Genomic DNA, 138,875 nt, shown 5'->3' with positions numbered 1-138,875 from the left:
CTTTTGTATATGATGCAGTCATTAGACTATCAATTTTGAAGCATGCGCGCTTGGTAAACCTAGTGCTGGATACATTCAAACTGTAGATTAGAGTTCCAGTAGTATATTCAGATATCCTTCAACGTTGTATGTTTAACTGAATAATGATGTATTTGTCATCATTCTTACTGACATACTTGGTGTTTCTCTGCCAAACATATATCGGACCATATTTCTCATGTGTGCGCAGGGGTTAATAACAAGAGCAGAGGACTGAAGTTTGAAGATAGAGAGGAGTGCCGATTGGTTTCATGTAATATTGGAAAATCTTGACTGATGAAAGATAGGTTCCAGGTTCCTATTTCTGGGTTGTCCGCTCATTAACTAATGTTCAGTTACTTAAGTCCGGGAGTTGCATTGTGTATCTCAGTTATGTGAGGTTCTGGATGTGGTGCAGTGTGACCATTGTTTTCAACTTCGAATCGTTGCCCTGATTTTTGTTGAGTCCTGACAGTGATCTATGCTGGACACTGCAAATTTGTTCCATTTTTTCCTCAATTATATTAAATTTGGGTTGAATATTTTTTTCCCTCTGTTTCAAAAAAAAATGTATGCATAGGGCTCAACCGAACTGCATCAGTATCATGTAAACGATTCACGTGTTAGAATCTGAAACTTCAAACTCCTTGTTCAGCTCTTCCAGTAGAACTTGCTTTGTGCATTTGTTAAGACCTGAGAAAATAATGCTAGACAGCATGAGAAGCCAGGCATTTTTGTTCAGATATCCTTAAATGTTGTACTTTTAACTGCATAATGATGTATTTCTAAACTTTCATACTGATGTACTTGGCATTTCTATGCCAAACATATGTAGAACCATCTTTCTCATGTATGCTCATGGGTTAATAACAAGAGCGGAGGACTGAAGATAGAGAATAGTGTTAATGGGTTTTCATATATTATTGAAAAATCTTTGCTGATGAAACGATTTTTGGGTTGTCAGCATCTCAAATATTCAGTTACTTCAGCTTCAGTCCGGGAGTCACGCTATGTATTTTGGGTTGTCGGCTCCTAAAATGTTTCAGTTACCTCAGCAGTCCGGGAATCACGCTATGTGTCTCGGCTATGTGAGGTTCTGGATGTGGTACTCTGTGTGAGCAATGTTTGCAACTTCAAATCACTGCTCTGACGGTTGAGTCCTGGCAATGAATCCAATGATCACAGGACACTGAACTTTCACCCTCTCGCTCCATCGAACTTCATCAGTATCATATAAACTATTTCACATGTTAGAATGTGAAACTTGAAATTCCTTGTCCAGCAATTCCAATGATTTTTTTTCGAAAAGAATATTCCAATGGTTTTTGCTTTATGCATTTTGTTAAAACCTGAGAAGATATTACTAGCCAGCATGAGAAGCGAGGCATTTTTGTTCAGAGCTGTGCATCAGTCTTCAGGATTGTCTCCCCCCCGAAGGTTGACATGTCAGTATTCACTATTCAGTCCGACAGAGATCCTGACATCAGCCATCAGATACTAGTTTAGAAGGGTCACATCAGATGTTCGGATGCTAATTAGGAGGACTAAACATGAGCTAATTATAAAACTAACTGCAGAACCCTATACTAATTCGCGAGACGAATCTATTAAGCCTAATTAATCCATCATTAGCAAATGGTTACTGTAGCACCACATTATCAAATCATGGACTAATTAGACTTAATAGATTCGTCTCGCAAATTAGACTCCATCTGTGTAATTAGTTTTGTAATTAAATTATATTTAATACTTCTAATTAGTATCTAAACATCCGATGTGACATGTCCTAAAGTTGATAACGTCGCGTCCAAATATGCCCTTAGTTTCTTTCCAGATTTCTCAAGGCTGATCAGTCAAACAACTAAAAAGAATAAAGGAACAAGGGGAAAAAATAATTTCAAGGAAATATTGTAGCTGGCCAGCTGCAGCGTCGTGCCTCCATTCCATCGGAAACCAGAGGACGAGTCCGGAAGACCAGAACCTTATCAGGCAACGAACGCGACACGTCACACTTGCGCCGCGCACTGCTGCCGCGAGACATGGGCGTGCAGCGTCTGCTGAGGCTGAGGATGGCGTCGCACTCGTGCCCCCACCCCGCCGCCGTGGCGCCGCGCGCCGCGCGCCCGCTCTCCTCCTTCCTCCTCGCCCCCTCGCCGGCCGCCGCGCGCCCTCGGCCCGCGCCCCTCTCGTGCGCGGCGCGGCCGTGCCGGGGCCACGCGGCGGGACGGCGGTTCCCGGGCGTGGCGGCGATGTCGTCGTCGACCCCGCCGCCGGCGCCCGTGCAGAAGTCGGAGGAGGAGTGGCAGGCCATCCTCACGCCGGAGCAGTTCAACATCCTCCGCCGCAAGGGCACAGAGTAAGATTTGGACGGCATACGGTCACATCTCTTGTCCTTCACTGTTGTTACTGAACTTGGGTAATGTGTTGTTGACTGTAGTGACCAAATCGGATAATCCCTGGATACTGATCAACCCCAAGTTGAATTCAATTGCATAAGCATCAAGAAAGATCTCCTAGAAATGCACAGCACCATGCTTTGGTGTTATAACATATCACTGAATCGATAGCTAGCCGCCTGCATGTCAGCGTCGTGCATTTAACTGCAGAACCTGATTCTGATTTTCTACTAGTATTTGCATAGTACATTGGTAGCTGGCTTGTAAAATGTTGAAGAAAATTTGTAATTAGCTGGAAAATGCTGATGAAGTTGTTCAAAGAAGGACTGTGTGGCTAGCAATTTACCAGACTGCTAACAAAAGCATCTACTTCAACTAACAAGCTAGCCACATTTAACATTTTACATAATGGTACTCCGTAGCAACTGGTGCTGCACATTAAAGTTCATCACAAAAGGTGTTGGTTATTACCATCTTGTGAAGGTTATTTTACAAATCCAGAGAGATTCTATAATTTAGGCTAGCCTGGATAACTGTGGGTGTTATAATATAGAAAAAAAATGTTGTCTTGTCATTGCAATAAACCAAGATGGAGAAAAATCATTTCCTTTGTAGTCCAATTGCAGCTTTTAACATCTCAGTAAGTCAGTAGCCAATTAGCGGCTATGGATGCAAACTAATAATAGCAAGTACCTTAGAATTCATAAATTGTTAAGATTTCTGGTGTATATTTTGAGTGTGGAGCTTGAGAAAAGTTGTGAACTATTTGATAAACTAACTACTCCCGAGTTATTTTTTGTGAGTGTTGCTGCAATCCTAAATATCTGTATCTGGTATCTGACCTATTGACATCACCACCATTTTCTGCTGTTATAAAATATGAATTGCTAAAATGTAGGGCAATCCATTAGTTTGTTTCAAAAGGCAAGCATGCATTTGTGTCTGTAGCATGCAAGTCGTTGTTACGTGCCAAATTGTTATAGCATGGGAGCATGGTAGAACTATTAGTTTCTGACTGATGTTTGGTATATGGTGTGGTAAAGATGTTTCTCTGCTAAACTATTAACAGGTGCCGTAACTGTTCTGAATCCATTTGATCATCTGATCCCAGGTACCCTGGAACAGGTGAATATGACAAGTTCTTTGATGAGGGCATTTATGAATGTGCTGGATGTGGAACTCCCTTATACAAATCATCTACAAAGTTCAACTCAGGGTGTGGCTGGCCGGCATTCTATGAGGGACTTCCTGGGGCCATAAGACAGACGGTATGTACTATTCTCTGTTTCACACAGGATGAGGAATGATCATTGATCTCTGACCTCCTCTAATTAACCAATCTTGTTTTTCAACACTAGCCGGACCCTGATGGGAGGCGGACAGAGATCACGTGTGCTGCCTGTGGAGGACATTTGGGGCATATATTCAAAGGGGAAGGGTTTAAAACGCCTACCAATGAGCGACACTGTGTTAACAGCATTTCACTCAAGTTCATTCCAGCCTCAGAGGAAGCCTGACGGCAGATGAACACCAACGGCAGAATGGGAGCTTGGCCTTTGTTGGTTGCTTTGACAATGTAGCCAGATGAAAGTTGTAATTCTTCTGATAATATCTGAATATGCCTGTAATTGTGATGCTTTTCACTTGCAAATGGTGATCTTGTCGACAAATCAATAAAGCTTCTACTGTAAATGATTACATGTGCAACTCCAGTCTTACTGCTTTATCTAGGAGGTGCAAACAACAGTACATGTCACACTTATTCGCACGTCTGAATGTGCCTGTAACTGTAATGCTTTATCAGTAATTTTTAGTCGCAAGTGGTGATCTTGTCGACAAATCAATAAAGTTTCTGCTGTAAATGATTATATGCGCAACTCCTGTCCTACTGTTTTATCTAGGAACTGTGAGCACACTTATTCGCACGTTAAGAAGCTTTAAGCCTTTGATGGGGATAAAATGCAAATATCATGCAAAGTGTTGGGAAATGGCGAAGGCAAGTAGCAACATGGGATTGAGAATCTCAATTCACAAACAATATTAACATTACTGAAAAGTACATTTTTCTTTCAAGTATACCTGTTCGCTGGCACGTCAAATGTAAAAAAAAAAATACTGTCTGGACATTTACCTTGGCCAAATTATGTGGGAACGGCCATAGCTGTCAGAGCTAACGGCCAACAACAGGAACCGACTCTTCCCCCCTTCATCCGAATTCGATCCTCCCCTTCTTCCCTCCATCCCTCCCTCCTCTTCAAAAGCTGCAGCCGGCCGGCCCTCGCCGCATCCCTCACCGATTCAAGAAACGAAACAACCTCGCCGCCTCTCGCACTCCCTCCGCCCCTCGTGCCTGAACACCGCCAACCAACCACCCGACGCCACGCTCCAAGAACATCAATATAAACCCCGAACCTCCGCGCCCTGCTCCCCACGAAAACAAGAATCCCCTCGCCCTCCTCTGCCTTCTCCCTTCCACCACGTCCATTGCCGAACAAGAAGCTTCGCCTTCCTCCTCGCAACCTCCCCACCCCGCTTCCCTGCAGCAATCGAGGCTCGCTGCCTTTCTTGAATCAAGAACTCCCCTGCAGAGTTCTTGAATCAAGAACGCCCCTGCAGGGTTGATCAAGAACGCCCATGGAGCAGGCTTGGGAGGAGGAGGGCCGAGCCCGAGCCGATAAGCTCGCCGAGCCGTTGGGCGTCCGACCCGCCGCCGGCGCAGGAGGCCACCACCGCCGAGGAGCCTCCGCCGCGGCGCGCGCGTTGGTTGGACGTGGTCCGGTATATTTGGATGTACGCGTGCGGCTTCGTGTACGGCGTCGGCCGCGTGCTCTTCTTGCTGAGGCGCCAAAGCAACGGCGCCGCCGCCGGTGTCGTCGTCGCCATGGAGCGCAGCGGACGGCACGAGGACAACGGGGGACAGCGCAATTACGCCTTCATGTACGGCAAGCTGCCCAAGGCACACCGCAGCGACAAGCTGGCGCGCCACAATGATCCGGCGCCGCAGGTACGCCGCAGCGATGAGCCCGAGTCGCAGGATTCCAACAACGCCACAGCCGCCGGCTCGGCCCCCACCCCGGCCCTCCCACCGGTAATCCGACTCTTGCATTTCTTAATCTGAAATTGTGCCGCGGTTGCTGTTCAGCTTTAACAGCCTGAAGTAAATGCGCTTAGATTGCAGATTGCATTTCTTGCTCTGAAATTTGTCTTGGTCGCTGCTCTGGTAGCCAGTGAGAAAATGTATTTAGACAGCATTTTGCATTTTTTTCCTCTGAAATTATGTTTTGGCTGTTGATTCAATAACCTGCAAGGAATTGTGTTTCGATTCAAGTATGCATCTCTTTCTCTGAAATCATGCCCAGGTTCTTGATCCAGTAACCTGCAAGAAAATGTGTTCAGATTCTACTTTGCATTTCTTTCCCTGCAATTATGTCTTGGATGTTGATCCAATAACCTGCGAGTAAATGGGTTTGGGTTGCAGTTTGCAATTGTTCCACTGAAATCATGCTTTGGTTGCTGATCAAATAGCCTATAAGAAAATGGGTATAGATTGTAGTTTAAATTTCTTTCTTTGAAATTTTGCAGTATTGCAGTTTGCATTTCTTACCCTGAAATTATGTCTTGGTTGATGATCCAAGAAACTAGCAAATATTGTTCAAATTCAAGTTTGCATTTCTATCCTTAAAATCGTATCATGGTTGCTAATCTGACATCACTCAAAAAAATGTGTTCAAATTGTAGTTTTTGTGCTTTCTAGTGCATTGCCAAGCTCTATGATGACTAATTTGTCAGGTATTTTTCATTTATTTCTAAGTGGCCGGTGACGAGCCTGTTTGGGGTCAGGAGTTTTGTTTGTTTGCCAGCTACTGTCAGGAAAGCTTAACTTGTGGCAAGAGAATCCTGTGGCACAGGTGTATTTTTGAGCCGCACGACTACTGTCGAAAACAGTCTAGTTCCCCCTCTCTGTTGTGAGTATTTAGAGGTGTTTATTGTGTTCTGAAACTAGCTAGTTCTGCAGATAGATTCATAGCATTGATCGGCTTGCATTTCCTCAAAATATACTTCTGCATTTCGTGGATGTGCACAAGACACCTGGATTTCCGTGCGAGACTTGCAAGGTTCGAGTTGGAACGCCACGTGAGCTCTTGCTGCACGCTCACTTCTGCCACGCGCTTCAGACAGGTGAGTTCATTTGCCAACCGTCGTAGGCCCAAATTGACAACCGTCATATTATTTTTTATAAAAAAACAACCATTGTAGGCCAAATTGATATGGTTGTCTTTTCAATTAACCTTTTTATCTAACTTGATGATGACTGCATATAGGTTGGTGGAAGCTGAACTGTACAAGGAGAAGATGAAAGTAATGAAGACAGATTGATTTTCGGAAGGTAGAGAACGACTGTAGGAGAAGCTGCAAAATTTTGGATGCAGTTTACTGTGTGTCATGTATTATGTCAAGGGCGTCGAGGCCCCGACTGGCCGGACCGCGGCTACGTAGCTCGTAGCCGTGGGCCATCTTCTCCGACGAGGTTATTCCCCTCGGCCGTAGGCTTTAACAGAGAAAGGAAGATTAGAGATATAATTCTTGCTTGCCCATTGTCCAGCGATTACATGAGTATATATATGGCCAATGGCCCAACTAAATGGAGAAGGTTCTCCTTAATTGAAAGTTTCCTAGTCTAACTTTCTATCTTTAGTCGCTAGAGTTGGATCCTAGCAGAGCCTGCCCGGCGTGCTCAGCTGCCCGGCGTACGTCGCGGGCGCGTCTACGCCTGGCGTACGTACGGCCGTACATGACATCTCCCCCGCCTCGAAGTCCAGCTCGTCCTCGAGCTGAAAGGAAGGGAACCGAGCCCGGAAGTCGTCCAGATCCTCCCATGTAGCCGAAGCAGTAGGTTCTCCCTGCCATTCCACGAGCACCTGGCGGACGCCACGGGCCAGTCGAGCACTAGTCACCCGAGCTGGGGTAGGCACCACAGCACCGTGTAGGAGCGGAGGCATGAGCGGAGGAACCGCCAGTGGGGAGCCTACGAATTTCTTGAGGACGCCGACGTGAAATACATCATGAAGACGAGCACCGGGAGGAAGCAGGAGCCGCACAGCCACTTCATTGATGAGCTCCGTCACCTGGTACGGCCCGACATAGCGCGGCTTGAGCTTCCCTTTGGCCGAGCGTGGGAGGGACGCTGCTGCTCGCTGCCGTAGACGAAGGAGAGCCCAATCGCCGACCTGGAATGAGACCGGCCGGTGGTGCTGGTCGTATACGCGCTTCTGGGCCACCTGAGCCTGTTCAAGGCGATAGCGGACGTCGTCGAGGAAAGGTAGCGCGCTCCTCCATCTCTTGGGCGACTGCGGCGACGCGGGTTTCGCCGGTCTCATAGGAGCGGATGGTCGGGGGGTCCCGGCCATAGACCACACGAAACGGAGTGTCGCGGAGCGAGGACTGATAGGCGGTGTTGTACGTGTACTCAGCCCATGGCAGCCAACGGAGCCACTGCCGGGGACGGTCGCCGGTGAAGCAGTGCAAGTACATTACGATGACCCGGTTGGCAGCCTCGGTCTGGCCGTCCGTCTGTGGGTGAAAGGCGGACGACATGTAGAGCTTCGTCCCTGTGAGCCGCATGAGCTCCCGCCAAAACGCCGAGGTGAACATGGGATCGCGGTCTGAGACGATGGACTGCGGAACGCCATGGAGCCGCACGATGTCGGCGAAGAATACGTAGGCGATAGACTCGGCAGTGTAGGGGTGCGCTAGGGGGATGAAATGGCAATACTTGCTGAAGCGATCCACGACGGAGAGGATGACCGTATTGCCTTGTACCTTGGGCAGCGCCTCGATGAAGTCGATGCCAATGTCAGCCCACACAGCAAATGGGACCGGCAGAGGCTGCAGCAGACCGGCCGGCCAAAGGTGGTCGGATTTGTACTGCTGACATATGACGCAGGCCTTCACAAAATCCTGCACCAATCGACGCATGGATGGAAAATGAAAATCCCTCCGGAGCCTGTGGAGGGTACGGTGGACGCCCTCATGGCCATCGTTATGGACCGCTGCCATGATCTCCTGCAACAACGGGGAAGCCGAGGGGATGTACAAGCGGCCATCGAAGGCGACCATGCCGTCCAGCAGCGCCCACGGCGTGGTGCGGGTGCCAGCCCGGACCTTGTTGTGGATGGTGACCAAGGCCGGATCACTGGCCTGGGCGTGACGGAGGCACTCGATGAAGTCAAAACGGGGTGCCGAAATAGCCATCAGTGCGCCGTCGTCATTGTCGCGATGGGAGAGGGCGTCGGCGACGATGTTCGTGGCGCCCGAACGATATTCCACCGAGAAATCGAAGCCCAACAGCTTGCCTACCCAGTGGTGCTGAGGGATCGTGGCGAGGCGCTGGTCAAGGAGGTACTTCAGGCTGTAGTGGTCGGTCTTGATGATGAAACGCCGCCCCCAGAGATACGAACGCCAGTGCCTGACCGCCTGGACAAGTCCGATGAGCTCGCGCTCATATGCGGCCAACGAGCGGTGGCGAGGAGCCACGGGCCAGCTGAAGAAGGCGACCGGATGACCCTCCTGGACCAGGACTGCGCCGAAGCCCACCGTCGACGCGTCGCACTCAACGGTGAACATCTTGGCGAAGTCGAGCATGTCAAGGACTGGGGCGGACGTGACGGCGGCCTTGAGCGCTGTGAATGCCGCAGCCGCCGCGTCGTCCCAGGAGAAACCCTCCTTCTTAAGTAGGGCCATCAGAGGAGCAGCGATCGCCCCGTAGTTGTGGACGAACTTGCGGTAGTAGCCGGCGAGGCCGAGGAAACCACGCACCGCCCGGGGCGAACGTGGGGGGGGGGCAATCGTGTATTGCCTGCACCTTGGCCGGGTCCATGGCCACACCGGGCGCGGATATGACATGGCCGAGGTAAGCGACGGATGAGGCCCCAAAGGAGCACTTGGTGCGCTTCACGAACAGGTGGTGGCGGCGTAGTTCGTCGAGGACGGCCCAGAGGTAGCGAAGATGATCAGCCCACGTCCTGCTATAAATCAGAATATCGTCAAAAAATACCAGGACGAAGCGGCGAAGGAATGGGCGGAGCACATCGTTCATCAGGGCCTGGAACGTCACCGGGGCGTTGCACAGCCCAAACGCCATCACAAGGAACTCGTACAGGCCATCATGGGTGCGGAACGCCGTCTTGTGTACGTCCTCTGGGCGCATGCGCACCTGGTGGTACCCGGATCGGAGGTCCAGCTTGGAGAAGAACTTGGCGCCATGGAGTTCGTCGAGGAGCTCGTCAACCACCGGGATCGGAAAAGCGTCCTTGACGGTGAGCGCGTTTAACGCGCGGTAGTCGACGCAAAAGCGCCATGAACCATCGGGCTTCTTGACGAGGAGGACGGGGGACGAGAATGGTGAGTCGCTGCGGCGGACGATTGCTTGATCCAGCATGGCGGCACACTGCCGCTCCAACTCGTCCTTGTGCGCCGCAGGGTACCGATAAGGGCGGACGGCGACCGACTGGGCGTCGGCCTTGAGAAGGATGCGGTGGTCGTGCGTGCGCTTGGGAGGAAGACCGACGGGATCCGCGAAGAGCCCCTCAAAGGAGAGCAACAGCGCCTCCAAGAGAGAACATGCCTCTGTTGTAGCGTTCAGGGTCGGCACAGACGAGCTGGCCACACCGGTCCAGGAGACAAGGCGCCCCTGGAGCAGGAAGTACATGCGCCGGTGGCCGAGGTCCCAGACAATGGGTCCTAACTCGCCGAGCCACTTGGTGCCAAGGACGACGTCGTACCCAGCCAGTGGCATAACGTAGAGGTCGGCCAGGAATGATTCGCCGTCGATGAGTAGGGGCGCGTTGCGGATGACGCCGGCGCAGGTCACCCGCTCGCCATTGGTGACCAAGGCTGTGAGGCGGGGACGTGGGTGGGGGGACAGACCCGAGCGCCGCGTCGCCTCCTCCGAGATGAAGTTGTGCGTGCTGCTAGAGTCGAGAAGGGCGACGAAGGACGCGGTGCCGAGGACCACGGCGATCTGCATAGTGCTCGCCATGGGCACCCCAGCCACAGCCTGCAGGGAAAAACACGGCGCCTCGGCGTCATGCTCCTCATCATCAGCGGCGTCCCCGGTGTCCTCGAGCTCCACGCCTTTAATGAAGAAGAGGCGCCGGCAAAACCGGTTGTGGCCCCGTGTGTATTTTTCATTGCAGTTAAAACAGAGGCCCAGACGGCGCCGTTCCGCCATTTCGTCGGGGGTGAGGCGCCTCTGGTTTCCGTCGCCGCGGCCCTGCTGGGCGGCCATCGGAGGGGCAGGGAGCGCCAGCGGCTGCTGGGGCGCTGGAAGCGCCGGCCTGGGCGCGGGAGCAGGAAGGAGGCTGCGCGGAGGCGCCCGAGGGAGAGGCGGCGCCGAGCGGTCACTCTCCATTAGCTCGACTTGGCGTGCCAGACTCATGGCGGCCGCGAGCGTCACCGGGTTGTGGAGGCGGACGGCGTGGCTGAGCGGCGGCAGGAGACCCCCCGTGAAGAGCTGGACGCGCTGAGCCTCATCCAGTCGGCCGGCGCGAGGCAGGAGGGCCTAAAAATGATTGGAGTAGTCTTCCACCGTCCCTGTACGCCGGCACTCAGCGAGCTCGAACAGCGGAGCCGAGCGGAGGGGAGGCCCCAAGCGCAGGTGCAGGAGCTCCTTGTATCGCCCCCACGGCGGTGGGCCCTCGTCCTCCTGGAGTTGGGTGTACCAGAGTTGCGCGACGTCCTCCAGATGATACGAGGCCAGCCATACGCGCTCTTCCGCCATGGTGCGCTGTTGACGAAAGTAGGATTCACACCTGTTTATGAAGAGCAGCGGATCGGTCTTGCCGTCGTAGCGGGGAAAATCTAATTTGTGGAACTTGGGGGGGGGGGCGCTCAGGATCGCGCGGCCCGTCCGGACGGCCCCCGGCGGCACTGGTCGATGACGAGGAGGGCTTCTCCTTGATAGCCGCCATGTCAGCCTTCAGGGTTGTCACCTCCGTGGTGAGGGACTTCAACAACTCCATCACATCAGCGAGGGTGGGATCGCCCATGGCTGACGGCGGCGGCGCGGAGGCAATGGAGGAGTGCGGAGATGGTGGGGGGTTAGTGTAGAGGCCGGCGGCTGTGGAAGACGGGGTGGAGCGGGTGGGAGAGGACCGTCGTGACCGTGATACCAGGTTGTCAAGGGCGTCGAGGCCCCGACTGGCCGGACCGCGGCTACGTAGCTCGTAGCCGTGGGCCATCTTCTCCGGCGAGGTTATTCCCCTCGGCCGTAGGCTTTAACAGAGAAAGGAAGATTAGAGATATAATTCTTGCTTGCCCATTGCCCAGCGATTACATGAGTATATATATGGCCAATGGCCCAACTAAATGGAGAAGATTCTCCTTAATTGAAAGTTTCCTAGTCTAACTTTCTATCTTTAGTCGCTAGAGTTGGATCCTGGCAGAGCCTGCCCAGCGTGCTCAGCTGCCCGGCGTACGTCGCGGGCGCGTCTACGCCTGGCATACGTACGGCCATACATGACATAATAGACATGATGCCTTACATCCCAGTCAAAAACTACATATAGTTGTTGGGGGCTACATATTAAAAAACTTAGAGCAATCTGTTCATAGCTCATTTCATCTTCATCTTTACAAGACTGAGTGTAATGCACATGAGAGGAGGCCAGTTGGACCAAGGCTCAGGAGAGACAAGTTTGTCCCACACTACCGGACAGACATCGACTTCAACCCGGGGGACCCGACCGAGGCGTACAGCCATCCCAGCATCCACAGCCGCGTCACCGAGTACACAGCCATGGCGAGGGAGGTTCACGGGCCAGAGTTCGATCCGAGCTCTCAGGATATCGATGCTGAAATAGTGATGAGGGTAGGAGGAGGGAAGAAGCATGGCAGGTATTGGATTGGAGATAGCGTGATCGATACTGCCAGTACTCCCACTCTCTCCCAGATCCGAGCAAGGAGCACGGACTCGAGCCCCGCGATACGGCCACGGCCTACCGCTGCACAGCTACAGATGCAGGCTCTGCAGGTTATTTCTGTTTCTTTAATTTTTCATTCATTTTGTACTTACCTTTTGCTTGACAATAAGTGGTTGGGATGAAATATTGTAGGCCCATGTGGAGGTAGAACGGAAGCGCCGGGAGGAACTAGAGGCGAGGATCGAGGCGGATCGGCAGCTTGAAAGGCAGAGGACGGAGCAGATGTTCCAATACATGCAGAGTATTTTCCACAGTTTAGGTCAAACTCCACCACCTATGCCACCGAACCTCTTCCCGCCACCTCCACCACCTCCTGCAGCTACTCCTGTGAGTCAATCTCAACCTTACAATCAATCTAGACTTAAACTAGAAACTACAGGCACTACAAACTTCCACTAGAATTACTTGTTTAGACTATGAAATCTCTTTAACTAAATTTCTGCAGAATCAATTGGCGACGTCCAATGCAGAATCTTCCTGGGGGCAGTGGCCACCTGCACGTCCTCCTCATCCTCCTCAGTGACTTGTCATTTCTGTGTTTGTGATGCAAAACTTGTGAATTACTTCTTTAGACGAGAACTTATGAATGCTATTTGTGTGCTTGTGAATCCTGTGGTGCAATTTATATGCTTGTGGTGCAATTAATATGCCTGTGCTTCTGTGGTTGTTTTTTGAGAGGGGTCCTTTATACCTAACATTTCTATTTTGTAGTAGGCACTCGGCAAAGAGGCCATTTCTGGTACTAGTAGACGGGTTTGCCGAGTGTATTCGCCAAACACTCGGCAAAGGGGTCATACATTTTGGCGGGAGGGCTTGTTTGCCGAGTGCCACAGGGGCACTCGGCAAACAGGGTCATTTTGCCGAGTGTTTTGAAAAAAAGCTCTCGGCAAAGGGGTCATAAAAAAATAGCGGGCCGGGCTTCTTCGCCGAGTGCCTACCCCGTGGCACTCGGTGAAATTATCCATTTTGCCGAGTGTCTGGCAAAAAATGCACTCGGCAAATGATAAAATAAAAATGGCGGGTGGGGCTTCTTCGCCGAGGGCGATCCATGGATTTTCACCGAGTGTTTGGCCAAAATACACTCGGCAAACGAGTAGACTTCGCCGAGTGCCTTTAAGAATACACTCGGCAAACCTAACATCTTCACCGAGTGTCGGCCGTCAGACACTCGGCAAAGCTTCCGTTGCCGTGACAGACCGTTAACATCTTTGTGCCGAGTGTTTAATTTTGCCGAGTGTATTTTGGCACTCGGCAAAAGGTTTGCCGAGTGCCTGACGATTGACACTCGGCAAACAGCCTGTTTGCCGAGGAAAACTTTGCCGAGTAGACTTCGCCGAGTGTTACACTCGGCATGGGGCCTTCGCCGAGTGCCTGGGGCACTCGGCAAAATAACTGTTTCCGGTAGTGCCAGTTGCTGCTCTCCAAGTTGAATACTCCTATGTCACGACGACCATTCTTGAATCCATTAATATACAAGTCATAATTGCCCGTAAAGTAGGCATGGTTTGCCTTCAGATGAGGATGATCTTTGGCGCTGAGGCAAAGAGATTGGTTATGCCCAAGAAACAACCCACGATCATGCAGGCATTTAACTTCCTCAAGTTTTTTTTTGCCGTAATATTAACCTTATTTATTTTAATCTCAGTAGTAGTCAGCAAATGAACTGCGGGGTCAACAGTTTCATCCTCATGGTCTATCACTCTCGAAACATTCAACAGATCACCCCACGGAGCGTGAACGATGTATAAGCAGTCCCACATTACCTTCTCCGTCATTCCCATAATCATCTTCCTCATGACCACAGAGCTACTGAGATCAAAGGCATGGATTTCTCCCACTATATTGATTGCATACAATAAGCCATTCTTGTAACTGCAATCCTGATAGTAAATGTATGGTGGAAGCCAAGTCCACTTCCCATCTCCGGGCCTTGCAAATGAGAGCTGCTTCATCGGATTATGGATGAGCGCAACAATATAGCTTCCTTTGGAAGTCTCAGGGTACACAAAAGCCTTACACCGGAGAAATTCCCGCAGCTTGGCAAGAGCATAGATTGACGGTTCGTAATAAACCTCCCTTTCAGTGGGTTCATACTTTCGGACCACTTCAAAACTTATCGAAGGTGCGATCTGGATGCGAAAGTTTCCTTGCAGTGTGGCGTGAGTATTCATACTTTTCAACAACTCCATACTTATCGAAGATGGGCTTCACATGCTCGATAGTGACCACTGAAGGGAGAGTGATCTGTTCACTGGTGATCAGATTGACGAGGTGCATCTCTGATCTATCATCAGCACGTGCCCATCTTCTCGGAATTTCTTCAGCAATATACCGGTAGAATGACGAAGCAACTTAGGCAAAACTCTGAAGATCAGAGAGAACATATTTCTTGGGTGTATAGCTAGACTCCAAAGGCTCACAATCCTAGCTTTGCTACATGTCTCCATTGGAAGGTTGAATGCTTCTCCGCAGGAACACTTGCAAAGTTGCAGGCTTTGATGGAACAGGCACAGGGAAGCTTCCGCCCTCCGAAGTCTCCTTGTCGGAGCAGACGAAGAGGGCATCCGAATCCAGGCCGGAACCGCACGGCTACCGGAAGCCAAGAACAGCTTAACCGGAATCCGTTTCACTCCGAGGCAAAAAGGTTATTCCGACTTGAACTTCTGTTGGCTTCCGACCCCGATTCCGCAAAGACCGAAGAAGAGACGGGGCACTAACAGTCAGCAAGCTGGAGCTGGAGGTGAGGAGGAGCAACCGCCGGACCACCGCGCGCCTCGCATCCAGCCAGTGCTGTGATTGCACGGCTGCAGGCAATCGAACCGCCGAATACGGCAAGGGACGGACGGAGAGACGGGAGGTGCGCCACCTCCACGTCGGCGGCGGCGTCGGAGACTCAGTGAGCGTGAGCGTGGGCCCGGTCCGTGGGCTTGGGCCGAGGGCGGCACGGGGCTCCGCTGGACTGTGTTTTGGTGGGTCGGTGGTGGTTTCTAGATTGGATGTTGGGGAGTTGGGCCACGTTTTATCATTGACCTGTTCACGAGTGGAAGGCCCCCCTTCCTGCTCGCCGCCTACCGCGCCTGCCACGCCCCCTTCTTGCTCGTCGCCTCCCGCGCCCCTTCCTGCTCGCCGCCATCCGCACCTGCCGCGCGCCCTTCCTGGTCGCGAGCCTGCCGCGCTGCGCTGCCCGTCCTGCTCGCTGCGCTAGATCTGTGGTGGGAGGAGGCGCTGGAGCTCGGATAAGACGGCAGCTAGATTTTGCGGTTATTCTTCTCCCGTCTTGCAAAAAAACAAAAACAAATGATGGGCCGGGATAGAAATATCGGAAGCGGGCTCCACTGCCATCCGCTGGGTGAAGGCGGGAGAACCAACGGTTCACCATCCCTTCCCCTCTCCCTCCTCTTCCACATAATCCTCCGGAGCAATGCAACTGTTGGTAAGCAACCCGGTCAGCGGCCGCGGCGGCTGCGCGTTTCTGCCAGTGGCAGCCGCACTGCGGCCACCGTCGGCCACGCTCTCCTGGAGAAGGGCGGGCTGGAGGCGGAGGAAGCTCACTTTAGCGCGCGCAAGCACCGATGGTTCGGGATCCGGTGCTGCGGCGGCTCAGGCGTCTACCGTGGGAGACAGCTTGGAACGGGAGGAAGGCGGCGGCGGGGAGGGGGTTGCTTCGGCTGACTCATCGGCAGGGAAGCAGCCGCCTCCTGTCGATCCCAAGATCGAAAAGGAGCTCAAGAAGGTTTGTTTGACACTTATGCGGTTATGCCACAAGAGCTGCCTTGCAATTTTTGTACTAGGAAGGAGTAGTTGCTGTAGATGCTTTACCATCAATCTAGATTTTATTTTATTTTCTACGGCACAGTATAGTTAAGAAGATTTGCATAAAAGAATTGGTCAATCTTTTGCTGATGCAGTTAACATAATTCAGTATTGAATCAACTAATTTTACATGTGTGTGAATTGTGACCCTCCAGCTTGTGTAACACAGTGTAATTGCTGATTAATTTCTGGTTGTAATTGTGATACGTTGCTGAACAACAGGCAGTTCAGAAGACTGCGGCAACCTTTGCACCGAGGGCGTCTACAAAAACAAAGAACCCTGCTGTTCCTGGAACTACTCTGTACAGTGTCTTTGAAGTCCAGGGATATGTCTCCATGCTGTTGGGCGGAGCCCTTTCCTTCAATCTTGTATTCCCATCAAATGAGCCTGACATCTGGAGGTTAATGGGAATGTGGTCCATTTGGATGTTCAGTAAGTAAGGATTTTGCAAGTTATGTTCCTAGTAAGAGCATGGTTTTTCACTTCATTGATACGGTCTACTAGAACCTAAGAAAGTGATGGATTTATTGTGTCGCATCAACCTATGTTGTCTTTATTGCACTGCAGTGCTAAATTCTGCTAAATGAATTGCCGATACATATGACCTATCTACCACGCTTCTCTGGATTAATTTTAACTACCATTTGTATTGAATTCAATAATAACCCTGTTTTTATCAGCTGTAAGGATTAGCATTTTACTGACAATGACTAGTCCCGACCTTACATTTCCTGTTCCGAAACATGGGAAAATAGTGTTTAACTAGCTAGAAACATTATGATGCAGTCTTGCAGTACATCCATTGCAGCCTGTGTTTGCATTCGGTAATTGGGCGTACCTAGTGTTGCATACTATAGCAAAAAAACATTTCTTCTAAGAAAGTAATATTAAATGCTTCAAAAAGCACCAAATCATTATTTTTGCTTACTACCATGGTTTATATATGTTTGATTTCATTCTACACAAACAAATAAGGTCACTGAAACTCAGATTGAAGTATCTTCTCTTCCTGTTGTGATCTTTCTCTCTTGCCAAACCATTACCTTACTTGAACGGTTGGATATGATTTGTAGACAATGAAACTGAAAGCCAACCCATTGTTCAGAATCTGAGATATAATTATTTCTATTTGATTTAGTAATATATGGAATACCACCCATTTGAAAGATCCATGGCTGTGGTCTGTTCTGGAGAGTCTTTTGTGCTATCCATAGAATTAGATGCACTAACAGGTTCAAGCTTGAAAGCCCTTAGGCCTACGGAATGGACTAGATTTGGCCACAGTTGCATTAGCGAGGTCTCAGAGTTAAGGCGACTAGGCTCTGATAGTCTGATACATTATTTGAGTTAAATGCACTAGACAGTTCACTTACAATTTGAAGCTACTGAGGAAAGGTGGAAACAATATTTGAGCACTATCATTCAATCAAAAATTCCTCCAGTTGATGTTGGAGTTAAAAGAATTTAGAACTTTGTGGGCATGTTCTACAAAATGCTTTGACTCATATTTGTTACTTATTGCATATTGCATAGGAGCCTTTTCCTCGGTATATTAACTGAGCGCTATCTACTTCTGCAGCTATACCTTCACTTCGGGCCCGTGACTGCTCAAACAAGGAGAAAGAGGCTCTCAACTACTTATTTCTCCTGATCCCCCTGATCAATGTTACAATTCCATTCTTTGTGAAATCCTTCGCAGTTGTCTGGTCAGCAGATACAGTTGCTTTCTTTGTGATGTATGCCTGGAAGGTAACTTCTCATGCTAATGTTTTCTGCTCCTTCAGATTCAGTATTTAAAATATCTTTAATCATATGCTTTCTGCACAGCTTGGATGGCTGCAAAGGTCGGAGTAAAGATTTATGGCATGCTTTTCTTCTGATGTATGCGTGGAAGGTACTTTATCATGTTATTGTTGTCTGCTCCTTCAGGATTCAGATCTTAACATATGTTTAATCATATTCTTTCTGTGCAGCTTGGATGGCTGGCTGCAGAGGGCGGATTGAAGAGCTTTTGCTAAGGGAGAAGCATTGGTCCTCAGAATTTTCTAGTCTTTTGGAGGGAACTGTTTGGTTAGTTTGTTCCAAGGTAGTTTTTTTTAGGGAAACAACGGCAACCCTGGGGTTGCCTGAGATTTTGTTGATTAACTTCAAACAAGTTTACAGATATGTTCCAAGGTAGTGCATATAGCCTTTTATATCTTGTGTATATGCAGGGGCCAAGGGGGTATGAAAAGACAAAGGCTTTCACATTTAAGTGATGAATAGATGTACCTGAAGTCTGAAAATTTTTGTTGACTAAGCTAGGCAGTCTAGATGGGTTTCGATATCCCAACAGATGTTCTCCTGGATAAAAGCTGTGCTTGTTCTGAAGAAAAAAGAAAGTACCAAATCAAGTCAGATGAAGCAACAAGCGCGGCTTCAAAACATTTGTATAGTTGTCAGATGTGAGATTTTTTTATCCATATTATCATGAAAGAATATCATGTTGCCCATAGCTTGTATTCTAACGTGAACGAAGTTCCAGGAGTTGCTTCTGTTCTAATGTGGCGTTCAGTGAAAACTGCCCTCGCCCCCTTGTTCCAATAAAAGCTGTATCAGAGCAGATTGTATTTATGTACATCACAGATTGGAAACTGGGTGGCTGAAATTCAGCTTAATTCACTCACACCCTCGGCGGCCATCAAGCGCAGCTGCTGAGGTCCGAGGCAAGCGCGGAGAAGGGGGCTCGGAACCAGTTTCACCGCCTCGGTCCACCGCACGAAGTTTTATTAATCGGCACTGCTAATGCCGTGACGTCCGATGGGAATTTCTAATGGGACGTTCCGTTGCAACGTAAAAAAACATCGGCAACATTAAAAATTTATAGTCGTAATATTGAAAAATATGCGAAAAAATGACTATGTCATTTGACATGGGATAGAAAATTCTCACCGCAACATGAGTACTATGTTTCATACAACATTCACTGTGAAACATGCGGAAAACAATAATTGCAACATCGATATGTCGAGCCGTCCGATTTTTTAATGATTCCGGATATCTACTCTATAGCATTATCGTTTATTAATTTTAAGAACATTGCATCGAGTGGATACAATGCCTTAAAACACTTCTGATCTCTGTATAGCAGGATGCACACAGCCTAAAAAAAGAAAATACAGAATATAACCCAAACACTCTATTAACGGTCAATCCTCAAACTAAACCGCCACCCATGTGTCCGGGTAAAAAAACTCTTTTGACCACCTGCTCCAATTACGATGATGCCGCAACAACCAAATCATGTGAAGCCGGCTTCTATAATATAACCATGCGAAGCCAGTGTATAATCCAGAAAATAACAGGGAGAAGAGTTATATTTTTCCCCAAAGATTATATCATTTTTCATAGCCATAACGACCGACATGTAGCAGCCGCTCCTAGCAGAACTAGCACCTTTTGATCTTTTCCAATACCCCGTAGCCAACTTCCAAACATGTTAGAAACACTACTGAGGCTGAGATAAAACTGACGCTGCATATATAACAAACCACACAACACCAGCAAAACAACATTCAAAGAAAAGAAAAGATTATGACAGAAGCAACAATTTTTGCTCCCATGCCAATTACGCTCTCCTTTTTAGCGTAGGCTGGCGTTTTGTGAGTCAGTGACGTTAGTTCTTAAGGTCTCATTTTTGTAGCCCCAGCTCCGTGTAATCGGCCCTCAGTCTATCTACCGTGTGCGTGTGGCCGGACTAGGCCCGCGTTGTATTAATACTTTATCTCTTCTTAATGGAATGATGTGCAGTTCTCCTGTGTATTCTAGAAAAAAAAGAGATTGTCATTTTCCTGTATACATGCCGTCGATTTACCTAGGGAAATACTCGAAGATCCCAATTTTGCAATTACACTATTGTAGCCGGTTTGTAATTTTGTCTGCGCTGTTCTGAGAAAAAAAATTATAATTTTTGTGTCAGCACCAACATCTGTTAATATAGGAAAAATTAGATCCATACCACCAAAAGAATCAATGTTTAGATATTTATCATTAAAAGAGTCAAATATTTAGTATCAAAAGATTATTATGCATCTAGTATCCTTTTGCCCCTCCGGCCAAAACTACGCGGAACACGTCCGCGTGACTCCCTGGCGGCGTCCCCGCCCACGCGACTCCCCAGCGGCGCCCCACCCCCCACGCCCGCGACCTTTCCGGCGGCGGCGGCCTACGCGACTCCCAGGCGGCGGTGGCCTCCTCGACCCTCCCCTCCACAGTATGTCTCCTGCTTCCTCTTCTTCCCCCCTTATTTTCATGGTTCTAGATTTTCTTCTCCATTGTAGTGCTTAGGAATCGATCTAGAATTGAGAGTATATGGATCCCGCTAGTTGAGCCAGCTATAATATTTTTCCTCTCTGTTGGAAGTCTGGAACGAGTGATGGACTGTAGCTTCTCTACAATTTCTCGCTGCTGGAACGAGTGATGGACTGTAGCTTCTCTACAATTTCTCGCTGAGGAGTGCATCCTAATAGTATCAGTGAAATTTCTAGAGTGGAGCCCTCCTGAACACGCCCTAATGGCTGATATAGTGCAGAGCAGTGTAAATAGTTGTTTCCCCCCTTAGAAGTCTGATTCAAGTTGTATCTTAATATTGCAAAGCTGTAGTTTGTAGAAAATGCTCTAACATCTTGCAGTTCCTTTTCAGTCTTTTTTAAATGTTTGATAAAATGGTGCCATAAATAAACTTTACAGATTTTAGCGCATTTTTACAGGTCCAACCCATTTGACTGCAATTGAAAGGCCAAAACTGACTCATCGAGGTGGCACCACTGAACCAAACCAAAGCTTGCAATGGAATCTTCCTCAAGCAACACTAGGAATGTGCCACTGTCAGTGTCCCAACGGCCCTTACATGTGACAGATGCGGATGAGGAGGACGAGAGTGTTAAGCAGCTTAATGAGTGCGCCACGATCTATCTCTCTCTGCAGGCACTGGCCTCTCCCCACCCCTGGGCCTTCTCCATTCACAAGTAGCTTGTTTCCTTATACTAATCTTAGGCCTCTCAGATTTTGATCCCATTATTTGTTTGCAGGACTGCCTTGTGGAGTCAAACCGCAACTGGAAGGCCTGCCAAGCACGTAAGCCCTCTAATTTATTAGCACAGATTTATCTTTTCTGAAGCAAGATTTGTTAGTTTCGAGGAATTGTGTACTGTGAAGGAAATCCAAATGTCTTTAAGAAGGTTGCTTTCAGCTAATTGACATGTGCATGATTTGCAAGTCCCTCATGAACTGAGTTGAGAGCGCAGTAATTATAGTTATATAGTTTAGGATTGAGTTGGCTAATTTGTCTTGGCTAGAGGAATGAACCCTGATGAACTGGTCGAGCATGAAGTTTGAGGGGTGCTTTGAGTTCATTTTGGGAGCATGAAAAGTAAAAAAAGTATGTTCAGGATAAGGCCTACCAGGTGAAAGTGAGAACAAACAAGTTTGGAGCAAAAGAACTACATTGTATTAGAATTAGGATATGCATATGCTTCAGTTTTTACTACATTTTCCTTGTGATGATTTGCCCTGACATGCATCAGGATATATGCTATAGGGTGAGAGTAACGGTCATCAAGCATCCATATAAGTTGTCTGGACCACATTTATACAATAAATGGGTCCTAATATTCTGTCTGAACAGAGTTCAAGACCTAATTGCCAAGGATGGTTGCATGTTATCTGCCTCTAGTCCTTTAGACCGCATTCCAGATCTACTCTAATCCAAGGCAGTGACATAAGCTAATAAATGATGCATATAACAGGTGCCAGGAATATCATGATTCCTACTGGTCATTAACATTTAGCATTTTCATTGGGTTTTGGGAGCAAAATAAAAGCATTGTTTCGATTTATGCTATTAAAGTGCATTTATCTTGTACTTGGGCTTTCTCTTATTTTCCATATCGTTTTTTAATGGGAAATCCATAAATGTCGAAATCCTGGCTCATGCATTTACATGGGTGCAGCAGCTGGCTTCAAGTGGACAATTCTAGGATTCAAGGCTTAGTCTAGTAAATCTTGCCAGACTAACTTCCTACTGTCCCTGCTTGACTGCCCTCAAACAAACCACAAAATGGTGCTCCAGTACTACTGTATATTCTGGAGCAGTGCATTTATTCTCAATGAGTGGGCATGGAGAACAGACCTTAACAGCTTGCCTTGACTATCAGATCACTACCAGAATCTAATCTTATTTTGGTCGCATTGGTGGCCCTGTGACAGTTGACATGGCTTTTTTGAACAGAAACGTTTAGCAGATTCTGGATGTTAGTAATAGTCTTAATATAGTCTAGACCATTATATTATCTTCACTAACAAGATACATGTCACTTCCTTTTCATAACAGAGGTCCAAGCCTTGAAAGCCTGCCAGGCTAAAAGAAACAAAAGTGATCAGACCTAACTCTTTACATCTGCAAGTAGCTGATATCATAAAATTGTCAGCATGGATGTCAGGTAAACAGTCATTTCACGTATGACTAATAATGAGAATTTTTTTTCAAAGTTGCTATTTCTGTGGACTGAAATTGTATATTTGCTCTTGTCTGTCAGTTTTCAGGAGGCAGGAAGCAAATGTGGCAGATATTCATTAGCAACGGATGGGCATGAAGACCATCTCAAACAGCTCTGATGGCCATGATGTTTCATTGCTGCATTGTACCCCATAAGCGTAGTGAACGACAATAGAAATTGATACCATATTACCCGATTTCTTGCTGTAAGATTAATGGTTTCAGATTTCTTGACAGAATAGACATACCATATTCTTGACAGAATAGACCCGATTTCCGTTTTTTTTTTTTCAAAATAAGGAACAACGAGCCTTCGAGTATGAGCTGAAAGGTTGATGCTGGAGTGTTCACTATGTCAGTTTCATTCTGTTTTGCTAGTGGCTCCTAGGAAAGCAAAAAGTTTGGCTACAACTACAACTGCGACAGATTCCAGACCGGCCCTGATGCCCTTCACAGTCAGCACTTGCAGGATATCTGCCCAGACGCGCGACCGTTGAAGGTTGCAGCAACCCCTTCTCTTTTCTCCACAGTAACCATAGCTGAGCCAGCAGCCGTTCGTCTAGCATGTGTTTGGATTGGGGAACGATTTGAGATGTTTTGGTCCCGTCCCTGTTTTTTTGATGGAGTCGGACCCAGCAGCAACCCATGGAACCTGAATCTCCTGAGCTATTAACCAACCCGTTCAGCCCCCGCCACATAATCATTTTGTATACTAGGCGATTCGATTGCCTCCAGCCACGCTGTAGCTAAAAGCCGGCGATTGATCCTCATCGCCAGCCAAATCTTTCAACCAGCGATCGGTTAGTGCCGTGCTGCCGTCTCCTCGGTGCCCGCGGAATCGGAAAAAAAATAGGTGAGGACCGTCCGCAAATTCATCGCTGTGCGGCCCCGTCTCGATTTCGTCCGCTGGCGGATCGACGCCTCCGCGCGCGCCTCGCTCGCTCGGCTCCTTTCCGCAGGGGCTAGCTCGCTCGCATGGCTCGCTCGCTCCTCTGGTTCCGCGCCTGCTCGATCGCTAGCTCGCCCGGCTCGCTCGTTCGTCTGGTTCTCGCAAGCGTACCGCCCAGTTGCTAGATCTCGCAACCGTCCTCCTCCTCCGTCCACCGCCGGCCACCCCCGCCGCCCTCGAGCCCGGCGGCCACCCCCGCCACCGTCTCCCTCGTCCGCCGGCGTCTTCCTCCGTCGTCCGCCGCCGGCCACCCCCACCGCCCTCGAGCCCGGCGGCCGCCCCGGCCACCGTCTCCCTCGTCCGCCGGCGCGTCTTCCTCCGTCGTCCTCCGCTGGCCGGCCCCGTTGTCCTCCGTCATCCGCCGCCATCTTCCTCCTTCGTCCGCCGCCGACCACCCCCACCGCCCTCGAGCAAATGAAGGCAACACTAACCCATTCAGATCTCAGTTCACAATACTAGAAGAGCACTATGCTGTTTCAGGAGAAAGAAATATAAACGGTATGCTTTCTTGATTTTTGACTGTACGAATGAGAATGCTATTTTGCATCCCTCCCTCTAATCCCAAAACAACAAATTTATTAGATAATCTGGAACTAGTTCATGGGCCAGAAAATACTGCTAGATCAAGTGGTGAGTTTCTCCAGAGAAGTGTGTCAGCGACTGATCTAGATATAACTGAATTGACACCGCAGAACACTCACCATGTTGCTTCAGAAGACGCAGATGTTAAAGGTTTTCCCCTTTTCTTTCTGAATTTAACGTTTATACACATTTGCTAACTTAGTTTAATTAAAGGAAATCTAGCATATACAAATTAGTGGAGCTGGAGGTCATGTAACACGGTCAAGCACACACGTGAAAAGTCATGATGACCAAAAAATGTGAAAAAATATGTACCTGCGTTGGCTGCATTCCGTTGTGTGTTAGGGCAGGCACAAACGACACCATAAGCGATGAGTCGAGAACGTTGTCCTTCTCCTGGCTTCCTACCGCCATTGCAGCTGCGATATGTGGGGAGGCTTCTCCTATCGTGGAATGCAGACTGGTATCCTCCTGACCTCCTTCTCCCATGACGGCTGCTACGGCTGTGATGCTTGTCGAAGATTTCTATGGCGGTTGTCCTCCTATGCCACGATCTAAGATCGTACAAGGATGTCTTCTCCTGACCTAGGCTATGGCGCCGGAAAACGGTGGCATCGTCGGCGGCACGCAAGGGATGCAGTGGCAGACAACGAACGGATTCTCACGCGGAGGTTTTGACGAGAGGCGGCGCAGTTCTCATCTAGCGGAGGTTTTAACGCAGGCGGACGACGGTTTCTGTTCCTCGTCTAGCGCTAGTTTCTATTTCCCATCTAGTTTTGACGATGAGCCGAGCGAGTGAGCTAGCGACGGAGCTAGCGATCGAACGAGCGAGCCGAGCGAGCCAGCAGCCCAGGCGTTCCCGCGCGACCGAGCCAAGCGCGTGCTTCCGTTCCCAGCGGAGTTCCCTCGCACGATCGCGCTGGACGCCCACGCGGCAGAAATCAGGAGGGGGCCGCACGGGAGAAGTATGTGGACGGTCCTCACCTAATTTTTTTTCCGTGGAATCGGGGCTGGAAACGGAATCCGTTTGAATTTCTGCAGCAAACCAGTTTGATTCGAGTCCTGAAGTCCGAACCCTCTCGAGTTTTGGGCAACAGATGGATCCGATGACTCAAGGTTTTGTATCATGATGCCTGTGTGCCTGCTCCATCCAAGGCGGCAACTTCGCTATTGAGTGTAAGAAATTTCATGCAGAGAAGCTACTTTCATCTTCCAAGAGGGGCTTTTACTCCAATGAAGTCATGTAGTAGAGCAGGGATTCTGAACCTATCCAGTCTAGCTATTCGCACATGAGATTTTTTCTGTTTCATAATCAGAGTTTTGCCCAGATTGTTAAGCATCGGTCCCAACTTACTACTGAAGAAATTCCGACAACATGTCCATGTCCACCCACCGCAGAAGGGGACTGTGCTGCGCCCATTGCCGGAGCTGCCACAGGATACCTTGATGGCTTGATAAGCATATTTGCCACCCTTGAGATCCCTGACCTGGTGCGTGCAGGATCTGTCTGCTCCTCATGGCGCTCCGCCTACACCACCTTGGGAAGTATAAGCTGTCACAGACGCTTGCTCTACACCTCTGAATCTGCTGGTGAGAATGTTGCATGCCTGTACAGCCTTGCTGAGAAAGAGGATCTACAAGTTAACTCTCCCGGCGCAACCCATCCGCAGTAGGTATTTGTTATGCGATCACTAAAATCGGAGAAGTTCATGCTTTCGATCTCAGTGGCCATGTGGTTACAATGAAAGCAATTATGGAAATGGCACAGAATGTACTGTGTGACAACACGTACCGTATTATGGCTCCCTGGGGTGACCTACTAAATGTCTGGAGAACAGAAGAGGAAAAGGATGATTGGAACCCAGATACTGACCCTGCAACATTTGTGCGGGATACTCAGGAGATTAAAACATATAAAGTTGACACCATGACAAACGGTTTTCGTATGGGTTATCGTATGGCTCTTCGGCTATCACATATTGATTGGAAATGGTATCGCCATATAAACGGTTTTCTCTAACTTGGTCTTCACCATTTGGGGGTTATCAAAAGTGGGACTCCGATATGATTTGTCTTTCGTGGTCCATTGGTCTTCGACATGAGCTAATTTTAACTGAAAAAGAGTGGTTCAGCTCAAGAGCATTCATTCACTCATGCATTTATCCATCCATGTCATACATGTATTCCTGCATTGCATTGCACGCCGAAATGCCATAATAAAAATCGTTATGCAAGCTGCAAACATTCCATTGCGTTGCATGGCTGAAATGCAATAATAAAAATCATGAGACAAGGTGCAAACATTGCATTGCGTTGCATGGATGAAATGCCATAATAAGAAATCGTGACACAATGAGTGATCACGTCTCTTGTGGTGTGGAACCAAAATGAAAACACCAAAGAGTCAAAGGTGAAATACCTTCAGCAACTCTATCGTGCGGAAATGCCATAGAGTAAAAGTCTATTGTGGGGGCTGCTCCTTTACCCCGAATGTCATTCGTATCATTCCCTGGATCAGTAGATGATAAGGGCAATTCTCACAAGAAGTATCACAACCATATTTCGTACATCTTTTATTGATAATTTGCATATTGTTACAAAAGAGGCATACTACTTATTTGAACAAAGGTGGTTGGAGCCCCAGAGTAGATATACAGCAGAGGTCTATGCAGTATTCCCAAGTCCGCAGACAACTTGGCTCCTAAGGTTGATCTCTAAGTTCTTCGTTGTCTTCAACGACTATTCTTCTTCTGTAGAAAGAAAGTAATAAAGAAAGAGTGAGTACTCTAAATGAGCACTCAACAAATCCCACAATTGTCCAATTATTTCATGTTGGTTTTTCAAGGGTTGGCTTCTACTTTAGGATTTTGCCTCAAAGCCAATTTTATGCACTCGTGTGTAGTTATAGCTTTTGAAGGACAGGGAGAATATTATAAGTTGTTGGTCCTGGAGGGGAATCCACCTCCCTACCAGCCCCTATATTTTAAAAGCATCAGGATCCGTCAGGGATTCTCTGAGCTGGCACCTTGCCTTATTCCAAAGTAGTTACTCAAGCTTAAACCTGAGACATAGGGTTTTTATATAAAAAAAAATATAATCTTGACTAATCAATGGGAGCTTTGATCAGGTGGGATCATAACCGTGAGCCTCGGCTAGCAGATAGATTGTAACTCTACAGAGGTTGCGCACTTTACCCGCATCGTCGATCAACCCATACCTTGTACGGAGGTGATATTGATCTACGAGACTCGTGCCCACCGGCATGTATCTCTAGACAACAGTTCCTACACTACGGGAAACACTGAATTTGCCGACTGCCACAGGCACTCAGCGAAGACCCAAAAACACTCGGCAAAGGCTTTGCTGAGTGTTACACTCGGCATATAGCACACGGCAAATATTGTACCGGCAAACACTGCTTTGCCGAGTGTCAAAACTCGTGCACTCGGCAAACATTTTGCCGACGGCCAAAAAACACTCGGCGAAAAAACACACTCGGCGACATTGGCTTTGACGGCGTCGAGGCTAACGGCAGCTTTGCCGAGTGCTAGACGGCAGGCACTCGGCAAACTCGAAAACTTTGCCAACGGCCAGCACACGGCAACTACAGGCTATTTGCCGAGTGGCAGCACACGGCAACTACAGCCTGTTTGCCGAGTGTCGTGGTTCTGACACTCGGCAAATCAGTGCCCTTTGCCGAGTGTTAAGGAAAAAACACTCGGCAAATAAGTGCCCTTTGCCGAGTGTTAAGGCAAAAACACTCGGCAAACAGGTGGCACCAGGTGGTGGAACAGCCCACTTTGCCAAGTGTTAAGGCAAAAACACTCGGCAAAGCCCCTCTTTGCCGAGTGTAACACTCGGCAAAGTGGTCAGTACCCCCTTTTTTACCCGTTTTGTCACGTATAACAGATCCCTCTCAATTCACAATACACATCATCACATGCATTTGTAATAAACAATCACAGGCATAATTCACAACCACCATTAGAAGCATTATTCATAAACATCACAGGCATAATCCAACATAAGCACGAAACAATCCATAAATCCAAGTTCAAGTCACAATTTAGTTTCAACCAAGTTCACAACCAAGTCTAGTTCCGTGGAGGCCAAGGAGACCACTGCGACAAATCTTGATCTTCATTATTTGAAGCCGCCGATTGATTCTGCACATAGGATAGGACATTCTGAGCTAACAACTAAAGTTGTCAAAATTAAAGTATTCAATCTTAAGCACAATGTGTCAAAGGACTCACAGGAGTAGTTGTGGGTGGCTGAGGCGGAGGGAACAACATCGGCGGTGGCGGAGGCAAAGATTGACCCATGCTTGAAGCAAAATTCTGCATGTACTGGAACATCTGGTCCATCCTCATCCGATTTTCTTCCTCCATCCTCCGCCGCATGTCCTCCATCTGCGCCGCCATCTCCTCTTGTTTTTTCCTTGCTGCTTCCACCTGGGCCTACAATATTTCATTGCAATGTTATAATGCAAAGCTAAAGTATAACAACAAACGAACGATGAATGGAAGAGAAAGAACCTGGAGAGCCTCCATCTGTAACTGTGCAGTGGTGGGTCATGGCCGTATCGCCGGGCTCGAGTCCGTGCTCCTTGCTCGAATCTAGGAGAGAGTGGGAGTAGAGGCCGTGTCGATTACACCGTCGCCAACCCAATATCGGCCATGCTTCTTGCCTCCTCCCACCCTCATCACGATTTCTCCATCAATGTCCTCGGAGCTCGGATCGAAGTCTGGCCCGTGAACCTCCCTAGCCATCGTTGTATACTTGTTGACGCGACTGTGTATGCTAGGATGGTTGTACGCCTCGGACGGGTCATCCGGGTTGAAATTGATATCGGCCGTTGCCTTGCCCTTTTTGGAGAGGACCCATGCCTTGAGCTAGGAGCAAGGTCGGCCATCATGTGACGATGACTGCGGCAAAAACTACAAAATGATTAGGAATTATGTAGAATTGAATGTTAGAATAAAAAATTGAAGTTGCATACCCATTTTTCTCTATATTCATCAAGGCTTAGGCTACCTTGATGGTGTGGTGCAGTCGGCATCTGCAAACGCCGCTGCCGGCAAGCAAGGTGGTTCTCCAACCACCCGGGCTCCAACCACACGTCGACCATCTTCTCCCAGCACTGGATATGCGCACGACACCACCATGGAGTTTTAAATTTTTCAGAGGCTAACTTGAGGTGTTCTTTGTGTGGAAATAGATGAACAATGAGCTAAGTGACTTACCTAGCAAAGGGCACCACGAGAGGGCTTAAAAAGATCCCAGGCCGATCGGCCTAGTGTGTTTCTGCCTCCTCTAGTTTCCATCTTTCTTCACATGGCAATTTGCTCATTAGTGTATCCAAATTTAAGGTCTTCACGTGAAGGGCACCGTCAAAACAACCTCCACATGTCCTTTGTGTGGCCACTTTGCTCAAAATCATGCACTTATGTGTCATAGACTTATTTTTTTCTTCAATCATACTCAATGTTTTGTCCTTTGATCTGCAACAAACAAACATGGCAGGCCAATCTTTATTTTTTATGCATGTGTGGTAGTCGGGAGTGCCTCCATAATGATTCCCGTGATCTCAAATCAAACCATTAGTGTTAATGAAGCTCATGAACCCTCCAAATTATGTTTAGATGCTTAATCCTCCTCTAATCTTAAAAATTAAGAAAATAACTCAGAGCTAGCAATGAGTTCAAATATATGTTAGAGGGGTTTTGAAGCATCAAAAAAAAATGTAAGTCAAAAATATTTCCGACTATATTAATTTTGGTTGCACCGGTATCGTTCATTCTCATGAATTGAGATGAAGCAATTTCGATTTCAACCGTGGGGTAGTAGGTTTAGGTTCTAATTTTGGCTAAAAATGAGAGAGCAATTTTGAATGAAATAAATCAAAGATGGATGAGAAAAATTATAATTCTAGGAAAACAGGTAAATTTTTCAAGTTTAAGCAAACAAAAATCCTAGGGTTACATGAGTCCTAGCCAAAATTTGCAATGTAAGAACAACGCGGGCTCTACTCGTGTGTTTATCATGAGAAACAGGTCTGGCTAATTATCATGGTCAGGATAAAAAGTCTTATAGGGTCTGGATATTTGATTCTGTTTTCCAAGAAAAATTAAGTAAAGCTTGGGATGACTCATGTCATTGGTTTATTAAAAAGAGAGGAACAAAAATGACTGAGCGAATAAATCTTCAAAAATTATCTTGATCAAAGGTTCCACTTATTAAATCCCAATAGCAAAATCTGCGACTCACTTACTTGAAAATTCAAATGACTCCAGGGTTGTCCTCCCAGTAGCTTATTCTTGACTCAATGATCAGGTTGCCTCCCGCAAAGCGCTTCGTTTATAGTCTATAGCTAGACCCTTCAATTCTTCACTTTGGACCAGCGCTCGGTGTCAGCACTGCAGTCTTCAGCACCCACTTCTGCACCATCTTGGGATTCGATACATGCATAGGCTTGGCTATCTTTTTGGTCTTTACAGACTGGTGTTCTTCCTTTTTCTGGATGATAGCAACTTGCGCTGGCTTCTTCTCTTCTACCTTCTTGTTCTTCTTCTCCTACTTGACATGGCATGCGGCAGTATATACTTGCTAGAAATCATGTTGCATACCTCAAAACGTGGATGAAACTTGAATGCGCTCAGTGTGCCATTAATATCGAACTTGATCTCTCGCTTTCCAACATCTATATTTGTTCTTGATGTCTTCAGGAAAGGCCTTCCCTGTATCAGTGCGGATTTTGCTCCTTCACCCATCTCGAGTATTACGAAGTCAACAAGGACAAAGTAATTTCCGGTCTTCATAGATACGTCTTCAGCGATGCCTTCAGGCTAGCGAACAGTGTTATCCACCAACTCCAGTCACATAGCAGTTGGTTCTAGGTCATGGGACGAGCTGCTGCTGGGCCGTGAGCTGGGCCTCGAGCGCGCGCGTGCGAGCGGAATGGAGAGTGGAGGCAGGCCGGGCTAGAAGGGAGAATGGCCCGGAAGTGAAGGGGTGTCGGCATGGTTAAGTTTCACAGATTTTTCATTATTCAAAGTTACTTTTGGATTCAAATTTGAAATGGAGTTCAAATTTGATTAGGGTCTGTAGTGTAGGCTTCAAAGATATAATATTTTTGGAGTAAAGGTACGTAGTTAGCTCAGGCATACGCATATGCATTTGTAGAAATTATTTTTGAGCATAAATTTAAAGTGTAGGATTCTAGGTTTAAATTTGCTATGCAAATTTTAGAAAAAAAATTTGGGTCCCTATTTTCAAATTTGAATTTCAAATTTTGGGATGTTACATCTATTGTGCAGAAATCCATAGAGCCGTAATGCTGTTAAAGCCTTGTTTGGGCACATTTGTTACTGCTTGTATTTTGTATTATCTTTATGTGGGATGATAGACACTCTTATGCAGGCACACTTGTTCAGTGGAAAGCTGATATTGAAAAAAAATGCAAGTTGAATTGTTTTTTTTTCCAGCTTAGCCTTGCCGACATGAAGAAAGTCACCGAGGGCCAACTTCGGCATTGCATGCTACTGTGCTTCCATCAAGGGGCTCGCTGTCATCATTAGCGTCAACATCAACTTCGCCTCCACCACTACTTCATCTCGTGGGGTCCGCTAGCAAGTTCGTCATCGTCTACTACTTGACTTCAACCTCGCAACATCATTCGGCTCGAGGGGCTTTCCAACAACTTCGGAGACGTCTATACTACTTCACCTTTATCTTCGATGGCAATATTAAACTTGATGTGCTCATCATCGACTATGTCTAAACCACTGTTTCGGGGAGAGGGGCGCTTCGTCTATTGCACCTTCACTACTGCTTCAATTACGTACAAAGTACCACTACCATCTTCACTACATGCATCGGCCAAGAGGGGCTATGGCGGGATCATAGAGAACCAATTCACCACGGGATTCAAATCTTGCCCGACGCATGTGAGTGAAGATTCAAAGGTGTTGCTAGCTTCGATAGGACAAAGGCAACAGCTCTTTGCTTCCTCTACTTCGACTACATCAACCACATTAAAAGATGGACTTTCTTCTTCGAATATGTAAGAGACGGACTGTCTACTTCGACTACATTAACTACGCGGAAGAGCGTGTTTCTACTCCATCTACTTCTGCTACTTCGACGGAATTTGCTACTTTGATTACATTGTTAAAGTTGAAGCTAAAAGGTGAAGTTGTGAAGCTAAACTCAAGAAATAGAAGGTGATTAGTGAAGCAAAGTCTAGCGGTGAAGCGGATGCGGTAGTGAGGGCTTTTCCTTATGGCCGAAGTTAAAGTTGTAGCTAGGCCTTTCCATGAATTCAGCTACTTCGCTTCGTTGTGCCAGCCGAACCAAAGTAGTTGAGGGGCTACCGTTGGGAAATGGTCCAGCCCATGAGTAAAAGGGCAGCCAATGTAAAGATCAAAAGGTCTAGTTGTAAATCTTGTACGCATCAGGGGCTTGGGGGCTAATCGCCACCTCCTTCCTCCTCTATATAAAGATCTCATGGGGTCATAAGGAGGGAACTCATTTCTTTAGCACTCTCACACTTATCCCTAAGCTATGACTTCTCCATTAGCTCTATATTCTCCTACTCTGCCGGAGTCAAATCCCCAACATAATACATTGTTTATTTACGGCGGTCTTTGTTTGTTTCGAATTGGAAAAATAAGGGTAATGGAATGAAAAAATTCAACCAAAACTTAGTTCAAGCTTGTTTGCACAATTTAAATCTTAGGAAGCTTTCATAAACGGAATGATAAGTAACTAAAAAAAGAAACATAAGTAATTGAATGATAAACAACATTCACCACCATCTCTATATAAGTTCATTATTAGATTATAGATATCAATATTATTAACTGTTTAGTGCATTATGCAGTAATAATTCAGCAACATGATCCTGGCTGCCAGTATCTTTAGTCACGGGATTGACTATGGGGGTGTTTGGATACACCCCCTAAACTTTAGTACCTGTCACATCGGATGTTTGGATACTAATTAGGAGTATTAAATATAGTCTAATTATAAAACTAATTGCACAGATGGAGTCTAATTCGCGAGACGAATCTATTAAGCCTAATTAGTCCATGATTTAACAATGTGGTGCTACAGTAACCATTTGCTAATGATGGATTAATTAGGCTTAATAGATTCGTCTCGTGAATTAGTATAAGGGTTCTGTAGTTAGTTTTATAATTAGCTCATGTTTAGTCCTCCTAATTAGCATCCGAACATCCAATGTGACCGTACCTCGTATCCAAACGCCTTATACGATGAATGAAAATGAAATGAGCTATGAACAAACTTCTCTAAGTTTTTTAATATGTAGCCCCCAACAACTATATGTAGTTTTTGACTGGGATGTAAGGCATCATGTCTAATACACGACACAGTAAACTACATCCAAAATTTTGCAGCTTCTCCTACAGTTATCCTTTGCCTTCCGAAAATCAATCTGTCTTCATGACTTTCATCTTCTGTACAATCAGCTTCCACCAACCTATATGCAGCCATCATCAAGTTAGATAAAAAGGTTACTTGAAAAGGCAACCATATCAATTTGGCCTACAACGGGTTTTTTTTCCGAAATAATACGACGGTTGTCAATTTAGGCCTACGATGGTTGACAGAGGAACTCATCTATCTGAAGCGCGCGGCAGAAGTGAGCGTGCAGCAGGAGCTCATGTGGCGTTCCAACTCGAACCTTGCAAGTCTTGCACGGAAATCCAGGCGTCTTGTGCACATCCATGGAATGCAGAAGTATATGTTGAATCAACAGCTAAGACATAATTTCAGAGGAAAAAAAATGCAAAATGCAGTCTAAATACATTTTCTCAATGGCTACCAGAGCAGCGACCAAGACAAATTTCAGAGCAAGAAATGCAATCTGCAATCTAAGCTCATTTACTTGCAGGCTGCTAAAGCTGAACTGCAACCGCGGCACAATTTCAGATTAAGAAATGCAAGAGTCGGATTAACAGTGGGAGGGCCGGGGTGGGGGCCGAGCCGGCGGCTGTGGCGTTGTTGGAATCCTGCGACTCGGGATCATCGTGGTGCTCCGGCTCATCGCTGCGGCGTACCTGCGGCGCCGGATCATTGTGGTGCGCCAGCTTATCGCTGCGGTGTGCCTTGAGCAGCTTGCCGTACATGAAGGCGTAATTGCGCTGTCCCCCGTTGTCCTCGTGCCGTCCGCTGCGCTCCATGGCGACGACGACACCGGCGGCGGCGCCGATGCTTTGGCGCCTCAGCAATAAGAGCACGCGGCCGACGCCGTGCGCGAAGCCGCGCGCGTACATCCAAATATACCGGAGCACGTCCAACCAACGCGCGCGCCGCGGCGGAGGCTCCTCGCGGTGGTGGCCTCCTGCGCTGGCGGCGGGGCGGACGCCCAACGGCTCGGCGAGCTTACCGGCTCGGGCTCGGCCCTCCTCCTCCCAAGCCTCCTCCATGGGCGTTCTTGATCAACCCAGCAGGGGCGTTCTTGATTCAAGAACTCTGCAGGGACGTTCTTGATTCAAGAACGGGAGCTGGCCTCGATTGCTGCGGGGAAGCGGGGTGGGGAGGTTGTGAGGAGGAAGGCGAAGCTTCTTGTTCGGCAATGAACGTGGTGGAAGGGAGAAGGCAGAGGAGGGCGAGGGGATTCTTGTTTTCGTGGGCAGCAGGGCGCGAAGGTTCGGGGTTTATATTGATGTTCTTGGAGCGTGGCGTCGGGTGGTTGGTTGGCGGTGTTCAGGCACGAGCGCCGCGGGTGGTTCTTCCGTCTTGAATTCTGCGCTCTGTTCAGGTATTGGCACTGTTTCAGGTTTCAGCAAGCATCGTACGTGGCTGTTGTATCAAGCATGCCACAATCTTGTTGGCATCAACTAATTCAGGTGGCTATTGTACAGTTCATCGGATTTCGGATTTCTGCTCCATGAATTCTCCAGGAAGATGGTCTTGCCAAGTGCCAGCCACATGCTTTCCTTCTCGGACTTTCTCTTACTGTGTAGCGCCGTATCTGCAGGCTAGTATGTCTGCTTGCTGCATGTTATGATCCAGTGTTCTTGCAACCGATCCCTCCAAGCTTTGCACGAAATCACATGGCGCAAGGCGATGTGAGGCAAGAGGCCACGGTCTTCAGCCCCCTCGGCGTGTTTGGTGCTTCAGGCTTTCAGTGCATCGGGCTTTTTGGGAGCGGCTTCAGAAAAAGCATACTTTGGAGTGGTTTTCAATGGTCTTTCTGAAGCCACCTTCTACCTGTTCAAGTATGAAGCGAATTCTAGTAAATTGGCATCAACAGATTCAAGTAGTGATTCATTAGTGCCGAATGTCAATGTAGCTGCTAAGAGCACCGAGTTCTGGCTTGAGACTCTTGCAGTTCCTGCAGTAACTTGTATACTCCATGCACAGGTTTGACAGGCAAGAGCATGGTAGGGAGGCTGCATTTCACCGGAATTCTTGTCCCTGAATTCTGCAACAAGATGGTCTGCCAAGTTCCAGCCACATTCTTCCCTGCAGAAATTTTCTCGTATTTTGCTGCCATGCCTCTGTATGTTTGCTTGCTGGTGCTGCATGTTCTGAATTCTGATAAATTGTTGTTGCAGCCAATCCCTCCATTGTTTATGCGAAATCTATGGCCCAAGACAATGACTGTCAAGAGGCCATGGTGTCTTCTTCAGGTGTGGTTGGGCAGAGTTTCTGACAGTTCATGGCTTTTCTCGTGGCCACCTTTTCCTGTTCAATTACGAAGGGAACATGCTGTTCACGATGAAAAACAAAATGTTCAAGGCAAGCGGGTTGCAGAAAGATTACAACGGCACAGCATTTTCAGGGGATATCGCTGATGAGAAAACCCCAGATGATCGACCACAAGATTTTCAGGGGATTTCTATTATCAGAATTTTGAATATGTGGAGATTATTTCAAACCATTTGCATGATTGCACAATTTCCTTCACACTGTTTGTTTGATTGTTCAAAGAAGCAGCGGCGTGAAGCATCATCTATCAGTCAGAAAGAGGAAATGCGTGTGTAAAAGCTCAATTCATTCAGGAGATGAGAAACCAGAGCGTTCCCCAACTTCTTTGAATAATAAGAAGAGACATAAAAAGCCAATGCATTGCGCGCTTAAACAGAAATCCGTGAGCACTGGTTTACTTCCATTCGCCTGCACACAGAAGTTGTTTTCACCACACCGAGGGAATTCGACATGCAGAATTTGTACGCCAAGGCTTCATGCAATTCTAGTTCACAATGCAGATGATTGGACGGACAAAATGCGCTTCGATTGGCCTCCCTACAAGCTGTAGAGTCACACTGAAAAACATCGGCAAGGAGCAAGAGATCATGGAAGGCGACCTTTAGGATGGCCAATGAGTGGAAGGAGTTCTGCAGGGACAATGACGTCAGAGAAGGCTATCAGTGCACCATCAACGTCGCCAAGACGACTGACTCTATGGCATGTCAGCAGCAAGTCCAAGAATCTCTGCTAATTTTGCATGTAGTGTTGGTCCTAATGTCCTACATTGTTACTGGATGCTCCTGATCTGTCGTTAGTTTTCTCATCTTCCATGTGCTACCCTATATGAGCATTTCTAGTTTCTTCACAAGCTTGTGGACTCTCATCAGCTCATCTATATGTCTTGTGACATTAAATCAGTGTTGCACTGGACGAGCTCAAATGGCTTTGGTAGGAATGCCCAAGCTTGGGCAGCATTCATCTGCTACATACATATGGTGCTAGATAATGAGACCACCATGCATGCACTTGGGAACTGAAAAGCAAAACTTGAGGATGTTGTAGTAAGGCAATATGCAAGCAGCTTATTGGAAAAGAGCAAGAGGCCAACAGAACTTATTAACGATCTCAGAGATTTCCCAGGAAGCTCAACACAAGGGTTCAGTTGCACTTGCATCAGAGCAAAGTCACAGGCTCACAGCAATAAAACCTACATTAGACATGACATGATCCTAAGAGGACTAACACCTAAACATAGCACAGGCACCGTTTAGAGCTTCTATCACTTCTGTGCACTAGAAGCGTCTGCCTTGTCCTGCTTCTTAGCCTTGGCAGCCTTCCAGGCAGAGTTGTGAGAAACTGTCTCCTCAACAACCTTGGGTGGTGCAAAGTTGAAGTCTGAAGTGGATATGCGGTTCTTGTACTCTGGATTTGCCTCCAGAAACTTATCTACATCCCCGGCACACCGTGCACGCTTCCCATTTGGCATGACATAGTAGGTGTCCATTTTACTGAAATCACGCCTCATAATCACTAGCCTCTCTGTCTCTGGTGGGGGCTTTGGTATGTTGGGCTTGTCGAGGACCCAGATGCGGCTGCTGTCATACTCAATGTCAGCAGGATCTTCACAAGAGCAATCTGGTCTTCTGCTGCAGAACCATGGATCCTCAGTGAAGTTCTCACGAAGTGTCTCAAATTCTTCTTTAGTTGGAATCATACGCCATTTGTAGCACATATAGCATTGCGCCGCATACAAGCCAACTGAATCTTTGGTTGCACTGCGTTTTCTCTGTCAAATCCAGAAAGGTATTCGTTATTTTCTTTATCTCATTTCCACAAAGGTAAAATAAAATCTATCTCAAGTGAGCATGTAAAGCAAACAATTTGTGTCACAGCCTCACGTATCATGCTTCTGTAGAGCAGAAAAGTGAAAAATCTTTTGAACAAGAACAGCAAATTGGAAGATGCTAATATAATACTGCATAGACCATTACTGCTAGTAGAATAACAAAACATTGCTTTTCAGCAAGCACAAAATATTGCTTTTCAGCAAGCACAATGGAAAAGAAAAAGAAAGCTGCCGATATGATTCGACTGATTCTGTCTACTATATGCACAAAATGGCTTTTGTTTATGGCAAACCTTATGTTAAACAGTGTTTGTAGCAACTTTTGCGTACTGCTGTACAGAAGCCATATTCCATTGCACAGAAATAACTGCAGCAAATGAACAAGTGGGTCCAACTTAAAATTAAAATAAGGTTGAATCTCCCAATTTTCAACAATCATTTGTACAAAGTCCACTTAGAACATAAACTAAAATAGATTCAGAAACAACATTGGTCTAAAAGCTATGGTATAAATAACATATAAGTACTAAGGCTCCCAGTTATTCTCATCCCCCTAAAATCTGTTCCACTCTGCCTTCTCCCAATTGTACATGAGTGGCAAGAAATGTGTATGCATTATGCAAAGCATGTAAAATACAATACATGCAACAAAGTTACCACTCCAATCAAACAAGAAGGTGCTCATGCACATGAAAGAATCTGCTGCAGAAGTATGTTTATCTTCCATGGAAACAGTTGTCTTTAGCTGATATGCAGTTGGAAAAGAAGCAATATCCCACACTGTTGTTTGTACCCAGCAGCACCTAAAAGCACTTTTTGGGCAAAACTAATGCCACTTCTTCCATTCAGACACTCTACTGCTTGTTGCTGGTTATAGAACATATATCATGAAATCCTAAGAATTGCAAAATTACTAATATCCCCACAATGGCAGGGTCACATAAACACATGGATCTTCATAAGTTGCCTAAATTGATTTAGACTCTATATACCAGGAGGATTACTAAGAGCAAGGTCAAATACTCTGTTGTTCTCATCAGTTTCTACCTCCCTGGCATATGGCATTAGGCATTTGCACCTAAAATATGAACCAACGCATACCAGCACACATGAACAGATGTAACACATATGCGACGACCTTAAAAGTCAGACTTATTGTCTGCGTCGATTCACCTCACAAAATGTTATCTTTGCGGAAAAACCTGTGTTTGAATCGGCCGACTCCAAACTTCCAGTCCGTTTGGAACTAAAATTGCGGCCAGCATTTTTCGCATAAGAAACGAACACGCGTACTGCGATCTCGAGCACGCAATCCATCCAAACCTTAGTGAGCGACTGGGTCTCTAAACAAAACAACCAGATACAACCTGATGATTACAATTTACAAGAGTCGCCCCCCAAAATCCAACCGAATCAACGCCTGATCATGATGCGGCCGGCACCAAAGAAACACGCAAATCGACATGCGGGCCAAGTAGAATTGGGGGGAGAAACCAAAGCTAGGGCAAATACCAATCCACAATGTGACAAGGGTACCAGTTATCGGTGCGAGGGAGGGCGGACCTGGGACCCAGGAGGGGAGGGGGGCGAACCCGGGGGGGACCCTGAGGTCATGCCGGCGGCGCGGTGCCTGAAGGGGCCACTGGCGATTGGCGTCGATGCGGGAGAGGGGAACAACGGACGGGAGGGCGAGGGGATCAGGAGAGCGAGAAATCGCGTGGCAGTCGGTGCCCCCGGCATATGACGAGGGCCGGAACCGGAAGTCCGGAAGTGACGAAGCAGATTTGGGGTTTTCGAGAGGGTTTTCCCCGGCCGGAATCACCCGTCCACAAGCCAGCTGGCACGTTCACAAGCACAATGGTAAGCAACTCCAGTAAACCTTTAAATAGCTCACTACCCTAAAATTTAGAAGGACAAGTTAAAAAAACATACATCAGCAAACTCTCTGCTAAACATGACACGTGTGTTTCATTAAAACGTATATATAATATAGATGTGAGAAGAATTATCATTTATCTAAACAACGTTTATAATTGTGAAATGACATACGAGCATGGAAGGTGTGTGATGACCAACCGTGGTGGTAGGCCACTGGTGGCCATGGGCATTGGGGTCGATGATGATGAAGATTGCATCCTCGTATTAGGAGAGCATAAGATATCAATAGTTGGTGCGCGCACAGGATACTAAGGAGGATGACGAAACACGGCGTATGAAAGAGAGACCGTGGAATGCACCGGACATGGCAACACAGGTGGAGGCTAGTCTTAGACTCTCAGTGACGTCGAAGAGGGAGAATGTCTAACTGAGAGCTACACAGTAAGTATAGGAGTGAGTGGGCGACATGCTGGCACTTAGGTTGCATCAAGCCTAACGAAGTCCAAAGACCACGTAGGCTAGCATACGAGATTTCACTTATCTAATTTATCTAATTTATGTCTCGCATCCATATCCATTTTTTTCGAAACACAAGTAGACGCTCACATACACACATGCATACTCACTCCTATGATACATGCACGCAACCCTCGTTAAAAAAAATATGACCTTTCGGGACAAATACCACGTGAGGTTGGAACTATTCGTCGTTATGATATTCTGTTTTATGACATTCTATATGAGGCACTGCAATGACAAAAATGAGGTATTCATCGCTAAGACCAACTAGAAATCGTTTTAATCGTTTTAAGCTAGTCTAATGTCATGTCATGACGAACATTATTATTTTGTCATAAAGGCCAGTAGATAAATGTCACAAGTTTTATGACGATGATTCATCGTAGATATATTTTTCTAACAAAAAAGGATCTTGTTGGCCTGTTATAGTGGGTCCTAGCATCACTTTGACAAGTAGGTCTATTGTGGGTCCCACACGTCATTTTTTTTTCATCTTTTGCCTTTTCTTCTTTTTCAGTCCAACCTCCATTGTATTCACAGGCTTGATCAGCCCAGCCCAGCTCAGCACTACAATAGAGCCAAGCCTTGACTTGCAAAATGGACCATGGCCTATTGGCCTGTTAGAGGCCTGCACCAGAATGTGTAGCGCCCAGCAGCAAAATAGTAACAAAAAAATGTGGAGAGCCCTTGCAAGACTCGATCCCGGAACTTAGCAACGTGCTTGTAATACGTCATCTGATTCATTTACTTGTATAGCAGTAGCAAACCGAGGTGGTCTACGGTCCGCTAGCGCCCTGCAGCAACACGACCCAACACCTCTGGATCCCCACTTGTCCACGCCCAGCAGCAAAAAGAAACAAAAAAAAATGACGAAGCCTCCACCGGAATCTAACTTGCGACCTACACAGCACCAAATGAACATAGGCAAGCAACAAGTTATGGTATAAACGTTCGGGGACTTATAACCTTTGTACCATTTTCCGTACCACAAATTGGAAGCCTTGAAATTGAAGATACAAGCATCAAAGCAAAAGCAGCTAGAAAAGATACGAAGTCTGAAGAAGCAAAGAGCGGAGACCAATGCTCTTTTTCGTCGTTTGATGCACCTCAACGAGGAGTATGTGATTTCTTAACTCGGATTAATGTGACCGAATCATTGCTACCTAGGAAACTCCAAACAGATTCTTGTGGTTGGATCATTTTGCTACCTGGACTTAAGACTTGGCATTTTCATTTGCTTCCTGGTTGCTGGCTGGACCGAGACTATGCATTTTATGTTGCTACCTTGGACCTGATACTAGTTTATTGTGATACTTTTGCTTGGATGTATGCGACTTGGTTGTAAGTTTCTTTTGGAACCTATGAGTCTAGTGTGATACTTGGAATGGATGTATGCAACTTGCTGTTTTTTGTGAATTGATGAATCACTGAAGTGGTAACCAGTGCTGACGTGTTGACCCGAGAGCGCCAGCCCTGCGCAAAAGGAAAACATGGCGTAGCTCTATAATTTCATTATTTTAGTTCCCTAACCATTCCTAATGATTAATTCTGCTCATGAGATGATACTTAACGAGTTAGCTACGATTGGTGTCGTGATAAGAAGATGAAACAAAACCGCGATTAGGGTCGTGACAAGAAGGTGAAACAAAAACCGAGAGAATGCATTGTAGTGAAGGTTGCCAATAATTTTCCTTGCGATCAGAAGTGTGGAAAATCTTAGATAAGGAGGAACGGCAAAAGGTGATTGATGTGTAGTGTGTACTGGTTAATGCCAAAAGAGGCTAATCACTCCTGTAGTCCTGTTGCATCATAGAGATTATCTTTTACCTTCTATTATCTCTATGTGACTTGGGTACACTAGTAGGACCGAAAAATAGTGATCCCAGGCATCAGGAACCAGTACTATGTGTTGCATTCATACTTACCATCCACCTTGGCCAACAAATCTGAAATGCTTCAGTTCCACTAGCAACTCATACAAGAAAGCAAAATTGACAGCACAGGTAATCGCCAATTAATTTATTCGATTGTTCTTCGTCATCATCTCTGTTTGGTACTACATTACCATGGTAGTTCAAGGGAAAATGCAGAAAACCACACATTAAGTCTTACATGCGCACGCGCACGGAGACTTCATACAAGATACAACGGCCTTTGCCAGGCAGCAGAGTTCCACCGTTCCATGGCTTTGTATTAGTATTCTTCACCAGACGCACCAACAGCAGGTGATCCGGTTGCCGATGAGGCGGTGCCCTCAGACGAGCACCTGAGCTGCAGCTAGCCTGGCGATGGGAACCCTGCACAAGATATTTCATAAAAAGTAGTTAAGGTTTTGCTACAGTTATGAATCTGGGAGTTGTATCTTGAGTTTATCACTTGACCAACCTGAAAGGCGAGCAAGAAACATAATCCAGCCCCGACTTTGCAAAGAATGCAACTGACGAAGGCTCCCCACCGTGTTCTCCACAGATGCCCACCTGTTTGCAGACAGCACCAAACAATGAAACCATGATTTCTAAGGAAAAGAGCCAATGTCCACAAGTCCCAAAAACTAACCTTCAAGTTAGGCCTAGCTTTGCGACCCCTCTCTGTAGCAAACTTAACCAGCTCGCCCACTCCCCTCTGATCCAGCACCTGATATGTTTATCAACATTCAATGGGCAAGTTACTAGGTTGAATTTTACCAGAGCATGCACGTAACCAAAAGTCAAGGACATGAAAAATGCCTAGAGGACATGAGATGCTCGCATCTGTGGATGATGGAAATATTCCTTGAAAAACAAGAGTGGATGATGAAAATGCAGGTATATCATCTAAAACTGAAGGGTGAGAGCTGCTAAAATTTTACCTCAAAGGGATCATGTTGGAGGATACCCTGAGACAGATAAATGGGAAGAAACTTCCCCACATCATCCCTGCTGTAGCCAAATGTCATCTGTGTGAGGTCGTTCGTTCCAAAAGAGAAGAATTCAGCCTGCTCTGCTATCTGTCAGGTTGTGAAACCAAAACAAGAATGTCAGTTTTTTTTTTAAATTAGAGGATAAACTTATTATTTGCACTTAATAAATTCATACCATCAGTTACTATTCACATGTTTTAGAGTAAAAATCCGGGGTTCTATTACTAAACCATTCATGAAAAATATGATCTAAAAGCTAAACCTAAACAGCAATATTTAAGATTATTCTGAAGGGAGTTAGATGCTTCCTACCTCATCAGCTACTAGAGCTGCCCTCGGAATTTCAATCATAGTTCCAATTTTGTAGTCAATGGTTTTACCCAGAGCAGCGAAAACTTTGTTAGCAGTTTCACGGATAAGGGCCACTTGATTCCCCAGTTCCTGCAAAAGTCAAATGTCAGATGTCTGAAGGAAAAATCAAGTGAAAGCAATAAACTTAGAATTCGAGAGAGAAAATTTCAAGAAATGAATTTGGTGGGAAATTGGGTGTAGGTCAACTTGATGTTTGCATAAAATCGTAAATTACATGTGTACAGAACTTGGTTGTTTATTCAATTTTGATTTTGTCATTTTGAACACCATGAACTGCAGAGATACCATATGCACAAATAAGGAAATAAAGATGCATGCCTGAGGTGTCCCAACAAGAGGAACCATTATCTCTGGGAAAACTTGAACACCCTGGTTGGTCATCGCTATAGCAGCTTCAAAGATGGCACGGGCTTGCATTTCTGTTAGCTCAGGATATGATATACCGAGCCTGGAATTTTAGCAGTTCCAATATTAGTCGAGGTAAATATACAGAGTTTATTCTTTTTAATATTTCACTAACAAGGGAACCAAATGGATCAAGGAGGGGGGGTGACTGATTTAAACGGAGCACAAAAACCAACCTGCACCCACGGAAACCAAGCATTGGATTTACTTCTGAAAGACTTTCAATTCTTGCAAGGGCTTCCTCCTGATTGGCTCCAGTTTCAGAACATAATTCACGCACAATGTCTTCAACATTCCCGTCAGGAAGAAACTCATGAAGTGGGGGGTCCAGAAGCCGAATAGTCACTGAAAGCCCTGAAATGCAAAAAAAATAATGTTCAAATCCATTCCGCACTTTAAAATACATACTGTGGAACTAACTACAATACATGTTAAAATTTATTCTAGTAGTTTAATTCTATATCTGTTTCCATGAAACATGTACATATACCACTCGCTATAAAAGATTAAAAAAAACTAATGGATAAATCATAGCAGAACTTTATGTTACCAAGTTAAATAATTGATGCAATATGTTACTGGCCCAATTTCGTTCTTATTTTTGAAGTATTTTGCATCCTAAGGTTTAAAACTTGTCTACCTTTTCACTTTACATTAGTAGTCAATGTTGTCTATTTAAGAAGGTTGCTTACTCTTGTTATGTTCAGTAACACTAGTGCATCCAGTTCAATTGGAGAGCATGTAAATGAATGCATCGTGATTTTCACATACCATCCATAGCACGGAAAATGCCTTCAAAGTCAGACCTCTGATAAGGCAAAAGACGATCTAGTGCCTTCTGCCTCAGTTCAAGTGTGGGAGCCATAATCATCTGCCTCACAGCCTTAATCCTCTCATCCGAAGCAAAGAACTGCCAAAGTGCAGAAAAGGAGAACATGAGACTAGAACGGGAGGTCCTTAAAGTTTACCCAACTGTTCGACGAAGGAATTCAAGAAAGAGTAAGTTTTCCAAGATCCCACCCAAAAGATATTGGACAGTAACTAAAATACATACCATGTGCTCCGTCCGGCATAGTCCAATTCCTTCTGCCCCATTGTTTCTTGCTGTCAGTGCATCCTCAGGGGTATCCGCATTAGCCAAAACCTGGAAGGTGGATCATATGTACGAATAAGCATTTCTGTTGAAAAATGTGTAGTGGGGTTGACTAGCTTTGGCCTGTCTGAATAAATAATCTGATGCCCTTTTTGTTGGTTTCTACTTCCAACAGTTTGTATCCATGTTTTAACTAATATTACATATTTGTTATTTCTAGGAATTTACCTTCAGTTGCCTAACTTCATCTACCCAGGACATGAAGGTTCCCAGATCACCACTGAGGACTGGTGGGGAAAGTGGCTGCTTCCCCACGATGACTTCACCAGTAGATCCATTCAGTGATAGCCACTCACCTTCATGCATCACCTTGTCTCCAATCACTACAGACTGTAAATGTAGACATAGCAAAGTAAGGAAACATCTACATCCTCAAAATCTCGTTAATAAGAACTTAAAAATGGCGGACGGAGCACATCTACAAAGAATGTCATAATCCTGTTACAAACTTTAACATGGCATGTCACCTTCTACAAAGAAGAAGATGTGCAAACAAGAATTCTATTCACCTTCTCAGCATCATTTACGAGAACGCTTGAGCATCCTGAGACACAACATTTTCCCCAACCACGTGCTACCACAGCAGCATGAGAGGTCATCCCACCTCTTGCTGTAAGAATTCCAACAGCTGCGTGCATGCCACCAACATCCTCTGGGCTGGTCTCTGTCCTCACCTATATATTTGCAAAGAAAAAATTCTCAGAATGCAAAAGATGAAGCGATACGACTTGGAGCTTCCATATGCATTTCAAAAATGGCTGTCTGTGATAAGTGGGATTTTTGTGACTGTAACTCTGCAAGCAACTATTCTAACAGGTCCAGTAAATAGACCAGTTTTGCTCAATTAACAGATCTTTTCATCGAAGCACAAAGTCCAGATCAAAATGACACAAAAACTGCAGAAGACCTTTTTTTCTTAAAAATGAGGATAAAATGGTGTTTACCAGGATAGCAGCTTTCCCTTGGGCATGCCATGCTTCAGCGTCCTCTGCAGTAAATACAATTTGGCCCACAGCAGCCCCAGGTGAAGCTGGTAAGCCTGTAGCGATTACTTGATCCTTGTATGCTGATGGGTTCTCAAACTGGTTTTCATTGGACAAGATTAAAACAGTGATGTTAATACATATCCAGTACTTAACTTATAAAGTGAATTCCAAGTAAGGCCAAACTTATAAGAGTACTGAATTTCAAGTAAGGCACAATCAGTTTACGGGCCTCATGGTTATCCATTACCTGAGGATGGAGAAGCTGGTCCAGGTGGCCTGGCTCTACCATCTTAATCGCTTGACGGCGCTCAACAAGACCCTCATTAACCATGTCCACAGCAATCTTTACCGCCCCTTGGCCTGTACGTTTTCCTGATCTGCACTGTAACATCCAGAGCCTATTTTCCTGAACGGTAAATTCAATGTCCTGCATCATGCATAAAAAGCAAGCAAGTCTGAGATCATGGCCAATGGCAGTAACAGAGACACAATGCCAATCTACAGAACACATTGAAGCAACACCAGTATTCAAGTGCGCTTATGTTGCAAATTATTAAAGAGATCATGTTTAAATATAGCTCAAAAATAAATGGTGCAGTAAAGGTTGAAAATGCAATAATAAGGTACCATCATTTCTTTGTAGTGGCTCTCCAGTATCTTGCAGTTCTCAACGAGCTCTACATAAGCATCCGGCATCTGTGCCTTCATGGCATCAAGATCCTCCGGGGTTCTGATTCCAGCAACCACATCCTCACCCTGAACCAGAAACACACATACATTATACAGATTCGTTGATACTACTGCATGTTTAATATAACTTGTGTAAAATAACTTGATCAAACAGGGCAGCTAAGATTGTGAATCAAATAGGCACAACAGAAACTGGTCCATACCTGAGCATTCACCAGGAACTCGCCATACAGCTTCTTCTCTCCAGTGCTAGGATTCCTAGTGAAGAGCACGCCAGTGCCAGAAGTGTCCCCCATGTTGCCAAACACCATGGACTGCACGTTCACAGCAGTGCCTTTCAGACCAGTGATCTGGTTAATGCTCCTGTACTTGTTGGCCCTGGGGCTGTCCCACGAGTTGAACACAGCCAACACTGCTAGCTCAAGCTGCTTCTTGGGATCTGCAAGACAAAACAAGGTAAAGGCATGCATAAGTTTGATGCAAAGAAACAGCTTTAGTTTCAAGAGAATTTTTTTTTTCATACAGATATTATCAACTGAGGGTGAGGCTGCGGTGGGCATACCTGAGGGAAATGGCTCCCCCTTGGCTTCGACGTAGACCTCCTTGTACTGAGCCACCAGCTCTTTGAGGTCAGAGGCAGTCAGGTCATTGTCGTTCTTCACCCCCTTGGCTTCCTTCATGGCTTCAAGCTTCTCCTCGAACAGTGCGTGGGGAATGTCCATGACCTGGTGGTAAAGAAAGGCTCTGCTGAGGAACAATTATCTTATAGTACAAACAAAACTCTGTTTGAGCATTCTAGTTAGAAGTGTCATTGAAAAAACTAATTACAGATGACCAAAACCAACTCTGGTTGAGCATCTCCATAGCAGATGTCATCACTTGTGTGTGCAGGTTGAACCAACCAACCTTCTCCCCTCAGCCCCCAACTGACCATATTAAATGCTCATTGTTTTTAAAAAATATTTTTCTATGGCGTTTCAAGAAACTTTCTTTTCCTCATCGTCTTGTACCCATTTTCCGGGTGGAAAGAGTGTCAAACTCTGCTGGTGAAGACAGGCGCCGCCGTCATCGGTCCTTCAGCCCCACAAACGAGGCGTACCTCCGACAACCGACATACCGTACAGGGCTGTCTAGCATGAGCTTGAACACTGACAATGACCTTGTATATACTGCTCCGTCCATGTTAAATTTCTGCAGGGGAATATGCACACACCTGCGAATTCCTCTTACCTGATACAACGATGCCGTCGCCGTGTTCCTTTCTTGAACCGTCAACTTCCTTCCTCCATTTGCGTTGGAAAATATTTTTTATTCTTTTTAGGTCCGCAAATTTTTTTTACTTTTTAAGAAGAAATAAAAAAGGTAGAAAAGCTTCTCTGATTTGGACCTTGCCTATTATTGGCAGCAAAAAGCAAAGGTGCTTGGCCCAATCACTTCACTGGTTAACTCCAACGCCGGGGCATCGAGCACGTTCACTGGCTTAACCGTGCCGAATGATCCCCACACGTTCGGTTAACCCAAGAAAACACAGCACTGTGCTGCAAGTACTCTCCCACCGTCCTGCGTCCTGCCTGGCAAAACAGACGAAACCCCCGACGCTGGTGGCCCCCGGCGGCGGCCGCAAGCGTGCGACGCAGCCGCCGTCGTCTCGGACGGACGCGGGTCACCCGCGGAAGCGATCATGGGTCGATGCACGCACAACTAGGCATAGGCCGCCTAGCTAAGCTACCTACCAAGCTAGCTAGTCATACAAGTAAGCGAGTAGAGTGATCAACAACCAAGCTAGCTTAACATGCGAGATCGTCTCCGATCCGACGAGGCGCTGATGAGTCATTAGGACAGATGGGCAGGAGATACTCACGACGTTGCCGAACATGTCGAGGAAGCGGCGGTAGGAGTCGTTGGCGAAGCGCTCGCCGCTCTTGGCGCCGAGCCCGGCGGCCACCTCGTCGTTGAGTCCCAGGTTGAGCACCGTGTCCATCATCCCGGGCATCGACACCTGCGCATATCACATAACACAAAGGCAAAGCGATCAGAAGCGAGCAGGCGAATGAACCAAACGAACAAGGATGGCATGGCCATGGCATTACCGCGGCGCCGGAGCGGACGGAGAGCAGGAGCGGGCGCTGCGGGTCGCCGAGGCGGGCGCCCATTTCCTCCTCCACCCACGCCAGGCCGTCGATGATCTCGTCCCAGAGGCCCTGCGGCAGGGAGCGCCCCGCCTCCTGGTACTGCTGGCAGGCCTCCGTCGACACCGTGAACCCCGGCGGCACCGACAGCCCGATGCTCGACATCTCCGCCAGGTTCGCGCCCTTGCCGCCCAGCAGCTCCTTCATCGTCTTGTTGCCCTCGCTCTTGCCCTTGCCGAAGTGGAACACCCTCTGCGAGGCCACACATTGAGCGGGCGCCATTGCTGCTGTTAGCACGAGCACACACTGGAGGTACGGTAGCTAGCAGAGATCACAATTGGTGATGAAGCAGAGCCGGCGCCGGGCTCTATTTATAGCGAGTGAAGCGAGACACTGACGTGGCGAACCGGTGGTGTGATCGACCTGAAGGGACCGGTTGGTGACAGGGCGACGAGCGCAACGAACAGTGTGTGATGAAGAAGCTTGCAAGCATCTAGTTAACGCTTTTTCTTCACAGGCCACAAACCCAGGGTCAGCAGCCCACCGCAAACATTAAAAGTGAAACGTGCGTGCACAAAATTGGTTGGGCACTTGGGCATAATCCCAGCTCGGATGAGATTTACACGTAATACGAGCAAGTTTGCAAAGTTGGAAGTGGTCTCAGGCTAGTGAAAAAGCTAATGGCGCGGCGCGTACAACAATCCAACACGTCACGGTTGCTGTTGTCTTCTCCACAGAAGAATTAAAAAAAGGCTCTCATCGAACTGAATTGGCGTGGTCTCATCTACGACGACGGGTGACTCACGTTCGTCGAACATGTAACGGACGCATACGTGCAAGGTACCAACACTACAGTGCCCCTTTCTGTTCCATATCGACACAAAAAGCTTAGCCAGCTGGTGTCCATCGCTTGCGCAAGTGTTACGGTAGATTTGTTGTGAGCGATGATGCTCCAACCAACAATCTGTTTCTTTTTGTGCGCTTCTCGCATTTTTGTTTTTTGTTTTCGGAAACACCGCTGCGCAGGCTGTCTTTTTTTTTTATCTTTTCCCAAAACCGAGTGCGAGCTGCTTTTTGTCGGAAGTTCTGCGGTATTTAATAGTGTATATTTAAGTGAGATCCCTTGAAAGATTTAACACTTTATATAGCCACATCAATAGAACTGCTTGATACGAACATATGAACTGAAGTTTCAAAACTGAATTACTTAAGGCCATTCTCAGTACGCAGTTACCTATACTAAGAACTAGCTAACTGTGCCAGATAAGTGTTATGGGGATGAAACTCCTCTCTCATCTTATAAAACTCCCTCTATTAATTATCTTGCTAAGCTAGCAATTTTGCTGATGTTTATATTGAATTTAGTGTCATAAAACTCCCAACTGACCTTAGTAAAATGAGTGCGACACAATCAAAGAGACCCAGAACAACCCCGTCACCCTTGTTCCATTCCCAGAAAAGCTCTGGAACTGAATCGCTCCCGCACGTGCCGCCGGCATACGTGACGCGCTACGTGCAAGACACGGTGGGGGCGCCCTTTCCGTTTCATGAAGTGCTTTATCTTGTTGGGGAGCAATATAATGCTCCAACCAAAATTGTACACCTCTCCGCTACCCAAATTTGTTTTCGGTGATGCACCGGGAGATGCCGCAACCAAAAGCACTTTGCCCAAGCTGTTTCATCCTTTTTTTTTTAACTGTGTTGCAGTCTGAATTTCTCGGGTGGTTCTTGGATTTGGCTAGCACAGTAATAAGAATTAGATAAGGCCGGATCAGGGTGGAGTGTCAATAAAGCACACGTGCGCCGGCAGGCCATATATCGTGCATGGCTGCGACTGCGAAACCCCGGCGTCCAACGCGGACGGAACGGAACGAGCACCACCCATCCTGCCACGACGGACAACGCTATCCGTTGCGCAGCTCAGCTACACGCCCGCCCGTCCACGGTCTCGGCAGGGATCCATGGATATGGCGGCCGTCTTTGTCTTTCTTTTCTTGCCGAGCGTAACGCGCAGTCTGATCGTTCACGTCATCCAGCTCGGAGTTGGACTCGGACCCCGCTGTCAATCTCACTGGTTGTTTGTTTCTTCTTCATCTTCTTCTTCTTTTCGTTCCGAAAAGATTCGGCCCAATCTGCGTTCGTCTAGCCTAAACAAATTCAAAGTTCGAAATCCAAAAGTGTTGATGAATTTTGTACGACAGCCAGTGAGTGCTCCTGTGATTTTTTTTGTCCATCCAAGTCTTGGATCGGTGTGGCGCAGCGGCCGGGGACATTGGCTTGACACGCGACCGCGGTTCCGTGCGCGGCCACCACGCCGCGACAACAACCATCCGGGCAGGGGCAACGCTGCCGCAAACCCGCGGGCGCGCGGCCGTCCCCGCCTGGTATCCCGTTCCCCGCCCCCGGCAGGGCGCGCGCGCATGTGCCCCGGCGATGCAGAAGAAAGAGGCGCCGATGGCTGTTTTGCCGCGCCGTGCACGGCTGCGCGCGAGCCGCTCTGCCGTGGCTTCGTCCGTTGTGCGAGCCTGGTGAACCACGCTGCTCACATCCATGTGTAGATGGGAAGAGAGAAACTAAAATTTCTGGGGCCAGTCCTTAAAATTTTATCCGAATTCATCCTATGTGATTGTGTGAACAGGGTTAAGTTTCGTTAAATGGGGCAATTCATGCCCATGCCCGTCAGTCCGTCACGTTTTCGTGAGCTGACGGACGGCGTCGGCAAAGGAGAGCGGTACACCGTTCGGAGCTTTCTATCGGTGACTCAAGTGGACCGTCGTTGTTCTTACGTATCCACAAGGAAAAACGGAGTGCGTCCGTTGAAAATCACGGAAACTAGATCTTCGCTGCAAAACCTTTACCTACGAAAAATAAATCTATGCAAAACGTGTTCCATGTTTCAATCAAATGGGCAACTCAAAATGAACTTCCAGGTTGGGAAAAAAGAAGAATTAAATGTTTGAAAAAATAAATTGTCAGCTATCTTAGCCTTGTGGATTTGCACTGCAACACCGGATGGCTGCAATGCAACAAGTATACATCCAACGAACAGTTGGTTGTCTCAGCTTTCCTCAATGCAAAACTATCCTATGCAACAGAAATTACTTAACTCTCGGATTCATGCATTTGATCAAATGAATCGTTTCCGAGAATGAATTATGCTATGCCACACCAGATGACTGCAACAAGAACATCCAATGAGTTGTTCAAATAATTCATGAAACTTGTTTATTTTAATTTTACCTATTATTATTGTACACTTCAATAATGCAGCCCAAACTGAAATAGTCTGCATCATAACGATTTCTAAGATGAAGTTGTTTTAGCCCAAACTCTATCTTGACTAGAGTTGTGTCTATGGCTAATTACTCTTTCTTAGCTCTTCAGTTCAAAGTACGTTGCAGACGGCATCAGATGGGAGTTGTTTATGGTTCATGACACTCTGAGATAGGTTTCAAATTTATCTCTTCTTTTTCTCTAAGATCTTATAACCACAAGAATTTGTCAGACCTGCTGAGTTGAGGGCTAAATGTGTTTGTTTCTACAACTTTTTTGCAGTTGAAGTCTCTATTCTTCCTGGAAAAAAAATCCCCAGGCATCACTAGATTTGTTTAAATTATTATATTAATGCCCCTCTATCACATATCATTCAAAGTGAAATTATGGAGGAATAATTTTCAGGTACGTCTCCCCTACTATTTCACCTAAAAAATGAGATGGGTCCGAACAGCGGAATTGTCACCTACTACCCTTGCTTTAGCGAAATTATCATGTACGATGTACCACTTGTATACAACTTTTAACATCTGTCTAAATCAATGAGATTTTTTGGGGCCTCATGACCTCATCCCAAACCCAAACACACTATTGAAGTCGAAAGATGCAAGCCCTGGGAGGCAAACATTGGACAAATTTCAGACAAAACAACTGCAGAAAACTTGCACGAGTACCTTTCAGCATCTTTGTCTGGTGTCTGCCTTATGCCAGAATTTGCCCCTGATTATTCTCGGTAGAATTTGTGGGGAAGTGGAGAGGCCTTGTTTTCTATGCAAGTGATTTCTTTGGGCACCAAACAATGAACACATGATGCGTCAGAATGCAAATCCACAAACAGGAGCGTGGATTGCAGTTAACACTCTGTTGGTCTAAGGGTTTGGTAGTGACAAGACAATAGCCGAATGAGCTCTGCTGCAGGCAACACCTAGTGCAAGTTAAGACCATCTAGGAATCTCTATGAATGAGCATGGAGGTATTATTTTTACTGAAAAGTTGATTGATTAGCTCCAACCAAAAAATGCGACGTATAACATGTCCCTACGTGGTGGCGCCCATGCAGCAAAACCTTGGCCACTTGCAGGATGCACGGTCGAGCAGCCTATCTACCGGCATGCTGTACTCAAATAATTGCTAGGCTTGCCAAGATGCATCTGGCATTCTGGCTCGTGTGGATTCCATGCCCAATTCCGTTCACATTCCTGATGCACGTACCAAACCATGGGAAAAAAAATCCCTTGCATGGGCAGAGCTCAAGTGCTATATGTTTTCTCTGGTTTTGGCGAAACCATGGGCTTGACGAGCGATCCAGTGTGCAGCAGTTTATATTATCCTTATCTAAGGTAAACAGAATCGCTACAAAATAGGCGGCGTCACTCTATATTGGTAGTCATGCGGCAGTTTGTCTTGCTCCAAAGATTCCAAATAATGAAATGATTCAGCAGTATTTAGACCTATGAACCTAGCTGCTATTGAACTACAGTGACTAGATCACCACGCCAATATCACAGATGTTTTTCTAAAAAAACATTACTATGTTTTTCTAAAAAAACATTACTATGTTTTTTATTTTTCCATTCGTGGTTCTTGCTATAGTTGAGTTGAATGCCACGGATAGGTTATAAATTATAATAAAAGCATGCTTAGAGTTCAGAAACAAATGTTAATGGGAGGAAACGATCAAGAGAAAATCTTACAAGAACTAGCTACTTTTTGTCACAGCTCCATCACAGCATCGCACTTCTAAGCAACAGTTTTAAGGCAGTCACACTTTTACTTGCATATCTTTTCATCATATCACGAAACCACACTTTTAAAGCATTTGCCTTCACTTCCAGCAGGCATACTCGTCACTCTCATGTGCCTATGCCTTTTTTTGTTTGCTTACATGTAGATAGTAGTTGATATGCCGGAAAAGGGCAGATTCAGTGGCAAGGAGAGCGTCGGAATAGAAGGAATTATAACTACAACTTCTATTCCATATTTATATTTAAAAATGTGGTTTTGACATTTTGCGATATATGGTGTGAATTTCTGATGACTTAAACAAAAAAGTACTTTTAAATTTGTTTATGAAATTCGCTCGATAGCAAAATAACTTGGCTGGTCATCGGAGTTGGTTATATCCCGTGTCCACAAGAGATACAATCAGGTTTGGCACATTAATATGGCTACTTTTCATTAGGCGATGTTGTCATCAATATCAAGATACATATGGCGACTTTGTCAATTTTAAAAATCTACTAACCCAATTTCCTATAGGTGTTCATAGGGTTATGATTAATGCTAGCAAAGTGCTCAAGCTTTGCGAGTTGGCTCGACTTGTTCATAGCTTGGCTTGATTTGGTTCGGCTCAACCTTTAAAACAAACCGAGTGGAGCCTCATTTTTACCTAGTTTTCTTAAAAGACCAGCTCGTGAGTTTTTTATTGGCTCCATGATCATTAAGTATTAATATATTATTAACATTGTGGTATCATTATGATTATGATTTGCCCAAAGTAACTTGGCATTCGATCAATATGTCAAACCTAGTTCTTATAGAGTAAATTTTGAAGTCTCCAAACATCTATAGTCTTCACTTACACATGTTAGTGATTTTTGTAGTGTGTTGTGTGTAATGGTCAGATATCATTTGGATACTATCAATATGCTTAAAACAATAATATATTGCTTAGTATCATCTTTGATCTTAACAATAATGCTGAACCATGCTTGGCTCACGAGGGCGAGTAGTAATGCGGGCGCCGTGATTCTGCGCTGCGTTTGCGCTGAACAAAGGCAACGCGCGGACTGTTTGGACTTTGGAGTGGTGCTGGGCCTTGTCAAAGAAGATGGAGACGATAAGAGAAGGCCCATGATAGTATCCTTATTCTAGATCAACCGTACCCACTGGTCAGATTCGTTCAACTACAATTCTTTGTTGGCGAACGATAACTAGTAATTCAAACACTAGACTTCAATCACCTTTGAGCGATATTTAAAAACTCATAGAAACAGGAGGAAAACTTAATATTATGCCTAGGGGCGGGGTTGCCTGAGATTTTTGGCTTGGCCCGGCCTGTGGGCTCGGCCCGAGCCTGCTAGGATTTGGCCCGCCCATGCTTCCTATGGGACTGAGCGTGGTCAGCTAAAACCAAGCCTAAAAAAATTCAGGCCGGCCAAAACCCACCTAGACAATTTATTTGATTTATTTTTCAACTATAAAGAACGGAAATTGAGTGGCCTGGTTCGAAAAATTAGCTCGAGAACGCCTATGGGATAATTGTGGGTACGAATTTTCAATCCGAAATGAACTGGACTTTTTTTAGCCCGGCTAAAGCCCGACCCAGCCTGAGAAATGCCCAAGCCTAGAGCCCCTACCCCGCGCAGCCCATGAAAATTTTAACCATGGATGTAAGAGGAAGAAGAGAAAAAAGGAGGAGGAGGAAGAAGAGAAAGAGAGGATGGGAGGAAGAAGGGGGAATGAGCCCCTCGTAGGCCAGTTAAAAACTTGCACTTAACGGTTTGTAGTCTGCTATATGTTCACAGTGCTGTGGCTGTGAGCCTACAACGCTTCTTTATGGTCGGAAGTTCTTTTTGGAAAAGTTTTGGCCTGCCGTTCTGATGGACACAAAGTTGAACCAAAGGTGCTCTAACGGAACTGTTCCTAAACTGGTCGAAAAAGTTTTGGGCCGCCGTTCTTTTTTTTTTTGAATAAAAGCAGACACAAGTTGAACCAAAGGTGCTGTAACGGAACTGTTCCCAAACTGGTCCAAGTCAAATGGAACCATCAAAATCAAACCTTTTTTCTTGTTCATTATAAAAAAAACTTTTATCTTTTATCTTTTATGAAAAGCATCGAACCTTTATCACTTTACGTGTGCTGGTGTACTGGTGTGTGTGCTGATGTACGCGCCTAAAAGCAACTTCCTGCCGAACCAAGTGAATTCGCCAATTGGCTGCTTCCAACAATTCAGTTTGTAAGAGTTGCACGCAGTTACCTTCTTCGTCGCCTGAATCGGCGCGACGTCGGCGACGGCCCTGGCAGGGGCGCAATGCTCGCCGCGTCCCGAGCCGGACTCGGAGCGAACCACGACGGCTTTGGCGCGCCGGGACCTCGGCGCCGCGACCGATCGGCGGCCGGAGGGCGCCTCCCTGGTCATCGTGCCGTTCGAGACCGGCCTCTGCAGGCTCCACACGGCCCTGGAAACAGACGCCATCCTTCCCCTCGCACGCGCTTGTGTTTGCCTTCGCTCACAAATTCATGTCGAGGCATCAGCTCAGCTCCATGGTCAGGAATTCAGGATTCATGGACAAGGAAAAGGAAAGACTTTGATGAACTCTGGCTGCAGTGAGCTTACCTCTGATGAGGAAGGAGGGTCTGGTGTGTGCGGCGGGAGCGCGCGAGGCAAGTGAGTTCGCGGGAAATGGGAGACGAACGGCAGGTTGGAATATACAGTACCGTACCTGTGGCGCACCGTCAGGTGGCGCGACGGGGTTCACACGCGCCCCCATCGCACCTTATCCCTGTGGGGCCCCACCTTCCCGGCCGCGTCTGCCGCCCGTCTGGCTCCGGACCCCGACGCTTCTGGCTCCAGGAAATTTGAGAGCGCGGCTGCGGCGAGTGGTGTGGCTTCAAGGAAAGTTGATTATGTTTTGTTTTTATATGTCTTTTATTTTTAATGTCTTGCAAAAATATATGTTCTAATAAAAATTTGCAAATCTGTACTCATATAGACATTTGAATTGGCTATCCAACCGAAACAGCGGAATTTATGACCTTACCGCCAGTTCTTTGAGCAGCACATTTTTTTCAAAAAAATATAACTTTTTCATACGAATGCAAACACAAAAAGAGATAAACTTTATATAAATATTGTACAACTTTGTAGTTCATACTTTTTTATTTGAAACTATCTTAGTACTCAAATAATCAACACAATGTTCAGATTAAGATTCATATGAAAAAGTTATGGGCATGTTCGGCTGTGCTGCTTTCGGCTGGCTGCAGCTGCAGCAGCCAGCTAATAAAAGTTTGCAAATCTATATGTTTTGTAAAAAGTATTTTTAATGTTTTGTAAAAATATATGTTCTAATAAAAGTTTGCAAATCTATACTCGTATAGACATTTGAATTGGCTATCTAACCGAAACAGCGGAATTTATGACCTTACCGCCAGTTGAATCGGTGGAATTCTCTTTCTCTGAGCAGCACATTTTTTAAAAAAAAAATATAACTTTTTCATATGAACTTAGACAAATATAAACTTTATATAAACATTGTACAACTTTGTAGTTCATATTTTTTTATTTGAAACCATCTTGATACTCAAATAATCGACACAATGTTCGGATCTAAAATTCATATGAAAAAGTTTTGGGCCTGTTTAGCTGTGCTACTTTCGGGCTGCCAGCATGCAGCCTTGCTGCAACTGCTACAGTAGGCTAAAACGCTGGCAGCAGCAGCTGTAGCTGCAGCGCTGTGCAGCCGAACAGTTCCTATATTTTTTTAAGATGTGCTGCATAGAGAAGGGAAATTTCGCCGATTCAACTAGCAGTAAGGTGGGTCCAAGGCATACTCCGCCATTTCAATTAGCTATAGTCGTTTATATACGTACAGGGATAGTGCATGTGCATTGCTACGGGCTAATATTGTGGGGATAAAATTGCCATAGAAAAGATATTATTTCTTAAAAAATAAAGCATTAATTGCACATATGGCAAGCTCACACATAAGCATCGTAATTATCGTTTTTCATAGAAATTATTACATCAGCATAAAATGTTTTGCACTCAGCGGTTGCAAAGAATTGAAGCTGCAACCATAGTTATGTTTCGTCTTGATCTCAGATCTTGGATAAAACAGACCAGTGGTTGGAAGGAGGGTACGTCCTTCGTGGTGTCCGTCTGCCGAAGCAGTCCGCAGCTGGACTCCTCGAGTCCTCGTCCACTCGTCGAAGAACAAGATGAGCCCTAGCAAGTATACTTCCATTCGTGACCTTGCAACACAAGGAGACATATGCATTCATCTCACGATGTCGTCCTCCTCGAGACTCCGGGCCTTGGCGTGCCCTCGCATCTCGCGAATAAAATATTTGTAATGACATGTTGTAGAAATTATTGTTAATAAAAATAAAGAATGCTTGTGCTGCTAGTAGCAGTTAACGTCAACCTCCCTTTGCTGTCACTTCACGACCTCACACTGCCAACTGGTCATCCAGTCAAGGAATGAAACAGCTCAAGGAAAAGACGTCTATATAAAACAAACCGCAGCTTCTCTGGTTTTCATATGATTTGGATGGGGATAAATTTTGTATAAAAATTATAAGCAATTCAATTTTTTTATTTGGAACCATCTTGATGCTCAAATAATCAAATAAAAAAAGTTTGAACTACAAAGTTCTATATAAAATTTCTATATAAAATTTATCTCCTCCGAATTTATATGAAAAAGTTATAATTTTTTAAGATGTCCTGCCTAGAGAAGGGAAATTCCGACGATCCAACTAGCGGTAAGGTATGTCTGAGGCACATTCCGCCGTTTCAGTTGCCTATAGCCGTTTATATGCGTATAGATTGGTAGTTTTTTATTAGGATATATTTTTTGCAAAATCTTACGTGTATATATATTATTAATTAAGATTTCTGCCTTTAATTTTTGGTTTGGTCCATCTTGTCTCACTGACAAGGTGGGCCCTCAGTTTTGTTCGGACTGCACATTAGTTTGTCCTTTCCGTACGGACCCTAGCTGTATTCTAATCCAACTCCAATAGCATCGATGTCACCGCACTCAAATTGGGCATGCACGCACGCACGCAGGGCCGTACAGTGACAGGAGCAAGGTGTGGGACTGTTCAGGCCCCAAAATTAGAGGCCTCCAAATCTGACATCAATACTAATTGTCTTACTTAACTAACAGCAGAATACAAGCCCCAATAATCACAAGGTTTAGTTCTTCTCTAGCTAAGTCAAAACCTCATATGAGCACCGAGGTGTTTCATTTGTTATTTTGTTTGTGTCGTCTAATCATCGTGTCTTCAAAATAAGACTCCCGTTATGCAACTCACATCGGGGCCTCCAATTACTGGGTACGGCCCTGCACGCACGCCAAGGCGATTGACTCCAATAGCATGCACACACGCAGTCCAATAGCTAGATCAGGCAAATTCCGAGCACCATGAAGAAGGAAAGAAAAAGGGCGAGCTCTGTCAGGGCGAGGAACCATCCAACATGCACAAGACGAAAGAGTGTGGGAGCACAGGCTGCCTTATCAGCTTATCGCGACGCCATCCTGCCCCTCATGGCCGTCATCTTGAGCGTCGAAGGAAAGCGAATCCCGGGAGAGCCGAGCGGAGCGGGTGGCGAGAGATCATCGTAGCGGCGGCAAACGGTAGCGTTGATCCATTCGGTACTTGCACGCGATGAACGAATTGGTCCTTGTGGTTGTGGATTCACGCCAACGTGGTTTCCTGGCCTCGCCTGTGGTCGTTGTCTTGCATAGCAGTAAGGCCAAATGCTCAGATTTGGACGCCGGAGGGCTGTCTGCCACGATCTGCGTGACTCACTTGAAGACGACGACGTCGTTGGGGGCTTCGGAATGACCACAAGAAGTAGCTTGGGAACGTATGGCCCATGGCCATGGAGTCGTATCAAGATTGAATCCTTCTTCATCACGGAAGTTCTTGAAGGACTCAATTAAAGGCGGTGCGGAGCTCTTCATCCTCAGTTCCGGCGAGAATCCGGGGCGGCAGGCGGCGGCCATTCCCTGAGCTCGAAGAGATGGGGAGGTGATGGGAGGAAGAGGAAGGGACGGCTCGGGCTGAGGATGGGATGGGTCGGCGCGCCTTCGCGCGGAACACGTGCGGCGCTCGGGAAGCTTCTCCTCCGCGATGGGACGCGACGGCGGTGCCGGCAAGGCGATATGGGCGCACGCGGAGGCGCGGGAGGAAGAAGACGGGGGAGGGAGAAGGGTGGCTAACAGGACGGGCCCGCCTGTCAGTGAGAGAAGGAGAGTGGAGTGGGTGTGGGCTGTTGGTGGGCTACGGGATTGTGGGCTGGATGGAGAGAAGGAAGGGTTTCGGCCTAAGGGGTTTTGGAAAAGGAAAGGGTTTTCCTTTTGGGATGAGTTTGGGATTGGAAATTTTTGTATCACCATTTTAGTTCAACACACAAATATGCAAGAGAGATGTTCCTATCGGGATGTTGCCTATTTCTACGCGTTTTCTATAAAAAGTTCAAATTTTTAGTGATTTGTATGCATGGTAAAACACGGGTGTTACACGTTAGCGGGCACGCCAAGGAGCATCACTAGAAAGCCAGAGCGCGTGGCCCCTGTACGCATTGAAAAAAACATAGATGTCGCCTTCCTATCACCGTTCTGTTCCTGCGCGTGGTTCCTACCCTCCTGTGCGCCGTCGCCCAGCTGCCTACACGTACGCTGTGTGCTGGCGCGGTAGCAACGAGAGGGCGTCACAGCCACGCACATCTTCCTTTTCTTGGGCCTTGCTGCCACGTCGTCGCATGGCATCCCTGGTCGAGCGCGGCCTGCCCAACAGGTCTGACGCTTGCCCTATGTGTTGATATGTGATTTGCTTTCCTTCGTACGTGCTACAAGTGTTAGCTCACCATGCTGCTGTGCTGCATGGTGGTGTTAGCTCTACTTGCTGCTCCTTAGTGGTCAGTGGCTCAGTGCTGCTACTCCATGCACTTGCCGACTGCTACTTTTGCAGTTGTTGGGATGTGCTAGCTGCAAAGTGCTGTGGTTAGATGCTGTTGCCACCTTCGAACAAACAATTTGTTTTGTTCTAAATCAACCATGTAAATTGTATGAAGAATATAACTGTAGGAATTGAAAAAAAACCCGTAGCTGGTCTGATTTGATTAGTCATCTGTGTGTACACCGTAGAGTACCAATCATGCCGAATAATGGTTTAGCTAAGGGTGCTTTCCTTCTGAAAAATCACAATAGAAAATATCCTTTCTAAAAATACCCTTTTGCATCTGAAGAAGGATAGAAAAATCTCCGAGAGTCCGTTCCTTATGTACTAATATATTTATTAGTACATAAATAAAAAATATAAAAAAAATTCAAGAAAGTTCCAGTTCTGTCTGCGACAACCCAACCCGGCCTGGTGGGCCGCCGTCGCCGCGGAAGCTTTGGCAGACAGAAGACGAGAAGAGGCCCAATCCCGCGCGGCCGCGCGTGGTTTCTCCTCTCCTTGCGCGCGTGTGATCGCCGTGAAACGGGCGAATGAACGAGCGTTGCGCGTGCGCGCGCGCTCTCCGCGCCTTCGTCCGTTTCCGCGGCGAGCCAACAAGGCACCCCCGCCACCCCGGCAGGAGGCGGGCACCCGCGGACCCGCCGGCCTTTAAAGCGACGACGGAGGAAACGCACGGAGGCGATCAACGTATAGAAGCAACCGTTTAGGCACGACCGGCGCCGGGAGAGAGGGGGTGTGGAAGCCTCCCCACGCTTCCCTCCGACGAAGCGCCCCCCTCCTCCTCCTCCCACACACACCACGCGCACACGCATCGGCGCCATGGGGACAGCGGAGGTGCTCCGCCCGCACGACTGCCTCGCCCGCGCCAGGCGGCCGCTGCGCCCCGGCCCCGCCGGGAGGAGGGCGGTGGCGGCGCGCCACCACCAGGGCCAGCGCCACGGCGCGCGCGGCGACATCGCGCGGGGCCCCGCGACGGCGGCGGCGGCCGCGACGGCGCCGAGGCAGGTCCGGACCAAGGTGGCCGCCGCGGCCGCGGACGCGTACGCCGGCCCGGCGTTCGGCGCCATGTCGCCGTCGCCGCGGGCGCTGCCGCTGCCGCGGTTCACCCCCAGGACGGCCGCTGACGCGGCGCCGGGCGTGGACGACGCCGCCACGCGGGAGCTTCGGCGGCTGCTGGGCCTCCATTGACGTAAGACCAGGCAGATTGTAAAGAGAGTAAAGGAGAGAGCAGCCATGGCTGTCCATGAGCCCAGCAACACGTACGCACGCGCAAGATTCAGATGCGTGGTGTCTCTTCCATCGATTCGTTTTCGGTTTGCAGCCCTGTTTCTCTCTCCGACGGTGTTGTCCGGCCGTGCCGCGTGGTGCCGGCTTCCAAACGCCTCCCTTTGCCTGATGTTTTTGTGAAGGACAAAGGGAGGCGAGGAGCGGTGGCTCGTGGTCGTCAGAGATACAGGGACCTAAACATGCTACAGGGAGAGATGCCATTTTCATGTGATGTGGTTAATTCGATCTGATTAAAGGAAAAACTTTAGACATCCCGCTGCTTCTTGATCGAAGTTCCTTGCCTCTCCTTCTACGTTGTCGGTTAATTTGCTCTAAAAAATTGACAGCAACTAGTTGGCGCCCAATATTTCCTCCAGAAATTTGGCCAGGAATGAACAACATTGGGATTTTATTCGATCTGATCATTCACAATTCTACAATTACAAAGTAAGAGAACAATCAGAAGCCTTACGCAAGAATTTCAACAAACCCAAGCACACAATCCTCTTTCAAAAAGAGAACATTGTAAGGAGTTCTCAAGTTACAGAATCCTATTTGTGGTACATTCATGCAGATTATAGACGGTCTTTGTACGATACAAACGCTCTTTTAGTATCAAGTGTTTGTAGCCTTTAGCAAATTATTACTGTACAGAACAAGTCTATTTTCTATAAGAGTCTTTCAAGAACTGGATTGAAACAAGTAGAGGGCTCATGGCACCTTCAGGCTGCTCACAAAGATACCGGAGCCTTATGCCCGTATTAGCTATATCAAAAAGAAGGCTCACATCTTCTGGACAAGAACTTGAGCACCATACTGGGGTTGGAGGGTGAACAACATCATTGGTGCATGAACATAGGATGGCGAGACGGTAAACGCAAACCGTTGAAGGGTCATTGCAAGTGCCACCTTGGCCTCAACCATTGCAAGATTTTGGCCAACGCAGATTGTAGGACCGATCCCAAAGGGCAAGTAAGCACCAAGATGATAGCTCTTGCCATCTGCAAACCTTAATGGATTAAACTCGTCTGCATCGTTGCCCCAAACATCATGGTCATGGTGAATGTCGATAATAGGGAAGTCAAATCGTGTGCCACCCGGGATGTCTAGTTTACCAAGCTTGATATCCTTAGTGGCAGTCCTATTGATGAAGACAGCTGGAGGATACAGCCTGAGGGTTTCTTTTAACACCATAGTTATCTGTTCCCATGACAACATAGCAAAAGCGTTACTCATTACATTATTCAAGCGAAAAGATAGTATTATAAATATAGTAATCTCACAAGAACTAAAAGATGTATAAATTAAATAGAAAAACTCACAATTTTGAGATTGCTCAGGTTATCTGCATTAGGGTGCTCATACTTTCCACACACTTTAAGTACTTCTTCACGGGCCTTATCTTGCCACTCTTGATGCAATGCAAGAAGAAGTGCTGCCCATGTCAACAAGTTAGCGGTTGTTTCCTTCCCAGCAAAGTAAAATGTCTTGCACTCATGAATTATCTCGTCGATTCCCATTTTAAATTCGCTCCCTGCTTTGCTAGCTGACAGCATTAACCCAAGCAAATTTTTGGAATCCTCACACTTCCTACCATTGATTTCAATCAATTTGCGCAAGGAACATTGGATTTCTGTGTTTAACTTCTGCCTTGTTCTGTTCTTTTTCGTTGGTACAAACCTATGGGGAAAAGCTCATATAATGATGTATGATGTATCTATAAAGCGGCCGTGCCATTTCAAGAGCATGGGTCCCAAGAAAGCAATGGAAAGAGGCATCTTACCTGAAGCCAGGAACATAAACAGTCCTCATTGCAAGAAGAGCAAGTTTCATCTGTTCCTCTTGCAATTGAAAAATTCGTTTTCCCTCCTCGTAGCTACTTCCAAATGCCACACAGGAAATGACATCTGCACTCAAAGTGTGGAATCCTTTATGGACATCGATCTCAAACTCAGTTCGGCTTTCACCTTGAGCCTCCCATTTGCCCAGCACAGATGAGATGGTAGCTGCTATTTCTGGTATCCAAGCCTACAAAGGAAAATATTAAGTTTAGTTGCCTGCAGCACAAAATGTGTACCCATGCTGATAAGAAAGAAGAAACATTGATGAGAGAGACGAAACATTGACCAAAGACATCGCTTGAGGCAGCTTGGATATGCTGTAATAACTGTACATTGTTATAACTTGTCATGCAACAATTGGATCTTTAACCAATCCATATAAGTTTCTTCTTGTATAATCATTAAAAATCAAGCTAAGTTCCTCACTTGTCACATCAAAGGAGCATTAGGGTCACTGTTATTGGGGAGTAACGTTTTCAGCAGAATTGACTGAAAGTCTGTATATTGTCTTTATCAACAAAAACAAACCTAGACCTTCCATAAATGAGAGTTAAAATAATGCTGGTCTCGCATACGACACGACTAACAACTTAAGTTTAACATTAGCACAAGATTTTACCAAGATGTACACATGTGAATCCTGTGGCCAGTAACCCTATTGGCTATAATTGTTGAGATAGATAAAAATTGCTAGCAGGTGTATTATATCAGATATATCACCACTTTTCATGTCTCAAGTCAAGTTAACTAAAGAAACGCCTCTCACCTTCACCCTCTCCATGTTGAACGCCGGTGCAATCACGCGGCGGTGTCGTGCCCACGTCTCCCCGGAGAGCCCCACGAGGCCCTCGCCGATGAGCTGCCTGGCGAGCGGGTTGTTGCCACCGGAGCCCGCCTTATCAAAGGCCCCCGTGGAGTCGGTTAAAGCGGCCTTCACGAGCTCCGGGTCGGAGATCACCAGCCGCGGGCGGGGCCCGAACCAGTACACGAACGGCCGGCCGTACCGCGCCGGCCAGACGCTGTACTGCGGCGTGGCGCGGGAGACGACGCCGTCGTGGCGGAAGGAGGCGAGGGGAGCGGACCTGGCGGCGGCCATAAGGTTGCGGTAGTCGGCCGCGTTGCCGGAGAGCAGGCTGCGCGGTGGCCACCTGATGCCCTGCCGCCGGAAGCGGCGCTCCAGGCGGAGCGGGACCCAGAGGAAGGAGTGGAGCAGGCGGAGCACGTATTGGGCGGCCGCGAGGAGAGCGGCGAGGAGGAGGGCGGAGAAGAGGGCGGCCATTTCCCCTGCGGCTCTTCGGAGTTGGGACCGGGGGGAATGGCTCGGATGGAGGAGGAGCAGAGCGTTGACTAGCACGAAGCTGGGGCCTTTCGTTTTTGACTTTTTGTAAGTGCGAGGCCGTGCCAAAGAAAGCCAAGAAAAAAGGTTCTTGTTCTTGGCTTGTACTACTGGCTTCAACTTCAAGAGTTCGAGGCAGTCCGCAGTTGAGATCAACGACAATAAGCTATAGATCCAGGCCCGTTTCTGCTACACAAACATTAAAAACTACTCCCTCCTTTCGTACCGAATTACGAGTTGTTCCAACTTTTTTAAAAGTTAAAATATCTCAAATTTAATCAAATTTATACAATAAAGTACTCATTCATGATATCATTAGTTTTTTATTAAATATAGTTTCATAGTATATCTATTTGTGATCCTCTTTATAATTTTGATCAAACATAAAATAGTTTGACTCTTCAAAAAAGTTGGCATGATTTATAATTTGGAACGGAAGGAGTAATATAAAACCCCGCGCAACGCGCGTGGGAGATGCAATCTATATCATGGAAAGATTTCAATTGGCCCGTTAATTGTAGAACTTGTTATTAATGTCAGGCTCGTACAAATTTGTACGTATATGCCGTTTTGCATAATAGGATTTCTTAAATAGAGTATTTGCTGTGGGTACTTGGATGTTTTCTTAATCCCGTAGTCAGAGTGGTACTGACGGAGGAAGGAACCCAGCTATAGTTTTTCGGCTGGAGTCCGTAATCGCGTGCTGGTATCGAACTGATTTCGATTCCAGGGGTGAAGTGAGGAACTGCGTGGCAAAGAGAAGTGAGGAAGTAATTGAGCACCATCCCAGGGGCGACAGCCAGCCGCTGTGGTCGGAGGTCGGTGGTGGTCGGACGAAAGCGGGATGAATCCTCAGCGGTGCTCGGCAGCAGGGCATTGCCGGCCAATAGATGGGAGAGGGAGGAATGGTGCGGGCACGACACGCGTCGGCCACGCCGAAGGGGTTACTGGGATGCAGCGAGAGGAGGTGGATTGGGTACTGACGCATGCACACGGTCACTGGATAACGGTGCAGGAGCGGTAAAGATCGAACAACCATGCTGCGAAGCTGCGGTATCGAACGGCTAGCATGGACTACTGTAGTTCTAGCAGTGCTCCCTCTCACAGACAGGTGTCAACACGCACGAACGTCATAAGATAGAAGGGACAAAATCACCAAGTTTAGTAATCTTATAGGGTAGTACGGATTAATTAAAACATACCAAAGACTTTTCAATTATTTTTTTTTTCATTTTTTGACATATCTACTTGTGAAAAAAAATGTAAGAGTTTTGAAACCTGAGCAATCTCAAAATTGTAAGTCCATTTACCTGTACAACAATTTCATACATGTATACATTTTATACAATGAGTACTGAGTAATCCTTTTGCAATGTTGGCATGATATTAGGTAAATATTATGTGAGAAACTAAACATTCGGTTCTCCTGCGTATATTTGATTAAAAAAAACTAATTTTCATGCTACAACATCGCACATACACGTGTCAGTGTCTTCGTGCCGAAGGACTGGGTAAGTGGGCCATCGGCCATCGCTTTGCTACGGAAGACGGGGCGGGCTGAAGACCATGGCCCAGGCAGCGCTGGGGCACATTTGGGCTGACGTGGGCTAAGCTGCGGGGGCTGCTTCTTCGAGCTGCCCGTTGTCGGCCCCTGTAACAACAAGCCTCCCTGATTCCTGAACTCAAGTCAACACTGGATCCTCGCTTCCATCTGCCAGCGGCGGCTCGCCATCCCCCTTGCCCCAATCCTCGCCGGAGGCGGCGGCGGCAAGAACCCCATCCATTCTAGCCCCGTCGCTGTCCTCCTCTCCCACGGCTACTACTCAACCGCCGTCGCGGCGGCCCCCGACCCCGAGCCCTGCCCCGCCACGGTCTCCTGCGGCCTCTCCCCCGCCCCCGCCGCCGCCGCCGCCGCCGCCCGCAACGTCCGTATCCGCGACACGAACCGCGGCCATAGCAGCATCGCTGCAGCTCACTCTCCTCCGAATCGAGTCGCCTCGTCAGAGTGAAAGGGCGTAAGATGGTGCTGCAGCGAGCGGTGGCCGAGTGCCCCAAGAAGGTTGCGAGGCTGGTGGACCTGGTCAACCTGCCGACTGCGCTGCGGGAGTTCGCCGGTGGCCGGTCCCAGATGTCCCAGCTCTCCTTCTTCCTCCGCGTATGGTCTCACATCAAGGAACACAACCTACAGGTACTACTTGCCATGTATTCTTGCGAAGAAAACAGTAATTAGTCGCAACGGTTGGTGCTCGGTGTTGGTTGAGCTCGTTATTTATTGCGGCAGCCGGCAGGATTTGGTTGCTCGTTCTCCAGAGTTAGTTTGCACAGATCTTTGATAGAACGCTGGTTTAGGCTAATGGGAAAACAGCAGAATGGCAGCTGGTGCTGGCCAACATTTTGTTTTGTGCTATCAGATTTACGGTATGAGAGTTCAGAATATTATTATTATTATCTGAAAAAGTATGTCATGGTCCTTAATCTTTGCTGAAGTGTGCACATTATGATCTAGGAATTGATCAGTGCGGCCGCAAATAATGTCAATAATTCTAATTAAGGACTTTGTCAACTTTGCCATTACATGTGTAAAGATGCATAATAAATGGTCATATGTATATGTATAGCTTCAGATGATGGTCTAAACTTTGTTAAGATGATAAATAATCATTAACGTTTGGATTGTGGAGTGTAACTTCATCGTGGGACAATTTCGCTCCCTTGATATTGCCTGCCATTCTATCTGTTTCCAAATCCTCCACATAAGCTGACAATGGGGGTGGCACAGTTATGGTCACCACTTTGATTTAATTTGGAGCTAAGAAATAGTTATGTGCCTATGTCGATTCCTTTATACCTGTTTACACCCAGAAACATGCCATGTAATTCTTCTATACCACCTAATGATTTCCTTGTTTCTAATGCCCCACCTTTCGACAATTATTAGTGAGGGGTTCATCAAGGAGTTGATGGCATGCTCTCCCTTGTGAGAGGTTCTGAACAGCTGGTTTATGTGGCTAGATAATTCCATGCTTAATTTCAAATGTTCTGCCATGCTCTTCATATAGAGATGGCCCTAACAACACTTGCTAACAACAAACAAAACACAAACCAAATCTCTTAACAAGTAGCTAGCAAAGCATCAACTCAAACTAATCCAATCAAACGATAGCTTTGCGTGCTCAGGATGTTGTGGATGCTGAGGCCGACGGCTTATTCTTCCCACACATGTATTTCTTTCTAAAAAAGCATTCACAACATGTCTATTTAGATTGTGTGTGAATAAATGACAGTGCAGTGCTTTTCAGTTTGAAATGGTCTTTTATGCTCTGTAGGATCAGGAAATTTGGGTCTACTTTTCTATCATTTTATTGGTAATTGTCCATATGTGATTTTGTCAATTTTTAACAAGAATGGGAACTTTATTTTGGCGCGCCTGTTTTCATTTTACCACTATTTTGGTCTTTCATTTTCAGAAATCCTTTATTAGGTGCGACTTTTCCCCACGTGTCAAATGTTATATGTTAGTGAGCTCGTTTGTATGTCAGAATACCAGTTCATCCTCATGACCAAACTGTTTGTGTTTCCAATGGTTTGCGCTGGCTAGACTGGTGTGAGGAAAAACTGACAAGCAACTCATTCTTGGTACCTTCCTGCCTGCATGTCCATGCAGATAACGCATAAATAATAATTCTGAAACTCATTCTCTCAGCATGAAACTCATTTAATAGAAAGAAAGAAAACCTTGGTTCATTTTATGGGAAAACATTAGTAACAATTAACTGTCAATTACTGCAATCCACTGGGGTCACAACCAAGCTAATCAGTAAATAAGCAAATTGAAGGAAAGAACAAGAAGCTTCTGCCACTACATCGAGGCCTTCTATCTGCCACTCAAAACAAAGAACTGTTTTGTTACAGAAACACGGTTTCCCCTTACGTTACTGCTATACTTTATTATTGTTGTTGTTGTTGTTTTAATTTTATTTTATTTTTAGATGGTAACTATCCTGATTTTTGCAGGACCCAACGAATAAGAATATTGTGAACTGTGATGAGAAGCTGAAGACTGTATTATTGGGGAGGTCCAAAGTGCAGCTCTTAGAACTCCCAATGGTTGTTAAGCTTCATTTCCCAAAAGCTCCAAAGTCGTGACAACATTAATTTAGAGGTGCTGTATATTGAAACTCTCTGGAAACTGGATAGATATATGTTTGTCTGGGATAGACGGCATCATGTATGCGTTGCTTTATTGAAATTTCCATTTAGGCTAAGTGACAGAACCATGTATACGTTGCTTTGCTGAAATTTCCATTGATAGACTAAGTACTGCAAATGATACATTGAGTTTTGTGGTTATTTTGCTTGTATATTTTTACTCAAGCAAAATAATCACATGTCAAGTGTCAGTGTCTTTGTGCGTGACGGAGGACTGGGTAAGTGGGCCATCGGCCATCGCTTTGCGCTGAGAGGACCATGTCCCAGGCAGCGCTGGGGCGCAGTTGGGCTGACGTGGGCTAAGCTGCGGGGCTTCGTTGAGCTGCGGCCCGTATAGCAAACTAAAACCCTCGAAAAACAACAGCTACACAAGTCAACACTGGATCCTCGCCGTCCACCTCCACCTCCAGCATGCTCGCTTCCATATGCCGGCGGCGGCTCGCCATCCCCCTTGCCCCAGTCCTCGCCGGAGGCGGCGGCGGCAAGAACCCCATCCATTCTAGCCCCGTCGCCGTCCTCCTCTCCCACGGCTACTACTCAACCGCCGTCGCGGCGGGCCCCGAGCCCTGCCCCGCCACGGTCTCCTACCTGGTCTCCTGCGGCCTCTCCCCCGCCGCCGCCGCCGCCCGCAACGTCCGCATCCGGGACACGAACCGCGCCGACGCCGTCCGGGCCGTCCTCCGTGAATACGGCTTCTCCGAGGCGGAAATCACCCGCACGGTGCGCCAGGATCCGGTGCTCCTCAACTTCGATGCCGACCGCATCATCCGGCCCAAGCTCGACTTCTTCCTCTCGCTCGGCTTCCAGCCCCGCTTCCTCGCCGCCGAGCCCCACATCCTGGCGCGCAGCCTGGACAACCACCTCGCCCCCTGCATCGAGTTCCTCCGAAGCATCCTCGGCTCTGACGAGTGTGTCCGCACGGCAGTCTACCGCGTGCCCCGCGCGCTCTTGGCCGACCTCGACAACAGCATGCGCCCCGCCGTGGAGGCGTTCCGCCGCCACGGCCTCCCCGAGGAGTCCATTGCCAAGCTCCTCCTCATCCACTTGGGCGTGCTCATGGTACCCGTCGACCGCATCGCTGAGGCATTTGATGACCTTCAGGACCTCGGCCTGCGCGTCACGGACACGGGCTTCCTCTACGGCTTCCGCGTGATTTCTATCCTCAAGAGGGAGACGTGGGTCCGCAAGGTGGCGCTGTACCGGAGCTTCGGGGTGTGCGAGGCTGACCTGCTCAGGGCGTTCAAGACGCAGCCCACCATACTGCTCGTCTCTGACGAGAGCGTAAAGAAGAAGATCAGGTTTTACCTGGACGTGCTGAAGGTTGGGATAGGTGATGTTATGGCGCAGCCAATGATTCTGTCGTTGAGCTTGGAGAAGAACATCATGCCAAGGTGTGCCGTCCTGAGCGTTTTGATGAGGGAGGGCAAAATTGAGCGGAAACTGAATTTGATGCCGGCATTGCTCAGCAATTTGAAGGTCTTCTCGGCGAGGTTTGTGTGGAGGTATGCTAAGGATGTGCCTGATGTTGTTAAGGCATTTGAGGGTAAGATTAAATTTCAAGGATTTGGGGATCGGGAGTTTGAACTTTTGTCACACTGAATGACTAAAGCCAGAAGCTCAGCTCTCTAGAATGAAATCATGCTTATGTGTTAGGCAATTAGGCTATACAATGCCATTGTTAAGATCATGGCATGTTGTAATTCTAACCTTGTTCCATTCATACTGAGGCAAATGTCCATTTTTGGGGCCATGTTGACTGTTATGATTTTGCAATTTATCATCAAGGAGCATGGACATTGTGATGTTCTCAGTTGTAATTGATGTAGCATATGTGACCTGCCAATTCCCACGCCATTCTGTGAATCATATGCTTATGACTGGAATGGACTTATTGTTGATCTTGAAACTGTGATTTTATTTTGTACTGCTCAGCTGAGCTGAAATCCTCCTCTTGTCATTTAAAAGTTGTCTGATCTGATCTCTCCGTAATTGTAAATATGCCACCCAATGGATTTTATTGCAGTTTGAAAGGAGCTATGCTATCGATGTGCCGTCTGCCAGATAGTGTCAAGGTACGTAAGATAAATTTGAAAGATTCACATATATGGAGAGAAACAGAATCTTTGTCCCACTTAATGACTGGAGTGAGATCTCAATCTTCTGGAATGAAATCATTCTTGCGTAGGCCATAGAATCTCACTGTCAAGATCAAGGCATGCTGTAATCATTGCCGTGTTTCATCTGTGGCCAAATTTGTAGTGGGACAAAACTCCATCCTTTTCTCTCCATATTTACTGATATGGTTTAATTTCAATATAATCTACTACAATTGAGATCATCCAATTTTGTATTCCAGCAGCCTAATGCTTGTAGTTAGCCTCATATCCTGCACCAAAACGACGCATTTTAGTATATTTAGTTGAGAGCTCCATAGGAGTTACTCCTAAGACTGTTAAGATTCTGAGGCCTGAACAGTTACAGACCGAAAGCACTTGTAGTCCTTCAGGTTCAGGCCACATGATCCATGGAGACGCTACTACCAAGTAACTATCAGTCAAAGCTTCTGTAATCCTTCTTCCTTTGGGTAACACAGCTGGTGTGCTTGTTTTCTGCATGTAGCTGACAGGTACTTAAGGATTTTTCCCGAGCAAATTATTGCGCCAATTGTAGTTTTTTTTTCATTTGTTTTGTATGCTCATCCAACAAGCCTGGAGTGCCAAACTGAGCGACAAGCCTCCGGTCAGTCCGGTGATCTGGTCATCTGAAGCACGCCAGCACCGGGGTCTGAACATAGGACGGTGACAGCACAAACTGTCGGAGGATCACGGCGAGACTGATGAAATTGGAGCGAAAAGGAACTGCAACCAGTGATCCAACCAAACAGTCCAGCTCCGATATCGATAGAACCATTACATGTGACTAGGCCGGCCCATGTAGCTTGAAATGGTTACGGACCGCATGGGCCTCTGTATTTCTACTTATTTTGTCACAGGCTCTGTATTTCTATTTATTTTATCACCACTCATTGGCCTCTATATCGGGTAACTACTTGTAATTGCAAGATCTTACATTCTTACTGCCAGCGGCAAGTGGATATTAAAATCAACAATTGCAGGCAAAAACTACATCTGCTATATCTACAGTGTGCGCTTGAATCTCTGGTGAGAAGTATGTTTTCGAACAGAGAAGATGACCTTAGTTGATCTCTTTGTAATTTTTATAGGTTTTTTCTTTTTAAAAAATGCTTCAATGGTGTCTCATTTTCCTTAATATATACCAGATTTGAGATATTTCTTAGTGTCTTCTGAAAAAAATGGGGATTTCAAGTGAGTAACCAAGTTCATGCCATGCGAAGCCTTAACTTGATGACACCAAACAAACAAAAAAAAAAGAATCTAAGAATTTGCTGCCGAAATTTTAGAGGAAAATCTCAATGCGAGTCGATTTCCATGCCTTTTTTTTTGCACTAAATCATTTTTGCGAAGTCCAAGTACAGTACGATTTTATCCAAATTCTGTGAACTAGATCCAATATTTGCTTCCACACTAATAAATCATACTTTGTATGTTATTGATCCCGAGTCGTGACGGTAACAGCGAGGTAAGCTCATTTTAAAACGAGTCATGATTGTATTGTAAGGGTAACCTCACTGTTTCGGAACCAAGTCAACGAAATACAGTGTATATCCAGCGTGCTGCGCAAGTGCGGATTAGCAGCGAGACACAATCATTTGGCCCATCACAGCTCCCCGCCCCCGGCGGCCGCGCGCACCCATCAAAAAACGTCGTGCTCCGTCTCGTTCCGCGTCGCACGCCCCCCCACCCCATTCACGGACCACGGCCACACTTGCCCACACGGCGACGCCCAGAAATCGCAAGGCTCCCGCCGCGCGCGGACCGACGCCAGCCGTCCGCCCGATCCGCCCCGACGCGCCGGGAGCACGACGGCGAAGTGGCATGGAATCGCTGGGGGGGGGGGGGGGGGGGGGGGGGGGGGGGGGGGATTCGCTTGGCCTGACACGGGACCGGGACGCCCCACCAAACAGACAGCCGTGCTGCTGCCGTGGTAGCCAAGGCGGCGGCGAGTTACCGGCAGAGCGCCGCGAGCGTCAGCCATGTTAGGCTAATCCGCCTCATTTATTAACTTGAGACAAAGGATCGTAGGTCCGTGGACCTAAAACGTTTAGTTCGTGGTCGCCACCAAATGGGGGAAACAAACAGCTGGACTTCGTCTTATATACGCAGCAGGATCGCATGATTGAGGTTTTGATGAGGGGCTTCAGCCTTCAGTGAATCAGCGGATAAACTGGGCTTCAGAAGAGACGAGCCGTGTATGTAAAAGTAAAACTAAGAGCTTTTTTTTTCTTTCTAAACTTTACAAAAACTCTGTACACACATTATATGCTTAAAGGAATATAATGTTTGGGAATTTGTTCGTAATCGTGTGCGCTTCGAAAAGACATGTTCACTGTCCAAATCATGCGCCGTCCCTTTGTCTTTGTCGCATTGCACACAAATGGACATGAGTTTCATAGAAATTCCTGCAGTTTTTTGTATGATCTGGCATGATGGAAAATGTTGCATTGGCATTGACTACAACGGTACCAGGGCTTGTGCTAATAGTGTCGTCACCATGTTTCCACAAAGTTGTGCTTAACACACCCAAGAGCCCTCAAATATGGTGCCAGAAGAGAAACGGTTACAAAAAAGAATGAATTCCTCGACTTGGTGAGTGTGATATCGTTGAAAAGCTTGCTGCAATGGGTTGAAACTAGGGGCAGAAATGGGCAGAATAGTCTAAGTCTACTTTCCATATTGGTACCTATATTTTAACGCGAATATGAATATCCTCGAATGCTACTACTCCTAGATTCAATTTTGAATATATTATTCTAATTGTAGGCAAGTCCTATAACTTTAGCTACAAATAGAAAAATAGAAAAATATCCGACTCGAGATTACAAAAGAAAATAATCATAGGGAATCTTATTTCTAGATGATGATCATCTACCTGAATGTCGCTTTTGCTAAGACTAGACGATTTTTGACAATGCTTTAGTGATTGACAAATGGATACCCATGCACTCAAAGATATGAAAAGGTTTCATTTGTCCCTACAGTGTATGCTATACCATACCAAATATAGAAGAATGTGCAAGTCAAAAGAAATGAGTGTGAGAGAACAAGGAAAATATGGTCGCTTTACTTTACTCACATCTATATTTTATAAAAGTATTTCTAAATATTCATATAACCTATACAGGTAGTATACATATACAAATTTTAGAAACTCAGGCTCAGCTTGTAAAGGTTTCTTGTGGTAGAACATTCTCACTGGGTTCGAATTCTCGACTCGGCCCTACGCGTATATGTAAGCGTATGCATCTGTACTGTATTTCGAAAAAAGAAGAAACCGATTTTGGATGTGTCTATTTCCATAATTAGGAAACGAGTTTGTATGGTTGTTACTGTATTTGCAAATAGTTATAATACGGACACCCTTACCATTTTTCACCTCTAACTGCCATGGTCCCATCCATTTATGTTATCCATGTGAGATTTTGGAACAGATTAAGTGGGTAATGAAAATCATATAGAGTCTACATGTGAGATGTACTCCCTCCATTTATCTTTATAAGGCGTAGGCGCATATCAAGATTCAAACTTTGTTATCTTTGACCAATAATTTAACTAATGAATTTTTATTTTTATGATGTAAACTTGAATTGGTTGGATTTGTAATAAAATGTACTCTCCAATTGTTATAATTTTATAACCATAAACAATATAATATAAAATAAATTAATGATCAAAGTGTAATTTGAAAGACCGTGCCATATCATATCACGCCTTATAAAAATAAACAGAGGGAGTAGTCCTCAAATATTGGTATTAAAGAGATTAGGGGACACATTAAGTGGGTAATGAAAATATTAACCTACCCCCTTCATTATACATGTGAGATGTTGTGATTGCCTTGATTATTGGTGCCCTCTTAGGCCAGTCTCAATACACAGTTTCATTGCACTATTACTAAGACTGCAAACTTGGTAATTGTGCCTGCTGGGTTTCATGGGGATGAAACTCCTCTCTTATTTCATGAAACTCCATCCCATCTCTCCTCATAAAGATCTTGCCAAATCAGAAAAATGCTGATGTGGCATAGAAATTAATGCCGATGAAACTATCTATAAAACTCCCACTAAGATTGGCCATAGTGTCCGGATCCAATTAAACGGCAACTTTTGCATGGCATTATAGGAGAATTAAATGAATTAGTGGAGACTAGAGAATGGTGCAAGGATGACTAGAGTACCTTATATTAAGGATATATTTTGAATGGTTCAATGTCTTATATTTGAAGAGGGAGTAAGTTTTAGATTTGACTTTCAAACTTCTAAATTTGAACTTCGATGAGGTGAAAGTGGTCAAGTGGAAGTCGTTGGCCAAGGATGGATGGAAGGTTGAAGATCAAAGGTTTTTAAGCTGTGAAGTGTTCATAAATAAAAACGAGCTCAATGCAAGGCTCTCCTTTTTTTTAATAATGGAGGTAACCTCTAGCATCCAGGGGCGGAATATGAATGTAGTTATCCGTATCCATTAACCCATGAATATCCAATTCTAATATGGTATTAAAATAGATGTATTCGAAATATTTTTTTTTAATTTTTTTCTCTATCTGAACCTAGTTCACATTGGAAAATATTTGTGTAAGGAAAATGGTCCTAGCTAGGCCATTAGTGATTTTGGTGATTGTATGTCAACACTAACCTATGGGACTAACAATATTTGCGAGTATACAAGGTTTAATCACATGGATGCAAGGTAATAGACTTGGGTGATCAAACACATCAAAACAAAGGTCAAGAGGACACGTATAAGATCCTAAAAGACCTTAAAGCAATCCAAGACATCGTAAAAGAGAAGCTGGGACAAAGACACATGAAGAAATGAAGCAAAACAGTGAAGATTCATCACAATCGCAATATTAGAGTATCAATCGGTGATCACAGTCGCAATATCAGAGTATAAGTTGGTGATCATAGGATGATACGGTGATGGTCATGAAGGGAGCATAGTATGAATTGGTGATTGGCTTGGTTTGAAGTCAACATGCATCATAGGATGATATGGTGATCACAATCGCAATATTAGAGTATAAGTCGGTGATCACAGTCGCAATCATAGTATGAATCGGTGTGATCGGCTCGGCTCGGCTCGACTTCAGCTCTAGAAGTTTTTATGCATACACCAAATGATATGGTGATCACAGTCGTAATATATAGTATGAATCGGTGATCATCGATTGATACGGTGATGGCTATGAGGGGTCATAGTATAAGTCGGTGATCACTGTTTTTGTGACCGTTGGAGCAACGGCTAGTTTCTTGGCTTGAGGCTATAAATACCCCTTTGCCCGACCATTTCAAGGGTGTTAGAGCTTGGAGAAGCTACAGGCTTGGTTCTCACATACACACAAGTGCTCTATCCACCAAAGTGCTAAAGAGAAGACTGAGGCAATTAGCATAAGGCTTAGATCTTGGTTAGTGCTAGTTTAGGTCTATTAGCACATTACTTTAGGATTTAGCCTAGTGTTAGGCGAGGTTTGCACAACTCCTTTGTATCGATGCTTGCACGTACCAAGAGTTGTAAATCCGAAACTTGTAAGTCTTGCGAGACCCTCCAACCACGTTTGTGGAGTGGCTGCCAGTGCTTGTGAGAGGGAGGAGAGGCCCTCGGCGTTTTGCTGAAGCTCTACCAAGTGAAGAGCCGCAATGAGCATCCGAGAGAGGCTAGGCGGTGTCGGGGATAGTCCCCAGTACCCGCAAGGAAGGAAGAAGACGGACTCCTACTAGGATTCCTTTGTAATCCTACTAGGACTTATACCATGTAATCCTACTAAGACTCATCCTTGTAACCGACTAGTAATCCTGCTCCCTGGAGTATGTAAAGGAGATCAGGGGTACCTAAATCGGCAGCTCAGAACCATCATCAATAGCCAACAATCAGGCTACACAAAACCCAAGCGCAGGACGCAATATACAATACCCAAAACAGGACGTAGGGTATTACACTACTCTGGCGGCCTGAACCTGTATAAATCTGTGTCTTGTGTCCTCGCTTTTACCTTCAAGTTCCAGGTCCGATGATTCCCCACCAACCAATCTAGTTCGTCGGGATACACCTTGGTAGGTTGCCGGGTATAAAACACCGACATCTGGCGCGCCAGGTAGGGGTGATCGTCGAGATCATCGGGCGAGCTTGAAGGGCCTCATCATCAAGATCAATTACTCAACAAGAAGCAAATCGCTGAGTCGGAGTTTCGAGCAGACAAATCTACGCCAAGATAGAAATCGAGGCGCTCCGCGTTCCAGTCGAAGACCAAGTCGGTTTCCTCCGTAGGCTGCTGCATAGAACTCGTCGATCAAGGCAAAGTCACGCGCGGATTGAGAAGATGTACGCGAGCATTGCTACCCCGACGTCCGGCCGCATCAAGTCGCCGATGACTACTTCGAGTACTTGTCTTGACTAGAAGACTAGTCGAGGACGACTACTTCGACTACTCTTCTCGACTAGAAAACTAGTCGAAGACAGTCAACTACTCTTCTCGACTAGAAAACTAGTCAAAAATGGTCCACTTCGACTACCCTTCTCGACTAAAAAGCTAGTCGAGGATGGTCGACTACTCGTCTCGACTAGAAAACTAGTCAAGGATGACTACTCCTCTCGACTAGAAAATTAGTCGAGGCTGACTCCACACCGTTGACAACTAGTCGAATCGACTCTGACTAATCGGCTTCATCAACAATCGATACGGCTTCATCGACAGTCGTCCACGAATCAAGCTAAGTCACTTTTGTAATTATTTTTCAGCTCGTTTTCCGCATGCAGGGCAACGCACCGACTACTTATTTGTGTATGCCTCTCAACGGGAATTACCCTCCAGAGCTACACTTTGCCAATTATTCCTAGGGCATGTTGACCGACAGCCATGGGCTTGGTGCACCAAATTACGGAGGCTATCGCCACGGGTTTGATGCACTGAGTTCCGGAAGCTCCGCCACAGGCTTGGTACACCAAATTAGGAGGCTCTGCCATGAAGTTTAGTGCATTGAGTGCTGGATGCTCACAGTGGCTACACCCTAAGGAGGCATAAATCCTATACGCAACAACACGCGCTCTTCTCGCCCAAAGGCAGAAAAGTCTCAACGACTACTTTAAGCACAATCACACTCTCTTTTTGTCGCAATGCCGACTACTTATTTTAAATGTCTTCTCTTAGCGATCGCCAATATCCTTGAGCAGAACACACCTTAATTTGTGATAGATTTGAATCTTCTATCATGCCTAAACGCTAGGACACAAGATAAAGATCTTTGTAGCAGAAGTGCCAGTATGCATCCACGAGTCAAAGATCTCACACGCAGTGGCAATGGCTAAACATGGACTGAGAGCCTAAACATAACAGGCTAACTACTCGGGAAAAATATAGCCGAAATAAGAGCATGACACAACATTTACATTATATTCATTACTGAATAAAAATCAAGTAGTTCCAAATTCTACAAATATGCTACATAATGTATGCATCTCTTTTTACAGGTCAAGCTTCAGCGACGACTCTCCAGGACGCTCCGAGTACCTCCAGTGGCTCAACTAGCTCCCAAGCACAGGGGCTAAGCGCCAATTACTACTTAGAATACCTCTAGTGGCTCAGCTATCTTCCAAGTTCGGGGGCTAAGCGCCTATAACTACTCGATGTGGCTCCTACGGCTCACCTGGCGCATAAGCTCGAGAGCTGGACGTCGCAAAACTACTCGGATGATGACTGGCATGAAGACTAAAGCTCGCTATACCCTTGAATTGATTATTTAATCATTCCAAGGCTCGGGGGCTGATAAGCTACACCCAAAAGTTGATTTTTTCAAGAGAAAGAAAGAATATTCAAGATTTTATTGACCCTCAGCCTGAATCTTCAATTCAACCTAAGGCTCGGGGGCTACTCCATATGGAACGAGTCACTAGGCATCAAACTATCAAGTTCTATAAAGTTCAATGGAGTAATCATACCGAAGATGAAGCCATGTGGGAACAAGATCATTCCTAAATTCTAAATATGCAGGTTTTCTTCCAAGCCAAGGTATTCCGAAAACTCTTCCACACAACTTTTGTTGCACCGGAATCTCAGGACGAGAATCTTTTAAGGGGGGAGGGCTGTAACACCCTGGGTGTTAATCTTAGGATTAGAGAACTTCATTAGTGCATAATGAGCATCATGTCATTGCATCATTTAAACTCCTTTAAATTGACATTTATGGTTCAAATGCAACTATGTTAAACAACTTTAGTTTTTGCTATACAGATGTGGCTCCTTTTATTTTATTTAAATACTCGATGAAAAATGATGAATTTACAAAATTTTCCCTAATTTTTGGGTGATGTGTGCTAGTGATAAAAATTTAGTGAATTTTCAATTTCAACTATTTTCCTTTTCAAATTCTATGCATTCCTTTTTAGCTCTATAGTTGGTTCAAGTTTCATTGTGTTCTTGGTGATTTTATCTTTCCAATGGGTATTTTTGGAGGATTTTTGACTAGCTGCACCTTGCACTTTTGAAAGGGGAAAGTTATTTTCAAAATTTTGGCACGGGCCCACTCGTCACCTTCATCGTCTCCCTCCTCCCATACCTTTGCTCTTTGCCACAGATGGTAGGGGCGAGCTCCCTGCCATGCGGAGATAGAAATAAAGTTGAAGTTAGTATTGTGGTTGTGCTCCGCCTGTGTCGATTAAGGTCCGTTCATTGTGGCCCTGCTGATCGAGTTTGAACTGTACTATACACATGCTGGAAGTAACAGGTAGTTGAAATTGGTAAAACCTAGTACCTAAGGGCACGATTGCAGATTGAGTTGGTCCTATTTCCTATTTGGGTGCTAGTCAGTAACTCACGGCTGACCCGGGGAGGTACCGGTGGGGATTAGCACTTGAGGGTCGCATAAGGTCACAATTGCCATCATTCTCTAAGGGAACTGTTTGCTATATGCAGCTCGACGGAGCATGCATATGCCGTATGTATAGGTCCACCTTACAAGGTTAATAAATTGAATAGATTCGCCACCGCTCTTGGTTAAGAGAACCTTGATCACTGCGTCACATCGTAGTAAGAAGTGGAATGAAAGGAAATGTGAAATGATGTTGATATTATTATCTAATCAATTATTTTTCTACACTAAAAAGTTTTGAAAATGTTGCTCACTTAGAATGGTTAGCTCAACTTTAATTTGGATGCTAAAACTTGAAAGTAAGGATCCACTCTTAGTTGCTTTTTGGCAAAACAATCCCCTCAGCCAAAAGCCTTTCATACTAGGAATTGGCTAAGTATATACTATAGTTGGGTAAGTCTTGCTGAGTATTAGTATACTCAGCGTTGCTTTGTTATTTACTTTCTGGTCTTAGTGAAGAAATGATAGAGTTGGTTGCCGGTTAACCTTGGGATGGCCGTCATTTACCTGAAGGGTGGTCGGTTGAGTGGTCTTCGGCCTCGCCTTAAGGTGGTCTCATGTTGGATGACATGTTAGCGGCCTACTCATGTCGTCATGTATCTTTATTCACGCTTTATCGTTTAGACTTCCGCTGTATTTTATTTAAGAACTCTGGCTTGTAATCTTTTATGAACTTCGAACTCGGTTTGTAAATTAATTAAGAACTCTATAGTTGTAAACTGAAATACTGTGTTGTATCATCTGTGCTCACCTTCGTGTGAGACTTGTTGCATGTTGTTTCGATCGATGTATTTAATGGTTGAATCGGGCTTGACCCGACGGACTGTCGAATTACACCGTTTCAAGTGCGTGTAACAAGAATAACTACTAAGAGGATGGTTAGCGCACTTGAGCCTGTTTAATTTGGGCGGTTTCACCACAGATACCCCTCGGTAGGTTGCTGGGTATAAAAATCGACAAGCGGAGACCCACTTGCGCGTGGGGAAGGCTCATCGGCTATCCTACGGAGTTACTTGACCAGGGAGTTTATGCCCTCGTGCGGTGTCGGGAATAGATCTAGAATACCCGCAAGGAAGGAAGAAGACAGACAATCTCGACTACTCGTCTCGACTAGAAACTAGTTGGGAGAAGCATCACACCGTCGACAACTAGTCGGAATCGACTCCGATTAGTCGGCTTCATCAACAACCATCGCGGCTTCATCGACAATCGCCATGGCTTCATTGACAATCGTCCATAAATCAAGCTAAGTCACTTTTTTAGTTATTTTATATAATTTTTTCAGCTTATTTTCTGCATGCAGGGTAATGCACCGAGTACTTTTTTGTGTATGCCTCTCGATGGAAATTACCCTACAGAGCTACACTTTGCCAATTATTCCTGGAGCATGTTAACCGACAACCATGGGCTTGGTATACCGAATTATGGAGGCTATAACCACGGGTTTTGTGCACGGAGTTACGGAAGCTCCACGAACAGGCTTGGTACATAGAATTTCGGAGGTTATGACCACGGGTTTGTTGCACCGAGTGACGGAGGCTTGCAGCGGCTACACCCTAAGAAGGCACAAATCCTATGCGCAGCAACACGCGCTCTTCTCACCCAAAGGTAGAAAAGTCTCAATAACTACTTTAAGCGCAATCACGCTCTCTTTTTATCGCAATGACAACTATTTATTTTAAATATCTTCTCTTAGCGGTCACTAATCTCCTTGAGCAGAACACGCTTTAATTCGTGAAAGCCTCGGATCTTCTGGCATGCCTAAATGCTAGGACACGAGACAAAAATCTCCGTCGTAGCAGTGCTAGTATGCGTACATGAGACAAAGATCTCACACATAGTAGAATGGCTAAACAGGAACTGAGAGCGTAAATGTAACATGCTAACTACTTGGGAAAAATATGGCTGAAGCAAGAGTATGACACACAACATTTACGTTATATTCATCACTGAATGAAAATTCAGTAGTTCCAAATTCTACAAAATATGCTACATAATGTATTCATCTCTTTTTGCAGGTCAAGCTTCGGCGACAACTCTCTACGACGCTCAGCATACCTACAATGGCTCTGCTAGCTCCCAGGCTCGGGGGCTAAATGTCAGATACTACTCGAAATATCTCCAGTGGGTCAGCTAGCTTCCAAGCTCGGGGGCTAAGCACCAATAACTATTCGACGTTGGTGCTACAGCTCACCTGGCGTATAAGCTCGGGGGCTGGACGCCACAAAACTACTCATATGACGACTAGCGTGAATACTAAAAGACCCTCAGATTGATTATTTAATTATTCCAAGGCTCGGGGCCTGATAAGCTACACCCAACAGTTGATTTTTTAAGACGAAGAAAGAAGATTCAAGATTTTATTGACCCTCAGCCTGATTCTTCGGTTCAACCTAAGGCTCAGGAGTTACTCTATATTGAGTGCGACTTCTGCCACCCTCCATATCACATTCCAAAGATGAAGATTACAAAATCAAGATGACAAAGGCTTAAGCACACCATAGCCTCATGACAGCTTTGAGGAACTTTAAAGATTCAGCCAGACAGAGTACTCGAGAAGCACTAAACTACTCGGCGAGGATCTGAAAGTACTCGAAGACTGCTGCATTCAACTATGAAGTGCTCGGGGGCTTGTCGGGGATAGATCCCCAGTAACCGCAAGGAAGAAAGAAGACAGACTCCTACTAGGATTCCCTTGTAATTCAACTAGGACTCATACCTTGTAATCCTATTAGAACTCCTCCTTGTAACCGACTAGTAATCCCACCCCTGGAGTATATAAAGAAGGGCAGAGGTCCCTAGATCGGTAGGCGAAGACCTCATATGACTACAACAGAGGATCAAATTCTCAACACGAAACAACACCCAAGCGCAGAGCGCAATATACAACACCCCAAACAGGATGTAGGGTATTACGCTACTCTGGCGGTCCGAACCTGGATAAATCTGTTCTTGTGTCTTCGCTTTTACCATCAAGTTCCAGATCCGGCGATCCCCCATCAACCAATCTACTACCTCGAGATACCCTCGGTAGGTTGCTAGGTATAAAATACAGACACATGGGCATTCCCTTTGAGAGGGGCCCAACAATGAGGACTAGTGGAAATATTTGCTTTTCGATACCTCGGTAAATCGCCGTGTCGCCACGTCGGGAGTTTGCCTTCTCTACCTCATTTACCTTCCACATTTCTTATTGCATTACTTTCCACATTTACCTTTCTTAGAATTGTCATGTGTAGGTTATAGGATTGGAACCTAGGGTGCAAAACTCTTTTATGGTAGAGATAGCAACACATAGAAAAACTTAGTGCACATCTAGATAGAAATTGAAACAGGTTTTTATACGTGCTTGGAGTCTTACATTTTAAACCATCCAATTCACCCCTCTCTTAGGGTGTTACGCTCCCTTCAATTTGACACCATCCGTGTCCATGAAGAACAAAATAGCACGTGAAACTATTTAAAATTATCTTTATAACTAATGATAAATGACATTAATTTTAATATTATTAATGATAGTACATCATTGAAATTATTCATAAATTATCTCTATGACTAGTGATATTGATTTTAATACTACTCAATATTCTTATTCATACTTGAATTCAATTGTTTTTGGGTGATAGAAAGTTCAAATTCAAATTGAAATATGGAAAATAGTAACATTCAAATTCGATTCTGTGTGTATCGATCCGCTTCGTCCCTGTTTATATACACATAAGAAAATCAAGGATGTCAACATTCATTTTTTTGAATCATTTTGTACGTGTTTAATTTGATACTTAACAAGTGGACTCATTAGCCTTGCTGCAGCGGTGGCAAGGTATGGTAGCCCAGGTGTTGCGGTGGTCCCATGTTAGTAGTAGCGTGTTACGACGATTCACTGTGTCTGCGGACTGTGGCACTACGATAAGCTCCCGGCGACATGGCCTGCTGGAGTGCTGGGCAAGCGAACCCGGAGAAACAAAAAGAGATGAGAACAGAGTAGCTCACGAAGTTTTTACATACTCGCCCGTAAATTAGCTAAGCATATATGGGTAGTATGGATACGAGCACTCGATCAATGAAGTTCTCGTCCTTCCTCTCGAAAATAAACCAAGACGTAAACTTCGAAAAACTTAAAGCAAATCCGTTATGATGATTCATCCGATAGATGGGTCATGGCTGCTGTTCAGTACGGGTACTACATACGCATTTACGGGGTTCACTTTGCATACAAGTTATACATCCACCCTTTTTTTAGAAAACCCAACCCAAAAAGGTTATCCAGCGCTGGATGCGTTCCCCGAACGAACGTTTGCTCCCTGGTTTGTTTGTTGCATCCGAACCTCACCAACGCAACGAATCTGCATCCAAGCAAGTCCGCGGCCGGCACGTCACCCCCGCCGTCGTCCCACCCGAGCAACAGCAGAAGCGTAACCACCTCCCGTACCATACCCACGCCGAGCCCAGAAAATAGCGCGTTTTTGGGTGCCGAGCCCGTGCCCCCGCCCTGTTTTCTCGGCAGCCGCGCCGAGCTTCCAAGACAAGCCCGCCCGCCCGGGGAGGGCACCGGGCGCCGCTCACCACCTCACCGGCGTGTGAAGTGTGCAAGCCAAAGCCAGGCCAAGCAAAAACCCCCTTGCCGAAGCTCATGTTTTTTTTTTGCAGGGAGCGAGAGGATATGCGGATAAAACAGACGGCTCGCTCGCTCGGCTCGGCAGCAGCGTAGGTCGCAGCGGCGGAGGAAGCCCGCTTGGCAAGGGATCTATCTCCTCATATTCCCCTTGCGTGCAAGCTCCCCTCCCCGTGGCCCGCGCCACGGGCACCCGGCGAGGAGACCCGTGCGCTCGCGGATAAGCCGTGGGGGGCCTGGGTGGCAGGGGGACGAAAAGGAGTTGGTTCCGGGGACGCGAAGCCCAGGGCGGGGAGAGCCAAACCGGGGGGATTACTTGGGATTATTTAAAGGGGAAGGGAGGGAGATAGGCACACGAAAGCAACAGCGAGGAGAGAGAGAGGGAAGGGAGGGAGAGAGAAGGGAAAAGGGAGAAGCCAGGGAGTTGTTGGTTTTGGTTCTGGTCGGCGTCGGAGGGGAAGGGGGACGACGGTCGAGCGGCGAGGGAGGAGGAGGGAGATGGTGGCGAGCTGAGCCGGCGGATCGCGGCGGCGGTAGGGATCGGCGGGAGCGGGGGGCGGCACTCGGATGGTATTGGGCTTCGCCGGCGCCGGAGGCGGCGATCGCGGATGGGCGGCGGCAGCGGTGGTGCGGTCGCGGGGCGGGGGTTGTAGGAGCGGAGGCGGCGGGGGAGTCGGTGTCGGAGTCGGAGCGGGTGCCCGTGCTGGTGGTCTCCGGGCTGGGGGAGGGGAGGGAGCGGCGGGGAGGGATGAGGCGGGGGAAGGGGGGAAGGAATGGACTACTGCCGAGCTCGCTGCGGATCATATCGTCCTGCCTCAAGACGGTGTCCTCCAACGCCGGCTCCGTCGCGTCCACCGTGCGCTCGGCGGGGGCCTCCGTCGCCGCCTCCATCGCCCCCCAGGCCGAGGACGAGAAGGACCAGGTCGGCTGCACCGCACCCCTGCCTCCTACCCCTTCAAAGATTTCATTTTTACGCTGCTGCAGGCATGACTATCCGTAGTTCGGTGCTGGGGTTTGCTAACTTTAGCGCTTCGCTTGCAATCGTGTACTCAATTACGGCATTCTGCGCTAGTAGGTCTTCAGTAGTGCTTGGATGCACATCCTTTGTTCCAGTAGATTCACAATTCTAGTGCAATTGCTCACGCTTCAAGTGAGTTGACCATGAACCATGTTGAACTAGTTACAAAAAGTTAGAACATAGTAGAATGTATGGATTGTTGCTCTTGGAATCTGTACTCAATAATGTCATTTTGTAGATCTTGTGTCCTCATAGATTCGAAATTCTGGCGGCAGTTTTTCTTTTTATCTCAATTCCAGTGGTAGTTAATCAAGCTCTAAGTGAGTTGACCATGAGTTAAATTAATGTAGTTAGAAGTTAGTGAAATACTGGAATTGACAGTTACTCTGAAGAGGAAAGGACAGTTATTGCATATGGCTAATGGTTGCCTTGTTATTGCTGTGAACAGTTTTTGCGTCTGTTTTTTCTTCAGTGTTTGTTTATTTGATTGCTAATTTAACAAAGTGGTGCTGTTTATGGATACAAAAATGTTTGTCTATCCATATTTTGTTAGTGCTTGGCTCGATTCAATTCCACATTTTGCAGGTATTTGCCAGTGTATGTTTATGCTAATTTATCCAGGAGTGCTTATGACGCTCCATCTATAAACAGGTTTTGTGGGCTGGATTCGATAAACTAGAGCTTCATCCATCATCATTCAAGCATGTTCTGCTCGTTGGATATTCAAATGGGTTTCAAGTGCTTGATGTTGAGGATGCTGCAAATGTTTGTGAATTGGTTTCAAAACGCGATGGCCCAGTTACGTTTCTACAAATGCAACCCACTCCAGTCAGCTCTGAAGGTGCTGAAGGATTCAGAGCATCACATCCCATGCTTCTGGTTGTTGCTGGTGATGAGACAAATGGCCTGGGTGCGGTTCAAGGTGGCCGCTTAAGTGCACTGATCAGAGACACAAACAGTGAGCCTCAAGCTGGAAATTGCATTTCTACTCCCACAGTTGTTCGTTTCTACTCTTTGAGGTCTCACACCTATGTGCATGTTCTTCGATTTCGGTCTGCTGTATATTTAGTTCGCTGCAGCCCACGGATTGTTGCTGTAGCTCTTGCAGCTCAAGTAAGTTCCTCTTGGCACATTGATTTATGTCTTGTATTGTGAATTGAAATAGACAAAAAAAATGGACTTTTTAGATAACACTTTGAAATGCTCATCTTATTCTACTGCCTTCCAGATCTACTGCTTTGATGCTGTTACTCTTGAGAACAAGCTCAGCGTCTTGTCATATCCTTTGCAAGGTGCACCAGGGGTAAATATTGGGTATGGCCCGATGGCTGTTGGCCCGAGATGGTTAGCATATGCCACAAATTCTCCTTTGTTGTCAAACACAGGCCGTTTAAGTCCACAGAACCTCACACCTTCGCCAGGAGTGAGCCCATCTACTTCTCCTAGCAGCGGAAGCTTAGTTGCTAGATATGCAATGGAGTCTAGCAAGCAATTAGCTACCGGTATTATTAATCTTGGTGACATGGGATATAAAACGTTGTCAAAGTATTGCCAGGAGCTTTTGCCTGATGGTTCCAACTCCCCTTTGTCATCAAGCCCAGGAAGGAGATCTGGTAAAATTCCTTCCACTGTGCATCCAGTGGAAGCTGACAATGCAGGAATGGTTAGTTGGAAGCCTCACAAAGCTTTTTTCCCCTTGTCAAATAAGTAAATGGAAAAGTCAAATCTTCAATGCTACTGTATCCTATAGTAATGACAGTTTCATTGAATGTCTGCAGGTAGTCATCAAGGATTTCACTTCCAAAGTTGTTATCTCGCAGTTTAGGGCTCACACAAGTCCCATATCTGCTCTTTGTTTCGACCCTAGTGGAACACTTTTGGTGACAGCCTCCGTTCATGGCCATAACATAAATGTCTTCAGGATCATGCCAACCTGCATTGCTAATGGCTCGGGCACAACACGCTATGATTGTACTGCATCTCATGTTCATCTTTATAAACTGTATCGTGGCATGACTTCGGCTGTATGTTTTCTGAGCAATTAACAAGCCTTTTTGGAATGTTTTATGGTTTTATTCATTTAATTAATTACCTTGTATTTGCATGCAGGTCATACAAGACATCTCTTTTAGCCATTTTAGCCAATGGATATCTATTGTTTCATCTCGAGGTACCTCCCATATATTTACATTGTCCCCTTTTGGTGGTGATGCCAGTCTGCAGCCACAGAAATCGCACAGTGATGGGCCACCTCTTGCCCCATGCCAGTCAAGGCCATGGTGGTCAAAGCCGTCCTTTCTTATGGATCAACAGCTTCACCAAGTTCCTTCAACTGTAACAAACTCAGTAGTCAGTAGAATAAAGAATAGCACTTCTGGTTGGCTAAATACTGTCAGCAATGTGGCTGCTTCTGCAAGTGGAAAACTATCTGTACCATCTGGTTCTGTTACTGCTGTTTTCCATAATTCCATCTACCAGGGTTCTTTGCCAGTTCCATCGAAGGCTAATGCTCTGGAGCATCTGTTGGTGTATTCACCATCAGGTCATGTTATTCAACATGAACTTTTACCTTCGGGTTCTGAGTCCTCTGGTAACAGCCCGAGAGTTGGTTCGGGTCCTAATTCACAACTCCAAGATGATGAGATGCATGTTACTGCTGAACCAATTCAATGGTGGGATGTGTGCCGCAGGACAAACTGGCCGGAAAGAGATGAAAACATTGCAAACATTGTATTATATAACCAAAGAAACTGTATGATGGCTATGGATGCTTCTGACTGTGAAGACAGCGAACACTCGGATTCCACTCCATCAAATGATGGTAGCTCTGGGAAAGAGATTACGAGAGTCCGAGAAAGGTCAAGCTGGTATCTATCAAATGCAGAAGTACAAATAAACTCATGGAGGATTCCCATCTGGCAGAAATCTAAGGTACACAGCCGTGTCTTTAAACGATTTGCTAAATCATGCAAGAACTAGACTGAACAATTATTTGTGTTTTGGCAGATTTGCTTCTATGTGATGGACCATCCTGCTGCGGAGTCAGGGGAAACAGTTAGCAGTAGTGGTGGAGAAATTGAGATTGAGAAGTTACCTCTTCACGAGGTTGAAATCAGGAGAAGGGAATTGCTCCCTGTATTCAAGCAGTTCCACTATACTGAGCGAAATTCTAGTGACAGGTATTGTCAATGAAACTACCTTTATACTCTTGGCTTCTTGTAACTTTTGTAGATGAGCAGTTATCTGGTATTTTTGTCAGATCAGGTTCTGTTTTTGGTTTTTTTTTTGGCAAACTTTTCCATTATTTGAAAATATCAAACATTGCATTGGTGTTCATTAAATATGTCCATTTATGGTGAAATTGTGTCTTTGTAACATGCAAAACTACTTTTCTAGTGTAATTTCAGCTTGTTTGGTTATTGTTTGGCAAAATAGCCAAATGTGTCCCTCAACTTTAGTCCAAGGGTCGCTTTGGTCCCTGAAGTATCAAATAGTCCATTTTAGTCCTTGAACTTTTCATTTTGGATCAAAACGGTCCCTGGATGTCATGTGAGCTTGTGGCATGTCACGTGTTCATGCCATGTGAGCTTTGGTTGCCCTTAGATGAGTCAACTTGTTATAATTGTCGCATTTACCCCTTGTTTCATCAAATAAATAATACCCAATGTGGATTTCACATATTACAAGGAATTTTTCATACTCGCCTGCTCAAGCAAGATAAAATAAATAAAGTGATGGCATAGTATGTTATGCCATATCTTCTTTATTTTTCTTCCAAAATGAAATTGATCAAAATGTTCTAACGGAGCCTAAACAATGTCATATGTTAGATGTCATACCTAAGGTTCAACAAAAACTAAAGCTATAGATGCATGAACATAGGATACAAGGTGCGATGAATTGTAGCCTCGTTGCAACAATCTTATACGCAACCATTCTAATAGACATGGTGAATTGAAGGGGTAAAAGAGACAATTCTACTATGCTGAGTCATCCAAAGGTTGTCCACCGCTGACATGGCAAGACCACATGGCATGCCAAGTCAGCCTAAGGACCAGTTTGATCCAAAAGAGAAACTTGAGGGACTAATGTGGTCTATTTAATAGTTTAAGGACCAAAGTGACCCCTAGAGCAGAGTTGAGGGATGTATTTGGCTATTTTGCCTTATTGTTTTGTTGTTGCATGGCAAGACGCATGGCCCAAACATGCAGCTGTGGGTGGCAATGAATGCAGGAAGGAAAGAAAATGGTCTCAATAATGAAATAGATTGTCATGTTTTCTGTATGTTTTGTAGCTTCGGGGAAATTATGTAGTGGGTTAATTTATTTGCACAACAAAACAGAACTCAAGTATTCTTAAATGCTAGTATATTGCCCATGACACACCTTTCTGGAAAGTAGAGTATAGCACTCTTTTATCATTGTCTCTCCACTTCCCTTTCCTACCTTGGAGACCTATCTGCATCTTACAGGATTCTTTGGTTCAGTAGATTTAACCTGCAAATAGTTAGTCTCTTGTGGGAATATTGCAAATGGGATATGAATGCTCGACCTAAAATACTTCAACTAATTTGTGTGAACTTCGGATGAGTCTAAATGAAGTTTATTCCTAGTACTTTTTATGTCATTGCATGTAACATGATACAATGATGTAGGAATATTGCAAATGGAGGCTTTCAGAATGGCTTGTCCCACATTGGTGATGCACATTATAGCTCTGTAAAGGATAATGGTGAATATGAACCCAAGCCAGTGGCCCCTATATCTGGATTTTACACTGGTAAGAATATGATGTCGAATTTACTTCTTGTTGTATTACTCCCTCCAGTCACAAACTAGTGATTGTCCTAAGTCAACCATTTCAAACTTTCGTTACAAACTACAACTTCCGTGCACTTAAGTTGGCCATGTTTTCATCCAGCACTTATATCAATGATCCTCTTAAATTAACCCAAATGCCCCTAACTATGGTTTAGCTCACCAGTGCTAGCTGCATGTGCATGCATGCACATTTTAAAGCGCAGGGGCATTTTGTGTGACAAACAAGTTACATTGGGAACAAAAGCCGCCTAACAATCCTGGATTCATGTGCAACTAAAAAAAGCACAGTAAAAGTGGATGGAGGGAGTAGTTTTTATGTTTTGACTTGAATTTTTGAAAATGACACGGATAGATTTGTCTCGAAAAGTAGTGTCATAGAAGTATACTTTTGCTATGTTTGTAAATATTGTTAAACAAAAATTACTAGTCAAAGTGTTGTTTTAGAGATTTTGTCAATGTCCATAATGTCACTTATTTGCGAATGGAGGGGTATATCATCGTTGATCAGAAATCTTACTCTTGTAGGTATGAGGAAAACAGCAAACATGAATGGTGTAGCTAGTCAACCATTGTCTGGACCTAGCTCAACTGTTAATCTGCAGCAAGTGGGGAAGTGCAACTCTATTGAATCTCCTGATGCTGCAAGTTTGTCTGCCCATCACAAAGCAGAGAACAAGAGCAACGGCTATGTATCAATGCCACCTGAAACTAATGCATCTATCAGACCATTGAACAGCTATTCCCTCTTGGATGGACCTCTTGATGGAGTGCTGTCTCCTGCAAACAGCGCATGCAAGCCTGAAACAACTAATAATTCTGTGCTCAGCAACGGTGCAAGCACTGATATACCAAATGGGTGTCTCGCCACTGTCAATTCAGGACAGCAGGAGGCGTCTGATTCTCACAACTCAGTGGAGTTTACCCAGTATTTCCAAGAGGGCTATTGTAAAATATCAGAACTCGATGACTGCCGTGAGTTAACTGAAGCTGTTACTGATGCTGACAGCAGCAGCAGCCACTGCGAGAGAGAGAAGCCTGAGGAAGATGGGGATAATGATGACATGCTTGGAGGAGTTTTTGCCTTCAGTGAAGAAGGTTTGAGCCACGAACTCATAATTGAAGTTACTAATGTTTGTCCATCGGTCAGTTTTTCCGTCTGATCTTTGCCCCTTTCTCATGTTGCAGGTTGAACTTACTATGCTGCTTTACTTAAGATATAATGAAAAACAGTGCCCACAACATTCAGTGTGCAATATAATGTAGAGGATTTGGTGAAATTTTAGTAGGCTTTCATGGAATAAAGGTGCGCACATATTCTCATGGTAAAGTTTGTGCTTGATGTTCACGTTCCAGAAGTGAAGTTCTTCTCTCCAATCTGAGGCCAGGATCCCTCCAGGCAATTTACTAATCCGCGGATTCACGATTAAGGGAGCTGGATGTTGTCGAGAAGTTGCCATTGCCTGCCGCGACGCCGCTCCCTTTGTGTTGATTTGTACATATACTGTAAGACCCATTTGTTTTGTGCCATACTTCCGGGACATTGGGTGGTTCTGAATCCCCGTACCTTGGCAGCCATATTTGTTGACCTCCTCCTGCCAAGGCCTGTGAATGTTCCATGTTTATTTGTACATACTTTCTGTTTTATTGGAAAAAAGGAAAATCTAGCAAAAATTAATGTGACATAACTGTATAAAGATTCAGTAAAGGATTTTCATTCACGATGGTGTTTTTATTTCCATGTACTGGCCATGGATGGCAATTGACAAAGTTCCAATGTGGGGACACTGAAACAAATGGCTGGGATGGTTTTTCCCCTCATTGTTTGGATACAGGTGGAATGAAGGAGATTGAGTCTAAAATGAACTAAGATAGTGAGATGGTATTTTATCTAACTTATTTTTTTAAAACCCTAATAAAGCAGGAACACGCATTATAAATAGAGGAAGTAAAAAAAGACGCAAAATTACAGAAAACAAGTAGCACCGGTACTACATTCACTGGTACGGAGTAGCTTCTATTTTGACCCGTATTCCTGGCTGGACGAGGCAATTCGGTGGGTATGTGCCCCGGCGGGCATCTTTGTGTCCTGTGGACACGTATATGAGAGAGAAAAAGTGGATGGTTTAATGAAAGTAGTTAATGCCCAATTTGGATAGCAAGTGCTAGCACCTTTATTTTAGCAAAGGGCTATTTGAACGGGGTGCTAATCTTTAGCACCTTTGAGGAAAAATGTCAACGGTTCCCCCAATCCACTACCCCTCTTAGCCAAGCACTATTAGCCATTAGCCAAACCGCCCACAAAGCCAGCAGATCAAGCAGCACACAGCCTCGAGCCCCCACCCCCATCGCATATCTAGGCCACCCGCTCGCCTTCTCGTCGCCGGCGGGGGCAACCGCCGCAGCGGTCGCCGTGGCGTCACCAGCGGCAGGGGGTGCGTCCAGCGCCATGGGCCATGACGAAGCGGAGGGCGCGCTCGGATTTTGGTGGCGGTGAAGCAGTGCGGTGAGGCGGAGATAGACCCGATGGAGCTGACGACGGCCGGCCCTGCGCCGAGAGTGAGGGGATTGAGGCCTCCGGCGGCGTCGGGGGCAGCGCGAGGAACGCCGCAACGCCCCAGAGGCAGCTGGTGAGGGTCTCGACGGGAGAGGCGTGCTCCAGCAGGCGCGAAGCCGAGGCGGGCCGCGAGGGCGTGGATGGCGGTCCAGGCGGCGAGGAAGAGCAGCCCCGCGAGCGCGCCGGTGCGGTGGTCGACGATGAGGTAGGCGGCGGCGGAGGCGAGGGTGAGGTAGGCGGCGGTGGTCGACCGGAAGAGCGGCGGGGGTGTGGCATGGAGAAGAGGGAGGGGGGAATCAGGGAAAATGTGGGCTTAGGGACCACTTTTAGCACTATTAGCAGGTTTTAGCATCCCTTGGGTGTGCTAATGAAGAGGGATGTGCTAAACTTTAGCACACATATTTGGATGCACAAGTGCTAAAAGTGTTGTGCTAAAATTTAGCACTGTGTATCCAAACAGAACCTAATAAAACTAAAGTTTATTGTTTTAAGGCTGATCAACCTAATAAAACTAAAGTTTATTGTTTTAAGGCTAATGATCAGACACCATCCAACATGTTATATGGGGGCGTTTGGTTCTTCAGGAGCTCCTAAAATTCCTGTCACATCGAATGTGTGTTTAGATATTAATTAGGAGTATTACAAAACCAATTGCACGGATGGAGGCTAATTTGCAAGACGAATCTATTAAGCCTAATTAGTCCATGATTTGATAATGTGTGCTACAGTAAACATGTGCTAATGATGGATTACTTAGGCTTAATAGATTCGTCTCTCGAATTAACCTCCATGTGTGCAATTGGTTTTGTAATTAGTTTATATTTAATACTACTAATTAGTCTCCGAATATTCGATGTGACATGAATTTTAAGTCAGGAATGAAGATCCAAACTCCACCTAAGGCCTTGTTTAGTTGCCCAACTTTCGGGTGCCAAAAAATACTGTAGCAACACTGTAGCATTTCGTTTGTATTTGTGAATTATTGTCTAAATATTGACTAATTAGGCTCAAAAGATTCGTCTTGCAAATTACAACAAAACTGTGCAATTAGTTTTTGATTTCGTCTACATTCAGTACTCCATGCATGTATCGTAAGTTTAATGTGACGGAGAATCTTCTTTTTGCATAGTGTCAAAGTTGGGATTCTTTTTGCATAGTGTTAAAGTTGGGATTTTGAAGTGAACTAAAGATTGCCTAAACTCCACCTGGTACTTGCGCACAGTCACCGAGGTTCTTCTACCTTTATATTTGTTTTATATTAAAATATTTGGCGTTTTCTTTCTCACAAATAACTTAGAGTTAACATTTTTTGCATTTATCAATTGCAAAAATCATTTCATCCTCATCATCATTTTACCTTTATATTCTATTTTTTAAACAAGCAACAATTTTACATCATAATTCTTAGAAATTGAAAATTCATATTTATCTAAAAAAACAAATGCGCATATGAACTAGTTTAAAGAAATACCATCCATCATCAAGCATGTTCATCCATACACCGAAAAATTGCATCACACTGCAACAAATCACCAAAAAGTTCTTGGTGATGTTCAAGAAAAGCAACAAGATTCAAGAATGTTCATGCGCACACCAAGAAAAATTGCAAGTCACTGCAAAAAATCACCAAAAAGTTCTCAGTGATGTTCAAGAAACGCAACAAGATTTCGTTGACAGCCTTGAGCTTCCTCCGCCGCCGCCGCGGCCGGCGGGAAGCATGGGACAGTGGCGATCCTGGTGCCGCCATGGACCTTTTCACGAATTCGTGGTCCTCCGCTCGCCATCACCATTGCTTATTGGTTACCCGCCAGCGAGCAACGTCGGGGAAGGGCGGCTCCATGGATGCTTCGGCTCCGGTGACGAGCTCATGCACCTGCACTCCCAGGCCTCCCCGCGAATGGAACTGGCAGATCTGAGAGAGAATATTAGGTTGCGGTTGCCGGCAATCCAGCCAAAAGACGGCCATGGCAAGGCAGGGAAGAAGGATAGGAGATTGGAGAAACCATTGTGCTCACCAAGGACGGAAACACACCGACAAGGTTGGGGTCTTGGGGAAGCCGGGGTCCTCTTCCATGGGCAGGTCCGGCGGCGCACCGTGGGAAGAGAGATAGAGAAGGAGATGGTCGGCCTCACGCGTAGCAGGGAGCACGCCGACGTCGCCGGCCACTCACCTCGCCCCTCCGCTTCCTCGTGCTGGAGTGAGAGGAAGGAGAGAGAGAGTGAGAGGATGAACGAGGGAGGGGAGAGAGCGCATCGGGGTCGGGGAAGGGGAAGGGTCGGACTGCGGCAGGAGGCGTTGGGGAAAATTAAATGAGGAGAGAATAATCTATTCCCTAATCTGTCATCTTTCCACTAATCTCTCCTCAATTCTCTCTCCGTTGATTGGAAATCCTACGGCAGCTGAAATGCCCACTGGAGTAAACAACCTCCGGAAGGGATTTTCGTTCCTGGCTCGAATTGTTCACATCCTGCGAGGTGTCCCCGGGCCCTGTGTGTACCACGTACCTCCAACGTGTACAATCGCCGTCCGAGGCCAGAGAACAGTGCACCACGCTGCCTTCCGAACCGGAGGGCCGGCGAACGGAGCCCCGATCCACACGCCGGCCTCGCGAGCCGTGCTCGCCACACTCGACTCGGCCACACAGCCCGCAGCCGAGGGCCGAGGCCGAGGCGGCCCCGCGCCGCGCCTCCCCCGATGACCAGACGCGCGCGCGCGCCCGGCCCCCCGCGCCTGCACAGCACAGCGCGCACCGAGGGCGACGCGGGCGCAAAAGCGCAAGCCTCCAAACCCCAAACCCTTGGCGACGGGCAGCCGGGCGGGGCGCCCCCTCGCACACGCCTCCACGTCCACCACAAAGAATGGGCGGGCACGCCCCCAGCCTAATCCCCACGCGGGCGGGTAGATAACGGCCGCGGCACGGGAAGGGCGGGCGAGAGAGGGGCCGGAGAGCACAGAGCAGAAGTCCAAGAAGCGCGGAGCAGGTGAGGGGACGCATGGCGGAGGAAGGGGAGGAGGCGGTGCCGCCGGCCGCGGTGGTGGGGGACGACGACGCGGGGGAGGCGGCGGAGCAGCAGGACTTCGGGCTGCCCGGGGAGCTGATGGCGGTGCTGCCGTCGGACCCGTACGCGCAGCTGGACGTGGCGCGCAGGATCACCTCCATCGCGCTGTCGTGCCGCCTCGGCCGCCTCGAGGCCGAGGTGGCGCGCCTGCGCGCGCAGCTCGCCGAGCGCGACGCCGAGGCCGAGGACCTCCGTGAGCGCGTCGAGCAGCTCGACGCCTCGCTTGCCGTCGCCACCGGCCGCCTCCGCCGCGTCGAGGAGGAGAAGGTACGCAATTCACTGGCTGCTGGACTAGTCGCGCTTTTTAGCTGCCGGGCTCAGCTCTGCCGCGCCTCTGCCTTCCATTCCATGGAACGGGCCAACAGCTCTCGCTGACAGGTGGGCCCGCGGAGACCGCGATGCTTGCCTCTAGCCCTCTAGTCGTCGTGCTAGCAGCTGTGTGTTATGCTGTGTAATTTGGGCAAGTTACTTGCGATCTGACGCTTCTGTATGCTTTGGTCGTGAGCGACGGATGTACAGGAGACGCTGATGCGCGAGAACTCTTCACTGTCCAACACTGTCAGGAAGCTGAACAGAGACGTCGCCAAGGTAACAGGACATCATTGCATTGCACTTTGGGATTACCTTTTGATAGCGTATTTCATGTGTTTTCTAGTGTCCATTCGGGACAATTGCGTAGCAATCCAATCATATTTTTAAACTGAAATTTGAGTACATTTGGACTTGCTGGAGTCGTTTTTCTCTGATATCCAAGTCCAACAACTTGCTAGGGCTGTACATGACTATTGCTAGCCGGTACCATTTCGAACTTCGCAAGCGTGTACCTTACTGCTTATATTCTACATTCTTGCGCAGTTGGAAGTTTTCAAGAAGACACTTATGCAGTCACTCCAGGAAGATGATGGCAGTGATGTTAGTCGTTCGCATCGACATTCAAGTTGTCTCTAGTTTTTAGTTTGAAGACCCAGCCATGACAAGAGCATTTCAATTCTTCCCCTGTTTGTATTTTTAAATCATTTTAATGGAAAGTGGTTTATTTTTATAATTACTTTGCTGTAGAATACTGCTCCCAGTGCAAGAGTTGCTGCAAGTCCGAATTTCTCCTCTGCGCCATCAGGTGCTACATAATTATCATAGTTTTGTTATTAGGTCCACCGTCCACATTAATCAAGAGTAATCTAGACAGTTGATTTTTGTCAGATGAAGATTCTGCACTTCCAACTTCCAAATCGTCACAGTTCTCAGAAACTGCAAGTTCAGTTTCAGAGGAAAGTAGCAAAGTTGATCCAGATGGTACATTCTCTTTACATCTTATCATCTAGTTAATATCTATATGAAAATCTGTTAAATGATGTTTTACGCCCAAACCCCTTTTTGTACGTGCAGCACCTAGGCCACCGCGTCCGCATGTCTTTTTGCCGTCATACAACAACACACCAAGGATGACGCCGCCAGGCTCACCTCCAAGGGGTGGTTATGCGTCGGTATCACCGCCAAGGCGACATTCGATCTCCGTTACATCAATGAATATGTTTAATGACAGGCCCTCAAGCTATTCTGGTCACTATAGCTCTCCATTTGACGCAGCGAGTCAAACAGGTGAACTTTGACAAACCCAAGAGTTAGTTATGTTGTTTCTCACTTACCTGAATGTAAATTTGCTTTTATTTTTTTGTGAAATAAGTGCAATTGCATGCACATGATTATGTAAAAGTAATTATATAGCTAACATTCTTTTTTGACAAAAAAATATGCTTTTATAATGTACTCCTTCTGTTCCAAAATGTAACTAATTTGATGTTGTAGATGTTGGTGTATTTTTCAATAAACTCGGTCAAAGTTAGAGAAATTTGACTTAGGACAAAATAAGATGTCTTATATTTTGGAATAGAGGTAGTATATTACATTCTCATGGTCAAGGTATATTACAGTTTCACTACCATCTGTAGCAGACTTCAAGATATATTACAGTCTCACTGAACAAAAAAATTGAACTATGTGTTCTCTACCAGGTTCAGCTCTTTGATTTCGAGGTTCAACACAAAATCATAAATAAGCTACCCATAAACTCCTTTTCATTGAGAGTTCATTTGTTTCAGGGCGGACGAGAGTTGATGGCAAAGAATTCTTTCGTCAGGTCAGGTATGTGCAGAAGGTTTCTTTTCCATGTTTTCAGGCAAAGGATTGTTTGCGGATACATACTTGATTAAAATGAATGACAGGAGATGCTTGGAGTCTCCAGTTTGATGTATTTATTTTTTAGGAACTGCACATTTGCCACATAATAGGTCCAATTGACCCTGAGGATCTTGTTTTCCAGGAATCTAGAAAGAAATATTTTTTCAACTCCAATGATGCTTAATTATCAGAAAAAGCAGTTTTTTTTTCACTTATCCAAGTGCACTCTTGACTTCCCTATTTAACTGTTGCTCATGCAGAAACCGCTTGTCTTATGAGCAATTTGGTGCATTCCTGGCTAATGTGAAGGAACTGAATGCACAGAGGCAGACCAGAGAGGTATAAATGGATATATACTAAAATTACTATCAGTTTTGCGACATACTCCCTCCGTCCCATGAAGAGTGCAATTCTAGTTTTTCTAAGGCAGATTAGTGGTGGCATGAAAAGACTCTAATACCCTCATTTGTTGGCAACTTGGCCACATGCGGTAAGTTTTGGCATACAAATTAGATCTGACCACTTAATTAGGCAGGTAGTTAGATCTATTTTCTAGGATTGCACTCTTTTGTGGGATTTTTTTTTCAAAAGCTAGGATTGCACTTTTCATGGGACGGAAGGAGTATGAACTGTAGTGGTACTTACTGGGCCTTCTGTCCATTACAGGATACATTAAGAAAGGCAGATGAGATCTTTGGTCCAGAAAACAAGGACCTGTACACCATCTTTGAGAGTCTAATTACTCGTAATGTTCAATAGATTCCTCGAGGCTAAACATTTCCCATGACTACTTGCGATCCATGTTCTACTGGTATATTGTGATTATGATGTTGGTCGTTTTTTGTATTTGAAGTCTGTAGTCCATTGAAGGTTCTTGGTATATAGTTTCCTCTTTTTTTTTTTTGCTTATGCCCATATAGTCATGGGTTGTCTGTAAGCTACAATTTATACACTTCAATACAAATGGAGAAAATATTGGAATAAAAGGAAATGTGTTATAGGTGTGTTATATCTCGAACATAATAGACAAGTTGTGACTTTGAAACAACTGCAGAATATAAGTTTCTCACATTCACCAGAGTAAATGAATCCATCTGGAGAAATATATATTTTATTTTCTGTATTAATTCCCTTTACGTGTAACTCTGTCAGATATCTCTTTCTATTTTTGGAATCTGAACTGTTGAAATATACTGTAAACTGTTTTGACCTTTTGGTATCTAATCTTAATCCTTTCGCAACAGTATTGCTTCATAGAATTACTTATTTCATATCCTTTGTTATGTCCGCCATGAATTGTTTTTGCGACCTGCTCCAAATTGCTTTTTGCTCTTCAAAGCTCCCAACAATGGCAGATTGTTTATTGTTTACCAACGAATTTGCCAAATGGTTGTAGTATACTCCATTGTTTAAATTATATAGTATCTTGAGTACGTTTGCACTCTTTCTCCTGACCAAAATCTGCCCATCCGTGCTTTCGGTTGTGTTGGCAACAATGCTTACTGCCTTTGCTTCCACAGAGGGTTCCAAGTCAGATCCTTGGACCATGTAAACTGCACCAAGAACTTCTCCCAGAAATATGTCCTGGAAACAAAAAATGTGTAAAAAAGATTAAAGACTACATCAGACGTCAACAATTGAACGTGGGCAATATACAGACAGTCTTAAGGAGCCATTTACCATGTGGTGATACAATTTCTGTTTCCTCTGAAGTTCCTGTAGCATCGAGATCAAACCATGAACAAACCTTGATTCGGGAGTATGCTGCGTGCGTTGCTCCAAAGCTGCAAGGACATCCTCGAATGAAGCAACCTTCCGTTGCACGTTAAGAGGAATGAGTGTGATATCCAGTCTGGATTCTAGGACTGTTTTTGCCGCCAGTGGATCAAGGAACATGTTAAACTCTGCATATCTGTTCGATGGGACAGTGAACACATTTCCCTTGTCATGATCGCTATCTCTGATGTGTCCCCCGACGACATAAACTCTCTGCGTACAGAGGATTATTAGATTTTATCTAATGAATATTGATGAAGTTTCATACTACTAGGGGGCAAAAAGAACAAACCTCTATCACAGAGCTTGCATCCATGTCAGATAGTGAAATGTTGGCCAGATTGGTGAGAGGTCCACTGGTAAGAACCGTGATTTTCTCACCTGGACCAAGTTGCTTCCTGACTGACTGCCAAACATCATAAGCATGTGCCTGCCGGCGTTCCGGATGATCCAAGTTGTCAGACATGTACCTAATCATGGGATGAACGGATGTAAAATGTATTATGACAATTCTATAGCATTAGCATAGATATGAAAGTGACTAAAGAAATCGGAAGAGTGGTTACCTTCTAGGACTTCTTGGCAGTGACCGAGCCAATCCATACAATGTGTCTGAATCAACAAATCCACCGCTGCCGTGGGGAATGGCATAGGAATTTTTGCAACCAAGGGTTGGATTGCCCAATGCATTGGTATTTCCAAGACCGACTGGAATATCGTCACGGCCCATCATATGTAGCACGTCGTAAACGATATCGATGCTCGCGCTATTAGCCCAGCCATTGCCATTGATCAAAACACCCTAAAACACAGTTTAGCAAACTGAGTTTTTTTTTTCAGGCATTCAGTGTACAACAGCATACCACATTGTTAGTTGCAAAAATTATGCAGTTTAATTTGTAACGTATATTTCTCTCACCTTTAGATCAAGTACTTCTCTCGGTTCCTTCAAGAGGTATATGAGGGACACAAAATCTCCAGGACTCATGTCCATGTCAAAAATGACTGGCTTACCCCTGCTCACATTCCTGAAATCCGGCTTGTAGAGAACCTCTCTGTAATATGGAAACTGTGTACTTATGTTGAAACGGCCAGTGTTTTTAGGGAGATTTAGAACCTGAAAAGGAACAAAAAATTTGGTCATTGTTGTGCTTCAAGTTCGACATTGTGAGTTCTGAGCTTTCAGCTCAAAAACACGCCAAGTATACTGCTTAGTTACCTCTAGGAAGCTCTTGCAAAATTCCTTATCCAGTAAGCTACTTTTATTGGTGTTTGGCTTCGCGGTTGTTGCGACATATACCTGCACTGCTTCTGGACCGGACACTTCCGTAGTGTATCCATCCTAAGGAGAAATGCAGGTTTTCAGGATTCAGAAGTTCTCATGCTAGATAACTTTCTGCATCCAGTGCATTCCATTACCTCACATCTTCCTCTGTTGCTTCCCGGCACCAGGCAGAAGGCATCTCTGATCCCAGTCTGAACATGCCCACTGTGAACTCTGCCCTCTTGCAGCCCAAACTTGGGTTTAGTTCGGCCATCAAAGAAAGGGTTGGAGCCGTCACGCGCGCCGTACGGTTCGTTGGAGGTTACCACGGTGATGTTCATGTACTCAAGCTCGGCGAATTCATTGCCGCCGCCGTTGGTCTCGCCATGGCGCATGCTGGAGAGAGCCACGCCGGCGGCGAAGGAGTCCCACATGTAGTAGCCCTGCAAATTCATTGAAGCGTAAGGAATTCGTGGAGAACTCGACGTTTTATTACAAGGGCCGGAGGTGGAAGGTGTTCAGAGCTTCAGACTACTTGCCGTGTTGTTATGGCTGTCGGAGCGCCTCCTGCGCCGCGCCAGGACCTGGTCCAGCGACTGGAAGCCGTACTGCGCCTCGTACGTGCTCTGGCGCCGCCGGAACTCGGAGTAGAACTCCTCCGTCACGGGCACCGTGTTCGTGGCGTCGAGAGGGACCAGCGTGACGGGCACGCCCGAGTGGAGCACCTGGTACGCGGCGAAGGGATCGCCGAAGAAGTTGAACTCGGCGAACGGGTTGGCGGCGGTGGCGGTGAAGAGGTTGCCGGCGACCCGCACGGCGCCGCCGGAGACGTAGATGCGCTCCACGTTCCGCCTCAAGTGCGGGTGCGTCATGAGGAGGAGCGCGAGGTTGGTGTGCGCGCCGAGGAGGAGCACAGACGTCGGGCCGGCGGAAAGCGTGTCCGCCATCACCCGCTGCGCCGTGGGCTGCCGGAGCGGCCAGTACCCCCGGGGACCCTGCGGGAGGAAGCCCCTTCGAACGCCGGAGTTGGTGTCGATGTCAAGCCGCCCGCCGCGCCCCGGCGGGATGGCCTGCCGGTAGCGGCAGCCGCCGGCCGTGGACATGCCCTGCATTATCGATGCGCACGTGGTGAAATGCATGGTGTGCTAGCTTGGACTTTGATAAGATTGCGTCAGTTGATGAGGTACCTGGTCGATGAGTGGCAGGTAGCCGCCGACGTTGGGGCGTATGTCGCCGGCGCCGGATATGCCGCCGTCGCCGCCGACGCCGACGGCGATGTCGTCGCGGCCCATCATGTATAGGATGTCGTAGACGTGGTTGACGGCGTGCCCGGCGTCGCTCCACTCGTTGGCGTTGATGGTAATGGCCTGGATTGTTCACAGCAACAATAGTGACGCACTAGCCGGGGGCCTTGACTGAGAGATGTGGATCAGATACGGGGCATCTGATGGCTCATCAAATTGACGGCCACGAGGCGTTGAAATTAGGCATCCCGCTGGCTGCAACAACGACGACGACGAGAGTCAAAGCCAAGATGCGCCTTCGCTGCCCGTATCTATCTCCATCACCTCTTCTTTTCTCCATTCTTCTTTTATCTAATGAGATATCCAACAATGGCGATGCAATAAACAATTGGGGCGCGTGCGGCTACGGATCAATTGGAGCTAGACCAGGAATAATACTATGATGCGATGGGATTGTATATATCTGAATATCTCGGCGTGCGCAGGATCAAGATGAGATCATACGATACGACCATACGCTGCTCCATGTCTCCATCTTCAGAGCACAGTGATCCATTACCCCTCCAGAATCGACGCCATGATCGGCGTGATAAATAATTTTTGCATGGACAACATCACGGTCTACTCGATTGCACACTCCCTAGCTGGCGAATCACTACCACGGGGAAGGCGCCAGGCGGAGGTGCCACGTAGCACGCGGCCGCAGGAGCCACGAGAAAGAGGGTGACATGGCACCAACCTTGACGTCGAACTCGGAGCGGTTGTGCTTGAGGATGTAGAGCAGCGCCAGCACGTCGTCCGTGTCCATGTCCGTGTCCACCAGGATCCGCCGCGGCGCCGCCGCGACGACACCGGCGGCGGCCGCTACCGCAACGAACAGCAACACGGCCACGGCCGCCGCACCGGCCCTTGTGTCGGCGCTCATCGTCACCATGCTCCCCTTCCTCGGCGCCGCCGTCGTGAGTTCGCTGCCGGCCGGCGCGCGTGGGAGGGCCAGAGAGAGTGGTAGAACTATATCTAGCGGCGGCGGAGGCGGTGGCGCGTTGGAGACTGGAGAGGATCGAGGACTTCTCCTCGATGGCTTCCTGCATGACGGGGGGGCCGAGGGGTGCCTGCGTTTTATCGCTCCAGCACCTCCCGTGGCCCGTGGGCGTCAATGAACGCGCACCAGCTGCAGTCGCTGTACAACTGCAGCGGCCTCGCAGTATAGGCAAGTACGCGTCCGATCCGATCCGGCTAGCAATTAATGATCCAGCCTGAAAACTCCAAAAAATACAAGACGTAATTGCTTCTCGATCAGATGGAGAATCTGCGATGATCTTCTCTCGCCAGCTCTAATCTAGCTGATGAACCTGCTAGATTTCTCAGCACGGGTCTCAGATGATCTTCTGATGTGAGTATCTCAGACGTAACTTGCTGCATCATTTTTTTTTTCGAGAGGTGGCAATTGGCATAGTGGCGTTCTGAGGACGGCATTAAACGCATGCTATTGATGTGAGACGCCCTTACTTGCATCCTCATGAAAAGTGAGATCCTCATGAAAAGTGAGAGGATAGCTGGTGAAAGTGTTGTTACAAAAAAGACAGCCGGTGGAAGTGTGATCAACCGTTGTAGGGGAAAGAATTAGAGCGCACGAAACTAGCTACAAGCAAACAAAAGCACAAATAAGCTCACGTGGACGCCTCATCGAAAAGCCAACAAGATCATTTTTCCTCTATTCATATGTACGACCATCTTTAGACACTTTTTATGTACATTAGAGAGGTCAACAAGATCATTTTGCCTCACGTGTGTACATGATCTATCCGGAGCATCTTTAGACACTTCAAGATATATGTAAGACCTCTGTAATGTACATACATGTAAACTAGACAAAACATGCATTTAGTCTCTAATGTAAATATGAACGCTGTCTAAGATCATCTCTAAATGTATAGAATCACCCTCTTTTTCTTAAATGTGTCTACAATAATTTGATGTCATATATTGTATTGGTTCCAAGGTATAAAACCTATAAACAGAACCCACACTCACTTTATTTTTTTTATCTTTTCCTCTATATTCTATTATTGTTTGGAACTACTTCCTATAGAATCGGGTAGTATATAGAACCAACCACGTAATGTTGTGGTTGGTTCTATATGTGCATTTATAGTGAATGGCTTAGAACCGAGAGGAGGCCCTGATGGTTTTCTTGTCTGGTTCCGCCCCTAATCACACTGTACGATAGTATGGTAGGCACGTACTAATGACATCTCACTATCGCAATACGATGACTTGCTCACCTTCTTGCTAGTGTCTGATAGTCATTGTAGTATTGTACAGTAGTAGGGGTAGGCTTGTACTGTTGCTAGGATGTTGGAATCTCCAACCAAGCAATCCATGGTCGGTTTGAAAACTTGTTCGTGTTTATCGTGGAGAGGAAAATATTATCGGGCTTGATTGCCATTATTTTCTGCCATTGTTTGATAATAATAAAGATGCTTTCCCCGTTTGCTTGCGTATATTTTTCTTCACATATATCAGATATATTAATAATTAAATACTTCCTCCATTCCAAATTGTAAGTCATTCCAAGAATCTTGAAGAGTCAAAGCATCTCAAGTTTGACCAAAATTATAGAGAAAATTATAAAGATTTATGACATCAAATAGGTATACTATGAAAATATAATTGATGAAGAATCTAATGATACTTAGATGACATCATAAATGTTATTATATTATCATATAAATTTGGTCAAATTTGAGATACTTTGACTCTCCAAGATTCTTGGAATGACTTACAATTTAGGATGCATGAGTATAAATGTATGAGATATGAGGTGGATTTGGGAGCCTTAAAGAAAACGTGCTGCAGTCCGGCCGGATGCCCGTGCGGCCCGCAGTTTGGTCGACAACTGCAGCGGAGCAGCCGCCCCACGTCCGTGCGTGGCCGGCCCGGGACCATGGCCGCCGATCGTTGTCTCCTTCCCGCGTGGTGGCCTCATCCGATGGACCCGTCGTTGTGCTTGAGGAACCCCGCGCGAGCACGCACGTCGTCGGTGTGTGTCCGGTGCGTGTCCACCAGGACCAGCGCGCGGCGCCACCCCACACCGGCGGCTAGCTGCTACCGCAAGGAGCTAGCGTAGCAACACGCGGCCACGGCCGCCGCCGGCCGTTCTTGGTTGGGTGCTAGCTCTTGCTCCGATCCCGACCCCTTCCTCGGCGCCGTCGTACGTGGCCATGGATGACACAGAGTTCGGTGTGCACGCGGAGGGCCAGGGAGAGAGTAGTGTGGTAACTAGCAGCGACTTGCACGTTGATGGGTGCGCGTGTGGGCGTCAAAACGTCAACGGATGATGGCTTGGCGAGCAGCGGCTGCAGTCGCTGTACAACGGCAGGATAGGCAGGTACTGTGTCCTACTGCTAGGGTTTTTCAACTTTCCAGCCAAAGCAATTTATGATTCTTGTTGAAAACTTGGCGTATTTGCTTCTGGACTATCTCTGTAGATCTGTCCCAACCAGCTTTGGTTGAATATATGGTTGTGTACAGGTCGTAGCTGCCATAATCTAAAGAGAGAAAGGACAACACTAAATTTGCAAATCCGTATATACTTCATCTGTCTTAAATTATAGGCATACTATGCACCTAAACATACATATACCATATCTAGATACATAGTTAAACCTATGAATCTAGAAATGACAAGTATTAAACAATATAACCTTTATAAAGAGATAAAATTCAATAGTTCAAATCAATCCCCTCTCGTATCCCTCTCCTAGGTTTTGCAGGATCCAAACCACCTAAGATCTAGCAAACGTTTTAATATAAAGAAATGTTATCAATTTAATACGATATTTTTACTCTTATGCATGCTCTTGTATATTAAGTAATGTAATTAGTACATTGTACCTTTCAAATGGTCGAGCTGTGATGATATATACTGCTTAAAAATAAGTTGGATTATATACACTCAATTTTACAAATCTAAGTTAAATTTAGCAAAATCAATATTGGACACTTGATTTGGTACCAAATTTATGCATTTAAAAATGTCATGCTTACTTTACAATATTTGATCATATCATGATTGATTGTTCGGATCACATTTCATTTTGAGACTATAGGACCTAGATGACACCCCAAAACTAAGTTTAGCGGCCGGATCTAATTTGAAAGGACAGATACTAAGATGACCCCAATGCCAAATTTAAATAAGCAGATCTACAATTTGAGAGCAGGGGACCTAATTAAGTGACATAGTCTAATAAGTTTAAAGTCCGATCACCCACTTTACTCTAATAAAAAAATTATACAGAAGAGATCATAATAAACAGTTATGAGTTAAAATGGCCCGCTCTATCGTTTGTACTCCAAGCCGCACTACTGAAATCCACGCCGCACCACTGAAGAAATACGTGCCGCACCATTGGTGAAGACCTAGGCAAGGGGTAAGCAAGAAAATAAAAGCTTGGTATGATACGATGGGAAGAAGAATACTTGTCATATTATTAGCAGGATGATTGTGCCGAGATGATACAAATTGAGTCTAAGACAAGATGTGCACGCCGTACACAGCGAAAATATCAATGTCTACGGACCGTAGCATTCACGGGGTCACTGTGCATAGAAGGAGTGACTTGGAGAAGGAAAAGTTGTACACAATGGACAATTGGAGCTGCACATAGTATACGTCGATATTATGCACCGTATCATCCGGCATGTAGCTAGCGACAATGTGTAGATAAGTAGATTCAACAGTAGTTTGGATTGCTGTACACGCCATATATCCCGGCGTGTAGAAAGGATGTATGCGCCATATCATCGTTGATCACTCAAAGACAGTTAGTACATTCTTAACGAGTGATTAGTGTAAATGCTGCCTGGTGCTTGGTTTCACAACTAGTAAACCGTTCTATAAAACCTAGAGGGTGTTGGTATACGAGGTGCTAAATTTTAGTAGGGTCACATCGGATGTTTGGATGCTAATTAGGAGGACTAAACATGAGCTAATTATAAAACTAATTGCACAAATGGAGTCTAATTCGCGAGACGAATCTATTAAGACTAATTAATCCATCATTAGCAAATGGTTACTGTAGCAACACATCAAATCATGAACTAATGAGGCTTAATAGATTCGTCTCGCGAATTAGACTCCATCTGTGCAATTAGTTTTATAATTAGACTATGTTTAATACTTTTAATTAGTATCCAAATATCCGATATGATTGTTGCTAAAGTTTAGCAAAACACCCCTTGGTGCGCTCCAGATTCATGAACCAATGTTCTTGCGGTATGGGAATTAGGCAATTGGGCGTGTGGCACACCGCTGTCGTCGACGGCTGGGCTGGACCAGCGCCGCATCAGGGACCAACAAGGCCGATGGACCGATCCCTTCGGCCGGAGCACGAGCACGACGATGCTCTCGGGTGACGCGCGGCGCCCACCAGGCCACCACCGCGCTGCCCTTGGAGCTCGGAAAGCTGTGGAACATGGATGGACGCTCGGCCGACGACGAAAACGACCCGGCGGAGCAAGGTGGCCGGGCAGCAAAGGCGGGGCGCTTTCCGGCGACGACCTACGTGTGGCCCCCGGTGGCGACGATGACAGGGACGCCCCGCTGTTGACTCCTGAGCTGATCGTCCACAGGAACGTAACTTTGCGGGGAGAAACACGGAGCTGATCGGTGCCGATGGTTACGGCGGGATAGGACTCGTGTCTCGGCAACACGTCGTCTACGTAATGAAGTGCGATGGGACGCTACGCTCACCAATCAGAACTTCGAAGTTGCACGTAGCTACCAAGGCGTGTCGTGCAATAATAGTCACAGACTCACAGGACGATGACATGCATGTCATGTGGAAGTAGAATATATAGTTTCTTTTTTTCTTTTTACTTTTGACGACTGACGAGGAACAGCTAGCTTTGGGTTAGGTTGGTGGCATGAAACTATGAAAGTGATGTGAGGGTATAATTGTATATGGAAAACAGTTGACAGTCAATAACATATATCGTGTTTTGCAAATACATATCTTCTATAGGACTTACTATTAACAAGATGCAGGGATAAATTTAAAATCAATGTCCTAAAAAAATGTAAAATCAAGAGAACGTAAAAAAGAAAAAAGGGGACTCGTCTGTATGAAGATTCAACGCCCAAGATTCAATATAAATACAATTTCCCGCTAATTTCTGTTGCGGTGAGTCGGTAAAATATACTACATTATTGTATAAAATATCATGAAAATACTTCGTTCCGAGACAAATCTACGCATGCCAAGGTTTAAAACGGTAGAATCTCATTTCCCAAGGCATTGCAATTTTGTTGCTACCGAGTGCTTGCATATTCTGAAACACATCAAAGGTATACTGTGAGCCATGCCAAAGGCCAAATAAGGGGATCAAGTGAATCAAAGTAAATACCCGACATATTAGAAAGTAACCGAAGGTAAGTAACAATCAACTTACTTTTCATATGAGAGTAACATAAACATCAACTAGTAGTCCATTGAGCTATCTAAAGCTCCTTTGCGGTGGAATCTGCCCACAGCTGGGGTTCATACTCTTGTGGCGGGCAGCATGCATACCGGTGACTTCTCACCGATCTCAACATATGACGTCACAATCTCTAGGAAGTTCTTCTAAGGATAGGGTGCACTATGCTTTGGGAAGGAATAAAAAAGTAGCATCAACTAAATTGTTGTTATGTTTAGGTTGAACTGTTTTTTTCCATGCACTGCCAGTCAGAAAGAAAGGGTGGTTTACCCTCGTTGTGCCAGTCGATGAAGCATAGCACAATCTGAACATTGTGACAAATGAATTGATGCCTTTCCAACATAACATCGTGTGTTGCCTGCCATTCGCAGCAGCAGCAGCTTGAGAACTCCCCGACAGGTGATGGCTCTGTCACTGTTAGATTTCTCATCTTCCTTAAGAGAATGAGCACATATGTGGAAAAAAGGACTGAACAGAACCAGAGCCATTCTAAAAAATATTTACTGCTCCAATAACAAGACTGCAACACCTTCATTCGACTGAGACGAGTGGGAAAGACATTTCAGTCAAATGTGTATTATGGTAGTCCATGATCTTGACAGGCCAGATTTTAGGAACCCTCGATAGTTTCCACCAATTAATGATGGGCCCATTACATATTCTTTTTAAATGTTTTGTCATGTTGGAGAATCAAATAGCACGCAAACAGCGGGCTTTCTCCAAAATAAGGGGGCTCCAGCTCCTCCTAAAAAGAGTTGGAGTCGGAGGAGCTACTTTTTTAGTTCCGGCTTCTCCGTATAAAACGGCTTTAACTCCTCTAGTGCTCCAAGGGTGGAGCCGTTTTTGATCAAACCAGAGCCGCAGGAGAAGTCGGAGCTAGAGCCCTACCAAACTAGCCCAAAGTAGGTAGGTTAAGAGATTTCATTATTTGGGTCTCATTTCGCACGTCTTTCAGAATTTGACACCCCTATTACAATGACATGTGGGATCACTCAGAGTCATTGACATGTGGATCAAAGTGTCAAATTCTGAGAGCCTTGCGAATTGGGACCTAAATAATTATACTGATGAACAAATTATGGTTGTTATAATAAATGAGAAACAGAGTTGTCTAAAGCCAATCTCAATGGGGAGTTTCATGAGAGTTTCATGGTATTAAATTCAATGCCACATTAGCAAAATTGCTGACTTGGCAAGGTAATTAATAGAAGGAGTTTCATCAGATGAGACAGGAGTTTCATCCCCATGGCACTCATCTGGCACAGTTGCCTAGTTCTCAGTCTAGATAATTATGCAATAAAACTGTATACTGAGACCGGTCTAACTAAACTAATAAAAATATTGAAAAGATATATCCATTGCATCAGTTTACTTACATGCTCAAACTCTATGGAAGTGTGGATTTTCCTACCAGTCTAAAAAAAGAAAAGTGTGCTACCTTTTTATAGCCTAGAGATCTACTCTCAAAAGAAAACCCAACGGCTGTAGGGGCATCCCGTTTTTTTTTAAGGACGAGCGAAATTGCTACCCGCACCTACAAAATGGGAGCAGTACTGTAATATGCAGCCCGCCTCTAGAGAACCATTTGTAGGGGCGGGTGACGGCATCACACATCCCTAAAAATTATCTCGGATGAATATAAACTTTATATCAATATTGTAGAGCTCAACGAGACATTTGATAACTTTTGCATTTGAGATCATTTAATATCTTAAAAATACATTTAGAAGAAAAATAAAAATTGAGAAATGATTTCCAGGGGCGGGTGTAAACGATTTACAGGGGTGATGATGTCACCTGCCCCTACTAATGGCACTATATATGGTAATGCCCACGGGGAGTTAGCTAAATTTTTTAGAAGCCGCGGGACGCGGTGTCAAGCTGCCAAAATCCCTCCTCCTTCCCCGCACCGGCGCGGCTCCCCTCCCCCGCGGTCTCCACCACCACAGCGCCTCCCCGTGCCGCCTCCACCCCCGAGCCGCAGCGTCGCCTTTCCCGTCACGGCGCCTCCCCGCGCCACCTCTCCACTGCCGGGCCGCAGCACGGGGCGCGCCTCCTCCCCTCCTCTCCACCGCCGCGGGGCCGGGCAGCCTCCTCCCCGAGCGTCACCACCTCCCCACCGGGCCGCCTCCTCCCCTCCCTTCCACCGCCGCAGGGTCGGGTAGCCTCCTCCCTGAGTGCCGCCGCCTCCCCGCCGGGCCGCCTCCTCCCCGCCGTTGGGCCCGGGCAGCCTCCTCCCCGAACGTCGCCTTCCCGCCGGGCCCGGGTAGCCTCCTCCCCGAGCGCCGCCTCCTCCTCCCCACCGGGCCCGGGCAGCCTCCTCCCGGAGTGCTGCCTCGTCCCCGCCGCCTCCCCGCCAGGCCACCGCCTACCCGCCGCCAAGTAAATTTCTTCCATTATTTTGTAAACCAACAATTGTAAATTTCTTCCATTATTTTGGACAATAATTGAAGTTGATTTTTTGGAAAAATCTATCTTGTCTAAATTATCATTGAAGTTGATGTTTGTGGAATAATCTATCTTACTACAATTTTATTTGGATAGTTTTGGCTAACTATGGTGAGTGGAAGCTATGGAGGTGGTCGTGGTGGTGGTGGCGGCCATGAAGGTGGCAGGGGACAGTACATATTCGAGGACCCTCCCACTCGTCGTCCAGAACTTCACTTCCCTAATGGCGCCATTGACTTGCCAACAGGCGATCGAACGAACGGATCATTTCCCAACATAGTAATATTATTTCCTTCTTTTAATTGATTATTTACTATACATGAATAAATTCTAAATTTACTTACATACAATGTAGCTTATCAACCCTATTAGATGGCTCAAAGATGTTGTCGAAGCTATAGTTGGTACTTCTCCTTTAGTACAAACCGAGATTGTTAATGAACCTCATTTTAAAAGAGTACGTATCTCTTTTCAAGTATCTGTTTGAGAAATAAATTTAACCTCAATATCACAAGGAGAAATCGTCCCGATGGCTTCAATTGCCGCATGGGGTCAAATAGCCCCAAATAGGGTAACTTTTGAAAGGACCGCTGTGGAGGCCTGCCTAGAGTAGCAGGATCATGGGTACTTTGTGCCAGACTTATATTTTCGAATAAAGCAACTTGAGGAGGGAGAAAACAATGTGATTGTGACTATTGAGAGGCTTTGTTGGCTTAATCAACATGACATGGTATCGAACATTCTTTTATCATTCTTAACTTTAGTTATGTTACATCTTTTAACTTTCATCATGTTATTATCAACTTTTAGGATCTCTTTGGTACTACCAATGCGGCAACGGGCTTTTATGCGATTCTGGATCAAGTCTTGGATGTGTTTGATTTGATTTACATGGGTGGAAACCCGATATTCACCAGAGATTGGAAGTTCCAGGATCATCTTACTTTCTATAGGCCACATCATGTAACCTCTCCATTGTTCGAGATTTATAGCAGTATATGTGACCATCCATGTAAAGCGAAGGAGAGTGCATTCATCCGTGCTGCAACTTATTTTGATGAAGTTGTAGACTGGACGATTGGAGACCTTAACTATGTTCCATATCTAAGGAAGCAAGCCGGGTTAGAATGAAATATGTAAAATGCATAGATGTATCCCTACCCTTTTCTTATGGATTTGAACTTGTTCTCACTAAAACCTTAAGTATTGATATACGAACTTGCACTATTGTCAGGCAGCTGGTTATATTGTATTGTTACATGGATGTACCCCTACTCTTTCCTTATTGATGCAGGAACTGGTTATATAACTTTATTGCATATACAGTGTTCTTTGAGTTTTATTGCATATACAGTGTTCTTTGAGTGTTGGATCTGAATGGGTTGATTGAACCACATTTTAAAAAATTGGCATGAAAATGGTACAAAATTTTGGCGGGAACGACATTTCCAGGGCGTGTGACACCATCACCCGCCCTTGGAAAAAGCTTTACAGGGTGGGCCTGTTACCCGCTCCTGCAAACAACTATTTGTAGCTGCGAAAGCTAGGAGCGGGTAGCGCTCGCCCCTAGAAATGTTGTTTCAACCGCCCCTGGAAACCGTCGTTTTTTACAGTGATTACTACATAAAGTCGTTTTTTTACAGTGATTACTACATAAAATAATTCATTATTTGTGTAATTATGTTCATGCCTCCAATTTCACTGGTGGCCTGCTCCAGATTCTGGTCTGTTCTTCAAAACTACTAATAACGGCAGATTGCTCCGTGTTGCTTAAAGAATTAGCAACTCGATTGTAGTATTCTTCTCTACTGAAATCGACCAATACCTTCACAGAATTCGCACTCTCCTTGTTGACCACAATCTGCCCGTCCGTGCTTATTGTGCTATTGGCAACAATGCTTATTGGATTCGATTGCAATGATGGTTTTAAATTCAATCCTTCAACGAGGTAAACAGCACCAAGAACTTCTCCCAGAAACATATCCTACAATTTTGAGAATATAACCCCCACAAGGAAGGATTAGTAGTGAATCAACTAGGAAAATTAAGAAAGATTTTCACATACTGCGCCCTGAGGTAGAATAATACCCCAGCATGTACTGAACAAAGCACTTAGAACTACTGAAATGAAAGCATGTTACTACTGAACTGCGTTCCATAGTAGCCAGTAGTCAACGTCAGTTGCTACTGAAATTTCGTACAGTAGCTATAGAATACTATTCCACCCAGCTTGTGACATGTATAATTTTGTCCATGTCCTCTAACGTTGTTTAAGCAGTGACGAAACAAGTAGGGGACTGCAGGGGCCATGGCACCCATCCTGATCCTTTTTCCTATTAAAACCCAAGATTAGGAGAACTTTAGTGTATGTTCTAGTATTTGGTCCATCAAATACCCTAGCTGCCCATCAAAACTTTCATGATTCACAAGATTTAACTGTAGCAGTATTGGAAATTAGGATGGCTGGATAAATCGAAGTAAAAAGGAAAGAAGGCAAGCTCAGTTATGAGTGTCCCTGCTTTCATTTGGACATGCCATCGATCCCAAATCCTGTGACCAAATTTGGGATGTTCTAGGACTCTCAACAGGCAAGTTCATTTTGAATCAGTGCATCAATTTGTGAATCATTCTGGACTTATACGGTTATAGACTGATGTGAGAAAAAGAATATCAGGATTCTCAAATTTTGGTTGTACCAAAGAAATAGAAAAAATTGCAAACATTTACCATATGGTTGTAAAGCCGATGCTTCTGCTGAAGGTCATGTAACAAGAGCATCAAAAGGTGTACAAAACTTGATTCTGGAATGTGATCAACATGCTCTAGGGCTTTTGAAGGATAGACTGAAAGGAAGCAGCTTTTCTTTGAGAGACAAGAGGAATCAGTGTGATATCTATAGATGACTCCAGGACTGTTTTCGCAGCCAGGGGATCAAATAACATATTAAACTCTGCATATCTATTTGATGGAACAGTAAACACATTTCCCTTCGAATCATTTTCATCTCTGATATGACCACCAACAACATAAGCCTCCTGCATAGAAGGAACCTTGCGCATGAATACTAACATCGACAAAACTAAAATTAGCATAGATCAAAATACAGCTGGAAAGGCATAGAACCAAAAGGTATCAAATAGCTGACCTCTATTACAGAACTTGCATTCCTGTCAGAGAGCACGATATTGGCCAAATTTGTAAGAGGTCCATTGGTAAGAATAGTGATCTTCTGACTTGGATCAAGCTGCTCTTTGCTAGACTGCCAAACTTCAAAAGCCAATGGCTGCTGAAGTTCTGGATGGTCAGTGTTTGTAGGAGCACCATGTTTTACTGAATTTTCAGCAGTATACCTAACAATGGAACAGCAAAATTGTAAGTATCTAGAGCACGTGCTCTAATATGTTAGCAGTTTATTTGGTGACTATAGTAGGATACCTTCTAGGGCTCTTGGCAATGATCGAGCTAGTCCATAAAGAGTGTCGGAGTCAATAAATCCTCCACTGCCTTGGGGAATAATACTGACAAAGTTGCAACCAAGAGTTGGAGTGCCTAACGCAGTGGTATTGCCACGACCAACAGGAATGTCATCACGGCCCATCATATGTAAAATGTCATAAACAATATCAATGCTTTGAACATGGGCCCAACCATTGCCACTGACCAAGATCCCCTATATATATTGTAATGAGATTGCATTTGTAAAATAACACAAAGAACCAAACCTGTAACTGCATAGAGGATGACCCTGTGCCATTCCCAATAATCGTACCTTTAAATCTATTACTTCAATAGGTGCCTTCAAGAGGCATACAAGGGAGACAATATCTCCAGGACTCATGTCCATGTCAATAATAAGAGGTCGTCCAATTTTTTGTTTTTGATGAAGTCTGGCTTGTAAAGGACCTCTCTGTTAAATGGAAGTTGTGCCTTAATGTTGAAACGGCCAGAGTTCTCACGTGGATTTAGTGCCTGCAGATTATGGTTTAGTCATAAAACCAGGCCAATTCACATAAACACTTGCTGATAGATGCATACAGAAACTTTGTGTACTAAAAGCTTATCTGCATGCAGGATTGCAGGGTAACATGACATGTCAAATAAGATCCTGTCATCAGTGTACTACCGATCACGAGATTCAAGATAACTAATCTATTACCCAATGAAAAGAGAAGTTCAGCACTACGTTGCAACGATATAGGCTCATGATGATGTTAAGTAGCTCGGAAGTAAATCCTGATATGTTGATAAGCTGGTTGTCATGTGTCGATTATATTACCATAGGATACATCAAATCAAAAATGAAAAATTTGAAACCTGGCCAAGGATTTATACTGACAATACACAACTATAAAGGCGTGCAACTGGCATGTTTCAGTGTACACAGAATCAAGCTTATTAGATCATTTCAACTTGACACACTAGACAGAGTTTGAAATAGAAGAGAAATAATGCAAAAACATGAGTTGCGAGTCATCCGACATGAGCCGACAAACAGAAGAGCTTACCTCTAGGAAGCTTTTGAAAAACTCCCTGTTTAGAGGGCTGTACTTATCCATGTTTGGTTTAGCTTTTGTAGCAACACGAATGTGGGCTGCTTCTGGACTGGAGACTTCCTTAGTGTATCCATCCTAAGAAAACAATTAGTCAGAAAATTGAGTTTCCCTACATGGTAAGATTGTCCATTCATATAATTTGTTTGATCGATGAGCGACTTACTTGACCATAACTGAATAGCAACATTTACACCATTCCCTTAATGTTTTCTTCATCAGATTTTATATGTATATTCAAATCAAATTGAGTTTTCTATGAACAACTGCATTTTACAAGTCATCTCTGGCTGTCCGGCGAGATCATATCATGATAATAAAGGCATGTGTAGGAGGGACGTTAATGGAATTATTTTAAATTTAATCAATATCAGCAACAACTTCTTTTATCATAAAAATAAGAATGGTACAACTGTCCCCTAAAAGTAAGTCAGCAATATTTACCTCACATCTTCCTTTATTACTTCCCTTGACACGACAAAAGCTATCTGAAATTCCAGTTTGGACATGACCGCTATGAACTCCACCTTTTTTAAGACCAAATTTGGGAGTTGTGCGATAATCAAATAATGTGTTTGAGCCATCATGCATAGCATATGGTTTGTTTGAAGTTATAACTGTAACATTCATATATTCAAGCTGAGCGAAATCATTTCCAAATTTCCGATTCTTATCATTGCACATGCTGGAGATGGCAATACCAGAAGTAAAGGAACCCACATAAAATAGCTCTGAACAAGAAAATTGAAAATAGTAAGGAAGAGTGAGGGAAAAAAACGTGTACCAAATGAAATGGAACAGATGGCATTAACTTACTGTATAGAATTGATCATTGAACCAAGTGTCTCGAGCCATCTTCAAAGCTTTGAAACAGTATTGTGCCTCATAAGTACTCTGATGTTGTTGGAATTCATAGAAGAATTCTTCGTTGATTGGAATCGTATTAGTTGCATCAAGAGGAACAAGTGTGATTGGAATGCCAGAATGAAACACCTGGTGATGGTTATATATATGTTAGCTAATTCGAAAGGTTCCTTCGATGCTATTAACTCAGTCGGTAGTCGGTACACAATCTGCCACCAAATAACTCATGCTTCCTTATGGGCTATCATTTGACAAAACTGGTACCCTCTAGATTATCATGGTTAGTTTAGCCATCAATTAGAGCAGATAAATGTTGCTGACCTCAACATACTTTTTTGGGGAGGGACGGATGGGGGTATATTAGGAAATTAGAAGGCTTTTCTGGTGGTACCCAAGTGCGAGTGTGAGCGTGAGAAGAATAGCATTGCAGTGTCATAGCAGGGGCCTTTTCTTTTCAGTTCTCATTTCTGGGGAAATAATAGGGGTAGAAATGTCCCTTATGCCCTGCTCAGTACCCAAGCTAAGAGTGAAGCATGGAGGGGATCCGACTTTTGCGAAGTGGGGGCAGAGAAGGGATCATGAGAGTTATTAAGTGACAGTGGATAATTATCCCAGAGGTATAGAAGGAATTCTCTCTATCTGATTAGATGATCTGTTAATTGAAGTGAAATAACAATGAACTAAAGACAGGTATGTGAGAATTCATGGCACACTTAACTATTAACGTGAGTAACAAAGGAACAGATATGCGAATTATAATCCCGCAAAAGAATTTGCTACATAAAAAATAAAAAGAAGATATGGGATGCAATTTTGCCGTTGTTCCTTGGGAGAAGTGCTACAAATGCAATAGCGGATTCAAAGGTAAAGGGTACTCCCTCCGTTCCAAATTGTAGGTTGTTTTGACTTTTCTAGGTTCATAGATATTATATGCACCTAGACATACACTATATCTAGATGCATAATAATATCTATGAAACTAAAAAAAGCTAAAATAACTTCCAATTTGGAACGGAGGTAGTACCAATTAAGAAATGCAAATGGGATAAGAAAAAAAACATTTTCAAACTTCAAGCAAATGGGTACAAAAAGGGGGGTTCTCCTGCGAATCTAAGCCTTATACCTGATATGCAGAGAAAGGATCTTCGAATATGTTGAATTCTGCATTGGGGTTGGTAGAGTAACTAGTAAACAAGTTACCATGGTCACCACACTGCTGCCGTGTGCAAGATGTGGTAGCATTTTTGGGACAGCAACCTGTAGGGTTTTTCGATCTCACTCCACCACCCATAATATATATGTGCTCCACGTTTGTTTTCAGGTGTGGATGAGTCATGAGAAAATGGCAAAGTTTGTATGTGTGCCTGTGAGGATGACAGTTGTACGGCCAGCAGATATTGTTTCTGCCGTTACTTCTTGTGCTTTAGGTTGCTGAAGTGGTGTATATTTCCTACCACCCTGTTTTACAGATTAAAATATAGTCAGTAGGTGGTAATAAATGCTAAATCAATAAAAGTAAACATGCATGTCTTCCAAAGAAACGCATTAAGGTGATCACTCAATATATCAAGCAGTTTGCCTATAATTGGGTTTTTTTTCTGCCTAAGGTCTGGTTCACACAGACTGAAAATATAAGTGATCAGCTGTTCCTGACTCCAAATATGTTACCACTAGTTATCATATCATTGAAGTGCATACAAACCAGACACATTGGTTGGTTCCAGTGACCACAATTCTATATTTTTAGTCTTTACAATATGCTTTGTTTACAGTCCACCCAGTAATTGGAAGGTCCATCAAGTAACCATAATCCCATGGAGGTTCCTAGCCTAGTGGAAAACAAATATACGAGCAGAATTCAGACAAAACTGTTAAGGTAAATAACTCATGTTGATAATTAGTGCGATTTCATGTTGACAAATCAGTGCAAATGCAACTCCTTTGCCTAGAAACATGAAAGCCAGAGCTAGTAAGGTAAGGATCAAGAGATAGCAGCATGTCAATTGTTAAAATTAATGTACTTATGTAAAAATTAATAAAAAAACTGCCAGGTGATACAGAGACGAAGAGACCTATTTCATGGCATGGCAGGTGAATATGCAAATGCCGGTCGCCGAAGGCAAATGCCCTCTCTCCTGCAGCCGGCATTTGCCTTCGGCGACCGGCATTGCAAGGCTCTCTGCGTCGCGGCACGTGCCCTAGGCTAGTAGGCTTCGTCTTCGCCCCCGGCAAGCGCGGCGCGGGTGGCGAGCGGTCGGCGGCATGCCCATCCATGCCCACCTCGTGCAGGCCCATCAACTGTGAAAGACTGTATATTGGGCCTGTTTGAGAGCACGACACGGGCCTGCAGTTCTAAATGGGCTTTAGAGTCCTCCTCCAAAGAAAAGAAGGTTTTTGAGCGCTCGATCGGTAACCTTTTTAAAAAAATGAAGTGGCGAAGAACTATGGTTTCCTATGCAAAAAAGGATATATGGTTTGCTTTGATTGCATGAATCCAACCAAGCCCACTCATGCCGCACTTATACCTGTTAAATGTATATTTATTTGCAGATACTTATGGAAACCGAATTGTTTTCCTACAACCGCTCTCAAGTCTCAACTATATGTCAGATAAGGATTATTATTGATCCCATCAAACATTGCTTTGACAGTCGCTACATAAGAAATCATATAGGATTACAGTTATGAGATGAGATTCATCATAAATAATACTTTTATAGTATATAATTCTTTCTACTTGAAACAATACATCTCTATCCTCGCGAAAAAAGATACATCTCTAGATACAATGCTATTAGAAGTGTAATACATTTTCTTTTGAGACTGTATCGATGTCCTATGAACTATGGCCATTAGGGCTAAACTTTAGTCAATTAAAAATTATCTCCTATAATCCAAACAGGGAACTAAAGGTAGGGCTAAAAATTAGTTAACTCCTAACTAAATTTTAGTTTCATACCACAGATGCCAAAAGACTAAAATACCTTCCCTCCAACAAGCAGCGCGGGAATGCATTGTGGCAGGTCCCACTAGGGTATAGAATAGACTTTGATCATGGCTAAAAATTAGTCACGGATTCAAACAGGACAGGACTAATTTTAGCTTATTGAAATTTAGATGTTTAAACGGCTGCCTGATCCGTATGTACGAGACTTTTTATTAATTATATATCTCCTCTTACCGAAGGGATAGTAGACGAAACATATATATTCTATTTGGATGTGCGTGACCACTTACCAAGAATCCAAGATGCATAGTACTCCCTCTGTTCCAAATTATAAGTCATTCCAACTTTCTTGGAGAGTCAAAGCATCTTAAGTTTGACCAAATTTATACAATAAAGTACTAACATTCATGATACCAAATAGATACCATTAGTTTCTTCACTAAATATATTTTCATAGTATATCTATTCGGTGCCATAAACTTTTGTGATCTTCTCTATAATTTTGGTCAAACTTGAGATGCTTTGACTCTCCAAGAAAGTTGGAACGACTTATAATTTGGAACGGAGGGAGTATCGTCTAACAAAAGATACAGGCATATCCATCCTTGGCATATGTAAAGATGTAGCTTTAGTACACACACACGCTCCCCATTCATCAACAAGGAGAAGGTTTTACCTTTCAGTTATGCCTGTCCATGAAGCATTGCACAAGCAGAGTCTTGTGACAAATGAACTGGTATACCTGGCTTTCTAGAGTGCATTGCCTGCCATTCTGAGCAGCTACTTGCCTTGGCGTTCCCTTCCAGTTGCAGTTATCGGTCGCATTGCACAGGAATAACAAGTGTGGAAAGATATACACTGAAGAGCGCCAGCACACGCCTCTGCTCCGTAAACAAGACTGCAGTTCCTTCATTCTACCGAGACAAGTGGCCAGAGTCAAGTGTTTACGATAACACCACGATCTTGAGTTCTTGACACACCATAGTTTGGAAAGCCTCGATATTTTTCTATTTTTAACCATGCGCCCACCAAATATTGTCAATGATTCATCCTCGTCTTAAAGAGTCAAATAGCAAATCAAAGAAACAACCCAAACTAGGGAAAACAAGCAAAAATTTTAATCTTACAGAGGTAGATAAATAAATATATATTATTGAACAATGATGGCCGTTACATCTAAAGAGAAACAAATATGTTTACAGGTGCCCAAATAAACAGGACAAATCTATTATATCTGTTGTACTAGTGTGCTCAGGTATCGTGATACGACAAGAAGAAGAAAGAAAAGAATGCAAGCTAGGTATGTACTCTGGAATCAAACTTAATGGTTCGTGCTTCACCAGCATTGCTGCACAAAAGCTATGCTGTATGTTCAGGTCCCCGATTTCTGAGGTGGCCTGCTCCAGACAGCAATCTGTTCTTCGAAACTACCAATAACGGCAGATTGCTCTTTGTTGCCTAAAGAATTGGCGAGCCGACTGTAATATTGTTCAGTGCTGAAATCAACTAATACTTTCACTGAACCTGCAGTCTGCTTGTCGAGAACAATCTGCCCATCCGTGCTTGCTGTGCTGTTGGTAACAATGCTTATTGGCTTCAGTTGCAAAGATGGTTTTATATTTAATCCTTCCACCAAGTAAACAGCACCAAGAACTTCTCCCAGAAACATATCCTATATTTATGATGATATAAACCCCAAAAAACACAATCAGTAGCGAATCAACTACGACAATTAGGACATCTTTTCACAGCTGCAGTTTTAGGCTCTGTTTCAAATAGCTCTTGGGGCAAGGGATCTAAATCCCAGAAATCTCTATATGAAAGTATCTTATCTTTTCTCAGAGGAGAGTTGCAAATATCATATCATTAGAGAAGAAAAATATGATATCAAACCATTACAACAGGAGCGCCACAAGCTATCAAACACACGACCAGAGGTGAAAGTGTTATTTCAAGCTGTTTTTGTTCACTGTCATCTAGATGCTATTTGAAGTTGATAGTTGTTGAATGTTTGAAAGAAAAACCTGAGGAAAATGGAAGTGCCAGGTTACTGTACAGTAATCCCCCGGTTATGAGACTCCTCGGACATTAGATTGGCAATTAGGTAGGTTCAGGTTAACCTAAGCAAAAAGGAACGAATGTAAACTCAGTATTTCCTCGACCGAAAAGTTGAGTGCCCTGCTATCAATTAGATGATTTAGTCTAGGGCTCCCGATAGGCAAGTTCAGTTTGCAAGGCATTGCAGAGTATGGATTTGTGAATTCTTATGGAGTCATTTATACTATGTCACGAACGAAATTTCTGGGATTCTCTTTTTTTTTGGCAAGATAAAGTTGTTGGAGAAAATAAAAGGAATTGCAGACATTTACCATGTGGCGGTAAAGCCTATGCTTCAGTTGAAGATCATGCAGCAAGAGCAACAAGTGGTGCACAAAACTTGATTCAGGAGTGTGATCAGCATGCATTAAAGCTTCAAGGATAGATGGAAAGGAAGCAGCTCTTCTTTGAGAACTAAGAGGAATCAGTGCGATATCCAGAGAGGACTCCAGGATTGTTTTCGCAGCCAGCGGATCAAGAAACATATTAAACTCTGCATATCTGTTTGATGGAACAGTAAACACATTTCCCTTGGAATCATTTTCATCTCTGATATGGCCTCCAACAACATAAACCTTCTGCAATTAGCATAGATCAATACCGTTGGAACTGAAATTAATAGCAATAAAACTGAAAGAAGGTATCAAACAGCTGACCTCTATTAAAGAACTTGCATCCCTGTCAGACAGCACGATATTGGCCAAATTTGTAAGAGGTCCATTGGTGAGAATAGTGATCTTCTCGCTTGGATCAAGCTGCTCTTTAATAGAATGCCAAACTTCAAAAGCCAATGGCTGTCGAAGTTCTGGATGGTCAGTGTTTCTAGGAGCACCGTGTTTTACTGAATTTTCAGCAGTATACCTAGCAATGGAAATCATAAAATTGTAAGTATCTCGGCCATGTGCACTTATTTGTACATGGTCATCTGGTGACTATAAGATACCTTCTAGGGCTTCTTGGCAATGATCGAGCTAGTCCATAGAGAGTGTCCGAGTCAATTAGTCCTCCACTGCCTTGTGGAATAATACTGACATAGTCGCAACCATAACTTGGAGTGCCTAATGCAGTGGTATTACCATGTCCAACAGGAATATCATCCCGTCCCATCATATGCAAAATATCATAAATGATATCAATGCTTGCAACATTGGCCCAACCATTGCCACTGACCAAAATCCCCTGTAACCATTATAGTAAATTATATGCATCAAAATAAATACAAAAAAACAACCTTTAACTGCATTGAAGCACAACACTGTGCCATTCCTGATAACCGTACCTTTACATCTATTGCTTCAATAGGTGCCTTCAAGAGGTATATTAGGGAGATAAGATCTCCAGGACTCATGTCCATGTCAACAATAACAGGTCTGCCAATGTTTTTGTGTTTGAAGTTTGGCCTGTAAAGAATCTCTCCGTAAAATGGAAATTGTGCCTTAAAGTCAAAACGACCAGAGTTCTCCTGAACATTTAGTGCCTGCAGGTCATAGTTTAGTTATAAGAGTAGAACCAATACCACATAAATGAAGTTGACGAATGATTGGAGAAAAATTTTAGTTTCATAGATTAACACATGCATGTAGGTGCATCACCTCTTCCTGTAAAATTTTGTGTGACAGAATATCAGTTACCCAAATAGCAGCTGATCACCAAAGGCTAATGTGCATGCAGGATTGCCAGGAAAAATGACACATCAAATAAGGTTCCGTTATATTATTAGTAGACTCCTGATCACAAGATTTAAGTTTAGCACTCCCTCCGGTTTAAAATAAATGTCGTTTTAGCCTCTTCTACTATCTTCAAAATACATGTCGTTGCACAACTTCTAGACAGATTCATCCTAGTTTTTCCAGTCTTACCCCTTCTTAACTTCATCATTAATAACTTGTTTTCCCATGCCGTTTCACCTAAACAGCCATGCATGCATCAATTATTAGGAACTCTTTAGAAAGGACTAAATGAGGGTAAGATGGTCATTTTTCTAAGTTCTTATGGCCGACTCTAAAACATGTCTATTTAAATAGGAGGGGGTAACCTATTATCCAATGAAAGCAATAAGTTGTAAAAAGTACAGGCTCATGGTGGTGTAATTCTGTGATGGTAAGATGATGTTGAGTAAATAGTTTGGCACTAGCTAAAAGGTGAAAAACGGAAGAAACAAAAAAAATGCAACTGGTATGTGCAATATATAAAGAATCAAACTTATTAGCTCATTTGAACTTTACATAGTAGACACTGAATAGGTATAATGAAAAAATTAAAGATGCAAATCTTGTGACATGAGCCGATAGGCAGAAGAGCTTACCTCAAGGAAGCTCTTGAAAAACTCCCTGTCCAGGGGGCTATTCTTATCCACGTTTAGTTTAGCCTTCGTAGCAACACGAATGTGGGCTGCTTCTGGACCAGAGACTTCCTTAGTGTATCCATCCTAAGAAAAATGATTAGTCAGAAATTGTGTTTCCACCGCACTTCATCTTATTCACTTGCAAAATGGAAGAGTAAGTTGTCCAATGTCCAATACTCCTAAATAGCAAAGCAACACTTGCACTGTTCTCATAATCTCTTATTCACTAAATATTATATGTGGAAAATAAATGCATGGGTGGTCCTTAAACTTGTTGTGGGATGTCATCTACGTCCTTTTAACTTGGAAATTGCATAGTGGGGTCCTTAAACTTTTTAAATGTATCATCAAGGTCTAAAGTGCCCACAATACCCCTAGGTTGCTATGAGGCATGCCAGTTTGGAGATTTCTTTTTGGCAAGTTAAAATCGAAGAATTAAAGGCATGCTGGACATGAGGTTCTTAACGTTGGGTTTGATCGAGCAAATATGCTTTACAACTTATCTCTGCCTGCCTGGCAACATCATAAAGGTATGCACATGAGGGAAGTTAATGGAATTTTTTGCAAGTTTAATCTATCGGCAACAACTTTTTTATCAGGGAAAAGAATGAATTGTGTAACTGTTCCCTAAGAATAATTTTGCTATATTGGAGTACCTCACATCTTCCTTTATTACTTCCCTTCACATGACAGAAGCTATCTTTAATTCCAGTTTGAACATGACCGCTATGAACTCCGCCTTTTTGAAGACCAAACTTAGGATTTGTACGACCATCAAATAATGGGTTTGAACCATCATGCACATCATATGGTTTGTTTGAAGTTATAACTGTAATGTTCATATATTCAAGCTCAGCAAAATCATTTCCAAATTCACCCTTCTTATCATTGCGCATGCTGGAGATGGCAACACCAGAAGTAAAGGAGTCCCACATAAAATAGCTCTAAACAAGGAAAAGACAAGAAAAAATTAAATAACCAGGAATTTTTTTCAAAAAAAAAACATGAGGCAAATGAAATGAAGTAAATGGCATGAACTTACTGTATAGAATTGATCATTGAACCAAGTGTCTCGAGCAATCTTTAAAGACTTGAAACAGTATTGTGCCTCATACGTACTTTGATGACGTTTGAATTCGTAGAAGAATTTTTCGTTGATTGGAATTGTATTGGTCGCATCAAGAGGAACAAGTGTGATTGGAATGCCAGAATGAAACACCTGGTGATGTTTGTATGTTAGCTAATTGGGAAAAAAATCCTTCTATGCTATTGCTTAGCTCTTCAATCCACAATTTGCCAACAAATATGTAAGATCGCTTTGCCCATCATTATAAACTTTGGGGATAAATGAAGAAAAGGCTATTTCTGATGGGGGTCCAAGTGTAAGCATGAGAGCAAGAGGAATCTCGTTGTAGTGTCATAGTGAGGGGCTATCTTCTTTTATGTTATCATTTCTGGGAAATAATGAGTAAAAGTGACCTTTATGCTCTACTCAGTAGCTAAATTAACAGTGAAGTGACAGCAATGGCATGGAGGGGATAGAATTTTTGCAAAGTGATGGCTTAAAAGGGTGCGTGAGTTATTTGGTGGCGGATTGGGCATTATCCCAGTGGCATATGAGAAATTAACTACAGCTGAAATGAACTGAAGATAGATTCATGCATTACTGGCTTTTATGAATGCAAGATTAAGCACATATAGGTACCAAAGAGTTTACAGCACACTTAACCATAAAATGAAATGAGTAACAAAGTGACTACTAACAAGTGATTTATAATCTCACAAAAGAATTTGTCGTGGAGGGTAGACAAAATAAAAAAGTAAATGATAAAAGAGACAAAGGGGACCAAATTAAGAAATGCAGGAGTTGAAATGAAATTACAAAATCCACTTTCAAACTTCCATGAAAGATGTACAAAGATATTGTCTTGCAAATGTAAAGCTTACACCTGGTATGCGGCGAAAGGATCTCCGAATATGTTGAATTCTGCATTCGGATTGGTAGAGTAACTGGTAAACAAGTTACCATGGTCACCACACTGCTCTGGCGTGCATGATGTGGTAGCATTTTTTGGACAGCAACCTGTAGGGTTCTTCGATCTCACTCCACCACCCATAATGTACATGTGCTCCACATTTCTTTTTAGGTGTGGATTTGTCATGAGAAAAATAGCAAAGTTCGTATGTGCTCCTATGAGAATAACAGTTGTAGGGCCAGCAGATATTGTGTCTATCATTACTTGTTGTACTGTAGGTTGCTGAAGTGGTATGTATCTTCTGTGACCCTGTTTTACAGATTAAAATAGTGACACAGAGTTGATTGTAAATACTAAATCAATCAAAGTAGACATGCTTGTCTTCCATAAAGCACACTAACGTGATCACTGAATATAGCAACAAGTATGCCTAAATTAGTTTTTATTTTGCATCAGCCTGTCTCACACAAAGTGCAAATACAAGTGCTGTACCTTACTGTGAATAACTTCCCACTAATCAGGTTATCTTCAAAGTTTAAAACAATCTGACACCAGCTGAAATATGAATGATTGCCCAAAACATTTAGACACATCGGTAGGTTCTAGTGGCCACCTTTCTATATTTTTAATCTTTACAATATGCTGTCCATAAGTCTTAAAGGATAATGGAAAGGTCCATGAAATAACCCGAAAGGAGCTCCCAAGACTAACGAAAATATATATTACAAGAAGAATGCAGAGCAAGCTCTCATGGTAAATAATTCATGCTGATAGTTTACACAATTTCAACTCCACTTAGCAGCATGAAATGCCTAAGCTAGTGAAAATAAAAGGGAAACATAGGACCAAAGTGTGTTTGGCACATGTTCCATATGGATTAGGATCTTTTTTTTTTCAAGTGATAGTACTAAGTCAACTGCCAAACTTTAATTTATTTATTTTAGAAATCAAATAAGCTGTCGGATGATGCAGCGATAAACTAATTGACCAATTTTAGGACATGGGAATTTGCCAACATGTGCATTTTCATTCTGAGAGACCTGTAGACAGGGGCGGAGCTTAGTGCTGGCCAAAGTAGGCCATACCCCACCCTGGTTTAGGAAATTTCTTTAAGAAGCCCTTAATTCTGCCCCCCTCTGTTACTTGATTGACCCCACTCATTTTCAATCCAAGCTCCTCCACTGCATATAGAGATCTACTTGAGCATCGACAAGGGAAACAAAAAGTGATGCGTTACCTGTGGAAGGAAACCCCTTCTGATTCCAAAGTTTGTGTTTACATCCAACCGTCCACCACCTTCTAGTGGAATAGCTTGCCTGTACCGACAGCCTCCAAATGTTGCCATGCCCTAAATATTAACCTAATGTTAGTTTCTAGGAATCAAACAAGAGAAATGATAAATCCCCTTTCTTGAGAGATGAGTAGTCTCTAGATAACAAAGTTACAGAGGACGGTAAGATAGAACTTTGTACCTGATCAATCAGTGGAAAATAACCACCGACATTTGGATGTATGGTGCCAGAATCTGATATTCCATCATCACCACCAACTACAACTGGGATGTCATCACGGCCCATCATATAGAGTATATCATACAGATGATTCACAGCATGTCCAGCATCACTCCACGCATTCACATTGATGGTAACTGCCTGCTTATGTAAACAAGAAAATGTATCATGCATTATAGAACAACTGGACTCCAGCAAAAGTTGCTCCAGCTCTGAAGTTTATCTTGTTAAAAAAAAGACTGAAGCAGAGATAGTGATACAAAGCAGTGCCTAGGGTCTGGTAATAGAAACATATAAACTCACACATGCAGTGAGGTTACTGGAACAAACAAGTGAAACAGAACAGAAACATTCAACTAAAACTACCAGCTTTACACTCCCTGGCAAAGCCTCCAGAGACAACCTCTTCTGAGATCAACACAACAAACAAAGCTTGGCAGCACCATCATGATTACAGCAATCGAGGACCACCACACATATTGCCCTCGATTCCTCGAATCAATCACTGTGCATTCTCTTCTCAAACTTGAAGTTCCTCAGCACCAGTTACATTCAGCTAGCGACCGACGGCTCTTCTAGGAACTACAACAGGCTGATCAATTGGAGCACTACCACCACTGCACCATCCATATCATCAGAAATATGCAGAATCAAGAGGCAAAGTAGCTGACTAAGTGCATTATCCTAGTATGACAATATCCCAATCTGACTACTGAGACTCCTCAAAAGGACCACATTTGATCCCAAATATCTCATATTTGTCTTTGTGGTGGATGGTGAAGAGAGAACAGGCCTCCTTGGTATCTCACCATTCTGCCACTTCAACCGATTGGCCTCTGCCCCACCCCACTCAAGCGGAGCTCCTCATCCATCCGCGGGTGTCATTGAGACCCGTGGAGAAAACGCAGAGGTGCAGAGCGCACTGGCGCGACCCGTTTTGGATTCGCCTGCCGCCGAGGCTGCGCCGCCATGATGCCCCGCAGCCGGCTTCCGCCTCCCTTCAGTGACCGGCATCGCAAGGCACTCTGACTCGCCGCGCGTGCCCTAGCACTCGTCTCGGGTGACCGGCCGGCCGCGCGGCCTGGCGGTTGCGGCGGCCGGCGGCCGGCGGCATGCCATCCACCACCTGACCTCCCTCCCTCCCACCAGTCAGTCACCCTCACCTCGCCGGCCCATCTACGAGAAGGCAGGCCATCGAGAGACCTGAGTCTGTCTACGGGAGCCCAACCTGAGCCCACATTTCAGAACTAACTGGGCTTTTCAGTTTTGACGACTCTTAACTCTTTCTTACTCACGGGTACCCTGTCAAGGTGCTGGATGTAATAGCCTTGTATCAATTAAATCCAACCCTTTCTCAAAAAAAAAAGTAATGAAAAAAACTCTCAAAAAAATAACCGAAGCAATCGAGCTAGATTATGCTCAAAAGAAAATCAAGCTAGAATCCATTCATGAAACACTTGTATATTCACCTTTTAAAATGCAGAGAACTTAACATGCACAGAATATTACAGAATTTAACATGTTTTTCACTATAACTAGCCCATTGACCAATTGCCTGACGGATTGTTGGCATGTACCGAAAGGCCATGTTTAGGATGCAATCATGCAACACGCACCACCCCATGCAGCCTCATCACCTAGTTGCAGAGCTAGTTAGGTGATTGTGTATTCTTAGTAGGTTAATTGAAGTCCATATAAGGATACGAAGAAACTGTTCTCGTTAGTCATGCGGTCTACCCAAAATTATGGTCTGGCCTTAAATACAGAAGCTGACCCTACGACTGATCCCTGATTTGCCACTGAATTACTAACTCTAGAAGTTGCACGCTCTTCTTCGGGGAACGTATCTCGTGCAAACTATTTACCCCGTGCAACCTTAGAAACTATGAATCAAGACCACAAGATGCTAATCCAGTGGATAGGATTAGTGGTGGGATTATTTTGCAGTTAAGCCCCTCCACCCACCGGCCACTTTTGATGCAGCACCACTAATCCTATCCATTGGATTAGCATCTTGTGGTCTTGATCGATAGTTTCCAAAGTTGTACGGGCTAGATGGTTTGAACCAAATACGTTCCCCTCCTTTCGAGCACGAAAGCATTCCCCATGAAATATCTCCTTTTAATATAAAAGAGCGGCAGTAGCCTAAACAAATCGATACAGATATGGGTGATGATCCGGTGCATCTCTTAGCATAAGAGGAAAAGAATCAGAAAGTTTTGCTACTACATATAGAGTATGTATATATACTACACGCATTTTCAACCGACAATTTAAACCGCACAAAATTCTCTTTGTAAATTACTTATATAGTTCCTCTCTCACAGATTCTTTTCGAGGATATGCTGCGGTGTGGGCGGTGTATATATTAAGAACACTATATATATATACACACGCAGAACCATTTGGTCAAAGCCTCAGACAGGGATCGAGATGCTCTATCACTGTCTTATCTACAGCTAGTATATACTGTATTTTATATGTATATCATGCTCGACTAATGACAGTGCATCGAACTATATCAGTGCTTTTGTTTATCTTAGGCAAGAAGATTTTGCAGTTGGGAGATTGATTCTCTCTTCGATCGTGTGCTAATCTGTTCATAGACCGAGGTGCAGTGGAAGTACTCTTGAAGGAACAATTCCTTTTTTTTTACAAGGTTTGGAACGCTGTTACTGTAGAGGTACTCATTTGGGAAATGGGAACCCAACTTGGATGGGATATTTCGGGGATTGAGTGAGATTTCGTTGACTTGATAACCGGGAATGGTAGACTTCTTTAAGCACGGAAATTCTTGTGGCCGAAAAAAAAAAGATTAGGGTTCATTGAGAACTGAGGTCTTGTTTAGTTGCCCAACTTTGGGGTGCCCAAATTACTGTAGCAACACTGTAGCGTTTCGTTTGTATTTGTGAATTATTGTCCAAATATTGACCAATTAGGCTCAAAAGATTCGTCTCGCAAAGTATAACAAAACTGTGCAATTAGTTTTTGATTTCGTCTACATTCAGTACTCCATGCATGTACCATAAGTTTGATGTGATGGGGAATCTTCTTTTTGCATAGTGCTAAATTTAGGATTTATGGGTGAACTGAACAAGGCCTGAACAATGAACAATGTGAGGAGTTAGATCGAACAATCTCCGGCAAATATGTAACTATGCTGATCATTTGATCAATGACGTGACCTTGGAGTCCTGTCCTCCTGCAGGCTGCAGTGTGCAGTGCTCTCGCTCTGCACAGCTACACTCGCTAGGCAAAGGCAACAGACGCGGCCTTGTTTGGACGTGCAACCAAGCCATCGAGACCAGACGGTGAATGAATTAATGAATGCCTGGCCCAAGCTGGCACAGACTACAGAGGCTGTGCATCGACGATACAGACGCGACGAATGAACATACACGCAGAGTACGATGATATTCTTCGTCGATCGATCTATACCTCTCTCCCGTTGCACGCATTTTGCTTTGCTCCTTCAAAGAGATCTGGCGATCATCTCTCGTTGCGTTGCTACGATCATTAGTTAGTTAACGGCAACACTAGTATGCTAAGCTAAGTTTGAACAGAAAGCATCGAAATCCTTGCTTTCTTGCTCTGAGAAGCGAGGAAAACCACGCCATATTTGAAGCGCATTACAATCCTAGCTGATGCCTGATGCTCCGGATGCAAAGTACAACAGACGACGATGCAAGGAGATCGAAAAATTTTAGTACTGTACTTACTAAGCACTCATCGCTAACGTACCTTGAGGTCGAACTCGGATCGGTCCTGCTTGAGGATGTAGAGCAGCGCAAGCAAGTCGTCGGTGTCCATGTCCGTGTCCAGCAGGATCCGCTGCGGCGCCGCCTCTTCCGTCGCCACGCAGCCGGCGACGAAGACGGCCGCCACGACCACCACCAGAACCGCCGCCGCCGCCCTCCATTTACGCAGCAACGAGGTCGTCTTCTTCGTCCACCCGCTCACCATCGCAAAGAGCTAGCTTGATCGTCGTCTACCGACGAGAAGACGGAGCTGGCTGCTGCGGCACTCGGGAGAGGCGTGCGAGCCAACACACCGGGCCGAGCTATTAAATGAGGGCACGAGTGTCAGCGTAGGGCAGGCCGGGGAGGCGGCTGTGCCGTGCACTGTGCACACGCGACTGGAGCACGTTGTTTATTGCGCGCGTGCTCCATGTCTTCTCGTACGTGCAGGCCCTCTTGCCTTGGTGCCATCCGGAACGTGCCGCCGTTGACGGCCATAATTCGCCACACCTGACATTAGGTACCAGCTACGTCGTGGCAAGACACATTGTAAGGTAAAAATAAATTGCTTGGTTGGTAATTAAGGTGTGGCAAAATTAGTGTGGTCGCTGTTTAGATTGCCGGCCATGAATGTTTGGCAAAAAATTGTGACATCTATTAAGTTGCTAGCCATATATTAGTAAAAACACCTCAAAATCATTTATTTTCAGTAGGTAAATCAACATACTAACATGTGTTAGTAAAAATATTGTTAAAGTGAAAACTCCTATTGCAACGAGTGTAATGAGACAACGGATTTTTTTATCTGTAATTTTTTTTTTGTTGAGATAAGAATGAATGTTAACCCATTTATACATTCAAGAATGAACACCTCGTGTTGTCCAGATTTTATTGTAAACATATAATCAACATGGCTACCAAATTAATCTAATGGTGCTAAAAAAAAGAAAAATACAACATATTTCTCCACCGATGGAGGAGCTAGAGGCTCCGCGCCAGTGCTGCTCCTCTGACAGGCAGCAGAACAATACATTAAGGTTCTGTTTGGCACGGCTCCACTCCTAAACTCCAGCAACTTCATAAAAAAATTCAGCCAAACACCTCAACTCCAAAACTCCATGGAGTTGCCAACTCTATGGAGATGTAGTGCAAATGGAGGTGGAGTTTTGGAGCACCTCTTTTGCTGCTCCAGAAACCTCTCTTTTGAACCTCCTCGTGGAGTTGGTGGGTAATTACCCACCAATGCCACTGGTTACACAAAAAAATGTTTCATTCTATTCTCCCTTCTATTCTCCCGAGCCCCACTCGCCGCCAAAGCCCCGCCCGTCGCCGCCCCCGTGGCCGGCTGGCCCCGCCGCCCGGCGACGCCCGTCGCCGCCCAAGCTGCCCCGCCGCCCGTCGCCACCCCCGTCGCCGCCCACCCCGCTGCCCGCCGCCCAGCCCCGCCGCCCACCTCGCCGCCCGTGGAGGGTCTCCCGTGTGCGGCACAGTGCAGTGGAAAAAGGGGAAGAAGAAGATGGGATAGAGAGGATGACAAGTGGGCCTTAATTGGGGGGCAACAATGGCAATCCACACTGAAATCGATCTTTTTTGGAGCTGAGAGCACCCATCTAGCTAAACATCCCATTTTTGTTCTGGAGTTTTGGAATGGAGCTGGCTCCATGTGGAGTTCTGGAATGGAGCAGCTCCACCCGGAGTTGAAGCCATGCCAAACAGGACCTAAAGAAATCGATAAAAAGGAATTATCTTCTCTCACGCTGGAGCGATGCGGACTGGCTATGGCGTGCCCCCATTTTATTCTTCAACTAAACACTTACCAAATTAGACGTGGCAAGTTTAATATTAGATGTGGCAACTTATGGTTAGCAAACACCCCCTACTCCCTCCGGCCCATGTCTCGGCTCGAAACGACTGGCCGGCGTGGCATCCGGCCTCTGGCCCTCTCGGGGCCGGAGGTGATCCCGTGCATGAGTTGCCCTGCCGGAGTGGATCGGACAAAAACGGGCGTTGGGCCAAGGTCCAGTGGTGACAACTGACAAGGTGGTTAGTTTCGTAGAGTCACGATCACGCCGACGACCGGATCGGAGCGGAGGAGGAACAAGTCTGTGATGATGGATGATGCAATGCATGCATGTGCGGTCAGCATGGAGCAAATTACGTGAATCATTGACCCGTGATACCCGCTAGCTGATTGCACTCCGTAGAGAGAGAGAGTTTGCTGACGTAAAGCTGCTTGCGAATGTACGATTGGACTACTGTCCGTGCAATCTCCAACTCCAATTGACTGATTTTTTTTTAACGAACGAGCACCAAGACAGTGCATATTTCATTGATAAAGCAGAGATGTGTACAAGCCGGTTAGCCGGTTCGAAAAATAGGAAAGACTACTCGCGGGATAAAAGAGTCGCTAAGTCCTTTGCACCGGCCAGGATCCAGGATCCTGCCTGATGTTAGCAAAAAGGGACGTCGGAGAAGCCTCGCGGCGATAGAAAATTCTTGTGTTCCTCTTCTTCCACAACTCCCAGATAATTAGTAGCGTGAGGCTTCGCAGAGCTTTTCGCAGTGCGCTCGGCAAGGTAGTTGTGTTGGTCCACCATTCGAGCGGTGTGGCACATGGTCTCTACTTTGAGGGGTGGATGCTTGGCGTCCCCACCCATTGAGCCATCAGCAACCAGATTCTTTTCGTGTATCGACGGTCTGCTAGTAGGTGCTTGGCCGTTTCGCCTGTTCATCAACACAGAAGGCAAGATGGGCTGTAAGTCCAACCACGTCGAGCGAGTCGGTTTGAGGTCCGGATATGATTCTGGGTGATGAGCCACGCAAAAAATTTGCACTTTGACGGTGCTCATTATTGCCAGACGGTGTTGGTGCGGGGCGCTTTGGTGCGACTAATGAACTGAGCCTTGTAAGCCGATACCACCGTGTATATTCCGTTGTTGGTGAGCTTCCAGTGTATTTGGTCGTCGATTTCCGGTCATAGATGTACATTCCGGATCATATTCCAAAGATCGATGAACTCGCTGAGATGTATAAGTGAGATTCCACTGGTCATGTTGAGGTTCGAGATCCATTTGTTGCCGTTAAGCGCTTCTGGCACTTTCCTCTTTTTATTTCTAGCGCGGGCAAAAAGGTTCGGGGCAATGTCTTTTGGTCGGCGACCCTCGACCCAACCAGAGCGACAGAAGCTAGTCTTCCTTCCATCTCCTAACGCTTATAGTTGTACATGCAGCGAAGAGGAGTCGACCAGTGTCATCGCATGGTATTTCGGTTCCAACCCCGGCCTTGTCGTCATTTGCCCACTCGTGCCATAGCCACTGCAGTAGTGCTCTCGCAAAGCTATCTAAGTCAAGTATCCCGAGACCTCCGTTCTCCTTCGGGAGGCAGCTGCGCACCCAGTTAACTTTACATTTTGCACATGTGAGGTCTCCGTCGCCCGCCCAGACCTCTTCCTCAGCTTGTCCAGTTCCTCCAAAAGGTCTTTAGACGTTTTAATCACCATCAGCAGGTGCGCTGGTTGGGAAATTAGGACGGATTTTGTGAGGCTGAGACGACCCGCTTACCTGAGGTGGCGGCCGTTCAGGTTGAGAGTTCCCGGTGGTGGTGACTGGTGACACATAACGGATTATCGGGACTCACATTTTTTCGGAAACTAATTTCTTTTTAAAAAAACTAGAAAATATTTACACGTATTCATGCACTCTTATACGTGCCCGCTTTTGATGTCAACATTTGCCACTAACGTGTTATTCTGACCACTAGTTGCAGTAGAGATTTATCGGTGAGGAGTGAGGTGGGGGAGACTGGTCATTGGATAAAACATTTCATTCTCTTTGCCAACTTCTAAGTTCCTCTCTAGCTAAGGTAAAATTTGTCTGGGCTAAATTTGGAGGATTAGTACCTGCATGTTCTGCCCATTAGGCTCTGGGCCGTGTAGAAGGAGCAAACAGTATGATCTGTGCCAAATTGGTCGGTGGCGTGTGGTTGGCCCATTATGTCAACAGTTATGACACTCCGCGTGACGGGCCTTGAATGTGACTGCCAGCCCAGTTTGACCGTTCGGGCTAGGGAGGGGCCCGGTCAGCCCATCACCACGCCCTACGGACTTGCCACGCGCGGCGGACGTCGTGGACGGCCCGGGCGAGCATGGCGTCGTCTTCCGCGGTCGTATCCATAGGTATTCCGTACACATCCGCCACACAGACGCCGCGCGAGCAGGTCGATCCGGTGCGGTGATGGTTGGTTGGCGTACGGGCCCTGTTCATTTAGCGGTCGGTCTCTTGCCAGGGCGACGACGGCCGTCGCGGCATGCATGCAAGCCAGCGATCAGCCGGGACGACGATACATCTCGACCGAGAGGGAGAGGAGACCACCCACCACACCGGTCACCGGTGGCCGCATGGACGTCCACACACGGGGCTACGGCCTACGACGAGGCAAACGTGGTAGCGTGCGGCCCGGCTCCGGCTGTATTAATTAGCGTGTAGTGGTGGTCCGCGCGAAGATGGTCACGGAAAAATCCAAGTCGTCTTGGATCGCATCTAAAATCCCACCGCCGGCCTGGACCATCGTCCGAATGGAGCGAGCCTCGTGAGAAATCTGAACGCCGACGACTCACTCGGTCGACGTCGGGGTAGCTGCCCGATGCACAGTACAGTAGTGTTTCCATCGTGTAGAAAGCCACTGCAGAAGCACCGGCCAAATCGATCCTGTGGAGTCTTTCTCACGAAAGATGTACAGCACTTTTTTTAAAACAAATAACACGGTACAATGATGTCATGTACGTCCGAACTTTCCTTCAGAAACTTCGTACGCTTCAATTCTGCCGCTCTGCGTGCTGGGCTGCTGGTTTCATGCAAACAAATCCCCTAATGATGGTGCCAAGTGCAGTCTGCGTGGCCACACCTTTCGACATTGATCAAGCGTTGGCTCTCATCGCAGCTAACAACCATGACTCCATCCAGTTAACTAGCACCCCGTACGCCATTATTCGTGCCTTCGAAGATTTGGGTACCATGATGATGTTTCATGTCCTCCGGAACGTTTGTTGGCCCGGCAGATCGAACGCTGTTTGCATTGAACAGGGGCAGTAGCGAGTACGATCATTAAAATTTCAGCTGAATCATTCCCCGTTCATACTCCTAAATAGCATGCCTTTCGGTGTCGAAGACCGAGAACATGCTGGAGCAGTGATGGCCGTTTCTGTTCAGTTCTCGACCAGCTCCCAAGTTCAGAAACACAACTGCATCCAAGTTGTTGTATGCTTGTTCGCGCCGGGTTGGAGGCCTCATGCTTGCTTTACGCCGGGCGAGAGCAGTGGCCTCGTGGTGGAGATTAAAGTAAAAGGCCCGGTCAAACGTAACGAAGAGCAGCCCATATCTTGGCATGAACGTACAGAAGAGAATCGGCGAGTAGTTTACCCGATGCGGTAATGCTCGCCACGTCTCCTGCTCGTTTTTTAACCCGAGTCCACGGCCTCCCCCACTAGCCAGGCTCCGAGCCTCTGACTCTGAGAGCGATTCACTGTGAGGCTACTGTGATCGTGCCCGCACGTGTGCAAGCTCGCCGCATACCAGTATACCACTGGTGTAGTGGTGTGGTGAATCTTACCGTTGGCTTCCCCCGGGCCCACGACCTGACGCCCTCCCTCCCCCTGAACCCCTGACGGCCTGACCGCTGGGACACCCCACTTGGTGCTGCCTCCGTCACAGGAGGAAACTGCCAAAATAATGCATGAGGAACACGACACACGAGACCGTGCCACGCCACCAAATCCACCTAAGCTGGTAGCCTACAGTAGGCTAGTAGTTAGCTTCCCTGTTGCGCCGCCGATACACTCCCCCCCGTTCACCATATTCCGTTGCCGTTGCTGTCTCTGGCTCGTGGGCCCGCTGACCGGGCTCCGACATGTCGGTCCACGCCGGCGGGAAGGTAAGCACGGTTTGGCCAGAGACGCCGTGGGCCGTGGCCCCGTCCGTGGCCTTCACCTTTGGGTGAGATCGAAGGAAACCCCATGTCCCCATGGCCATGGCCTTCAACCTTCTCGCATATGCGTGTAGCCATGCAGTAGCATGTGCATTTCGGGAATCACTGAGGATATTATGGCAGCTCCAGTGTGAGGAAAAATCGAACCGTGAGCAAGAAAAAACGAACACAGCACGTAGTGAGCGTCGATTTCTATGTGTCAGAACGCAAGGTCGAACTCCAAACAAAAGTTGAACCCTGGCGAATAAAATAATACTTCCTGTCTCGGAGCATGGCACGACCACCAAATCAGGCAAATAAACAATAGTTTGTTGCATGCGTGAAGTAGGAATGATGAGGGGGAAAGGAATTTTTCATTGTACACGTGGATCCGTCAATCGGTGTTTATTTCCAGGGCTGCAGAAATCGACGAAGCACTGCTCTTACCATCCCTTTGTAGGTAGTAGTACTCCGTAAGCGAGCCACGTACGTGTGTGCATCGTTATCCAGCAATCCAGATCAGGAAAAGAATTTGGTTAAAAGAAAAGGTCAGGAAAAAAAATCGCTGCTCATGCCGTATATTTTCCTGTCCGGCTATCAGGTCCCTTAATGCTCAAACGACAACTAAGAGCATCACATGATCGCTGCGACAAATCTCGAGGTTAAGTTGAACAGCATCCAGTTCTCGCCCTTGAGCTAGTTGCCATGCCATGGATGCACGTCGTGCTTATCCCCTGGTCCCCGTACTCAGTACACGATTGTACGCAACAAAACGGCGCGTCGCATTCACGAGCCAGCCCCAGCCCAGTACGTTTTCGTTCCTGGCGCGAAGTGGTAACACAGCTAAGACGCATGGCATTAGCAGGTAATCCAGGCTTCGAGCTTCCATTCCGGCGCTTCAGCCGTTCCCATCACAGGCGACAAAGCCTAAC

The 138,875-nt window shown here is 45.6% G+C and overlaps 12 protein-coding genes, 1 long non-coding RNA gene and 2 pseudogenes across 21 annotated transcripts in view; 7 read left to right on the top strand and 8 right to left on the bottom strand.

Annotated features, from left to right (window-relative positions):
- LOC117846807 (transcription termination factor MTERF4, chloroplastic) overlaps positions 1–173 on the top strand; it is a 1,809-nt gene extending 1,636 nt beyond the window's left edge. Inside the window, exon 1 of the mRNA XM_034727896.2 lies at positions 1–173. This exon is cut by the window's left edge and continues 1,636 nt beyond it. The gene's annotated coding sequence lies outside the window, so the exon portion shown is untranslated.
- A 1,860-nt stretch (positions 174–2,033) lies between these two features.
- On the top strand, positions 2,034–4,291 carry LOC117846903 (peptide methionine sulfoxide reductase B5). Its single transcript, XM_034728024.1, has 3 exons — positions 2,034–2,374; positions 3,526–3,682; positions 3,773–4,291. The coding sequence occupies exons 1-3, from the start codon at positions 2,058–2,060 to the stop codon at positions 3,929–3,931; spliced, it is 633 nt and encodes a 210-aa protein (XP_034583915.1). The 5' UTR covers positions 2,034–2,057; the 3' UTR covers positions 3,932–4,291.
- A 7,736-nt stretch (positions 4,292–12,027) lies between these two features.
- On the bottom strand, positions 12,028–14,733 carry LOC140222182 (uncharacterized; annotated as a pseudogene).
- Positions 14,734–15,732: 999 nt separating this feature from the next.
- LOC117850383 (protein RESISTANCE TO PHYTOPHTHORA 1, chloroplastic) lies at positions 15,733–18,702 on the top strand. 2 transcript variants are annotated; one of them, XR_004639244.2, is made up of 6 exons: positions 15,733–16,127; positions 16,430–16,640; positions 17,788–17,957; positions 18,036–18,102; positions 18,182–18,294; positions 18,422–18,702. XR_004639244.2 is itself a non-coding variant. In XM_034732208.2 (5 exons), exons 1-4 carry the CDS (start codon positions 15,816–15,818, stop codon positions 18,060–18,062), a joined length of 720 nt encoding a protein of 239 aa, XP_034588099.1. In that variant the 5' UTR covers positions 15,733–15,815; the 3' UTR covers positions 18,063–18,102; positions 18,182–18,702. The 2 variants fall into 2 exon arrangements, 1 of the variants encoding a protein (XP_034588099.1); XM_034732208.2 differs by having other exon boundaries at positions 18,182–18,702.
- Positions 18,703–37,096: 18,394 nt separating this feature from the next.
- LOC117850670 (methyl-CpG-binding domain-containing protein 4) lies at positions 37,097–39,622 on the bottom strand. Its single transcript, XM_034732530.2, has 2 exons — positions 39,408–39,622; positions 37,097–37,784 (listed from the first exon to the last, which is right to left on the bottom strand). Exons 1-2 carry the CDS (start codon positions 39,582–39,584, stop codon positions 37,278–37,280), a joined length of 684 nt encoding a protein of 227 aa, XP_034588421.1. The 5' UTR covers positions 39,585–39,622; the 3' UTR covers positions 37,097–37,277.
- A 2,610-nt stretch (positions 39,623–42,232) lies between these two features.
- LOC117850669 (pyruvate, phosphate dikinase 2) lies at positions 42,233–56,628 on the bottom strand. Its single transcript, XM_034732529.2, has 20 exons — positions 56,488–56,628; positions 56,128–56,374; positions 48,837–49,127; positions 48,608–48,745; positions 47,309–47,471; positions 46,950–47,185; positions 46,684–46,812; positions 46,304–46,483; positions 46,015–46,152; positions 45,580–45,744; positions 45,239–45,400; positions 44,972–45,061; positions 44,689–44,827; positions 44,094–44,271; positions 43,831–43,960; positions 43,453–43,581; positions 43,090–43,227; positions 42,798–42,875; positions 42,627–42,718; positions 42,233–42,538 (listed from the first exon to the last, which is right to left on the bottom strand). Exons 2-20 carry the CDS (start codon positions 56,344–56,346, stop codon positions 42,496–42,498), a joined length of 2,838 nt encoding a protein of 945 aa, XP_034588420.1. The 5' UTR covers positions 56,347–56,374; positions 56,488–56,628; the 3' UTR covers positions 42,233–42,495.
- Positions 56,629–62,503: 5,875 nt separating this feature from the next.
- On the bottom strand, positions 62,504–65,326 carry LOC117847371 (cytochrome P450 734A1). Its single transcript, XM_034728573.2, has 4 exons — positions 64,719–65,326; positions 63,895–64,139; positions 63,434–63,791; positions 62,504–63,311 (listed from the first exon to the last, which is right to left on the bottom strand). The coding sequence occupies exons 1-4, from the start codon at positions 65,229–65,231 to the stop codon at positions 62,895–62,897; spliced, it is 1,533 nt and encodes a 510-aa protein (XP_034584464.1). The 5' UTR covers positions 65,232–65,326; the 3' UTR covers positions 62,504–62,894.
- Positions 65,327–67,170: 1,844 nt separating this feature from the next.
- Positions 67,171–69,605, top strand: LOC117850505 (upstream activation factor subunit UAF30). Its single transcript, XM_034732335.2, has 2 exons — positions 67,171–67,476; positions 69,303–69,605. Exons 1-2 carry the CDS (start codon positions 67,309–67,311, stop codon positions 69,432–69,434), a joined length of 300 nt encoding a protein of 99 aa, XP_034588226.1. The 5' UTR covers positions 67,171–67,308; the 3' UTR covers positions 69,435–69,605.
- Positions 69,606–69,735: 130 nt separating this feature from the next.
- On the top strand, positions 69,736–71,403 carry LOC117850504 (transcription termination factor MTERF8, chloroplastic). Its single transcript, XM_034732334.2, has one exon. It carries the CDS (start codon positions 69,909–69,911, stop codon positions 71,094–71,096), a length of 1,188 nt encoding a protein of 395 aa, XP_034588225.1. The 5' UTR covers positions 69,736–69,908; the 3' UTR covers positions 71,097–71,403.
- A 14,469-nt stretch (positions 71,404–85,872) lies between these two features.
- Positions 85,873–92,667, top strand: LOC117848008 (autophagy-related protein 18h). 2 transcript variants are annotated; one of them, XR_004638762.2, is made up of 10 exons: positions 85,873–86,033; positions 86,781–87,242; positions 87,358–87,792; positions 87,908–88,153; positions 88,239–89,060; positions 89,136–89,308; positions 90,784–90,908; positions 91,475–92,044; positions 92,135–92,252; positions 92,335–92,667. XR_004638762.2 is itself a non-coding variant. In XM_034729315.2 (9 exons), exons 2-9 carry the CDS (start codon positions 86,943–86,945, stop codon positions 92,137–92,139), a joined length of 2,676 nt encoding a protein of 891 aa, XP_034585206.2. In that variant the 5' UTR covers positions 85,873–86,033; positions 86,781–86,942; the 3' UTR covers positions 92,140–92,667. The 2 variants fall into 2 exon arrangements, 1 of the variants encoding a protein (XP_034585206.2); XM_034729315.2 differs by having other exon boundaries at positions 92,135–92,667.
- Positions 92,668–94,958: 2,291 nt separating this feature from the next.
- Positions 94,959–96,233, bottom strand: LOC117847683 (uncharacterized). The gene is made up of 2 exons (XR_004638685.2): positions 95,519–96,233; positions 94,959–95,415 (listed from the first exon to the last, which is right to left on the bottom strand). It is a non-coding gene; the product is annotated as an uncharacterized lncRNA (long non-coding RNA).
- Positions 96,234–96,362: 129 nt separating this feature from the next.
- LOC117849767 (uncharacterized protein At4g15545) lies at positions 96,363–99,750 on the top strand. Its single transcript, XM_034731434.2, has 9 exons — positions 96,363–96,830; positions 97,083–97,151; positions 97,419–97,475; positions 97,623–97,680; positions 97,764–97,856; positions 97,950–98,162; positions 98,663–98,705; positions 99,002–99,080; positions 99,408–99,750. Exons 1-9 carry the CDS (start codon positions 96,498–96,500, stop codon positions 99,498–99,500), a joined length of 1,038 nt encoding a protein of 345 aa, XP_034587325.1. The 5' UTR covers positions 96,363–96,497; the 3' UTR covers positions 99,501–99,750.
- A 72-nt stretch (positions 99,751–99,822) lies between these two features.
- Positions 99,823–104,196, bottom strand: LOC117849766 (nucleoside hydrolase 3). The gene is made up of 10 exons (XM_034731433.2): positions 103,765–104,196; positions 102,969–103,148; positions 102,321–102,887; positions 101,937–102,224; positions 101,737–101,859; positions 101,437–101,634; positions 101,084–101,319; positions 100,810–100,987; positions 100,422–100,730; positions 99,823–100,325 (listed from the first exon to the last, which is right to left on the bottom strand). The coding sequence occupies exons 1-10, from the start codon at positions 103,957–103,959 to the stop codon at positions 100,005–100,007; spliced, it is 2,595 nt and encodes an 864-aa protein (XP_034587324.1). The 5' UTR covers positions 103,960–104,196; the 3' UTR covers positions 99,823–100,004.
- A 7,188-nt stretch (positions 104,197–111,384) lies between these two features.
- Positions 111,385–119,518, bottom strand: LOC117849126 (nucleoside hydrolase 3-like; annotated as a pseudogene).
- Positions 119,519–121,449: 1,931 nt separating this feature from the next.
- LOC117849551 (nucleoside hydrolase 3) lies at positions 121,450–132,290 on the bottom strand. Of its 7 annotated transcripts, XM_034731129.2 has the most exons (13): positions 131,987–132,284; positions 128,207–128,386; positions 127,972–128,082; positions 126,708–127,043; positions 125,801–125,977; positions 125,415–125,702; positions 124,720–124,842; positions 123,694–123,891; positions 123,358–123,593; positions 123,071–123,275; positions 122,687–122,992; positions 122,342–122,437; positions 121,851–121,989 (listed from the first exon to the last, which is right to left on the bottom strand). In XM_034731129.2, the coding sequence occupies exons 1-12, from the start codon at positions 132,206–132,208 to the stop codon at positions 122,387–122,389; spliced, it is 2,433 nt and encodes an 810-aa protein (XP_034587020.1). In that variant the 5' UTR covers positions 132,209–132,284; the 3' UTR covers positions 121,851–121,989; positions 122,342–122,386. The 7 variants fall into 7 exon arrangements, with proteins under 7 accessions (XP_034587018.1, XP_034587017.1, XP_034587019.1 ...); XM_034731127.2 differs by lacking the exon at positions 122,342–122,437 and having other exon boundaries at positions 121,450–121,989; positions 122,687–122,989; XM_034731126.2 differs by lacking the exon at positions 122,342–122,437 and having other exon boundaries at positions 121,450–121,989; positions 131,987–132,283.
- Between the last annotated feature and the right edge of the window lie 6,585 nt (positions 132,291–138,875).

This window comes from Setaria viridis, chromosome 3 (genome assembly GCF_005286985.2).
Source record: "Setaria viridis chromosome 3, Setaria_viridis_v4.0, whole genome shotgun sequence".
Taxonomy (NCBI): Eukaryota; Viridiplantae; Streptophyta; class Magnoliopsida; order Poales; family Poaceae; genus Setaria; species Setaria viridis.
The sequence above is the reverse complement of the archived record's forward strand: the minus strand, read 5'-3'. Positions and strand labels throughout refer to the sequence as shown.

What these genes read in the sequence shown, in the direction of transcription:
- LOC117846903 (XM_034728024.1), top strand. Translation starts at nt 2,058, where the DNA reads ATGGGCGTGCAGCGTCTGCTGAGGCTGAGGATGGCGTCGCACTCGTGC. An exon ending in CTCCGCCGCAAGGGCACAGA is followed by an intron (nt 2,375 to 3,525) that starts GTAAGATTTGGA and finishes ATCTGATCCCAG; the next exon opens with GTACCCTGGAACAGGTGAAT. An exon ending in CTGGGGCCATAAGACAGACG is followed by an intron (nt 3,683 to 3,772) that starts GTATGTACTATT and finishes TTTCAACACTAG; the next exon opens with CCGGACCCTGATGGGAGGCG.
- LOC117850383 (XM_034732208.2), top strand. Translation starts at nt 15,816, where the DNA reads ATGCAACTGTTGGTAAGCAACCCGGTCAGCGGCCGCGGCGGCTGCGCG. An exon ending in TCGAAAAGGAGCTCAAGAAG is followed by an intron (nt 16,128 to 16,429) that starts GTTTGTTTGACA and finishes GCTGAACAACAG; the next exon opens with GCAGTTCAGAAGACTGCGGC. An exon ending in TTGTGATGTATGCCTGGAAG is followed by an intron (nt 17,958 to 18,035) that starts GTAACTTCTCAT and finishes CTTTCTGCACAG; the next exon opens with CTTGGATGGCTGCAAAGGTC.
- LOC117850670 (XM_034732530.2), bottom strand. Translation starts at nt 39,584, where the DNA reads ATGCCGGGGGCACCGACTGCCACGCGATTTCTCGCTCTCCTGATCCCC. An exon ending in CCTCCCCTCCTGGGTCCCAG is followed by an intron (nt 37,785 to 39,407) that starts GTCCGCCCTCCC and finishes TGGATTTGACAG; the next exon opens with AGAAAACGCAGTGCAACCAA.
- LOC117850669 (XM_034732529.2), bottom strand. Translation starts at nt 56,346, where the DNA reads ATGGCGTCTGTTTCCAGGGCCGTGTGGAGCCTGCAGAGGCCGGTCTCG. An exon ending in ATGAAGTTAGGCAACTGAAG is followed by an intron (nt 45,062 to 45,238) that starts GTAAATTCCTAG and finishes TCCACCTTCCAG; the next exon opens with GTTTTGGCTAATGCGGATAC. An exon ending in CAGCTCTAGTAGCTGATGAG is followed by an intron (nt 43,228 to 43,452) that starts GTAGGAAGCATC and finishes ACAACCTGACAG; the next exon opens with ATAGCAGAGCAGGCTGAATT.
- LOC117847371 (XM_034728573.2), bottom strand. Translation starts at nt 65,231, where the DNA reads ATGGCCGCCCTCTTCTCCGCCCTCCTCCTCGCCGCTCTCCTCGCGGCC. An exon ending in GTTTATGTTCCTGGCTTCAG is followed by an intron (nt 63,792 to 63,894) that starts GTAAGATGCCTC and finishes TTTTCCCCATAG; the next exon opens with GTTTGTACCAACGAAAAAGA. An exon ending in ACCTGAGCAATCTCAAAATT is followed by an intron (nt 63,312 to 63,433) that starts GTGAGTTTTTCT and finishes TCATGGGAACAG; the next exon opens with ATAACTATGGTGTTAAAAGA.
- LOC117850505 (XM_034732335.2), top strand. Translation starts at nt 67,309, where the DNA reads ATGGTGCTGCAGCGAGCGGTGGCCGAGTGCCCCAAGAAGGTTGCGAGG. An exon ending in TCAAGGAACACAACCTACAG is followed by an intron (nt 67,477 to 69,302) that starts GTACTACTTGCC and finishes TGATTTTTGCAG; the next exon opens with GACCCAACGAATAAGAATAT.
- LOC117850504 (XM_034732334.2), top strand. Translation starts at nt 69,909, where the DNA reads ATGCTCGCTTCCATATGCCGGCGGCGGCTCGCCATCCCCCTTGCCCCA.
- LOC117848008 (XM_034729315.2), top strand. Translation starts at nt 86,943, where the DNA reads ATGCAACCCACTCCAGTCAGCTCTGAAGGTGCTGAAGGATTCAGAGCA. An exon ending in ATCGTGGCATGACTTCGGCT is followed by an intron (nt 88,154 to 88,238) that starts GTATGTTTTCTG and finishes ATTTGCATGCAG; the next exon opens with GTCATACAAGACATCTCTTT. An exon ending in TATATCTGGATTTTACACTG is followed by an intron (nt 90,909 to 91,474) that starts GTAAGAATATGA and finishes TTACTCTTGTAG; the next exon opens with GTATGAGGAAAACAGCAAAC.
- LOC117849767 (XM_034731434.2), top strand. Translation starts at nt 96,498, where the DNA reads ATGGCGGAGGAAGGGGAGGAGGCGGTGCCGCCGGCCGCGGTGGTGGGG. An exon ending in AGGAAGATGATGGCAGTGAT is followed by an intron (nt 97,476 to 97,622) that starts GTTAGTCGTTCG and finishes ACTTTGCTGTAG; the next exon opens with AATACTGCTCCCAGTGCAAG. An exon ending in GAATTCTTTCGTCAGGTCAG is followed by an intron (nt 98,706 to 99,001) that starts GTATGTGCAGAA and finishes TTGCTCATGCAG; the next exon opens with AAACCGCTTGTCTTATGAGC.
- LOC117849766 (XM_034731433.2), bottom strand. Translation starts at nt 103,959, where the DNA reads ATGGTGACGATGAGCGCCGACACAAGGGCCGGTGCGGCGGCCGTGGCC. An exon ending in ACCTGCCACTCATCGACCAG is followed by an intron (nt 102,888 to 102,968) that starts GTACCTCATCAA and finishes TCGATAATGCAG; the next exon opens with GGCATGTCCACGGCCGGCGG. An exon ending in CTGCCAAGAAGTCCTAGAAG is followed by an intron (nt 100,988 to 101,083) that starts GTAACCACTCTT and finishes TCCCATGATTAG; the next exon opens with GTACATGTCTGACAACTTGG.
- LOC117849551 (XM_034731126.2), bottom strand. Translation starts at nt 132,208, where the DNA reads ATGGTGAGCGGGTGGACGAAGAAGACGACCTCGTTGCTGCGTAAATGG. An exon ending in GAAGGGGTTTCCTTCCACAG is followed by an intron (nt 127,044 to 127,971) that starts GTAACGCATCAC and finishes TCTGTAAAACAG; the next exon opens with GGTCACAGAAGATACATACC. An exon ending in TTTTCAAGAGCTTCCTTGAG is followed by an intron (nt 123,892 to 124,719) that starts GTAAGCTCTTCT and finishes TATGACCTGCAG; the next exon opens with GCACTAAATGTTCAGGAGAA.